The sequence below is a fragment of the Bradysia coprophila genome, chromosome X (assembly GCF_014529535.1).
Source record: "Bradysia coprophila strain Holo2 chromosome X, BU_Bcop_v1, whole genome shotgun sequence".
NCBI lineage: Eukaryota > Metazoa > Arthropoda > Insecta > Diptera > Sciaridae > Bradysia > Bradysia coprophila.
This window is the reverse complement of record NC_050737.1, coordinates 4229871-4368864: the sequence shown is the minus strand read 5'-3', so window position 1 is coordinate 4368864 and position 138994 is coordinate 4229871. Positions and strand designations below refer to the sequence as shown.

Below are 138994 nucleotides of genomic sequence, written 5' to 3'. Positions count from 1 at the left end.
TGAGTATAATTAAGTTTGTTGGTTTGATAAACAGTAAAATAGCAGTGCAGTATTCTCCTCCCATATAGGTAAATTCACTAAATGAATGGAAATTTGTAAAATGGTAAATTTCATCGTACAACAATTATTTATGAATTTGTGGAATTATTTTTAATTAATTCCCAAAACAAAAACGTAATTTGATTGGTTTAGAGCATTTCAGCATTGTGGAATAATTTAATTCTGTGGAAAATAACATTTAATGATACCACTCGAAAACATAACGTTTATTTAAAACAAAACAAAAATCCAAAAATTTAACAACCAATTACGGATTAACTTTAAGCTAAAACGATGAAATCTAATTTTTATGAGAACCACATTACCACATAACCTGGTGGTTAAACTATACTTAGATTTTTGCCATATTAATTACCTTTCGATACCGCTGGAGTAGATTGTAATTTTGCACGCTCCGTTTTACGAGACCAAAACGAGTGATTCATAGGTTGTAAAAAAAAAATCTTTTGTGGCCAAAGGAAGACAACAATTGCTTTTTCAGATTCTTTTTCCATACATTTTCCGATTTTCTAGCAACTTTCCCGATTATTAGTTTCGCCACAAACAAACACATATGCAGTTTCTCTTCTTGTTATACAAATTCACACTTATACTGTAAGTACGTGGTTTCTCTCCTTGCGATGCAAATATCTATTTACATAATGATATAAAATCAACGTGAATTTTTTAACGTATAGTGATGTCGATTCAATCTTCTTTTGCATAGAATATGATTCAAATTAAAAATAACATCAGTTATACACTTACGTAAATTTTTACTACTATTTACTTCATAACAAAATTTGTATGCTGGCTTCATAAACTTTAAATCATATAATCCCGAGACTGTGGTCATCTATGACACCAGAGTAAACATTTTCCATTTTCCGACAAAAAAGAAAACATATTTTATTTAGAGAAAATTGAGGGGCGAACCACTCAAAAGTGTTGCAAAGAGTTGTATGGGAAAAAAGATTTGCATCGGAGCTGCACGCTGAAAAAGAGAGTTGCATAAGCGTTGTACGTTAAAAAAAAGAGAATTGCGTTCGGGAATAAAAAAAGATATAATTTCATGTAGTTCATGTGGTTTTCCAATCCACATCGTTAAAATCAGTTAGTTTTACCGATAGTCGTTGTAAATGTAGAAAATGTACAAAATTTTGTTGATTTTCTTTACATTTTTCTGATGAAAACGAGCTACATATACGAAAAGAGTTGCACAGAAAAAACAGTTGCAAATGACTTAAAAATAGAGTGGTTTGCCCCTCGGAGAAAATAATCATGAATAAATAGTAATAAATTATATGCTTATGGTGAAGTCTTCTGAATGAGACGCTGTTACACCCACCATAATGTCAGTAATTTACAAAGGTTTGCCATGCTTAACAATTAGATTGATAGTTAAACTAGTTCCTAAACTACTACTACTACAATCACGTGGGTTTTGGTAGAAATTGGTAATGTCTTAAACAGATTTTAATGGGTGACGGATTTGTTCGGAAGCTTTTCAAGATGCACCTGTTCCAAGAAGGGCGATTTAAAATCAGAATTTCTCTTGTGAGCAACTTTCTTTCCGAAAATTTATAATACGGGCGCTTGTTGGAATAGGTGTAGCTTTATAAGCTTCCAAAAAATTAATTGATCACTAAGAATAGTCTCAGTCTTTCTTATGCGGTGCTTTGAGAAGAGTCAGATTGATTTCAGAACACCGTCTTTTCGAGCTTGATAGGGAATGAGCGGAAGGATCGATAAGTTTACGAGGTGGACAGATTGAATTTGATTTAAAATGAAGTTCCATTGTTCTAATTAAGAATTTCTTTTATAAAAAAACATTGTAAGGGTCGAATACACGATGGACCTATCTCTTTGCTACGTAATTCATTTGTTATTTTCCAATGTTTTCGTTTAGAAAAATTTGATTTAATAACTACATCTTTCATTATCCAACGCATTTAAACTCATTAAAGTGGAAAATAAATAAACAAATTTCCTGCCAATTCGATCATAAAATTTCAATTTATATTTAATGTATGGCATCTGGAACATAACTGCGGTTGAGAACTTCTATTTACGCCTACATATCTTGCCTGATATTTCTATGTAAATCTCGTAGTATATGTAAAATATGTTTATTAACATGATATTGTGTGTTCCGATCGAATATCATTCACTATCATCGACATCCTAAGTCGATCAATCGGTCATCATAGTGTGTGCATGAATGTGATGAAATTGTACATTGGCGGTTCAATTAAAAACTATTTACTTCAATTCTTTTTTTAACGTTTAGATCATAATCGAGTTTTCAGTTTAATTTGAAAACTATAGTTGTGAATATTGCAGATCGCTTCGACCAATTAGCTCGTATATAAACAAAGTTTGATACGTACAACCAAGGGCGAAAAGCATATACTTACTGCTTTGCATATAAAAGTTACCAGTGGACTTTGGACTCATTGAACATTTTTTCATCAAGTTTTAATTCTCAGAAATGACCACTTTATGTGAAATGGTTGTAATCATACTTTATGAAACTTGTAAGACTTCCAAATTTTCCATTTGCGGCCCTGGAGAATTCATTTTAATTTAAAATATTATTACTTTTCGCTCCCATTTTCCTTAAAAAATTAACCACAACTGCACGCCTGATCATCTCTTATGAACAGCAAAGATTAAAAAGAATGAATGTAGTGTTCTTTTTTATATCAAAATGTAATGTTAAAACTCATGAGTTAATAGATTCGGATTAAACGAAAGAAGTTGAAAGTGAACAACTTTTTCGTTGAATTTAATTGTTGTTTCTGAAAGCTGTCAGGTCAGGTTTAAGGTTTTTGATACCAATTTTCAGGTCAGATCTGAACTGAGCCTTTAAGCTTGAAAAAGCTAAGTCAAGCCACAGTCAAAACTAATAATACTAGGGTTAGGTCAAAATAGGTTCATGTATTTTCAGGCCAGGTTTAAGGCAAGTTTAATCTGCCCTGTTGTCCGTTTGAAGAATCTAAGATATAATATTTAAAAACATTTCGACGCCTGACTTTGAAAGAATTTTTTTTTTGATTCTCTCGTTTTTTTTATTTGAAATTGAGAAAATCGATAAAATTCAAGAAAAGAATTTAAATTTGCAGACTTTCAAAAAATCTTAATAAAATTTTCTATCTTGAAAAATTAAAAGTTATTGCATGTCGAAATGACGGTTTAGCCTTACCACCATGCATAGGCATGTGTTTTAAATGTATAATTTTCGAGACGTTCTTGATTTTTCTAACTCGATAAAATCAAGGAAATCGAAAAATTTTCTTGATTTTCCCGAAATTTTCTTGATTTTTTTGAGTCGGCGACTTTCAAATTGATGACACATTTTGTTTCGGCTGTTTTTTGGCTGATCCACTCAAACACATGCTCAGGGTAATTAGGTAATGTTAAAACTGATTAAAGATGGAAAACCTTATTTGCTTGTATGAGTTCATCAGCAGAAGAACAGCTGAATTGAAATACGTCACTTATTTCAAAGTCGCCGACTGTATTCTTAAATCTTTCTCGATTTTCTTTTGAATTGTGTCATATTCTCCAGTCAAATCTATGTTGATTTAAAACTAGTTCATCTACTTAGTAGATTCTACTTTGATGATAGTACAATTTCAGCAAAAGAAAAAAGATTGTCGCACCCGTTTGTTACATATATCTTTGTTCTATTAATGAAACCAATGATCTCATCAATTTCATTGGAATTTATCTCGTATATTGTAAACTAAATTTTCAAAAAACCAATCAACACGATAACCGATGCGATTTAAAATTGGTGATGGTTGTATTGGTAAACAAATAATCGAGAAAAAACATTTTTTCTGTTTTTTTTAACGAGCAAAAAAACAGTTCATTGCAAATTTCATTATTTTAGCGGTTTTATATTTGAATTACGCTTCGATACTCAAACAAATTATTTTTCCTGTTGATTTTGTGGGTACGAATAAAATTCGATTAATGATAATCTATTGTTGGATGGGGTATGTATGATGATCGCTGTTTTTTTTTTCATACCGATTTCACGTTAAATTGAAGAACGTTCAATGACTAATTAATTAATTATGATGTTCTTTCACACTTTTCAGTTTACCGACCATTTAATTTCGTATGGTAATTTATTCACACCATGGAATCGTTTCATTTTTTTTTTGTATTTGGTGTGGTTCAATTACTCTTTCACACATTCGAGTATTCATGGTTTGAGTGATTAACGCAAAAAGAAATTAATTAACTAATTGAGCAAAATGGTATGAAACATTAAATTTAACTAACTTCGACACCATAATTAATTTTGTGGGAACATTTCATGGATATTTTGGCTACGCCGGTTTTAACAGGAACAAACAGAAAAAGAGATTAAGTGGAATGAGGATATAGTCATGTAGTAATTAATTGAAGACGCCAATTACAGCAACTGAATCACGAAAATACTGCGATTACATTAGCGACGCACGATAAAATGTAAATATTTTTGGAGAAGGTCTCAGAACAATTGGTCCCACAGAACTCTAAGAAGCGATTCAAAATATGAAAACAAAGTTGAAAAAGTTTTTTTTTTTAAATGGGCTGAATATTTATTCTTTTCATTTCAAATGAGATATAACATATCCATTACTGAGGTATTTCGTATTGGCATTTTTGTTTTCTCTTTCAGTGATCAAATCCCAGATTCCTGTTTCGATAAAAAAAATCAAATTAAAAGTAATAAAATTTACAATAGCAAATTGAGTTGGAAAATTCGTTTATTTAATTTCCGAATTAATCGGTTTGATCGAATAAAGCTAACCCAGACATTTGAATTACATGTGGGACATGTCCTTCCATGGCATAATATTATTGAAATGAAGCAAACAAGCTACACTATTATTGGCGTTGATGATGATATGCAATGAAATGAAATAGAAGTAACCTTCAAATAAATTATTTAAGCGAAACCAGCTACACGTGTACTGTGCGTGACATGATTTTTTAGATGATTAATAATGAACAGCAACCCAAGATGTAGTTAAGGCAGGTACACGATGAACTTGTCTCAGAGTGTAAGTCTGATTTTCTCCATATTTTCAACCTTTTCTTAAGATGTGATTTTTCATTATCAGAAGATTCTTCGACATCGCGATGAGCGAGAGAGAGAGAGGGATACCAAGGCGAGATAGAGACAATTTATTGTACATAAATTCCTTTCACATTTTAAAAATTTATTTACCTCCGACACTGAGCTAAGGTTCCCAGATATTCTCGCCTTAATGTCTTGATATTGACCGTTTGCAGAGAGTTTCAAATGGTGTCTTCACATTATTCGACAGAGACTGTAATCGGTATGACACAGATTTGTTAAACATTCAGAAAAGCTTGCGCAGAGTCCCTGCCATTATTGATGTCTACCAGAATTTATTTATCTTGTATTTATCAGGGCCTATTTTCGCGAATCAAATATCTTGAATTTATTTCGAGAATTTTAAGAAACTTCAAGAATTTTCAAGAAACTTCAAGAATTTTCAAGAAACTTCAAGAATTTTGAATCTCGAAAATATGTCCTGCGCTTCGTACACCTTTCATCTTTCTTTTTTTTGAATTCGTCAATCTGGGAAACCTAAATAAACATCCATCTCAACAGCGAATCCAGTGTCACCACACAGAAACCGAACCGTTGTTGTCAATGATACTGTAAGGGAAAAGTCATTTCGTCACTTTCTAGATGCATAGGAGACAAAGTGCACGAGACAAGTGGAAAGGAAATTTTATTATCACTGACATATTCGCCACTGTCGTCTAATGGGATGTGGCATTCTCTTAAATCTTAACATATTAAAATCTGCATTGCACTTGTCCCCCAGAACGAGATAGTGGTGGAGTTGATTTGTTTTTCATTTTTTGTTCATTTTATTTTCTCTGTGAACAGAGCTTTCATTGCTCAATGGCAAGGGATTAGAAATGTGGAAAGAATAAAAAAATGAAAATTTCGATTGAATTTTAATGTAAATACAGATTTGTCGAAATAAAAATTGTTGTTAGATAGAACACAGATCATTTATCACCCCATGCATACAACATCAGACAATGCGTATTTTATCAAAGCAAAACAATCTGAAGTACTTCGGTAAGACAATCTAATTTCATGTAACTTTGAGTGATGCTAGTAATTAACCGAACGCTTGTTATTAATTATCATGGAATTCAGACACGTGGAGGTATGGAGAGTTACAAAGCTGTTGTGCGAATTGTTGATGGAGTGTATTCTGTCTGCATTATGAATGGAAGATATTTCAGAATTACTTTTGGCAACATTACGAAAATGATTTTTTTCTTTGCGCCGAATTGGATTAGATTAGATCTCTAGTTGGATTTTGAAAAGGGAAATTATGAATCCGAAGAAAATAATCCCAACTGAATGGTGACCGGAATGAAAAGTAATTTTGATTAAATGTTATACTGCTGTTAAAAAATGTGAGTTTGGAAAAGATTCAAAGGAAACATGCATTGAATTTACGCAGCAATAAAAAATCAGACGCGTAAAATGTTTCCTTTTAATTACATTATTTTACATTCATTCGGATATGAAGTTGCGGGAAATGGTAACAATTGCTTAGGGAAAAAATATTTTCCGGAATCAGAAAATTTTTGCATTTTTCGCTCAAAACTGACTACTGCAAATGTTAACAAATAAATCTAATTTGAAATCAGCGGACCATTTCACCAGAATTATTTTATCGAAATCTATTTAACGTGTAACGCAACTCCTAGAAATACTTCAACCAAAACAAAACAAAAAATCGAGTCCGATATAAAATGTCGAAAAATTAAAGCTTTTGTCTTTTGTTCTCTTTAAGGGACACACCATTCATTTCTATTATTTTCTGCTGACCACGTTATCTGCATCCCCTTTTTTCCATTCGTCAACCTTTATTCAACTATAGGGTATAACATAATGGTGTTCATTGTTGCTGACGTTTGACATGTTTTTCATTAATCATAAAATGTGGAAAATGTTAATTATTCAACAATAAATTACGTTACGATCTTTCTTTCGGTTTATTGTAGCAACGAAAAGAACTTAATGTTCGTTTGGCTTATCAATGCGAGTACAATGGACACATTCAATTTTAAAACGATTCTTTACTCATGTGTACAATTACTTTGTTCGTACTTCAACTCAACTGAGTGCAAAAGTTTAAACAGTGGCACATTGGATGTAAAACAGTGTAAGCTCAACTTTTAAATATTTTATTATAACAGCACAAGCTAGGGAGAATGTAGTATAAGACATCGCTTTTCACTGTGTTACCTACAGAAGATTTTATGTTCGCTAAATTTGCAAGGTTAAGAAATCTTCTGGTGGTAAATTCTTTGTATTGAATTTTGTTCACTGAAATAAGCAAATTTACAGAGAATGTGAAATATTTTGGTTTTTGCTTTCGGTATGGACACTTCAAACAATGTTGGAATAGGTTCTTTGCTCTTGTCGACCTCTCCTTCACTAGAAAAACTGTCAACATCTCCCTTTTTTGGAAAACGAAATTCTCGCTTCTGTGAAATGTCAGGATTTGACCCATTTCCAAGACAGATCTAAAATAAATTTTAATGAGAAATAGCTATTTATACAACAAGTTTCAAATGGAAACTCCGAGTCGACGCCGACAAACAATAGACGATAAAGTGAAAGTTATGTTGAGTTCTGGTCAGCCTAAGATTTGTTCTGGGTACAATGCAGGAAAAATGTTGAGTGCAAGAAGAAACCATGATTTAAACTTGAATGAATTGTGAGGACAGGCCATACTGTGAATTCGGGAGATTCCCGAAAGGTTTTTTCGATTTTTTAACAATTTTATTGAATTTACAAGCGGCTTTTACGAGCTAGTCTGGCCCTGGGTGAGTATTGTATTCGTACTAAAATTATACGTGCAAATTAAGGATTGACAATGGTTATCAATGATCAATACTTTTCCTAAATCTTAATTAATCACATGCCAGCTTGAACCACCAAAGCCCGAACGGCTGGTCAGACTTCACTCACAATACCATTCCCGTGTTACAAACAACTTTGTGAACCCACTGAACCCTATCTCTCCTCTATATATAAACAATTTTAAGTTTTAGCCGAAAATTATGTTCTGTTTTATTTTCAAATGCCAACATGAACTGCCGTTCATGAAAATCATTGAACGTGTTTTCGTTCACATTATACTCACTTATTAAACTGGAATTTATTCGTCCCAAGAATTTCTCGGAAATATATTTTTTTAGGAAAAAGTTTTTTTTTTTACGTGCAACATTTGTGGCTTTCGCAAATTTGGCGCATGATGCTTCACCGAAACCCTAATAGAGAAAACAAAAAATGTTTTGGCAACTCATTCATAAAAAATATTTTGACACATAATTTTAACGTGATCGGGAAAGAACAAAAATATTTCGTGCCTATATATTACGTTAGAGATGAAGTCATCCGACGACGCTATTTTATGCATTGGTTATAACGTTATAACGTGTAGAAATAGAAAAATAACTCCTTTTCTCAAATTAATACTGTTTGTGTTGTTGACACTTGACAGGTGGTTTCATGCTTACACAAGCCAACCTTTTGCCATCGGGTGACTTGGGGTAGCTTCACAAAAGGTATTCTTAGTTGTATTATGTGATATAATGTAATCGATGGTATTTGCATGGGTTTTGTGTGCACAGATATTAGTTTGATATTATGGATGAATTAAATATTTACTGTGTCTTGCCCAGGGAAATTTATTACTTCCACGTTTTGTAATCATTTCACATTTGAAAATATATTGATTAAGTGAGAGGTATGGTTTTGATGGACTGCGATGAATTACAATAATTCTATCTACAAACTAAAACCGAGAAACAGACGGTATCTCAATTAAACTAGTCCCGGTATTTACAGCAAAACCGCATTAAAATGATGATGATTAATTATGATTATGTTGGGAACATTAGCTCAAATTACCGTTTTTTGTTTGGTCTATCATCTCAAGATGACAGACCATTTCATTGTTGAATGTGATAAATATCGTAATGATTATCGTTGCCGTGATGATGCGGTCAATTTTTTTTTTATATGAAAAATGAAGTGGTGTGCTCCCGCGTATCTAATAAGTTGACAGTCAGCGGTAGCTCCTCGAATACCCAGCCTTGAATATATGTATATTGTAAATGTAAAAATGTCGACTAATTCCGTTTCGCACCACTCCACTCGTTTTACAAACATTCAAGATTTGATGCATACTCCCGCTCTCACATTCAAGCTCATGCAGTCATGTCTCACTCATTGGCTGTTTCAAGTACTGGCATAGAGAGCTTAAACATCAGAACGACATTAATAAATCGCGTCAGCCCTTTAAATTAGCACAAAAAGTTCCCATCTAAAATAACGTAAACAAACCCCCACAGGGGAAATAACACCTTGTCATGAATTAGCTACAGCCACAACGATGATTCTTTCTCCCATTTGAATATTATCTGTGAGAATTTGCTAATATTGTTTTTGTTTAGCGTATAGTACAACTCAGCAGACATATTTTGCAAAACGATGCGAAATAAAGAGAAATGTTTTAATGAGAAACAAGCAGAAATTGCTGAAGACAGGCTCTATTTTAGGTCAATTGCAAAATGTATTATGCAAAGGTTGTCTAAATAAGCAAGAAAAACGTTAAGTGCGTAAAGATGTGCTAGTTGGAGGAAGAAAACCCCAAAATTACTCGCATAGGTTTTGCTTCATTAGAGATTTGCAACAGAACGTCCCACTATCAGTTTTCCCTATAAAACAAACAAATAATTAACGACGTTGTAGCTTTCCTTATAACTCCTAATAAAGTTGCAATCGTGTTACAAAGGTTAATATTTGCTTTTGGGTTCAGGTTTTTAAAACATCATTAATTTCCATTTTCCATTTAATAAAGAACCATCGATTATATATCGTCCCAGAGTCTCCCACTCAATCAACAAAAATAATTTTGTATGTCATTCCAATCAACCCCACCCACGTTGTGTTCAAGTCGTGTAATATTTCTTGAACAATCAATTTTTATTTGGAACCAATCGCCCTTGAGCAGTAACACAAAACATAATAATAAAACCGTTATCGTTTTATGGTAATAAATTAATATAAATGTTGAAGTGGGTATAACCACACTGTAGGTAACTTATCATAATGTACGGATATTGGCATGTTATATATAATATAATAATGACGCCGGTATTCAAAACGTGAAAAATAATAATTTTCGGATTTGGATTAAATTATAAACGCAAAGTGGAAATTCGATCCGCCGAATCCACGTTTATTTTTCTCTTTCAAATTTTGTCGGAGAAAATTATTTCTTGTGTCTTTCATCTTTTACAATTCTTTTTCTATTTTTGTTTGTCTGATCATTATTATACTTTCTGTCGGAACATGAAACAATAAAAAGAGATTCCTGAAAAGTTACCAAGAACTAGATCAATATAAAAGCATCGCTTTTTTTTGCTCATTGTGAAGACAATAAAAGCTCGTCGTCCACAAGAGGAAAAAAGGAAATTTATCGACCATACACCGCATAAAATCGAAATAAAGTATTCGAAAGTCAACAGGTTTTTACTGTGTGCTATTTTTTCCTTCGATACATTAAGCTTGAATAAAAAGACGTGTCTTCTATTTGTTGAACTAAAAATGGAACATTCGAGTTTATGCGACGATTAGTTATGTCGACAAACTATATTTGCTAACTGTACACTTTCACGCTGGCATGGTCTCCGGAATATTTGTCTAAGTTTTTCGACAATGAATTTTCAAGAAGATTACCGACAAAGGTTTCTCATGCCAATTTACAATTTTTAACAATAAAATCTTTATGGTGGAAAAATAATATCCGACGATTCCTGTACACCCCGGAGTGGAAAAGGCAGTATGTGTTTCACGAAAGTTGTTTGTGGTGCGGTAACTATCGCTTTGTTACAAATTGTAGAATGATATCAAGTTATTTTATGCGTAAGAGCCGTTTTGTTTTCTTTCGTACAAGAAAATATTTGGGTACGATTAATGTAATAGCACATTTGATTTAATCAATACATGTGCGTAGATAAGTTTGCAAATAATCAAAACGTAAGGCAGAATTGACTATAGTACGTAGAGTTACACTCGAGGGTTGTGCTGTGATTATCTCAACATGTCTGGTTTCCAGTATATTTTTGTGGTTTGTTGTGGTCTGTTCGACAAAACCATCAGTAGGGAATAGCTTTATGATCAAACTATAGGTTTCAAATTTAGTTCAAGTGGGTACATCTAGAAATCGCATCAGCTGTTTTTCTTCATTTTCTGACCAGTCAACGCACTTCAAGTAAAAGTGCTATTAATGACAGCTGCCAAATAGAGTACTATTTTGTATGAAACTTTATCCCCACTCTTTTCACAGTTTAAAATTTTGTATGAAGCACTGTCAAGTTTCAGTACCCTATTTAGAGAACCACTTTTGCTTGAAGTGCGTTGGACCAGTTCCATTTCATCAAAAGAAGAAAGGAAAATTCACTTTTTCTATCTAGTCGATTCCAGAACTCGGCTCCGGCTCGTGCTGAAAATCTCTCATTCGTTAAGCAGCATGAGTTTGTAAACTATGGTTTTTCTAACGACCTCAGAAAGCTGACCGAAATAAGAAGCTGATCTGAATAAGTATATGTCCTTTATGTGTGTTAGAAAATGTGTTTATTAATAATTCGCTGGACACAGACCTTTTTTTAGTTTGTTTCTCTTCTAAGGTTCTAAGTCCGTCCTCTCGAGCAACAATAGAGCATGGATGTTGTTGACGTTTTCACCACTTGTCAGCAATAGTTCTGAAGCTGAATACGGCGCTGTTGTAGTAAGGATAAAACTTACGTGGCCTTTTCTTCGTAGTTTTCAAGGCAAACTAGAACTGCGAACTATATAATTTATACCTGACTGGATTGGAAGCATTTGTGTTTACAAATTTTTTTCTATAAAAAATAACACAAAATTCTAATTCTAGCATCATTCGCCTGTTATGGCTTTCATTATATTGATAGATTGAAGTTTTTTTAAGGATGTCCTTATCTATGATAAAGCTTTATTTAAAAGAACGACATTTCTTATGAAAAATGAACTAGCGTGGCGTTTTGTTTTTAGAAAACAAAATTAGGGAAATTCTCATTACATTAATAGCTTCTCTGTGCAAATTTCATTGTATTTTATGAGACAGCATTAATTTGCATGATTATTGTTTTTTAAATAACGCTGTGCATAGTTTGCATCTGCCGCTTCTTTTTACCTGTTATTTTTAGTGTAACATTAATACCTATATTTCTGTGAACAGTGAAATTCGCTGTCGCGAAGGATCGATTACTTTTAAGGGAAGTAAATATTCCGAATCAATAGAGCGATAGGCAGAAAACTAACTCACCAATATTTTTTCAAATTTGCTGTTTGCTTAGTATACCATAAAGTGTACAAATATGAATAACTGATGTCGTTTTGAACATGTGTAGAAGTTATATGCACTGAATCGCACTTTACAAAAAAATTTGATTTTTTGCCAATATACCAAGTAAATGTATCTCATGTAACAGATGTACAGCCACCATTTCAAAAATATACAACCTCTGACACATTGCCCGGAGACAAAGCTAGTCGCTGCAGTAGAGATTTTCAAATATTTCTGTCAAAGCGTTTAACGAACTCCCTGAACAACCCATTTTTTTTGTATCATATTTTGATTACACTCACTTTCGCGTTTGAAAATTTAGTTGGAATACCTAAAGCATATGATGACACATATTACACTCTAACGTGTAAATACCGTTGGGTGTACAAATTTCTCGAGGGGACAACAACCGCAATTTATTACAATTTATGCAACTCATCGAATGCAATCTCAACTAACTTCTGTTATGGAGTAACAACCCGTCAAAAAAAAAAATTACCGAATTAAAACCAGATTAACGGTTCTGTGAAAATTTCAATTTCAAATTAAAATTCGGAATTAATTTCTTCGTCATTACGCAGACAAAGTTTTGCTTGGAACACAAAGTAATTAAGAATATGGTTTCGTAAAGTCGATGAAGCTGACAAAGAAAATAAACAAAGGGCTTGCATTTAAGTTTAAGAGGACGTAATCTGTCTAATTTTAGTTCAGTAAAATATTGGGACTTGTTATTGCTCGATTACTGAGGGAGGGTATTTATTTTTCGTTTTGGCTACTTCACTTGGAAATCTGTTAAAGTTCTCAGCCATGAACTTTACAAATAAATTACATCAAACACTGAAGATAATCAACGAAACGTATTTAAGGATTTACGTCTTACCGAATTGTCTGGCTGGCTGTCTAAACAAAAGTCCACACATTGTAAGCATCGAAATCCCCCATCTCAACGTATAAACCATAATAAACGTGAAACTTATTACGGATAAAGCCCATGATTCAATTATTAATCGTTGTGTAATGTTCTCTCTACCTTCTTTAAACACTTCTTTTTACTATTTTGAATCAGCGCCAAGTATACGTTATTTGAAAATGAAACTATAAATTTGGTACGCCACGTTTTTTATAGTTGAAAATTAAATTTCCTGATATTCAAACTGATTTATTGTGCATTAATCGTCGAAGAAAATTGCATTTAAAGAAGAAGTTCACATATGGTTGGAAAATTGAAATTTTTTTTGTTTCATTTCAAAACGGAGTCAGTACCTAGAGGTGCAGGTTTTTAATCGCACACTGTATGAATAAAGCTAGAATATAAACGTTTGTCACATATACTGGATAATCACGCAAACTTTTGTCTACTGGATAATAGGGATATTATAGGTGAAAATTGCACTAAAATCATACTAAAATTTTGAAAGAGCGCACGTACTGTATTTTCCGCGGTAAAGCAACGTTAATGCAAATTTGCTATGAGCGAAGCAAACTGTACTCGTAAATGGTTGAAATGGAAATGAAAGGTCGAACTTAGCTTAGAATCGGATCACCACATTTACGTAAACTCAAACTTTTTATCGCTATAGGGATGTGAAGTGGTCAACTTATTCAAAGTAATTAAACTTAAAGTAAGCCTTAAAGAAGTTTTTGTTATCGTAAATTAAAGTTGTAAAAAAAAACAATTAGAAAATAGATAAGCTACACAATCATGTGACTTATGTGTGGATGACATTGATATTTTGCTTAACAAATATATTGGATCTTAAATTCTGATTTTTCAATCCTAATTTCATTACTTTCAATCAAAATTCAATTCATTGATCCCTAGTCTCATCATGTCATATCAACTTTTGATTATAATTCTAAGTTGACGTAAAAACAACTGGAAAATTATAAGTAACTTCTCCAAACAAAGTATCAATGGAGAGGAGAGCCCACTTGTAATTGTCAAGTTTCACGTCAACTTATAATTATAGGTGAAAATCGCAATGTTCTTATTACTTCATTCAGCAGCATTGTACGAACTTATTTATTAACAATCCTCAGGGAGTTCAAGTGGTCTCCCAGTAATAGTAACCTTCATACTATTTATATAAACCTTGCAAAGCGATACAATTCTCATGAACTTGTGGGCCACACGTATGCATCTTTTTGTCGTATTTCGATTTAATTAAACCGTTTTCTTCCTTTGTATTTTTCTTTTTCATCATAGAGCCAACCATATTATACGAAAATCTACAGTCGTGGGTAGATATATTTCTTCATTCACTTCCTTTCTCATTCTGAACAATAAAAAAAATCCCAAGCAATTGTTCATTTATATCATGCATTAGAGATTATAGTAAGTAAAATAGCATCCAACAGAAAACACACTCAATCAAGTGGAAAGCAGACAAACAAACCTTGAAAGAATTTTATTAAACGGATGTCAAAATATAAGAATATAATGCTAGAATCGCTGCAGTAAGTGTACAATATGCTGCAAAGTCAAGCCAACTGTTCTGTGAGTTTCTTTAACTATAAAGGGGTTTATTATGTGAGCTTAGTGGGACTTCTTGTAAATTCCACTAGGCTTTCTAATTTTCTTAGTGTTTTACAATTTTTGGAACAATTACCTAGTTTTTGAATGTGGTTAACACATTCTCAAGCAAAATAAACATTTACTTACATACAGTGGGTTCATTTTAGTTCGGAACATATTTGAAATTTTTGAGAGTTCTAAAAGTCATCGATGTTCCCAGTCAATAAAGCGTTTCCAGGTTATGATATTTTGGCACAAAATTTGAAAATCCCATAGCGAATTCAAATTTCGCGCCAAAATATCATAGACCGGGAAGAACTTAATTGACTGGGAACCTCGATGACTTTTAAAACTCTGATAAATCTGAAATTGTTCTTTCCAAAGATGAACACACTGTAAGTGGCATTGAGCAAGTTGCTTTGGGGAGTGGAAATAAATGGCATTAGTGTAATATCTGCTAATGTATAATGAATTTCATAAAGAGCCTTTTAATTTGCCAATGCCAATCATATCATCTGATAGACAGTGAATGTATTTATTATGTAATTCACATAAGCTTTGACGTAAGCCGATGACGCAGGCAACGTGAGGTAAATTTGATTTTACTTGACGTTAGTGAAACCTAACCTAATGGATAAAATAACTCCGTCGGCTCGTTAAACTTCACCCAAGAAGTTACATTCGGATTATTTCTCACATTGTAAAGTAAAGCACCCTTCTTGTAATTTGTAATGTGAGAATACTGCATCATTACCAGAAAGCTGCAATGAACCTTGGAGAACTGAAATTAATTTCTGTTCCGTGTAGTAAATGGGAATGCCATGAAAATTTACAATCAGACTGAGCTCTAACTATAATAAATTGTCAAAGATCCGTAATTCCATTAAAAAACAATTACATTACAATCTGTCAGCCAAAACAAGCTTTCACGTATTTGAAAAAGCTTTTTCCGTCTGAAAAGAGCAACTAAACAACATAATCTGTGTCTATGTTCGAATTTCACAAACCCAACGGAGCTCGAATATCAAAAGAATAATTTATAATTGAAAATAATATTGCATCGCATTTGGAAGGTATAATGTGTGTACATGCCCGCATACACACACATAACCTGTGTAACCGAGGTATAGAAAATACGGGCTGTGTGAAATAAGAATGGAATGTTTATTCTGTTTTATAGAAGAAATAATTTTCTTGGCAAATGAAATTCTTTGAGAAATATAATTAAATGGCTTAAGGGTAAATTATTATATAAATGTGCATTCTGGGTAATATTATCGGATCGTCAAACGGAGCATTCTAATGGTTTATGGCTTTATTGATAATTTATGTTTTTCTGAAATTCCATTGAAATTACATTTTTTTTTCATATTGGGTATTCGAGTGATATCCCATGTGAGACGATTTTAAAAATTTTTAATAAAAGGAATTTACATATTTTTTTCTGTGTTGCTGTTCTTTCTTTTCTTTCCCTTTCATTATATTCCCTACTGTAATGCAATCCTAAATACTTCACAGACTTGGAACTTTTTGATTTAAGGAATTACGAAGATGAAAGTAAAGTTTTTGTTTCCAAAGTAAACATTGGTGGTAGCAAAGTTTCCTCAAGAAGATATATACACACTTTATGTGTATTTTTTTTGTGTAGTGTGAGTTACGAAAATATTTTATCAATCACTCGTCTACGACGGGATAATACATATAGAGAAATGTTAGCGGTGTCGTTATAGGATTTATGGTGTTTTCTGGTAAACGTTTTTACTTTAAAGCCATCAATTGCCTTACTAATAAGACAATAACACACATATATATATATATATATATATATATATATATGGATGTGTGTGCTCCGGTTGTGCAAATATAAAACGTCTACCATCTCTTCAGCTTTTATACTATCGAATACGAAAGAAAAATATGCTTCGACAAGATTACAGCGGATATAAGTAAACTGAATTGAAAATTTGGAATACGTTTTTTTCTCGTCTTCTCCAGTCATTTGTTTTAGAAGATATTGTTTGCTTAGGTTCAATTTTAGAAACGCGTGAGAGATACATTTTCATAGACGAGTAAACAAAAGGTAATCTTTGTGTAATTCGAGAAAAAAGGTTTTATATTAGCATTTAATCATTGGGATTCTTTGTACATTTTTCCATACTAGTAGAAACGAAAATTCTGCTCTGTCAGTGCAAGTTTGAGGCGTTCTCACGTCCGTCTTTATTGTGGCCCTGGGCAATCGGTCTTCTAAAAACCTGGAATGACGATTAATTGATACCGTTGAGTACGACTCAGAATTTGAATTTTAATTAAATTTCAACGCATCGTTCTATGAGAATAGATGGGATCTAACGCTGCGTTGCACTTTCTATTTTGAATTTTTATTAGCGTTTCTAGGGCTTTTTTTAACGTTACACATAACAGCGTTTTTGCTACTAGGAAAGCGTGAGAGAGAGATTGTTTTCAACAAATTAGTGAAGACAATAATTCTTCTTTTGATGGTACGTAAACGGAGATCACAATGTCGTAAATGAGCGGAGGTAAAATTTAAAGAACTTTTGTGTACAAACCACTTAGAAAAGACAATTTGAATGGATGACACCAATTCCAGCACTCCAATTTACTAGCGCCCTAAGTGCTCAATTTACCCTTGGGCTAAGTGGACCCGGGTGTTGTCTGTTTGTTTTTTTTTTCACTTTCAGCGGATTGAAATTTTAACTGAAAAAGCTCGTCAAAAAACCCGTAAAGTTGTGAAATAAATTTTACCAATTCAGAGCATTGAAAACTTTGTTCCGATGCACATTTTACGAAATTATTTACAGTTTTCTATTGTTGAAAATGACAACATAACATGCCTGGCAAACATAAAATATGCAAAAACTTTATATTTTCAAATTTCAAAATGGTATAAATATACAAAACCCCCGTATGAACCAATACAATAGGTGTATACAATCAGAGTATAATATACACCGTTACTGTACCCCAGTTAAAATACCCAAAAATTATCACAAACGTTGTTACATGTAGAAGATAAACTGGAAGCATTTTCTAAAACTATATAGTTCGGAAAACAAGAAAGAGGAATCACATATGGACACAAAGTAGACAGTTTAATGTTTGCTCGAAAATGTATAACCGAGTTTTATTGCAAAAACGCGCGTAATTTCCTTTCTGCTAATTCTAATTATAATTTATCACCTCCCATTCAACATATTGTAATAGCGTCTGGTATTAAAAAAAAAACATAAGAATTACATAAAATGGGTCGAGGAAATAGTTTATATTTTCGCTTTATATTGAGCAAGCACAGGTGGAATATTTATTTTGCTGATTAAAAAGTTGAATAAGTTACTGTGAGAAGTAGGTATAGTCATTCTCTAGCGACTACGACGGAAGATATTAACGATTAGCCACTGTTGCCTTACATAAATACGAAAATGTACATACCTTTAATATCTTATATCGAAATATACTCGCCGTGAGTAAAAAAATCCACAAAATTATTTATGGGAAAATTTGGAAAAATGTGATTAAATTTAGGAAAACACGGGAAATTTTATAGTCTGGTGCGAGTTGTCCTTTCGCTCATATTGAATGTAAAAAGCGATTTTATGGTTGATTATCGTATGTGGGTCGGCCACGAACTCGAATCGCAATGTTGCCAAGCTGGAATCGACCTGGTTTGGGCCAGGGAGCCGCCGTCAGCTAAAACTTCTTTCGGCTCTATAAAATTGAATTTTGATCCGAATTGAGTGGGAAAAAAATCTTGTGTTCCTTGAACCTTTCTGCATACGAGAAAAATATAAGTGCTTGAAAAAGTATGCAGGTAGCGCTGTAATTCAAGGTTTCGCCCATCAATACAAAAAAATGTGTAAATCTGGAAAATCCGGTAAATGCTTTTTTAAAGTAATTAATATTTTTTATTTTTAACATAAAACTGACACCATTCGGAATAATTTCGCCCATGGAATCATGTCAAAAATATTTCATTTTATATTTTTAAATAAATTTTCAAAAATCAAAATTTCATAGAGCGAAAAGAAGTGTTAGACAACGTCGGCCCCCTAGACCAAACCAGGAAGATCCCAGCTTGGCAACATCGCGATTTGAGTTACTGGTCGATCCATCTACGATAATCAACCATAAAATCGCTTTTTACATTCAATATGAGCGAAACGGCTTTTTAGGACAACTCGCACTTGACTATTAGGTAAACGCGGAAAAATGTTTTCTCAAAAGTAGTTCCGTATCAACGTGTATACCCTGAAATCGGTAAATTGTTTTGTTTCAACATAGAGAAGACACTGATACAAAATCTTCTACTTCCTTAGTTCAATTAAACATCTTCCTATGCAGTATGCAAGACAACATTGGCCAGAGCTCATAATTTATCTTTGTCATCATTGTCGATAACAGACGAATGAATGAGTGAACCTTTTGTTATCCTTGATCTCAAAGCTACTTTTCCTTGCATGTCTATGGGTATGGTGCGTTCCTAGTCTATATACCAGCAGGAAATTACTTTTGGGATTATTTTTATGAGTTTTAAAACTTTTTACGATCTCAGCGATTTTTCTGGGCAATCAGAGATGACAAATGAAAATACGTTGAAATAAAAAAAAAATCCTTTGACGAGTAACGAGAATAAATGTGCATATGGTCAGAATAAGAAGAGATTTTGACACATGTTTAACGTAATCTTTTGTTCTACTATACGTTTCCGTATTTATTGTAAAATTTTATTTTACGAAAATTTTATCTTTACTTTAGTGTTACTGTTGTGAAATTCAAAATACAAAGAAGATTACTCACTAAACCATATAATGCGGACTCCCAGCAGACTTTAAGGTATATCTAGGAACAACTTATGCCCGAATCTGTTAATATTTCGAACAATCACTTTTCTCTACGGCAAAATTGCCTCATATGTCCTGAGAAATAACCACCCAACGATCATCAAATAGTCATTAGATTTTTTATCCGTATCAGGAACGAATAAAATTGACCAGGTCATCCACCACAATTTTCCATTTTCTCAACACTGACGTCACCAAACAACCACATACTTACGAATGCAGCAATATTTATCCGTTTCAAATTCATCTAACATCTTGAATCTTACGTTACACCTTCGATTTGAATTTTAAAATTTTTCACCTACGCAGTTCAAACTGCCGTGACTAAATGTTCCATGGCTGGAAAATTCGAAAATGGGGACCGTGCATTTACATAGTAAAACCAGAATTTGCATTACTTTAAACATACTACTTCTTTCCAAGCACACTTAATGCTCATGGGTTTTAAACTTTATTGATACACGTCTCACAACTGTTTCACATAAAATATTTCGTGACAATGAATATTTAAGAATTTAAATCAACGAGTTATCACAATTTAATACGTCGGTGCCTTGTTAATATATATAGGTATCGAGAATGGTTGTGCATGTATGTATAACAATTTATACAATATAAGCTGTAAATCAAATGATTTTCAATAAAATTTTCACTTTTTCTTAAGAATTTTCACAGCAATATCGAGGGGATTCCGAAATTTATTACATTTTAATACGCGCACAAAAATATCATATAATTTGATAAATGATTTTCGAAAGCAATAACACCCACAATTCGAGTAAAATGGGTGAATTGGTTAAAAATGTTATTTGCTGGTACGTTTTTATGGATCTATTGCTTCTGACGTTAAATATCATAAGCAAAGTCGAAATAAATGATTCGTGGATTAAGTTATGTAATTATTATGTGTCCCGAAGGAATACGTACAGTAAATAGAACGGGTCTTATGGGTCTGCCTGCTATTATCACTGTTATGCATGCACAAAGAAGGGAAAAAAAAGTGAAAACGAAATGTATTATGATACGTTGACTCGTTGTACAATTGTATATACGTTCATCGGCTTCAAATAAATTTTTTGAAAGGGAATTCTCCGTCAAATTCAATTGGATAAATATAAAATTCTAAAAAAAATGCGATTTTGCAATTTTCTTTACAATTTTTTGCATCGACAGGCGATAAATTTAACCGCTTAACCACGCTATGAAAATTTATCTTCTTTATATTGGAAGTTAACGCCATGAAAATTATTATATCCCTCGATTCTTTTGAGCCATTTTTTTTGTGTGCTTCCCCTAATTTAATTAACCAGCATAATAATGTTGAATGGTGTAGCCTTCAGGTATTGCTGGTAAATTATTTTTTATGCGGAAGTGATTGGATCTTTAAATGAATAATATTAGATTATCACTTTGAGTGACTGAGAAGTATTAAACGCTCAATTCAGGTACAAACAAATGAATCATTTGAAATGATCAGCCTGTTTGTATCGTTCGAAAAAGAATTTTTTCCTGACTCTAAAAAATTGTTTTGCAGAAAACTTATTTTACTCACTACAGTGTAGTGACTACACCCTCGTTTTCTTCGCGGACACTACTAGTGGAAAGGACGGGATTGCTCAGTGGTGACGTACTAGCCTTCCACCAAAATAATCTGAGCTCGAATCCCGTGTCAGACAATTCCACAAGGAATTTTTCTAGTGTATCGCATTGGTAACGTCCTAAAGTTCACTCAAGCTTCATAATTTCAGTAGTTGCAGTGTGTTTGGTGGCTTCAACGATGTACTGAAAGACTCACATGACGTAACTCAAATACGATGAATTTGTGTGCATAATGTCTAGACTACATTTAGGCGATACATCAATTAAGTACCTAACTTTTATAAAGTATTTGCATACTTCGAGGCGTGGTTCGGAAGTCACGTTAAGTCAGTGGTCCGATTGCACTTGTTATTGGCTGTAAAAGGCTGTAGCAGGCCTCTCACTCTAAATTTGGACTAAGGAATTGAGTAGGTTTTTAGCACAAAAATAAGGAGAAATCAGGAAATTGTTAGTTGAAAATAAGGGAAAATGATGAGAAATTTTTCGATAAAAATCGAAATTGTTCTAAGATACAGCAATTAACATCGGAAGTCCGTTTCAACTTTAAAATAAAACGCATTATTGTATATTTTGACGTATCGTTTTTTTAAAGTTGTATTGTAAAATTCACTTTTCGTTTCGTTTCTGTATCGTTTTTTTAGGGTGGCAGTTTTCAATCAGTTTTCGATGAGACAAAATTGAAAAAATTTGAATTGTTTGTAATAAGAACGCATGCCTAAGACAATGTTAAGGGTGATTAACATGTTGAATCAAATAGTTCTACTTTAATTTGTACTACTTTCCGCTAGGCGATGTCAAATATGTGAAAAAACACAATTTTTGAGGTTAGGATGTCCATAACCCGAGAATTTCCAAAAATCAAGCTTATCACCCAAACTATTCTTTATCAGTATATTTATCATATTTGCCATAGATGCCAGCAATAACATTTTGTCGACCTACCCGTTCCAACGCCTTGTTTCATAGCGAGTGTAGTTGTACTAATTTTGTAATTTTGATTTCCGTCTATGAAATATGCGAAAAATAAGGAAAATAAGGATTTTTTAATAAAATAAGGAGGAATAAGGAGGTTTTTATAAAAATAAGGAAAAATAAGGAAATAAGGAGGTGTGAGAGGCCTGCTGTAGTGAGATCTCTAAACAAATGAACAAAAAATACACTACGCAATAGTTTGGATATTGTTATTTCGACTTGACTTTCGTCCATGTCTCAAACAGCTCGAACTGTATACTTCACACGTTAACATAAAAATCTTCAAACTAGTGCGATATTTCCTTCAGTATAGCTTCATGCTAACACAAGTTTTGAATTCACTCTGTAAAATTGTAAAATTGCGAAATTCGGTTACAAATTAAAATTTCTATATTCATTGTAACTTACCAGTCGCATCAGTCGAAATTCAAAATTTTTCTTAATCAGAAAATGGCAGTATTTTATAGAAGAAAACCATTGTTTAATTTTAAGATTGCCATATTTAACCACTACTCCCAACACATATCTCGCATGAAGAGAACAATTCTTACCGGTTTTGCAATGTTCGGAGTCTCATTTCACTCACAACCTTCCAAATAATGTGGACTTAACGTGCAATGTCCCATATACGTACCGAAAGTTATCAGAAGCATTTTAAAGTAAGATGAGGTAATCAGAGTTAAATTATTTATTAGTTTCTTTTGTGTGCGTTAAATTCATTAAAATCATATGCAAAATGGAACAATTTTTCCATGCAATTTCTTAAAAGCGAATTTGCTATCCCTAATCGTTTTATTGTGTCTACAAAGCGTTGAATTGAAACATGAAAATATAATTTCCTTCTTTGAAAATATCTTCGGCAATTACTTTCGTTTACTGCTGATGCTCAGGCAGAGTTTCTCGATTTTTTTTTGACGAAATTTTGTAGTAAGAATGTTTTTTTAGTTAGTTTCAAATTTTTTTTCTCTCCAAATTGTGGCAATTCATAGTCAGATAAGATTAGCACGCAAGTCAATAAATTAATTGTATAAATGTCTTTTCTATCAGCACGCGATATTGAAATCGAACGCTACGTTATCTAATCAAATCTTCAATGCTGTTGCTGATTTAAAAATTACCGAATAATTTTTATAGATTTAGATTATCCACGACGTACGAGATATAAATTTATTGCGTTTATTTTCAAACATCATTACTCAGAGAAAGATCCAACATCCAGGAACATCCAGTTTTTCTTTTCACTGAAGTGCAGCAATTTTGCGTGTATGTCAGAAGGGCAGATATCATCTGTTTTCGACAGCGTCGACAGGGTAAGTGATGTAATCTCATCAATCGGGGATTATACAGTAAGACGAATGTCACAACTAATGAGGTAAAAGACCTTGTTTCGATCCGGTAAAAGTTCCTAAGTCAAAAGAAGTAATAGGCTCTGTTAAGGAATAATACAGTTGATGTATTTGATATGCTTGCCGTCTGTCAGGTGGCGGCGGTCTACAAATTTAATCATTTTTACTCTTCAGCGTCGGCGGCTCAGAATGACATCATCCTTCTCGAAATTTCAAATTTGACTTAAGTTTCTTCTTCAAAAATTCTTTTGTTTAATGTGATAGTTACTTCATGTGTTCTATTATGGCTGTATAACATGTTTTGGTATCTGGGATGGTAACTCACTATTTATTAATATCTCTGTTGTTTTAACCTGTCTTACTATTTTCCTTGTTCCTTGTTTATTATTTATACGCTTTCAATTTCTGAAATTAAATGGAACCGAAATAGTGAACTTTATGATACGTAAGTTGATGCAAACGCTGCAAGAATAAATAATGCACGTATGTTAGTGGATTCAAACCGCATTCAATGTCTAAACATTAATTTAAGATTAATTGATGATTTCCTAGCAAAATCGATGGTATTTGTACATTACATCTTGAGAAGCATTCAAAACGATAAGCTTTGAACAGATGCATAATAAATAAATTGTAGAAGAGGAGGTGTCTCCACCGATAGATGATGTAAAAAAAACGTTGAAAATTTGCACGATTTTTCTTAGAGATGTGTGGAATCTGTGATTTTATCAATATAATGAATTGTCAACATAAATTATTACTTCTGTAAAATTGTAAGGCTTCGTAGACGAATCGTACTAAACCAAGTGTACTAAACGAATTGTACTAAACGAATTGTACTAAACGAAGTGTACTAAACGAAGTGTACTAAACGAATTGTATTAAACGAAGTGTACTAAACGAAGTGTACTAAACGAAGTGTACTAAACGAAGTGTACTAAACGAAGTGTACTAAACGAAGTGTACTAAACTAAGTGTACTAAACGAAGTGTACTAAACAAAGTGTACTAAACGAAATGTTATCGAAAAAGATAATGTTAAAACTAATAAAATAAAATATTTCGTGTCCATTTATTTAACAAAAAGGTTAAATAAAAGGAATGTCGATTTTTGAGAAACGTTTTTTTTTGATTTCCTCGAATTTTCCTTAATTTTTCAATTTTTTTTTTACGTTTTCCTAATTTTTTCGAATTTTAAGAATTTGTCTAGGTTTTCCTGATTTGGTTTAAGTTAAATTCAGTACAGCTACAACAAAACTGTGTTAGAAGCTTTTCTTCGCATTCGCTTATTTCTTCGACCAGATTCACCTATCCAGTACATCGCAGTTCATATTAAGTAGTGGATAATATCTTTGAAGAAAAAACAAACCGCATCGAACTAGAACAAATTTCTAAGACAATTTTGTTACCATGCAAATATAGATACATAAAAGGAAATCCTTCCTTCCTACTGGAATACAGTCGGAAAAAAATTCCGTTGAAAAGGATAAATTCAATTTCATTGAAAAAATAATAATAATGAAAATTCAAAGAGAAGAATTGCCCGCAGCGCTTGCAATTGTTTAATATTACAAATAGAACACTAAGAATGTTTTCCTCCTACGTGTTGCGAAAATTCATTTTTCGTAGAAAAGAAAAATTCACTTGCATTGCACTTAAGAGGTAAAATTAACTACATAATTGTGAGGAAAACGTTGTTTTGACTCGTGTGGTTGTATACTTCGCCTTCGGCTCAGCACTCTTCAAAAAACGATTTTCCGCACAAGTATTGTAATCTACTATTATAATACGACAAGTATTTACTTACTTCCATAAAAGCCGGCAATTCCTTCCGTTATTTTACATACGTAATCTAGCCTAGCGATTATTTCATTTTAATTGAAACAAATTTTTAATTTGAAGATTTTCCAAAGATAAATACAAATTTTGAGACGAAATTCGATTCAATCTAATGTTAGCTCTTTACGTACCCAACAATTGTACGCGAAGCTAAAATTAAAAGAATAAGAAAAACCATGAAGAGTTCGTTTTAGATAGTAAATTTTGCCTACGACGACGACGACAAACTTTCAGGCGTCTGTTGAATACATTTTTTTTGAAAGGACAACAAAGACAATGCAAGTCGGTAGCACAAGAGACCCGTATTTCGCGTGAGTTTGAGTGAAACGCTACCATTCATAAAGTATTGCATTATACGATTTCTAAAGAAATTTCACACTGTGCTGAAATACATTTCTAATATTTGAGCTTTCATTTTCCCCACATTAGTTCTATTGAAAATGTATTCAACACTTCATTCGAATTTGGCCAAACGTAGGTCCCGTATTTTATGTGATCCGTTGGAAGAATTGCATTACCTTCATTGTTGATTTTATGGGCATAAAATTGAGACATTGACAATACCATCTCGCATTTAATTAGCCCTACTAAAGTCCAATTCAAGCATGAAGAATTGGAAAATTGTTTGTTATAAATACGCTAGAATGAGTATTCATTGTCATATTTGAATTCTGATAATGAAATTTGAACAACAGATGGATTGGATCTTTATCCACCCCGCCGACGAAGTTTTCATTGCTGATTAAATCAATTTTTGGTATTGTTCACATTTAGCAAACTTTTACAAGTGTGTAATTGGTCGATGAGTGGAATTATCGCCCATGTCTAATTAAAAATATTGACCAATTACAACTGCTGCAATGCGCCGTTCTCATATTTGTAGTTTCCTAATTTGCATTCACTTGCAATGGAAGTGATTTCCTTTGAAAGTGGGTATAATTCTCGGTAAAAAAAATGAATTTTGGTACGAAGAGTGTGTGTTGTGTATGTGTTCATTTTTTTTGTATACATTGCAAGAAATAGAAGAGAAAAAAAATTAAAAACCAGAAATAATCGAATTATTTATCATAATCGATTTTATGATCATATTCAATAACTACTAATGAATATATGCTTATGGCTTAATAGCAAAACGGAAAATTAAACATCTGAAAAAGAAATCGAATTGTTTACGTAAACTAGAAATATTTAACAATTTCCGAAGTGAAAGAAAATTTTTAAATTTTCATTATGTAGATTTATGGCGAAATAGAACACATGTGAAAACTTGAACACAGCAATACCAGGAGTGGGGCGGGGGTATTATTATACATACAATCAATGCACTTGAAAAAATATTATATTTTTTTTATAAACTTACGTGTTCTTTCCGCCGTTTCGTTAATATATTACGACCATAACGACTCGTAGACCGTCTCAATTTGTTGGAATGAATGTCGCACACCCGGTTACAATAATAATATGTCTCTAATAAACAAACAAACACCGAACTGTAGTTGCTAATTCATACGAAACAAATGATTATTTCAAAACGAATCATTATCGCAAATTTTTGACCAGATACACAAACAGAACAATAATAATTTCAAGAAGTAAACCATACACCAGTCTCTGTGTTTCAACACATTTTATAATTAGATAATTTATTTAATTGTGTAATAAACAATCGCACATCGGAACGCAATTAAATATTCATCATCACTAACATAAAATCAAATAAATAAATAAATAATATAACACGAAACGAAAAAGAAAACCGTTAAAATCCACCCGGTCCGGTCTATATATTATTATAATAAGCCTTGTGGAAAACCTATAAACAATGTTCTTATGTTTTAATTGAAGAACTCCTAATGCAAATCAATTGTTTTTTCTACAAAAAAAAATTAATTGAATGTTTTCTCTTTGAGTTGACCGATTATGTAGTAGTAATCTGCTTTACAACTGTTAACAGGTACTTTGTTATCAAAAAAAATATTTATTCAAACTCCGATTTTTTTCAAATGAAAATATTAACCGAAAATATCAAAAAAGATAATTTTCTAGTTTGTTATGTATTACAACGCACACGACGTTTACTTGACCACGCGCCAAAGATAACTGAATTTCGCAAATTTGTGGAAGAATTCACAAGAGGAACAAATTGTTAATGACATTGGATGAAGCGTTCTATCAACTTTCGGTTAGACTGCTTTTTTGAATTATTTGGTGTAATGCGCATGAATGGAATTTTTGGGAAATGATTCTATGAAAATTCAGGATGGAATTGTTTTATCGGTTATGTTTACACAATTAACAAGAACCAAAATACAATAGCCAAATGTGCAAACTCGAAGACAATAAAAAATAAATATTTTCTTTAAAAAAAAATTGTTGCGCGAAGACATGGTGACAATGGATAAGTGTGAAGTGCAATGATCGCATATTGGTGCTTATTTCTTTGCCGTATTCTTCTTGATATATTCAATTGTTTGTGACTCTGGCAAGAGTTGAATGTATTTCTGAAATAGATTGTTGATTGTGAATGAACTTTATGCCGAGTTAAATCAAAAGACAAAAGGAATGAATGGCAGAAAAAGGAAAAGGTTTTTTTTTGTTGGCAATGCTTTTGTGAGTGCAGTAAGTGTTAAACAGTCATGCATCATTAGGCGATTTTCAGTGAAATTGAGAAATTCAACAATCAGATAAGTAACAAAATTTCATTTTCTTCGTACTCAGAGGACAAAGATTTTTTTTATTCTATTCTATCCACATTGTTCAACGTCCTTACAAGACGTTTATGATTGAGTCTATAGTGCCGGAGAAGTTCTTTTATTCTCTCCTAAAATTAAGAAGACTGTCGTGGAATGTTTACATCCTACAACTGGAAGAATCATCCAGGAATGTAAAAAATTTGTTGAAGTCTGACCATTTACCACCATCAAAAACAGCCGATGAATATCCTTTATTGTCTTTGTGCAAAAAAGACATTAATTTCGATATCGAGATAGACCTGTTTGAAACTAATGCCTTATTATTACCCTGTCCTCGGAGGCAGGAAGGACTGTCTGAAAAAAGTAGTCATTTATCTGTCTAGAACGATAATCTCGAGCTTATCCCTCTAGGGAGTTTTTGTTTATCACGATATATCTGTTCTCGACAGATAATAAATATTATGCACGTATGACAAAGCGGTCAAGGCTTGCCGAGACGGCTTGTCATACGTGCATATTCTTTTTATCGCATAAGCGAAAACGAGACAACAAGATATGCGAATGACACTTTGACAATTTACAGACGTATAATGTTTGTTTATATATCCTAGGTGAATAATTTTTTCGGGGAATCACACCGCGTATGCGATAAAATATGATATGCACCTATTGCAAGACTGTTATTTTGACGTGCAGGCATTATGGCCCACGCCTTCGGCTAGGGTAATAATGTCCTAAGTGTCAAAATACCAATCTTGGCAACAGGTGCATAATATATATTATACATAACAAGGGAGAAAAACATGAAAATTAGAGTTTTCGTGTGATCCGACGCGAGGCCGAGGTAAAAAAAACACACGAAAACGAGAATTTTAATTTTTATCTTGTCTTGCATGCTGAGGGGCGTCGAAAGAAGTGCTTGAAACATGAAAATTTTTATATTTTATTCGTTATTTGCTACCGTGTGAGTTGATTTTTCGTTGAGTTTGGCCTCATAATGACTCTAGGTACCTATGTTTGCTACTAATAACTCTATTTTGAAAACGGATTTGAGTGAAAAAATATAAACTAGCGCTACCCTCGTTAGGACTAGGGCTCAGCCCTTCATTTAAATAAAGTGGTCTTTTTGCAATACGCTCGAGCAGTAGAGAACCGAGAAAAAATGTGAGTTCTTTAGCAGTGATTTAATTTAAGATGTAAGTATGCTGGTACGCCTAAATTTTTCTTGAATAGCCCAAAGCAGAACAAAATTCGTCGATACACTTTATTGTGACATTCTGTTACTGTCTGTGGCATTCATTCAAAATATTATTGGTAGCCTCTCCAAGGATATATAAGTCCGGCATTGTTTATCTTCGTAATCGATACTCAGGTAATTAAAATGAAAATAGTTTTAAAACTCGGCCATTGTTGGGATGAAGGGATGAAGTTGGAAACTGCATTCAGATCATAGGTGGGGAAATTACCATTTTCTCGCCTGCGTTGTAAAAAAGCTTTTAAAAGTTTTTGAAGGACAGTCTCGTTTTCACTTCTTTTATTTGCTTGAGATAAAAATAACTGAAAAATTGCCTACGGAGAAAACAAATATCTGGTTACTTGTCCGTGCTATAGGACATATTTTAAGGATTATAAAAATTGATTTTTACCGAAATTCGGCTTTATTTGAACAAACCTTGTGAGTGTGTTAAGAATCGATTTGAATCCTGCCGCCCGCCCTTATTGAGCAGCTGGCCTATTATGTTTCATATTAATTGTATAGTTTATTCTGGAATTCAACTAACCGTGTAAAATCACATAAAATACAATTTTTGAATAAACCACGACATAGCAAGGACACAGGCAGGAGTGGCTGTTTTGAAAAGCGCCTTTAATTTTATAGACTACGGCAATGTTTTAGGGAGTGAGCGATATTGTAAGATCTGTAATAAGATAGACCCCACAAAGTTTGAATATAAACAGGTTAGCTGCTCACACTACTATGATTTTTTGAAAAATGACCCTCTCCTGCCTGTTTACAAAACTATATATCATGAATAAACCAATTGTCAGTGCTTGTTGCACATTTATGAAATTATGTAGCCCTATAAAATAATTTATCAGGTGCTGTTTCACAATGAATATAAACTACCATGTATGGTCTAATGTCACCGCTGAAGACATAACGATTTTAAAAACGGATTCAAACGCACTCATTTTCATATTATTTTGACATGAATAATAAATGTGTTCAAGATAGACCGACAGATTTCGAAGAATAGGCCATACCTGGTCTGTACATTCATTGCTCTTTCACGCATAGATCCGTGATTAATGTACATTCATGAGTGCAAAGAATTATAATATCAGATCTGACCTTTATTAATATTTATACCGCGGTAGTTGTACCCAACCAAATGCCTCCAAATTAATTTGCTAATGCCATAATTTGCTAATTAAAACTTTTTAAGCAAACAGAGTTATTACTGTTTCATATCAATTGTTTTACATATCCACATAAAAGCAAGGATGGATTAATTAAAAATCATATTTTATGCCATAGTAACTGTCGTCAACTGATTTAATTAATAATGATACAGTTCTTTGGAGATTTTTAATTTGACGAGTGTGAAGTTTGTTATCCTCGCCGAAGGTAATGCACTAATAATTTCGCAAAACAAAACAACAGTTACAACACATTTTCATGCGACGCAGGGCTTATTATTCGGAATTTTTATTTTTCTTCTTTTACGAAAAATCCTTAAAATCGTGAAAAAGATTTTTAAGATTTTTAGGAATACATTCTGAATTGTTCTCATATTTTCGTCCCTTTGCATGATGCATGAAACGTTGTATAAGTACCTCTTACGGGCGGTTGATTTGTAATTTGGATTGTAGCTAAAATCGATCGTCCACAACAGGTACGTAAATAACTATTATTAATTGCCAACAGAACGACTTCGATATATACGACGCACTAGCATTTTTGAATAAAACCCTTCGGAAATTGCAGAAACAAATTCACCAAAATTGAAGTAAATTGAAGTTGATGGCGTGGTGAATTTTTTTATGTGAAACGTGGTGTGCCCTCACCAAAGTTCAGAGCCCTACTCCGATTGAGGACGAACGTGAATATGATACTTATTTGTGTGTGAAAACTGTTTTGAACGAATAGTTTCTACAAGAATTACATTTTTGATACATGTTGTTACAGGTAAAGGCGACCGAATTAATATTGAAATTTGTGTCAGCTGTTTCACCAGCTGCTCAACTCATACAATCGCATTGTTTCTCCGTGTTGATTCAGTTTTTTCAATACCGCACCGCACGCATGACGTACTCTTATTCAATTCATTATTTTAGCGTTTATAATAAACACGTAAGGTATTTGATCGAGAGTTGGTGGAATTGAAATATTTTCAATTTCAAAACATTATTGCTTTAAACCTATTCATAGAACGGAGCAAATATCACTTTTATAGTAAAGATTGATCCTTTGGAACCGTAATTAATCAATAACTAATTAATTTTAAATGAATTTTTCGCTTTTAAATGGAATATTTTCAGATGGTTGAGACTTGCGTTATGGTGACCGTGAGTTCTTGTATTACATATAAAATCGACATACCGATAGGGGGTGGCATAATTTTTTTAACATGTAAATTTCCATAAACCACTCACGGTCAGGTTTTCGCTACGGCAACTCTCGTTAAAAATCTTATATAAGCGGTGTTTCTTTATGAGTGGATGACTTTAACTGTATTTACATAACCAGGAAAAAAGATTAAAAACGAAAAGTATCAATCTTTCCATTGCCAAGTTTTGTTTGAAACTTCTTTATATATATATATATATATATATATATATATATATATATATATATATATATGCGAATCGAAACTGATTGAAGACTACAGACGCATTTGTCTATCAGACTTATCAGCTGAGCTGATGATAGCTGAAGGAACTAACCGCGCTCCACCGATTACTTATTACAGAAAATTTCAATCGCTATTCAAAGAGGAAATGCGGCATGCATTCTAGGAACATTAGGGAGAAGTAGAGTAGATGATTTTTATTTATTGTAATATTTATTTGTTGATGAAAAGATCGTTTTTTTACTGACTGCGCCTTTGTGAGCAGTCTTTTTTTTCGCTTGTTTAAATAAATAATCTACCAAGTCATATTCATTCCACCGGATCCAGAATCCGGATATATATGTTGAAATAATAACAGATTTTCTTTACTTCGAATTCATTATATTGCCGATATGTGATTGCTAGTGACTTTTAGGGGTTGTTTAAAAGAAAATCATGTTTCATGGCCTAAAACGGGGCTTTATAGTAATTTTCTCGGGTTTTCGCTTCCTTACATGAACATTTGTGCTTAAACTGTAAACATAACTTTAAACAGCGAAGATATCGGAATTGTCGTTAACAAATTGAAAACTATAAATTTCATGGTACAACCACCAATTTTAGTGTCCTATATACAAAAACTGAGAATAAAAATTTAAAACAACTTCATTCGGGCGTCGCACCAATAAAATTCAGATGAAATAATGTTGAACAACACTTCTTAAACTTAACATACCGTTTCACAAAACTTTTTTGAGAAAATACACTCCGCGTAAGAATCGTATTTAGTTTACAGAAATATTGTGATTGAAACTCTTACGAAACAACAGAAGTTTCATTGTGTAATCATAGCATCTATTACTTCTGTTGTTGTTGTGACATTAGTTTTGACAGATAGCGTACATTATTTCACATTACCAACATGTACCACTTTTACATAGCCTAAAATTATCTACCACAGTAAAACGAGTTAAACTCGAAAACATCTATTGTGATGCATTCTTGCAAGGTTCTGAAAGAACAAGTTAGGACATCTCTGAAATGATCGCCAAAACAGGGCACCAATTTTTCATGTGGCGCCTCCACTAACTAAGCTGATAATTTTCTGTGTACTAAAAATTTTCATGGAAAATATCCACTGAATCGTGCAAATTTGGGTGTCAGCTGGCATCGTAGATGACCTAACTTATTCTTCCAGAATCTTGCTATACGAATAACGATTGGCCCAAAATTTGGCTAATAGCACAATGTACCAATTGTAAATACGAATACAAGTATCGTAATCTCGCATCGTAAGTTGCTCGATTGAAAAAAAATCAAATATTCCGCCAAAAAATTGATTGTCTAAAAAAAGCTAGCGAACGTAGTACCACAATAGGTATCTGTGTGTTTCATGTAGTTGGCGACATCATATTGTATATTACACCGGGCGTGTATATTAGGGTGTGTCGATTTCAATTTTTGTTTTTAGTGATTCCGGATTCCGCCCTACCGCGATGCACCCTCGCACTAGCAATAATAATCAGCGAAAAGTTTTTTTTTATAAGTCAATATAAGCTTGCACCGTCACTTTTTCAAAAATTTTCGAGCTACATGAGATAGCTGGATTATGGGTCGAAACCAAAAAAAAACTACAGATGCTTTTGCAGAGTTTTCACTCTGTACGGCATCTAGAGGGTCTACTAGAACATACAAAAATTAAAAAAAGTTAAAAAAATGTTTTACCGTCATTTTGGTATAGCACCAAGTTTCACCGAGGTGGAATTTTCAGGAATTTTGTAAGTGGAAAAGTCATCTCTTCTGGGTGAATTTTTTTCAAGCTATTGTTGTGATAGCTCATTTTGTAGGTATTTCAATAGCGCGTCCAGCAAACGTACAGTTTCGATAGATAAATTTAAATATTTTTTGGTTTCACTGTTGGAAGGCCCAAAAATGGGGCATTTCTTTGGGTATTTTCGAAAACATAACAAATTGGCTTCTCTTAAAAAACGAAATCTTAATATTTTCAGCTTTTTAATGTGTTATTCATGAATAATATTTGAATTTCTGTCAAAATGTTTCATTTACTTGCTGTATTTAAAATGTTAATTGTCTCCATACTCGAAGAAATGCCCAATTTTTGGGCCTTCCAACAGCGAAACCAAAAAATATTTAAATTTATCTATCTAAACTGTATGTTTGCTGGATGCGCTATTGAAATACCTACAAAATGAGCTATCACAACAATAGCTTGAAAAAAATTCACCCAGAAGAGATGACTTTTCCACTTACAAAATTCTTGACAATTCCACCTCGGTGAAACTTGATGCTATACCAAAATGACGGTAAAACATTTTTTTAACTTTTTTTAATTTTTGTATGTTCTAGTAGACCCTCTAGATGCCGTACAGAGTGAAAACTTTGCAAAAGCATCTGTAGTTTTTTTTTGGTTTCGACCCATAATCCAGCTATCTCATGTAGCTCGAAAATTTTTGAAAAAGTGACGGTGCAAGCTTATATTGACTTATAAAAAAAAACTTTTCGCTGATTATTATTGCTAGTGCGAGGGTGCATCGCGGTAGGGCGGAATCCGGAATCACTAAAAACAAAAATTGAAATCGACACACCCTAGTGTATATATACTGATTCAGTGCTATGATTAATAATCATTGATTATATTAATTGCATCTGGTGCAGATGAAAATTAAATGAACCTTTCTCACATTTCTTAATAAACTAGAACTGGGTGATCGAAAGAAATATTCAATTTTTTTTTAATCGTCGCAACACTTTCATTCAGTGACCCAACAAATGGCTATAGTTATGCTTATGATAAACTGCAGTTTTTGTATGAAATTTATACCGACCGTGCTGATTATCTACAAATATATTGTTTAAGTCATCTAAATACTTTAAACGTCTAGTTTCACTACAGCATAAATTAGTTAGAATCTCTCTATGCATTTAGTTGAAGAATGTTCAGTAAATTATTAGTACTGTCGATAAATTCTCCATATAAAATTACAGTTTATTATAAGCATAACACAGTAATCGATAGTCGATAAAGACGTGTTATAATTACGCCCACTATCTGTTATTGTGAGAATGAAATACATAACCTATATCTCGAGTACGTGTTTGCATGTAGGAAACGAATGAAAATCATTAATTGCATTCAAATGATTCAATGGCGTGTTAGATTTCTATTCGTTTTGAATTTACCGTCAAAGTTTCAGTGCTGAAGTTGGCGGATGTGCAAAAAAATCTTCGATGCGATTACAGTGACGTCGTGGTGAAACACGGAGATCTGTATTCTTAACGAAACGTCAATGGTTTAATGACATTTAGCCGTAGTTCTCGTTTTTCAAATATGAAATTGTACGCTTTTTTAATGTAAATGTTCGTTTAAAACAATAATTCCTATTTGGTTTCTGTTCGTAATCTATAAAATCTATTTACAAATAGCACAAAGAATCTCTAAAGGAATGAAATGAATGCTACTTGTGCGATTGTGTCTGTGGTTACGATCATAGGTTCGGTGATTTATTCAGCGAAATAAATTGAGAACAAATTGAATATTTGTATTCGTCGCAAAAAAAGGAATTTATCGCCATTTTATTGGTGATTTAGAGGTAAATTTTGATATTCATTCGGATCCTTGAGCATGGAAATGGAATTCAATCATTTCGCGGGTATAATTACATTTTCGGTGTTGACAAATGTTTTCTCACTTGATTTGTCGTGGAATTTACTATCAGATAAAGTTTGTGTCCAAAGCAATTTTTTGTCAGAGTCAACCGTACACAGATTTTAATTCGGAAGTTTTTTTTTTTAAATTAAAATGTTAGTTGTCCGTCTCCGATTTACTCTGTGGCGATGTGGGGCGATGTTTTGGTCTCAATGCATTTTAATTTCGGTTTTCGTGTTCTGCGATTTCTTCTATAGAATTCTTATAGCTGCTGAAAGTTCATATTTTTTGTTTACAAATTCATAATACAAAAATGACATTTTGCATGTGAGGCCATGTTTACATTTTTACGCTCAGTTTGTTTGTAGAAAATTCGAAGTGGAGCGTGTATTATATGCACAATACGAAAGAAAAAAGAAAATTTTAGTAAGAGATCTAGACAGTGAGCATTCAGCTAATACTCATTACAGATGAGTCCTGCGAAGGCTTCCACATCCACCGAGACTATGGTCACTTCCACCGAATTAGTGAAACCAGCCTCCCAAACCGAAAGCAATAAAAAAGATGAGCCTGCCAAGAAGTCAGTTGACTTTAGTCCGATAAATGACGACCAGCCTAACAAAGGGAAATTGTGCGATGACAAGTTAAAACTTGAGGTAAGAATCAACGCAAAATACGCCTGGACGGTTCAAAAAGTAAACAAGAATTCTTTGCAAACATTGTAGCTGGCACCAGTTCAAGAAGAAGTACTCCTCGGGTCCGTGACAACTCTCAGCAGTCCGGCTCTACGCAGCAGTGCTCGTGTCATACAGAAAATGAAAATGGACTCAATTCGGCCCGTTTCACCGTCTCAAAATGATAAGAAAGGTAAGTTTTACGACATCTCGTTTAACATTGCACCGACATGTTCAACTGATTTGTTTGAGTCAGATTCTAGCAAAGACGAACGACCCACACAAAAGACACCAGTGCAAACGCGCCCATTGCGTGTGATATGGACGAATATCGAACGAAATTTATTTTTCGAAGCACTGAACGAGTATGGAAAAGACTTTGACGCCATTTCCCACTATGTTAATGCTAAGCAACGTCGGAAAAGCACTACAGATCCAACCTACAAGACGAAGGATCATGTTCGATTTATCTATTATCAGACCTTTCACAAAGTCATCAAGTATCTCCGCTTCTCTGATGGTAGGTTGTCGTGAAAATTGAATGCGTTGATAAGGGAACGGTGATTTATGGGATTCCATATTTCTGGGTGGAATTTCGTCCTAATCAAATATTTATAGACTTTCAAAAAACGAATGAATTTGTAGCTATGCCACCTATACCAACATCTATGCTTTAGTGCTATTACTAAGGACAATGTCTAAGTGAAATCGAATCGATGAAGTGTACAGACAAAGTCATGAGAATTGTTTGACGATCACATCTGCCAACAATTCTCATTTTGTCACTCTGACCTACAATGTCATTGCCAAAAATGTATGAGTGTCTTGCGGTGAGTGACCGAAGTTCTGTTGAGTTGTTTTTTTTAGTTCACTTCTAATGGCACTCAAAGATACGCTAAAATAGAAGAAATTCGATTATGTCTAACGCAAATATTGGGATGCACCCAAAAGTTTTCAGATTGTAGTTGTTGGAGGAATAGTTTACCTCGGAAGTTAGTTCTCATCGGGATAATTGAAATATGGGCAGATTCGTTTGAACGGTTTATTTGAAGTGAAAATTAATTTGTACAAAGATCGTTTGGACTACTTGAATCGGCTACTATGAATTTCAATTACCTAAACAAAACATCACTCGTTGGAATCATAGCAACAATAGTTATACCCATTATCATTAAGAGACTCCTCGAAATCTAAGGCTATGAAGTGCAACGATCTTCAAGATTCAATACTTTGATACTTTGATACCTTTTTAGTAAGCAGAAAGCTTCTTAGAAACTTTATTCTTGTGACCAGCTTCCCGTCAGATTACCAAGACTTCCCACCTTTTCTCAAGACCATCAATTTTTAGACTGTTCTTACGACAAGGTTCTTCGAAATTTACTGGCATGGTGTTATAGGCAATGTATTTGAATAATTGAAGTAAGTGGATCTCATAAATTGCGGAACTCTACTTTCGGGTGTACTCGGCAGCAGTGCAATATTCTCCTCAGTTTAGCACTGTATGCACTCAAATTACCCCGAAAGTAGGATTGCTTGTTTCTACGATTTACACTACATTCAGCTGTTTATAAACATTGTTGATGGCAGACTGCGGTCACGGGATGAACAGAGGGTGTCAGACAAATAAATGAAATCGAAACGAAAAATGAATAAATTTTGTGTCTTCTTCGTTGCAGACATTAAGAAGCACGCACAGGAACTGTATGCATTGATCAACTATGGTGAAATGCGCAAGAAATTGGTGTTTGTTAATGCAAAGGCTTGTATGAAACTAAAGGAACTGGTGTACCACGGTTCGGTCAGCATTCGCGTGAAGGGAAAAAATATTCGCATCAAGACACCGTCGTGCAAAGCACTTCGTCAATTGAATCAAATGGAAGGTGAACGGAATTCAAATGAAAAATGAAAATGATTTTAACGAGTTTTTCTGCATCCGTATAGAATGGCAGGAGGAGATCAAACTTCCATCGAAAGTCGACGTTTACCTGAAACCAGCCAACGTTGATTCATGGGGGCGTGTTCAAACGTTAGCGCAAAATCCCCGAGTTAAGACAATATTGCCATTACAAAAACGTGTGCTAAGTCTGCTGAAAACGTTCGAGGTGCGGTGGAGAAGCAGAGATATCCGTTTGGTATGTTCTTGTGCAATTCTGTCGCTAACATCAATTTACTCATTTTGTTCCATTTCACAATTTTCAGTGCGAACAAACGATGAGCCTTGCTGCAAATCAGACGCCAACAAACAGCAAAAATTCTTCAAATGAGATCAAACATCACATCGATCCCGATACATTTCAAACATTCAAAAATTCCGAATCAATTTTCTGTCTAGCACCGCCAGTTGACACAACCATTCATCGACCAATGGTTAATTTGGCAGAGTTCATGAGCAGTAACAGCATTTGCCTGAATTCATACGAAGATCGTATCGGTGTTACGGTGAAAGGAGAATCTCTCTGTACGGAACGGTTGAACGTGCTCAAGGAAATTATCAAAACGTCGAAACGCCAACGTCACGATAGCGGCGCTGAGAAGAAAACGGTTGAAGGAAAGAAGATCAAAACTGAGTCGGACTCGAAAATCTCAGATTCATGTAGCGCAGAGAAAAAAGACGATGCTGATGGTCAGTGCTCGAGTCAACAGGATGTCAGTGGTGGAATAACTCCAACCGCCTCCACTTCGCATGCATTCGACATCGATGGAATTAAGCACATGGAGTCGGTATTTGACGACACCGACAAAAAGGAGGCGTTCTCGATGGACATATCATTCACCATAACAAACGAAACCATGGACAATAAAGATGAAATCAAATTGATTGACATCAAAGAATTCATAACAGGCTCGGCCGATGGCGACAACGTCGACGACACAAAAATTGTGATAACTGAAGCACCGCGAACAAGTGAACCGAAGTCTAGCAAAAAGAAATGCACGAAAAAGAAAAACGACACACGCAAAGACCACTTTCGGCCACTGCTCAACGACGATGTAATCCGAGAAATAAAGCGCGGCTGGACCATATCGAATGTGGGTGATCTGACTGTTGGCGATTTATACATTATGTTCGGCAAGGACTTTAAAGTGAGCCTGGAATACAAGTGGATCGAACCAATTAAGACTGACTCGACTATGGGTAATGAATCAATAGCTTCCACAGACATTGTTCTGGAACCAATGAATGTGCAGAAAAAGAATGATTTGGGAAATAAACTGAAACAATTGCTGGCGTTGGCTAATATGACTGATAAAGTTAAGAAGAAAAGCAACTGCTCATGCGGCCATTTCTGTGATAATAGACTTAATAAGTCTCGGGTAAGTTTCGATGCTTTTTACTTTTTATGTTTCAATCAAGTCAAAAAATTCTCAAAATTCACCAAAACAAAAAAAAATCCAAAAAATATGGAAAATTTTTCTCAATTTTCTCAATTTTCTTCGACTTCTCAATTTTATCGATTTTATTCCCTTGACTGTAAGTCATGGGTCTTACAAAAGAAACACCGCACTTAACACATTCACTGATTAAACCGTTACAGACGGCTGTCATCTGCTATCGACAACGACAGCAATAATGAACGACAAGCTTCAATTAATGAAGTAATAGATCAGATAGTAAAACTGTTAATATGCTTGCCGTCTGTGACAGGTTAAAAAAACGTTAAATGTTGTGCTCTTTGTTAACACGTTAACTTGAGTAAATCTCAACGGATTTTCAAAAACTTTTTTTTATTCGATGAAGTATTGAAATACTCAGGTCAAGTTCAAAAATGGGTGGTATCGGTTCAACTATCTGGGAGTAGTTCTCAAAAGAAACCAATGTTCTAGCTGCTGCTGCTAAACAAAATTTGTATCTATTTCAATAGTAAAAGCGAATAAATAGTACAAAAATTAATGAGTGAAGCGAGTGCCGCAATTCACGATTTTTTAAGTTTTATAAATTATGAGAGATTTAGACCATTCTTGTAGTTCTTCTTCTAATTATGCTTTTGTGACCATCAAAATAAAAATACTATTGAGAAGTTCAGACAGTCAAGGAATCTGATTCACCCAACAGCTGGTAAGATAAGAAAAAATCAAGAGAATCGATAAAAATATCTCAAATCGAGAAAATTTTGAAAAATCGAGAAAATCTTGGAAAATCGAGAAAATTATGGAAAATTGAGGAGATTTTGGAAAATCGATAAATAGTTTTCGTTATTTCGAAAAGATACACGAAAAATGAAAAAATAAATGAAAATTCGAGATAATCAAGAAAACTTTTCTCAGTGGCGGGAATAGTACCAGTCTTTGATGAGATTGATGGGGAAAGGAATGTATTCAGAATTCCCACGCTTTGAAAATCTTCCTATTTCAGGAATTTTAGGAACTTTTTTAGCTTTTATTTGAGGAGAATTTTGGAAGCTTCCGCTCGTTACGATTTTCTTTTTTACATTTTTTCTAGTTGAGTTTCAGTTCAATTTTATTGACTTTAGGGATCATTTTAAGAGTTCTAGGAGATTTTAGGAGGTGTGGGAGATCTGTGTAGTGTTATTCCATGGGAGCTATAATCAAGCCAAGCCAAAAATGGTACAAAGTAAAATTGAAGCAATCGATCTTCACAAGGATCAAGGCGCATGTTTTCAAAAAACTCGTTGTTATAACGTCCCAACTTACCCATTTTCCAGACAATTTTTCTCGATATTCTTCCTCATTCAACGTTAAGATAAAATAATTTAACAAAATGGAAAGGGCACAACCAACACAATTAGTCATTCATTGCAATTCACGAGATCATCGTTTTCATTTCCTTTATTTTTGATATTTTTTAGAATTCAACTGAAGTGTTTCCACGAAGTTTCGTATCCAACAAAATCTATCCATCATCACATAACGATAACGGACTCTTTCGACAACCAGTTTTACCATTGCGTGGAGGATTGTCTCACATTGAGGCATACAAACTCAGTTTAAACGTAAGTACATCGACATTATCGCCAAACAAGTACAAGCCCTGATTACTAACATTTCTACTTGTCAACAGTCTCGGAATAAGCAATCACGCTGGCTCAAATCTCGTAACAATCGGCCGTCAAAGCAAGTGATTGTACAGCGCATTCTTCCACTGCAACCGGGAATGGCACAAAGTGTTGTTACAGCTGGTATGGACTTTATGACGAATGGAATCATTCGACCAAATGGTCTGACATCAACCATTTCGCGAGAAGCGAATCATTTGAAAAAATCATTTTCGAACAATAACGTTGATTCGCATAAAAGCAATAAAAGTACGGACGATGTCGATGCACCTACAACGTCGTCTGCAACGGTAACCACGTCCGACAAGTCCATCGAAACTGCCAGTTCATCGAATTCGGTTATCGAAATAATCGACGAATCCCGATCACCGGAACAACCGCAAAAACCAGCCGAAGTTGACGACGATCCGTGCATTCAATCGATTATGGATCTGTCATTGCCGTCTCCTATGTCCAACGGAAATATGGATGAATGTAAACAGGGTTCTTATTTTGTAGCTGCAGTCGATAAATCGCTTGTTTTGACAGATTTCTCGTACAACCAACCGCCAATGAGTCCTATGACAATATTGCGTCAATCGCCAACCGATCCGAAATGGTTCGAAGATAATGTCAATGATTTTTCATTGAGTAGCTTTTTGGGGCAATTGGACTCTTCATGCGATGCAGATAAGCGCAGAAAATCGCCCAATCGAGACGTAAGTAAAATTCCAGCATAAATCTAGAATGCAGTTGCTTAAGGCTCTTACAATAAATTTAGTTGACTTCTTTCGGATTACTGCTGTAGTTATTAACGTTGTCGAACTCGAAAAGCAAGATTGAATGCGTCGACTCGAAACACATTTCTCTTTTACATCGTTCTTTCCGCTTCTTGTTAGACCAAAATCCCTAGCTTTCTGTTTGTTTCGAACCAACCTTTCTTTCCTCTATAAACTTATGGTAAGTTAGCCAAAAATAAATGTACGTGCATCCACCCCAATCTTCTAACCAATTTATTCATTCAACTTGGATCAAAAGGTCAAAATCGCCCTAATCCCACGATATGATTCAGTGTGGATCGGGTCTGATCGTTGAATTCCGATAAATATAACCACTTCAATCAACTGGTCGTACAAATAGACGTGAATGCTGTTAATCCAGCTCAATCTATGTCGAAGCATGATGATGGTGCAACAACTTTGTGTTAATGAATGAAAAATCTTTCCCATTGCTCAAATACAGTTTTGTCAATCCTAAACCCGTTGCGTTTGATAGAAGCAAAACATGTCGGTGAGGGAAATGTGTGATTCTGCGGAAATTAAATTTTGTGTCGCCGTTTTGTGTGTGCTAGATAATTCAACATTAACTCTGTAAAGCTCAGAACAATATTGCAGAGATTATCTCGAGCCTTTTACCAAGACCATCAATTTAACTTCCAGGCTGATAGCAGCAATTTGTCGGCTATAACCGAAGGTAGTGTGGATTATATGATGAAGTTTGAACAACTGGCAAAAGAGATGATACACCAGGAACAGACGCTTGAGAAGTGAGTTGATTGAATTGGGAAATTCATGGTGGGGAAACAAATAACAACAAACGCAAACAAAACAGAAAAGCCAGTGTCGGTTTCATATTGTAAAAATACCTAACTTTATATATCAAATTGATGTACGCATTCAAAATAAAAGCAGAAATATTTTTTAAAGAAAAACCTTTTTTGTTCCTTGAAACTCGTGAAACATCTGTGGAGATTCGATTAAAATTCAACGTATTTTTTCAATGGCAAGTTATCAATGAAATAGTTTTTTTTTCATCAAAAACAATGTAAGACGGACATCCGTTAACATCCGTCGAAGTAAATTAGATGATATGAAGGTTAGGCTTTTAGGTTTAAACTTATTCTCTTCATCAACTTATTGATACCTTGAATAGCCGGAAGGAATAGATTCCAGGTACAACTTACTTTCTTCAAGATTATTAATCACCTTTACCAGTGTGATCGATTACGCATAAGTTAGGCATTATAAAGTCTATTAATTTCCTTCGGTACATTCCTGTGCATTTAACTTCCTCGCCCATGCTACAGGATGAAAATACACGCTGCCATACTAACATTTCATTGATCAGTAAAGCTAAAATAAATCAAAGTTAATTGAACTGATCCTTGTCCTATCTAGTTGAGTGAACTATATCTTTTTGAGTTAGCTAATTTTAAGCGTAGGTGGATCAGTTGTGGTATGTGGTGTGGTGACCAATTAAAAAAATCAGTTTTAACATTTTCCATTCTGTCGCGTACAAGTAGTTAACAAATATCCAAAAAAGGAAGATCTAGTTCTTCATTTGTTAAGCAAATATCGGTAACTCACACATTAAGCATATCATGTCGGTTTCGATTGGAAAAATTGGTGAGATTCTAGACGATAATTTCAAATTGTGAAGACGTAAGGATTCCTTACTAAGGAAGGAAGACCTGACGACCGTTTATAGTATGTTATGTCACTGTTTGTAAATATTTGTTTAGGCAAGTGCGAGGTTTGCGAAATGAGCCGAAGGCGAGTGGAGTAATCACACGTGCCTCATTTAGAAGCAGTGACGTAACACATTTTACATGTTTGTACATTTTCCCTGTCACAGCAGTGCACTTTACCGTGCATAAGCATGTAATGAACTTTTATCATCCTCTATTATGTGGTAAAATTAACTAAGTAAAAGATTTCGCATCTTAAGACTTAAGATAGATTTTGATTAAACAGCAGAAGTAACGACTACGTTAGCCACAAACAAAAGTTTAGAATTGGAGTTACGATTAAAACAACTTATAGTAGAGCTTGATAAAATATGTTATTCAAAAAAATTAATTTCCTCTCTCAATTTCAAACTATCAACCGAATGTACATTGAAGGCAAACTAGCAAACTATTTGCACAATGCTCCAATTCATTACGCGCTTATCACTTTCTTCAATCAATTCTTCTGAAAACTTTGCGACATTTAAATAATTTAGCTCGAAAATACCATTATATATATGCCAGAGTTTCTATACATATTTTGTGTCTAGATTGAAAGCGATAGTAACTAAGTCAAACCCACCTACATTGTACTTATCACAACATTGGTATAGACGATATCTTCTTACAATCAAAATGATAAGAAAATACGATTTCGACAGAAAACACTTCATGCCCTTGCCGAGTACAACAAGTCGATACAAATGCAAATTATTGAAATAGTAATGTCGTTCGCGAACGAAAAGTGTGAATAAATTTTGGAGTTTTAATTTTACGATCAATGCCTTCAAAAAATAGGTTTCCAGTGCCTATTTTCGGCAATTTATTTTGAGAATTTTTAGGAGCTTCAGGAATTTAAGAGTCTTAAATTGTAGGATTTTTTTATTAAAGAATTTTAGGAATTTTTACAGAATTATAATTCTCAAAATAGGCCATGTTTCAGGGTGATTCCTTTAATCCTTCAAGGTACAAAATTAAGGTAGAGGGAGGTTTCTCTAGTGCGTGTTCAGTACAGTGAGCGAGCATGCAACTTATTAACATTTTATCGACAACGACAGCAAGAATGAACGACAAGCTCTGACAAATTAGGCCTTATATAGCAAAAATCAAGTTCAAAACAAATGACGTACAAGATTTCTGAAATCAATCTCCAAAAATTTTTGATCGAATTAATAGATTGAATAGTAAAACTGTTAATATGCTTGCCGTCTGTGACAGGTTAAAAAAACACACATTTTGAGTAAGTTCATCAATTCATTGTTTTACAGGCATACACTTAACGAACTTCGATCCTTGGACAGTTCAACAGTGATAGCTTTGGTAGCGATTTATTTCAGTTAGAAAATTTTCGTTGTATTAGGAAGATTTTCGCAATACTTGGGAGAAGTAGGTGCGACGGTTTTTCAGCAATTTCTCATTGTACGTATGCAGCGCCATGTCCTGCACCTAAACACAGTGATATATCTTATTTTGAAGAAATTATTTCCATTTTTACTCAATGCCAGTAATTAACTGCCGACATTTGCAACTACAATTTATTTGATTGTGTTCCAGTCTTCACTAAAACTACATGAACTTTCCAATCAATTTTGTTTCTAGGTTGTGGGTTAATTATACGTTTTTATATCTTTAATCTACGAAAGATCTTCCGGGCAGAACAGTTTTCTATCGGGAAGATATACTCGAGCGATGTATGGGATGACCGTTGGAATTCTTACTTTTAAATTTTAAAACACTCGGCCATTAATTTCACGAAATTAGTATCAATTCGATGAAAATATTGGTAAATTGAATTATTTTTAACGCTCAAACAGAAAACGAATAACGTTCGTTAATAACCCTCCGTTTTAGAAAGTAGTTTTGGTGAGTCTTCTTTTCTAAGTCTCCCGGTAATACATTTTAGAGTTTAGTAAAAATAAATATCTTTGGATGGACTTCAGTGAGCTAGTTGCTTCAGAGAAATTCGTATGAACGGGTCCAAACGTTAATCTAGTATAATATCGACTTCAGATGAAAAGCGCGTACGGTCGATTGTTAGTACCTCCTAATTCCTGCATAACTTTAACCGCAAAACACATCGGATGACGACAATTTCCTTTTGAATGAATTAAAATATCGTTAATTCCAAAACGACTGTTCACCAGAGAACGATATATTATTACGATCACTTAACGCAAGCGAAACTTAAAACCACCTCCTACATTCATAATGTTTATTTTACACAAACCGGTGATGGATTCAGTTCTCTTTTTTCACACCAAAAAAAAACCGAATATTATTCATCAATTAGTTGAGCAAAATATAATAAGTTTCTGTACATCAAAGTGAATTCGTACAACTCTTTTGCGATTTCTTGTGCGATTTGTTGGTACATTGTGTTAAAGTGTGTTTATATATTTTGTTGCACACATCAACATTAATTGATAGTAATTGATGTTGTCTCACATCCATATAATGTGGAATTAAAATGACGAACAAGTGCATTAAAATACAGTTCATATTTTCAAATTTATTTTTTCGACCATGTTGCTAACACCGGATAGAACATTATTATAAAATATTGTATCAAACGTTTTTTTTTTCTCTCCTCTTCTCGTCGTCGTCAACGTTTTTGTTGTTATATATACGGTCTCGTATAAACTTTGCAAATTTATGAATTAGTGAAAACGAAAAATAAAGAAGCTCGAAGTGATAAGTCGTGCGATTTTACATTCCAAATAAGATAAAACGACAATTTGTCGTCACTACAACCAAGACCAAAAATAAGAAAGATTGTACTGCCAGAAAAATCAACCACCAAAAAATGGTTCGAGATCGATTGGCTGAACTACAAAAAGTAAAGAAAAAAAAAATTTCGTTCACAATTTCTATTTTGTATCTAACACCTCTTCAATTGCACTCAATTAAGGCTTAAGTAATTTGTGGTATTCGTTTTTATTGTTTCAAATAGAATTGCGATGCTGTTTCATATTTGCCACTTAATCAACAGCGACAAAATACTGGTCCAACACAGCCGGAACCTTCATCAGCTGATCAGCAAATAGCACAGGTGTTGGATGTGGTAAGTAATATATTGGAAATTCGTTTTCATAAGAATACCTAGGTCTCGGTACCTATAGTTTATGACGCACAGGTACGCATTTATGTGTGATGTACATGTGTATTCGGAGCAGGTGCGATAACACACTGAGTTAATTTGGTTGTTGTTTCTTTTTCGACAGTATTCGGATATACGAGATGGAATTAATGAAATTAAGTCAAATGTACACTCCATGCGAAACCTATTACTTGAACTGTCTACATCGATTAATAACAACAATTGTAAGTACTGGAATGCATTCGAAAATGAGCTGGTATAACTGGGGCCGATGCGGTTAGATACCAAAAAAAAACTCTGAGAAGCGATTTAGTTTATTTTAGATATATGTCCTTTCTACCCTGCCACCGGAGGGTCAAAAAAAAGATTCAATTGAATTAGTTGTTTCCGAAAACTCTTGACTATCAACCTGGGATTTCTAGTCGCTGTAGAAAAATTCCTTTATATTCCGTAGATTCTATTGATTGTTGTTCGCAGGATAAGTTCTATATTTCAATGTACACTTATAATTATAAGTCGACGTAGAAGATGGACAAAATGAATGAAGTGTCGACTTATAACTCATAGAGTAAAACAGTTAGTTACGACTCCCTTTTATTTTGGGGCCAGGTTAAAGCGCCTTCCTTTACATGTAAACAGCGCGATAGTAAGCTGCTTAAACCTGGCCTTAATGCGAGGACAGAGTTTTTGAAAAATGACTGAAAAATAATTGAAAAATTACGGCCCGAAGTTGTGAACGTGCCAAATATAGTTTCTGTTTCATGTAATTAATTGATAATTTATTAGTTGAAGTTGAATATTCCGAATCCCAGGTCAAAAAATCCCATAAAACAGAAACTTTCATTCGCATATTTAAAACTTTGCGTCTTTTATTAATCATGATTTTTCACGAACTGTACACTCATCTTTAGTTAGCATTTTGGCTTTATCTTTTGCAACACTTACAGTCGACGGCAGTGAAATTGTAACTTGAATTTTCGTCACCTGTTTTTTCAGCTGATACAAAGAAAAGTGCGGTATCACGACAGAGTAAACATTATTTTACTCTACCGTGGCGGTATTATACAGGTGAAATAGTTACACGCGGGTAGTAGTAGTAAAGTATAGTTTCCACTTAAAAAGAGCACTCCGTTTAGCCTCCGTCTACATGACAGTTGTAAAATAGAACAAAAGAACTGTCACGCAAATGAAGTGGAAATTGAATTTATTTCAATTTTTTACTCCGTTTAGGTGACAGTTCCTTTGTTCTATTTTACAACTGTCATGTAAACGGAGGCTAAACGGAGTGGTCTTTTTAAGTGGAAACTATACTTAAGACCATATCAAGACGTATGAACAGTTTTGTTTGTATGAGTGGAAAACAACTGAAGCAAATTAATGTCTTTTAAAAGACTGACATTTCGCAATGTTTCTAATATCGAATATTGGCTTTTCGTATAGGCACATCTGTAAATGAAATACTTTCAAAATCTTCAATAAATTTAAATTGTTGAAAAAGAATTATTTTCTTCAAATACTTCCGCTCATAAGATCGTGAGCACTGGACCGATAAATCTATTAAAGGGTAGCCTCATCCCATTTATTCGTCCATAGGTAATAAATTGAACAAATGTGGAATATACTTCCGTAATTGATAGGATCAGAGTGCAGTTTGAAATCAACAAAACTCCCAAATAAATTCAAATACAAAGGCAATTTTCAGCCTAATTAATGATGTAACTTAATTCCTGCAACAATACAAACCTACTAATCGCGATACAGAAAGTAATTTTTATTACAATTTATCGGAGAAGTTTCAAAGTACTTCAACCCCCACAAAGATTGAACGGCTAATTAATGAACGTCATACGCTTGATGAATTTCATTTACTCAAAAACATAGCGTAATGTGTATTCGACAGCAATTCATGTTCGCTTGAACGAATTCATTATAGTTCATTGTACGTTGATAGTCAAACGTTATAAATGTAGATGAAGCTGTAGTCAATCATTTGCTTATTACGCGTATATTGTGCACTCGTTGATATATGAACGAAAATACTAAAATTTTGTTTGTTGATAATCAAGACGGTAGGGACTAGATTCTGAAAATTCTTTCATGACACAAAAGTTGTTTGAATTTACACTTACAATATCGTCACAGTCACCGCAAAGCATCAGAACGTAGATCTTAACTCCTTCCCGAATAACCCACTAAGATAACATCAGATTGTCCGGAAATACATTTTCTTCGTATTAGTAGAGTACGTCCCGTTACAGCCGCAGGAAACAAGAATGAAAGCTACTAATTTTATCTTGAAGTGACACTGCATTATGCCCTACATTGATAAAAAATAATCTGACTGTATTTACCCTCGAAATCAGCCCACCATTTATCGCATATCAGAATTTTTATAATTAAACTGCATTTTTATAAAACGACCATCAACGATGACATGACTTAAATTTGTTTATTAACAATTTCTCATTTACAGCATTGCCGGAGAAAATGGAAAAACTTCGTCAAACTAACATGACACTCTGCCAAAAGGTAAGTCAGGAAAAAGACGTCTACTCCTATTTATAACATTCTCCTCCGACATTTTTCGTATACCCTTTTTCCTTAACAGTAGCTAGTTCAAATTAGCTTTCTTAGGGCTTACAAGAATTTTCATTGTAAATGTAAGATTTCCTTAGTGAACCACAACTATTTATCTGTTATCGACAGCGGCGACATAAATAATAGATCAGCTCTGGGCTATAGGGTTTCTTTTAAAATAAAATGTATGTTAAAGTCAAATGAAGTAAAAGATTTGGTTTCAGTTTCCGACATTTCCGACATACTTCGATCTGAAGAAGTAACAGATTCGATAATAATATTGGTGATATGTTTGCCGTCTGTGATAAGCTAAATCCATTGTGTACTGTGCAGTCTTACCAAAGTATCCCGCTGTATCTACTACACCTATATCCAATTTTTTGCGTGGCATTGATCACTTTCAAGTCAAAATAAAACATTCTCTCCGACACTGTTGCAGTTATTTAACAAAATGCGTGACTTAGAGAAAGACTTACCGTTCAAAGATGACCATGAAATTCTTTCACGAATCAAACGAACAAATTTTTATTGCGTACGGGATGATTTTCTGGCAGCTTGGCGTGACCACGAACATTTCCTAGTTGTCTATGAGGAAAAGGTGAAGAAAACATTGACCCGGCAGGCGAAAATAAGTGAGATTTAAATTTTAATTTGATACACCGGTGTCATTGCACAACATTTGATTCAGATATTTTACCGACTTTCAGTTGATCAAAATTTCAGCGAAGAGGAAACGGAAAATCTAATAAACAACAAAACGACCTCGTTATTCGTTGGGAATGTAAGTGGTCCTCCTTTCGAATAGCAATAAACTCAAGTAAAGGTTGTTTCCATTTTCCCAATCAGATCATCGAAGAGACGGAAAATGCACGAAGTCATTTACGAGATTTGTTGGTACGGCATTCGGAACTGGCGAAAATTGAGAAATCGTTAACCGAAGTTCGGGACATGTTCTTACGAATATCTACGTTGGTTATGGAACAGGTTCAGTTATTTAGCGACGCCAGTGATTAGCAATGTAGTGTAAATAATGCCAAATCTTCGTATTTCAGAGCACACTGATTCAAGTGGTCGAGTATCATGCTCAGACAGCCTCGATTAATGTTGACAAAGGAACAGATGAACTGGAACAGGCAAAGAATTTGAAAATTAAAGCAACGAAGGTACGTCAAGCTGCTTGACTCAAGCAATTAATTACGAGTAAAATTGAGTTTTTGTGACAAAGTTCCGCGAAATCCGCACAATTAGATAAGGTCTGGAATTTGGACATGAATGTGACTTTCTCCAGACATTCTATTTTATAGCCAACACATTTAGAGCGAAGATCCACTATCGAAACCCGAAACTCGATAGTTAAAATTGAAGCACGTATTCCAAAGTCATACGATCTATGATCTGAGTGTTTGTCCATCAGTTTTGTATTTTCAACATACGGAAAAACTGTGAAAATCAGAAGCAATCAGTGAATGAATGAAAAGTATTTTTCTCTCAAAAAGCATATCATGACTGCGGTAGGTCGCACGTCGTGAATCAACAGCAGTGCTGGTCATGTGAAATAACTCAATCGACTTGTAAAGACCTAGGTAATACACTGAAATTAGTAGATACGTAGTCAACGTCATTTTAGTTTTTCGTTACACCTGTTTTACAATAGCGATCGTATTCAATGTTAAATTTTCAACCAGGTCAGACTGATTAGAGATTTACGTTTTAATACATTCTCTACTATAGCAACCATCAGAGACTGGCTACCAAAAGGTGCTCCTGTAAAATGTAGGAAAAAGCGCTCGAAGTGAAGAAAGCTCTATCAAAAGGCAATAATATAGCAAATTTAATCAAATTAACAAAACATGTAATTTTCCAAAGCACCCCATATGGCCAGTTGGGCCAAATCTAGAGACAACTAGTGGACAGACATTTGAAAAATTCGTTGACAATGGATTTTCAAAAAGAAAACCATTTGACGATTTTCTATGATTTTAGGGCCAGTAAGGCGTTTTACATTCCAATGTACACATTTTGCGATAGTAAACACTTTGTGAAGTGAACTTGACTTGTTCCGAACTGTAGTCTGTCTTCCGATTTTCTAATTTTGAGTAGGTACATCAATGACATTGAAGTTATGTGATTGAGGAAATTTGATTCATTTTCAAAACTCAATTGGAAATACTTGCATTTTGTTTATTCTATAAATTAAAAAAAAATTGTAACCAGTGACTGACCATCAAAATATTCTCTTTATATAAAGTAAAAACAAATTTTTTAGAAAAAATTCTGGATAATATTTTGGGTCGTCTTAGTGGTGGTGATATTAATATTCATCATGGTGCTGACGTAACAATTTACAACAAATCGAGGTAATCAAACCATCGTTTCCATACTTTTTTTTTAAATTAGAATTTTTCAATTTACATCTAATTGAAAGTAAGTACTTAGAAGAATAAGAAGAAGCGAAATGTAAAATATAAAAAAGCGAAAGACGAAATGTTTCATTTGTAAAAATTAGCCGTTGTGACATCGATTTGTAGAATAAATTTCTGTTTGTTTTCGTTCGAACACTCTATGTAATGATAATGCCGTTTTATTTCTTGCGCATTGTTGAAAGTGGTGATGTTGCATAAAATGGTTGCTTTCGCAGTGGATAGCGTGGAGCAATTTCTGTAAGAAGAGGAAAGGAAACCGTTAGTTCATTTACCGTCATTGCCGGCTGTCAGCGTATAAATTACCGAATTCTTCACGATTTTCATTTTTTTCGCTCTGATTTTCGTCCGATTTTATATTAACAAACTGCTCCCAAAAGTCGGCTGGGACTTTCAACAACATTTCCATTACCTGTAAAGAAGATGATAAATTTTTTTGAATGTGTCGGACGATGGATTATGATTTGTCGACTGTATAGTATCTCGGTTGCCGGTATATTTTAGCAGACATGGTGTGTAAGTACTTGCGTGGTGCTTTTCCAGGATTTCATCAATTCCATCGGAAAATACCAACGGTAGAAGAAAAGGAGGAAAGCAAGAGGTGTTGATAGACAAAAACCAGAGGACAGACAAGGTCTAAGTAACAACGAATACTAACAAATACTTCTAAAGACAAAAATTGGTGTGAGAAGAGAGCCATTCTCTTAGGTCGGTTTTGTGTGTTTTGTGTGGCTGTAGCTGTTCGTATTGTTAGAATTAGTCCGTTTTATTATTTCTCCATAGTCGTCGTGTGTTCACCTCATCGTATTTGTGGCTTTTGTGCCACAAATTCGTTAATTTCCTCAACGAGTTTTTCGTGTCAATTTTGGGAAGTTCTAGAAAATGTTTTGAATAAAATGGACACTGATGTGGGTCACTCTGGTCATTTAAACATAAAATTTAAGAGGCTGACAAAAAACATGACTGTAAAAACGTCTCTCCTAAAGCCGAGTCATGCATTGGAATGCTAAGTTACTTTTACAATTGAACACAAATGTGGCTGGAGAAGAAGAATCCCCTCCTCTATTTGTTGACATTCGCGCTCTTCTAGGATAATGCATTGGCACCTGTCCTTGATATGTCAAGGTCAAGAATTAATGCATTTGAAACATAAATTTTTAAACTTGTAATCATTACATCAGCATGTTAAGACTGGTGGAATCTGATGGCATTGAGCAATAAAAATGTTAAACATTTTTGTCATACTTACACCCGCTTGGATAATCGTTTCGGTGAAAATGGCATGCTGATCCGGATCACTGCTAGAATATCCGACTAGAGTTGGTCCGAATATTTTCGCAATGTTTGACGGCGGCATCTTAACTTGTTTACATTCGGCAACACTAAACAAAAGATTGGAGAAATTAGATACCATCCGTGCGATGTCGAACAACGTCAAAATGTCTACTTACCGCAAGAAATGCAATAGGATGAAAGCTAACGTATCCCGATTCGGTTGTGGCAACTTGTCAATGGCTGCATACATGTCACGAACTGCATCGTGGAACGATGTATTTTGGGTGGCGTTGCAGAAGTCCTTCCACAGAAGGGTCGGAATCAGTGGTTCGCGAAGACCACGCAGGAAATCTTTGATGCATCCGCATAATACATGGATGTCCGTTTCGGACAAATTCGGAAGACTTTTGCCCCGAATGAAACGCTCCTGAAAATTAAAAGTATTTATTACTCCCCAACCTTCCGGAATGGAATGCCGCACTTACTTTTAATGATTTGATTTCTCTCTCCGATCCAGAGACTCGATAGATTCCGACTTCATTTAGGCCACGCTTCTCAATCTGTAAGGTAAGGAAAAAGCGATCGTCAGTTTGTACATCATGTAGATATGAACGGATCATGCTCATTACCTCATTGATACAATGTACAATAATCGCCGGGACCATCGGTGGATCGCTCGGTGCGTAATCTCCGATAGTACCAGCTATTCCTTTTGCATTCGGTGTCCCAGCGCTGTGCGGTACACAAGCAACATTAAAATCAGTTTCACAATTTATGTGCAGTTGAACCCGACAATTGCGACATCTCAATCCGGACGTTCCGAATTTTATCCTGAAATTCAAGAGAATTTTGGTTTTAAAATTTTACTGTGCAATTTAACAACTCGCCAAGCGATCATACTTTTTCTGGCAATGGTTGCATGTGTCCGGTCGAATGAAAGTCTTGCTGGTGTAATTGTGACTTCTAGCCGTGCTTCTGTACGAAGCCTTTGTGACGGTTTTTGGAGTCACTTCTTCAACCAAAGCCGGAGCTGATGGCGAATAACAATTATTGTTTTCGTTGAGCGGAACCGCTTGAATGGACGACTCGGCATGAATGGGTCCATCATCCTGGGGAATTGTTACTTTGGTATGTGCAACAATCTTTTCATTTGGACCCAATTCTAATTGATCTGTTGGAAGACAACGATTCATTAGCGACTACAGAATGATTTCAATTAACAACCCACAACGTACATGTACTACTCTTACGTTTGCCATCGGTACTATGGCGTGAACGTTTGGCTCCAACGAAGGAACCGTTAACGTTCGATTTGCGATGTGCCTTGAACGGTTTGTCAATCTCCAAGAAATCATTTTCCGATCGAGTTATGGACAGATTGTGTAGGAACGATCCCGTCGAATTGATATCGTTGCCATACTTGTCGGCACTCAATTTTGATTTGCGCTTCTTTTGGCAAGTGTTCAAGAATGCCAATTGGTTTCGAGTTTCCTCCTTCAAATTCTCGTCATTCTGCAGGAATTCACGAATGGTGCACATCTTCTTCTCCTAAAGAAAGGTATTTGAACGGTTAGCAATTTATTGGCGGAAATTCCCACAAATTGATCGGTCAAACGTCAGTACTTACAATTGAATCTCGTTCTTCCTCCGCTTCTCGACGTGCTTTGCATTCCTGATCCAAAATTCGACGAGCATGGTACAATTTCGTTTCCAATTCGCTAATAGTTTTCATTGATGCATCCAATTCTTTCTGTAAGCGGCGCGATTCCTTATATGAATTCAACCATTGGAGACGGCAATGCTCTTGTTGACGTGCAAATTCCAAAAATTCTGTTTTTTCGCAAAAGAATATTTGTCAGCGTGGTCCATGAACGCATTGGCTTATCAATAGACTTACCCGTTTCGGCTGTCCCGTCCGTCAAAACGTAGGTACACCTACGTAAATCATCGTGAGCAGCTACGATCGAAAGGTTGATGTCAGTAGACATTTTCGCTAATTTCCTGTCCACTTCACTAAACAATAAATGAATGGTCATTAGCCAAAATAAATGGAAGTTTTTCAAATGAGAATGAAAAAACAACTCTGTTGTAGGTGTAACCGGAACCAACGGTTTTCAGATGGAAAACCAACTATTAAACTCAACAATTGGACACTACTTACGTTTACAGGAATGAAATGCCCGGCTTCCGAGAATTAATTCAATTGTTTCTATTAAATTCGACTATTTTTTGTTCTAAATTATCTCCTAACAAACAATCTAGCGTCCGAAAATGTCGTTATATTATAAATTTGACAGCAGCTGAGGTTTGTGTGGTGAATTTGAAAGGTTTTTGAATTTGCAAGATTTTTAATGTTGACAGATTCACCTCAATCAGTGTTGACAGTGTTGCTACTCTTTTTTTGAATTCTTTGCGCAGTGATGACGTAAATTTTAAATAGACTGTTATGATCAGAGCGAGAGATCCGAAGACTAGTTAATTTAACTTGCCTTGGGGTACTTGTCAAAATATTGCTTTCTCTTTCAACGTGTTACGTTGAGAGCGAGAGGACCGAAGACCAGTTTATTATAAGTTGCCTTGGGGTACTTGTCAAAATATTTCTATCTCTTTCATCATAACACTCTATAGATGCAGAATCTGGCTTTCATATAAACAAACTGACCTCTCATGAGATGCCAGTTTGTTTATATGAAATCGCTATCTCCTCCGCTCCATACAAAGCTTGACAATCGACCATACCTTGTGTTGACGTTCATTGATGCAAAGGCAATGAATATAATTCACAGGTATGGACTAATGTCACAGCGGAGAACATAGCGATTTTAAAACGAATTCTAACTCACTTATTTACATATTATTTGGACCAAAATAATGAGTGCGTTCAAGCTAAATCGAAGAATTTTGAAGAATCCAAGGTTCTGAAAGAACAGGTTAAGACAACTCTGAGTTGATCACGAAGACGGTAATACACAATTTGCGTCACTATCTCTAGTGAGTGCGTTTATAAAATTTGGTGTCACCCCTCTCCGTAGTTGTCTTAACCTGTTCTTTCAGAACCTTGGAAGAATCGGCCAGACCTGGACATTCATTAAGCAAGGTAACGGAAAACGAAACTACTTGTTTTTTTTTCTTCTGCTTCTGCAATATCGTTGGATAGATCAAAGCGAATTTGCTGTAAAATAAGATTACATAAAAATTAAAATCACAACGAATGTCCGCGTGTGTTTCAATACCACATAGATCGTTATATTTCATCCGTAGAGAAGTGGAACGAACCAAGGTTAGGGAAAGAACAGGTAAAGACACTTTCGAGTTAATCACGACTGCGGTGGCGTCAAAATTTTCCTGTGGATATGTTTGTGAATCTTCGTATGACGATTTCATTTTAACAAAAAAAAAAAATTGTTTTCAAGTTGAATTTTTTCACAATATGTAATGAGTAAAGCAATGAATGTACATCCCAGGTATGACCGATTCTCTAAAGTCGGTCGATTTATCTTGAACGATTTGGTTTTGTTTTGTCGAAACAATATGAAAATGAATGAGTTAGAATCCGTCTTTCAAATCGTTATGTCCTCCGCGGTCACCCGACTTCGTGAGTGTCTTAACCTGTTCTTTCAGAACTTTGAAACGAACGTGATATGTATGCATTTATGAAAAATGTACTCATTTTGTGAAATTTTGAGTATCAGGCTAACGGGTATACAGTCAACTATCCGAAATGTCTACATTTTGGTTTACGAGTATGTATTCACCAAGGCTGTAATTTTTGGGGAGTTCATGCAGGTACAAATACGCGGGTGACACTCTACAGTTGACGATGGCGGATTTCATACAAAAATCCACCTCCTGTGACGATTCTTGTCGCCGTGACGATGAATTTTTTTATGTAAAATCTTCAGAAGTGTTCACAGGGGAAATCATACAAAATAAGCAATCTCAAAAATCCCCGTACATGCGATTTAATTTTTATCGGAAAATGATCATGGTCTAGTCTTCTCACAAAAACAGTCTTAACAATTTGGATGCGCTTACTTCGAACTAAAATTTTATTCAAACTCACCGTGATAGCTTTATCAATATTTGTATTAAAAGTCGCGTAGTTTATGTTGCTGTGGATAAAATCGTTGCCGTTCGTGTTGTTTAAGTTCGGCCCTGCAGTTATTTGGAACAGGTCTAGTCTATATACTTACTTTGTATCAGCTGATGATAAACTGAAGTTACCGATCGCTTCAACATTATTTTCACAGAGAAATTATCGAGCAGCGACTCTCGAGATAATACTATAGCTCGAGTACATTTCAGATTTTTTCGGAACACTTCTTCACATAGTTCTTCTGTTACATGAGGTCCTTTGTCATGAGGTGAATGAATTCATAATGATAGTTCACAGCCTTCCAACAAAACAATGTAATAAACTTCAATGAAATTAAGAAACAAGTATTTGCGGTCTCCTTGGCCCGTTTTGATATAAATTCTGAAGATAGATCGACCATACCTCAGCCTCAAGGTTTACAGCCTTACTTCCAAAAATTTGAACTTCAACCGCGGAAAGCTGTAATATTCAACACATTTCTCCACTGTCTGTCAGCATTGCTGCTAATGTCACCACAATGCATGGTATACATGCTGTAATCTAACCTAACTTTTCTTTATTTTTGTTTTCATTTCGACAGTACGTGTAAATAACAAGAATGTCCAGATTACCACAAAAAAGATTCTACCGGCAAAGGGCCCATTCCAATCCGATAGCCGATCACTGTTTCACATAGTAATTGTTGCACTCAATGACGGTTCCATGCAAATTTAAAAATTAAATTCTAAATTCCAGCCCATCACATCCCAGTCAATTCGATTGGAAAGCGCTGTATCCGAATATTGGCGAGAGTAAAGTGGAATTTGCTGATATTGGTTGTGGCTATGGGGGCTTTTTGGGTAAGTAATTGCGGTCAGACATTTCTAAAAATTTGAGAAAAATTCATTTCGTTGCAGTCACATTGGGTGAACTGTTTCCGGATAAATATGCCATCGGAATGGAAATACGAGTTAAAGTGTCCGACTATGTGATCGACAGAATTGTTGCATTGCGGCAACTACACCCAGACAAATATGGGAACATAGCCTGTTTACGGACGAATGCCATGAAATATTTACCGAATTTCTTCGAGAAGAACCAATTGTCCAAGATGTTCTTCATGTATCCGGATCCACATTTCAAAAGGTCGAAACACAAATGGAGAATCATCAATCAGGCCCTGTTAACGGAATACAGCTATGTGTTGCGCCCGGGCGGTCTAATTTATACGATAACAGATGTCAAAGACTTACACGAATGGATAGTGAAGCATATGGAAGAGCATCCGCTTTATGTTCGCCTTGGCGACGAAGAACTGGTAAGCGATTTTTTGTGATCTGTCTCGTCATTACCTTTATCCTTCATTAATTTACTTCGGTCCTTAATTTTATCATTTCCGTAAGGACATACAAATTCCTACCCACCAGCAATTTCCTAAACAATAACAGAATGAAGTGACTACGTGAAATCATAAACACCGGTAGATGCCTAAGTTCTTGATAGATCTCTTCATTGCAATCTTATTGCTTATATTGTGGAACACTATTTTGAAACCTTTAACAAAGTTTAACTGAAAAAAGTTTCGTCTACAAATGAATTTGGTCTGCGGGATTAGAACCTAAAATGACTAAGTTGGTAGAACTAATTCCCTGTCTTTCTTGACTCCATTTCTCCATTTCCAAGGTGCATCATTTAATTGCACGAACGAAAATCTTGATTCTACTTTTATCCAAATCCTTCGATCTACCGAATTTCTTCCAGTTTTTCTAAAAGCCTTTGTGGCCTTTACTGCTAAGATATTTATTCGCATATAAAGCCTGGAGAAGCCCTTTACAAATGATTTAGAGAGCAGTTGATCGATTCGTTTCATCTTCGAAATTGATTCTCGAATATCGATAAGCTTTCAGGAAGACACCACAAAGTCTAGACAAACTTATTCTAGGAACGAATGCTATGCTAGTTTGCACCGGACTGAAAAGTACAATTTTAAGTGAAATTTTTATTACATCAAATTTAGTCCTCACTTTGTCACCCTTTTGCCACCGTGGATTTTTTTAACCAATCAGAATCAGCCTCTTAAACTGTTCAAAATTTAGGTTTTCATTTTCTCAGCAACGCGCTAAATCAGAATTCACTCTTCAAATGGCGTATTACAGCCAAAAAGGAATAAAAGAACCGATTCGAAATCATTCTGTTTGCGATATCGATAGCCCTAAAGTATCGCCAAAGTCAGATCACAATTTTTTTTTGGGATTGATTCATCACATTTTGCCGTTTCTTCACACTCTAGCTAATTTTCTTAGCGTTTCTTCACACTTTGATGTTTTTTCTTGACAATTCATCATTTTTGGTTGATATGAATCACCAAGAAAAACCGCCAGAATGTGAAGAAACGCTGAGAAACATCGTCAAAGTGCAAAGAAACGTCAAAGTAACAAAAAGATTTTGATTGCTTGAAAAAGACTGAAGTACGCATTAAATCTCTTTCGATTTTGATGTAATAAAAAATCGGATCAAACATCCTGCATATGACTATTTTGCCTTTGACATCACGTAACAGGATAGTTTCAATACCCTCTCTAGCAAACAAATTTCGTTTTCATGCTGTCAAAATACCACCTTATTCCTTTGTTTGTAGAATCATACACTGCTGACTAATTTCTAATTTTACATGTAAAATGCAAAGGCTACGTTGCATTTTTACAATCTTAATAAATGTAGTTAGGTTGCTAGATAGTTTCCTTAGGATCGAACAAAACCGCCTGACGTTACTTTTCGTAAAAGTACCGCTAGGATCGACCATGACGCCTTTCCGTCACTTTAATTAGGGTTGGTTCCCTAACCGACATAGCGCCTTTGCGTTACCTTCCGTATAAAAAGGATAGATTCTGTGGGATCGGATCAAACAAAATTATCATCATTTTTGTTGATTTGTTAAAAATCTACCGAATGTGACAAAACGCCAAGAAAAATCTCCAAATAGGGAAGAGACTCAAAACAGACCAATTTTCCATTCTTCGCGTCTCTCTGCGTCTCTTCACACTCTGTCGATTGTTCTTGGCGTTTCTTCTTGACGGGAATATTTTTGGAGAGAATTTGTCAGCTTCTACGTTGTTAAATTTTCAGCTATTTCTTCTTATTTCGAAAGCATGCCAGCCGCACATTTGTTGAATCAGCCACTTACCGAATGGTTAATGAAATAAATAAATAAATGAAAATTATCTAAAATTTGAGTGTACCTTAACATGAAAATAGTTTCTATTTATATCAGTCGCGAATTATAATAAATATTGCAAAGGCCACACATTGTATAAAAATAAAGTGAAAATGGCAACATTTCTGCCACTCATTATCTACAGTCCTCAGACTAACTAAACCGAATTCTGATGTGGATTTGTTTAGGGATAATATGGTAAATGTCTGTCTAATAATTTAATTCGAAAAAATTATTTATTTTTTTGTTCACGATACGGTGAATATCTTTATCTCAACGAATTAAAGAATATTAAAATAAAAAGTGAAAGCTAGCTCACAATTAAATTGACGACATCAGCATTCGGTTTTGGCTATAGGATTCGTAAATGATTCCTTTGTCTCGCCAAAAATGACGTTGCATTTTGTACGTACGTACGTACCTGTATAGAGATGTACGCTTTCATAAAGTAACTCAAATATTTGCGAAATTCATCTCTGCTGTCTCGGATTTAATCTGTTAAATTAACATCTTCGTTCATGACAATGGTTTACGCTTTATTCTTATTCATGCCAACTAATGAAGGTCTCTAACCTCTGCGGTGGTGGCTTTCGTTCTTCGATAGACTTTTCGAATTTACATTACACCTTATCTCCAAGTGAAAACAGGAGAAAAATTTATGAAAATACTCTTCGCCCACTGTGTCACTCGATAGTAGTTGAATCTACTAAATAATTGGGATAATGTAGTTAAGCCCTTAAAATTCCTAAGATTTCTTGTTGATCTTGAAAGTGCTTCTCGGTTTTCTTATCCACGTAACGTTTCTCAAAATCAAACCTGGATAAAATTTGCGAAATTATTGAAAATCTGTGCGAATTAGAGATGAGCGGGCCGACGTTTTTTCAATACCCGACCCGACCCGGCCCGATCCAATTTTTTGAACCCGAGCCCGACCCAACCCGAGACTTTTCTCTTCGCGGCCCGACCCAACCCGACCCGAAAAAATCATCGGCCCGACGTGACCCGACTTTTTTTTACTATAAGAAATTTAATGAAAAATCATTTTCTACGCATAAAAGCTTTGCAATAATCTTATACGCGAAGTAAAATAATAAAATAAGTTAGTGTTTCATGCTTTATAGGCTTTTATTGGCTTACTTTAAATTTGTATTTCTAAGTCGGGCCGGCCCGAATTTTTGTTTTCAAAGCCCGACCCGACCCGGCCCGAATGAATTTTTAAAACCCGGACCCGAACCCGATCGGGCCGGGTTGGGTCGGGTCGGGCCGATGTATTTCGGGCGGCCCGCTCATCTCTAGTGCGAATTAAAATTCCAAATTTCATGGATTATATTTTCCCGAAAAGGATAATCTAAGTTAAACCTGTCGGTTCTTTGATGGTCGCTGTTTGACCTATTTTTCTATAAAAGAAACTCAGTAATATTGTTGAGTGTGGCACTTGAAAGAGAAGACAACCGAAAACAATTTCCATTTGGAAAGAAGTGTGATGGTATACATCGTACTGTACTAGGATTCCCTGAAGGTCAAGGTCATTTTGTTGTTTCAAGTAAAAATTCCTTCCCGATTTTTATTAATTCACCTCCGATCAAAACCAATCTTCTTCCAACAGAAACATCTTTTTCCCGTAAATCTCTTCTGATAATTCAGTTTTCTTATTTACTTTCCAGGAAATTGACCCTGTCGTTGAAAAACTGTACGAGACTAGCGAAGAAGGAATTAAAGTGACGAGAAACAAAGGTGATAAATTCGTGGCAGTGTACCGGCGTCTGTGACTCCCTGCCACTAATTTTGCATTAAATGTATTCTACTCTTGAGTCCAGCGTTGTAGTTTTGGTAAAATACATTTTAATTTCAACAGAAAACACAAAATTATTTTTAAATTTATCTTACACCATGCAACAATGCGACCATCGAACACTGAATGCGGTAGCAGAAACGGGTACGAACAAAACCCGTGACTGTTACCTCTGTACCAGCAATAACTTTATGACATGTCCATTCCATCGTTATTTTGATTTTTGTTCGCCTCGTCCTTCAAACTTTGACCATTCTCCTCAATAATCGATTGTCGTATCTCACGACTCGATGTTAACAGTTCCAAGAGCTGAGCTCTAATGTTATCCGTTCGTTGCTCGATGAAATCAAGAACCGAATTTATGGAATCCAGATTAGAGTCGACGCTATCAATTTCTGTAATCCAAGACGGAACAATATTTCTTCAAATAAATTACTTCCGGACGGAGAAAACCAATTACCGTTCAGATCTTCTTCGACGGCATCCGTTGCGATTGGACCGGGTCCCGTGCTCGTTGTCTTACCATCTTTTCCACTCTTTGGCGACATGCTATTATATTCCTGGCTCGAATCGTTTTGGTCAGACATTTAAAGATTTTTTGTTTTTATTTTGGATTTGTCAAATCACATGACATTATTGTTATAATTTTATTTCGATGGTAGTGACAGCGGTTGGGTTTACATAGAAATCAAATTCATTGGCAGTTTTACAATGACGATTTTTTCATTTCTACGTCGATGCAAAGATGTAAGCAGACTGGTTGGGCTGGTTAATTCGTATCCTCGACCACAGTCGATACGATGTCAACTAATTTCGAAAAACTCAAAAGTATGTATGCAAGGTAGAAAGTTTGATATTAATCTCAGTGGAAAATTCTGGCCTGGTCCATGAAAATGCTGGCGACTTTACATCACACTTTCCATTTTTCAAGGTTCTAAAACAGGTAAGACACCCACGAAGGCGGGTAACCATATTTGTTAAACGAACTCAATACATTCTTGTGTGTAAAGTCCAAGGTTCTGAAAGAACAGGTCAAGACACTTCTGAGTTGATCACGAAGGCAGTGGCATCAAAAGTTCTCTTTGGTGCCAACTAGGTTTAAGAAAGTCTACATGACGACTGCTTCCATCTTGAACCGCTTCTGCCTCTGTTGACTTTACTATGTCGTGTAGTCCATGACTTGTGTACTTAGATGAATTATATATAGACTGGAAATTACGTAAAAATTGTGTCACCGACATGAAAAACGAAATTTTTGACAGTTTGAGAATTTATGGGAAAATTAGCGCGAAGAATTCGAATATTTTTACTAAATCCTTTGAATTGAACGAAAATAAAGAAAAATATTTGAACGATTACCTTGGGATGAAGTTGAACACTTTCAGAGACCGGAAGTGTACTCCAAGAAGAGTGATTTATTCTAATGGATTAATAAATGCGCAAAAAGGTTTCGTGAAAAAATATTTTAGATTTCACATAATTCATAAAAACATTTGAAAGATTAGATCTTTTATCTTCTCCTAAGCTACACTCAAAAAACGTGTATGCACAATATTTTCACAGTAAATTTATTGTTTGTTAAGGTTATTTCAGCTGTCAAATCTGTGTTTCTGTGTTTTACTTGAGTATCTGATTTCTTCATGTAAAAATACAAGCGAAATGCACAAAAAAAAACCAGCAGAACACAAAACCGCAAATGTGTAGGTTTTCAAAATTCCGCGAGTGTAGCCAAAAAATGATTGTTGACAAATTGTTCTAAAAGTGTTGAGGTTATGGTTCTGTGGATGCTCTCGTTCGTTTTCGGTTTGTCAAAAATCGTTTTTATTGTCCCGAATATTAAATAAAAACAAAACTTTACATTCGCGGTTCTGGATTTTCTTAGTATTACTGCCAACTTCCAAAAATGTGTTAGTGTAAAACTCTACGTAAAATTGTACGTAATATGCATCATGTTGGGGACACATTTTACCGTACGAAATACCTTTCTAGGACGTTTAGGAAGAATTCGTCTAAGTTTGTGTATACCTGTTCCAAATCAAAACTGAAAACCTTGGATTGTAACACCAGACCTGGCCATCAATTTTGAAAACAAAAACTGTTCTCCCTCCCCGCGCAATAAGCGATTTGACGGAAGAAAATAATAAAAAGAAAATAACTTATTCACCGGTCGAATAGGTTTTGACAGCACAGGAAAATATTGAAAAATCAAAACACACAACCACTTTGCATGGAAAGAATAAAACAATTACGAAACTATGAAGTGTGTTTGACAAAACCGGAATTAAAAACTTTGTAAAAATGATTTCGGATACGGGAAGTAATAAACCTTTGCTGATTGCATCCCAAGCATTGATTGGTTGGTGTTGGATTTGATTTCGTATACTTTTTGCTGGAGTTCTTCGACTAATCACACCCTTTGCTTACAGGTATGGGACTGTTCTTCGTTCATGTGTTTCACGTTAGTTCTGTGTTCGAAAGTGAAACAAATTTTAGCAACTTAGACAATGTCGGCCGAGAACTGATCTTCAAGTCCGATCATGCCCTATATTATTCATACTACAAGACAATTGCCGATGCGCCGGATTTTATGAGCGGATTCAATAAACTGTTACGAGACAACCGCACGGAATATCCCAGTTCGCTGAACACAATTTATCGATTCCACATTTTTCCAGAAATTGTTTTAGGGTAAACGTTGGCATCGATCGGCCACAAAATTAACGAGCAAAAAATTCACCGCAACATTTTCCACAGATACCTCTACAAGTATTTTATGGCTGTAACCACCTACTTCGAAATCTCCACGAAAACGTGTCTGTTTATTGATGGATATGCTAGCTGTGAGGGATTGGGAGTACCAATTTATTTCTACTTGGAAGCAGTTTGGTATATGGGTGGTTTCGCCGTTTTTGTGTTATTTATGTACGCTACGCATCTCAGGTTAGTGAAACATCCTGTGGACAGTATAATTTGCGACTAGACTTAGCAGTAAGCAAAGGCATCTGTGTAATACTAGATCGTCAAGAGTGTCGAAAGTTACATACGAAAGTCGTATATTTAGGGTTAACCAGTCGTCGAAAGTTAGCCATTCGACGCTCGTCCACAGTTAACCTCTTGTCCACTCGTCAAGGTGTATCCATTGTACTTTTAATCTTACGTTTCATTTCAGCGGTAACATGGTTGGTGGGCTGGCAGCTGTCACATACTACTTTACTATTCACAACGATGCCACAAGGATCCATAGATATCCGGCCGCTAGAGAGAATTTCGCTTATCCATTCATATTGTCACAGATGCTTTACTTGTCTATTTGTATCAAATCGGATCACTACATATACTCTCAGAACAAGTCCACCAAACGGACCACCTGCATAATGGTACAGCCTTTGTGTGAATACTGATAGGCAAGTTCAAATGGTAATCGATCCTCTCTTCACCACAGATCACCAAATTGGCAATCAATTCAACGTTAGCCGTATTGTCGTGGCATTTTTCGCAATACATATTCGGAGCCCAGAGTATCATCATGTATACGTTGCTGCAATTCGACATGATTTCGTTCAATCTGTTCTCGGACTATGTCATCTCTCAGTTCGTGTCGAATATGATAGCTTACTATGTGATGCTGGAAAATGAGAAATTCTTTCCATCGATTCACATGACCATTTTGTTCACATTGCTTCTGTTCGCGTCCATGTTCAAATTACGTAAAAAACCGTATGACGCCAGAGAATCGTTATTCCGTCGCATTTACATGGACTACGTATTCAACTTCCTGTTTGTGTTGATCATTTTTTGTGATATTTTGCGGGCAATTTATGGGGAGAATTTCAGGGACAGTGTGGACATGCTGTACAAGGACATCATACTGTCCAAACTTCGCATAAAACCGTCGTCGTTTAACACATTGGTTTATCTGTGCAATGCCGAAATGGGATTCATTGACATGGATACATTGAAAACGTACAACAAATTGTTTGTGGGAAAGTTTTTCGGCGTCTTCATCGTCATTTTCCTATCCAAATGGTTGCAGAAGCGTCGTGAAATCAACGAAAACAACGAAGACAAGAAGGAGAGAGCGAAAAATTATTTGATTGAAGATTACTTGGAAGAGAATCGAGTTTCGATGAAAGATTTAGTCAACACTGACATGGACAAAGAGATTAAGGCTTGTTTGGAAGCATTGAAGAAATGCAATTACGATTATGAGAAATACAAACGCGAGAAACTGAAAAACGTTCGCACAAAGGTTGACGAACGGGCGGCATTTTTGAAAGATGTGCAGAAATTCAAAGAAGAAATTTCGGAAAAGGAGAAGACATCTGGCCAAAGTGTGAACGCTAAGTTCGCGGTTGAAAAAGACTCTAGCGACACGAACAAAGAAGACGAACCAGAAGCTTCGAATGAAGATAACAAAGAAGATGCAAGCAAAAAAGACAGCGAAGAAACAAAATCGGATAGTCAGACTGATAATGAAGCGAAGGCGCCACGAAAGGAGGATGAAAACGTGGGCGTTATTTATCGAGATCATTTCATTCAGCCACATTATTTCTACAATGTGCTGCAAACATTTGGTAAGTAATGCGGACACGACCGCTGAAGTCTCTCAATGTTTGAATGCATTTCAAATGTTTTACTTTACAGTATTCCTTATGATGGCTGGTTTGGTTGTGAAATTAAAATATTTACTGACACCATTCATGTGTTTGATGGCATCGTCGTTACCACCTAAAAGTTGGTTTCCCAATGCAACTTATCGTTATTGGTTCGTCTACCTCTTCTTGGTATTTTGCAGCATTGCCGAGACGGGAATAGAGGTTCGTACAATTTTGTTATTGAGACGGCTAACGGCAATTGTTTCCCTTGGGGTCGTACCGTACGACTCGGAACAGGTCAGGCCAACCTGAATTTTACCTGAAACCTGATTTGATAAATTTTGTCTTGACATGAAATGACCTGAAATCTGTAATTACATTGACCTGTCAGGCTAGGTATCAGGACAACTCGATTTTTCTTTACAATTTTGTTTTGAAAATTTGTAAAAATTTCAGGTCAACCTGAAACCTGGCCCAACAGGTTTGAAATAATCAGGTTTTGAGTCAGGCTACCTGAAGTATCTGGTCACCTAATCTTCCGAGCCTTAGTGGCACGGTACATTTTAGTGACCATCTTTCACTTCGACTCATAAATAGCAGACAACTCGAAATATTAATTGAATGTGGAGTCTTGTCTCGCTTATTCCCCTATTTTATTGTGGCACTTTTTCCTTACTCATTGCGTCCAGCCATTCACCGAGCCAAAAAAGTTAACTTTAAAATATCGTGCGTCTAGTGCGATCGGTTATAAGTACTTATCCACCTATACATTCCTTTGTAGAACGTTCAAAATCAGTACGAGAGAAGAGGATACAGCGATCATCAATTGAAACAAGCAGTAGATTGGATCAATGTAAATACAGATGCGGATGCAGTATTTGCAGGGCCAGCTGATTTAGTGGCTACAATAATGTTAACTACTGGTCGCCCCGTAGTCAATCATTCAAGACTAGAATTTTTTAATATGAGGTGACGTATCCATCCTTTCAGTGTCGATCCGAGTAAAATGATCAGTGTAATCGATCAATTCGTCTCCGTTTCAGAGAGCGAACGAAATTAGTGTATTCAATGTTCAGCAAGCAGCCGTATACACAAATTTACAATCAACTGTCTCGACTAGAAATACAATACATAATTGTACCGTTTAACGAATGCATATCTTCTAAAAGGTAAGTTAAATATTGATGCTAGACTATGCTTTGCCTACCATCGATGCCAATGGAGTAGGACAACAAATAGTCGCGAAAATTGAGAATTCAGGGGAAGCACAGTTTTGTTGCAGTTGGTCCTTTCCGTCTCCAAATTCATTCGCAAACTTCTTTCAGCTGAGTGAAAGTTTTAAACACTGCGTCAAAGCTCCAACCATCAAACTGTTATGTCCACTGCCATTTTGTTGTTACGATTCCCGAACAATTCATCCAATTTTTGTTTTCTTCCCTCCAGAAGCTGCAAAATTCTTGACATTTGGGACAACATTGAACCGGAGAATCGAGACAATATTCCATTGTGTGCTGAATTGTTCAAAAAGAGCAATCCAAACTTTCTGCGAGTGTTTATGAACGAGGAATATTTCATTTTGAAATTGTTTTCGCAATACGTTCAAGTCGAGTTCGGAAAGAACAGTCTCACCGAATTGAGTATGTAAATGGGGCTTGGTGTAAACGCGGTATAGATGACAACAATCGCTGTATTAAATGAACTATTAAAAATGCAAACAAAATCAAAATCGTTCGACAAATTTTATTTGCTAAAGGAACCGGTCTGGTGGGAGTTAATAAGGCACTATGGGCATTGAGTCTTTCGTAAGTACTTTTTGCCGGAAGGAACTTCAATCACCTCAACTCCGTTTGGATACAACGAAGGAATATCCTCATCTTTTACTGTTGGGAGAACCATGCAAGAGTCGCCTTTCTGAAAATGTGTAAAAGAGAACAGTTGGTAAGGCTGCCATAAACGAAAAAAATATCAGAAAATCACCTTCCAATTCTCCGGCGTAGCAACTTTATTTGTATCAGTCAACTGCATTGAATCGATCACACGCAGAATTTCACTAAATTTGTGAAGGTTTCGTCATTAGTTTTGTGTTTAAATACAAACCGAAGGGAAACACAAAATTACTCAAAGTTTCTGCCAGTGGTAGCCGGATACAAGATCTTTGCACGCAACTTCTTTTTCGCATCAACAATAAATACAGCTCGACACGTCAACGGCAAACCAGATTTACCAATTTCATCTTTGTCCAACATTTGAAATTGATGGGCCAGTTCTCGTTTCTCATCATCAATTATCGGGTATGGAAACGGATTGTCGGTGGGAAGATCTGTAAAATTTTAGTCCTTGAACCTGCTTCATCCGAACATTTTTATCGTTCAAAGCTTACTGCCATAAGAGATAATATCAGAGATCCATCCTTGATGTGAAGCAACACTATCACAAGAAAGGGCAATTGGTTTCACATTTCTGCTTTGAAATTCCGGGACGAGTTTAGCTACTCGCGACAATTCGGTCGTACAAACTGGAGTGTAGTCAGCCGGATGTGAAAAAAGGATACCCCAACTGAGGAAACAGGTTAGTAATAATCGAGGATTGTTTTGTTTTTAAAGCTTACGAATCACCAAGCCACTCGTAAAAATCGATCGGTCCGACAGTTGTGTTTGCTCCAAAATTAGGGAATGTATCGCCAATATTCATTTTGAATTAAGTACGTCTCTGTCCTAAACTTTGATCGTTGGTGTCTACGATTAGGTGATAAGTGGAATGTTGTGTGGTTCAGACGTGAGCAGTGCTGAAAGTGTAAATAGTAGAACAGTGTTGCCAGAAAAAATGTGATTATAATTTGACGGTACAGAATGTAATATAATGAAACTATATGGTTTATGCGTCCATTGATAAAATGAGAGGTGAGTCTGAGACATCTAAGAATTTGATTTTTTTTAAAGAGGAGTACGGTATCCCTTTATCTCTTTTACACGAAAAAAGGAAAACTTAGAATCTTGTCCTACTTTTCTGTCAATTTTGGATAAATTCACTGGTGGCTCACTAAAAATAGACCGATTTTCTGGTGCCAAGAACAAGTGTACGATGAGTGGCACAAATATTTAAAATGGGAAACGGAATGCTGTTTAAAAACTCGAATGATTACCAGTACTGTTTTGGATTTTAATTCACTATCACTTCACTTCAAAAAACTTCAACGGAAAGGAAAATTTTGGTCATTGTTTGTCTGTTCTGCCTGTTTATTTTTAATGGAAGGTATTGAAATTCGAGATTTTATTTTCGTGGTCGTTTTACGGTCGAAGAAAAGTCAACATCAAGATGTTTCTGATTTTTTGTAGATCGTATTCGCAATCCACACATTGCGTTTAATTTTTAACAAATGAAGAACTAGATTCGGTTCAAAATGAGGAAACATATAAATTCGGAATTTAGTCACTCTTTTGTTAAACAAAATTATATTGATAATGCAGCCCACACAACCCACAATAACTCCTAAATCAGAAAACTTGTCGATATTCAATTTTCTTCGACTGTTGTTTAATGCGTTGCCACTGTTTCGAATGTTTAACCTGTAACAGGTTAAGATGAAAACATTTAAAAATAACCAAAAACTATTATTGCTCAGCTTGCAAATGCAGTTGCACAATTACAGAGTCTATATGACCTTTTTAACGTTAATAATGTGTGACAAAGTAAATTTAACAGTAATCATTAAACCCGCACGTCGAACACGTCGAATTGGAGTCTCTGAGAAAGAGGAAACCTTTTCTGATACCACGACCGTGCTGGTCAAACAAGCGCTCCTGCCTGTTTACTCTGTCGTGCTGATACCTGTTTATTAAAATCAGATCAGTAGATCGCGAGTTAGAGTCTATTTTAGGGCTTTAAATCGAGCAAACGTTAACCAATGATAACAATTTCTTTACAATCAAAATAATTGCGGCTTGCCAACTTTCAGCACCCTGGACTTTACTTAAATAGTCGTGGAATGCCTCCAAATAAATTTCTAAAAATCTAGAACTCGGTTTTGGATTTTTAGAAATTTATTTGGAGGCATTCCTCTACTATTTAAGTAAAGTCCAGGGTGCCGAAAGTTTGCAAGCCGCAATTAACTTCAATTTGTAAATGCAAACAGTATTACCAATACCAATCCAGGAAAAAAGAAAGTCAAAATCGGTCAACGGTTCCAGTGGCTGGAGCCCTCGGAGTGAGCGTAGATCGGTCAATGAAATGTATGGTTTTTTGCCTATATCTCAAGTAAACTTCATCCGATTTTTGTGAACGTTTTTTTGATTGAAGTGTAGTTAAAAACGTAAAGCGGTTGTACTGTTTATGCCTTAACAAAATGTCCACCAGCCGCCATCTTAAATTTTTGTAAAAGTAGCTATTGCGTACATATTCGAACGGGTCCCTTCTTACGTTTTTTTACGCTGGCTGACAGACTCATATTATTGCAACACTCTGTTTTTAGCATCAGATCTCCACAAACTTTTCATGAATTTTCATTGTTATCGAGAAAAAAATTGCCACGAGGGATTATAGTCCTTGCTGTCGAATTGGTCTACAAACCTCCCTCTCGGCAAAATAAAAAATCTCCAAACAAGGACGTAATGTACTATTCTTGCAATGTTGTTCTAGCAATTTTTATTTTCCGCAGCTCCCCCAGCTATAAAAGTGATAATTTTAATAACTTGAATTTTTTTAAACTTGACATTTAACGAATAATCAGAACTCGTTTCAAAGATTAAAAACCAAAAATTAATTCAGCTTGGTGTTGTTTGTTCAGTAAAGAAGTGATCATCATCATGAAGACAATTTCCTGGCCAGTAATTTTTCTATTCGTGGCAATTATTTTGAATTTTAGCGATGGTAAGTAGTTCTGTGCAATGCCTTAATTTTGTAAATTTGAAATTCTATTTCAACAGCTGAAAGAGATTCAAGATGCGCCACTGAACCCATTAGAGGTGGATACTGTAGATCGAGCAAGACGAATTTTAGCTTTAGCGCAACACAGAATAGATGTTTAGGAAGTAGATTTATTGAATGCTCTGCAGGTATAGATGGCGATAACAGTAGATTCGATACGATGGAAGAATGTACGAATGCTTGTGTTGTAAAATAGAGCTTGTTTTCATGTAACACTCATTCAAAGAATAAATCCAATTTTTATTGATCGAAGAAGAAAAAGTTTTGTTTTTGTTACCTGGATCAAGGAAAAATTAGTCTATAGAAAAATGAATATTAGTATCATAAATTCCGTTCGCATTACTTAGGTGTTTTTAGGGGGAGATCTGCAATTTTCTATACAAAGCGTCTGTTTTCATCACTCCAAATGCTGACGTCTCTTATAAACGCTCTCTAAAGATTTTGCCCTGCAGTTAAAGGTGCCGATGAAATTCAAAAATCTTTGGTGTAACCTTGTTCAGAGATCCAGCTGATTGATAAAATCCAAAATTATCAAAAGTGCATTCGCATTTTTAATAATATGATATCGTTCCTGGTAAGCTAGCTCCAATAAAACAGATTCGCTTTTTTTTATTTGATTTTTTAATTATTTACTACACGTCAAAAGTAAATCACAGGGTCTTTATGAAATGCTAACATCTGCACAGCCACGGAATGTTTCTTGCGGTCCACAGCCCAAAGCTGCACCATTAATGTTAAAGGAGAAAATTTATTACAAATTCTATACAAAGATATCATAGAAGATATAAATTCGTACCTCCAGTACCATTAGGACACAGACCCCAATCGTTACCTATATGCCTCAGTAAATAAAATGTTAATTTGATGAAAGAGCTTACATTTCGATCATTACCGGCTCTATAATTCCATTGTATCACACAGTGGTCACATCTTACACCAATTGGAAGACGGAACCGAGTGTTATACCAGCCAGCTCCACGATCGACAGGTACTCGTGATCCTTGTCCATCAGCGCGTTGTAAAAGATGTTGATTGAAACACGCCTGTGTTTCACCAGATTGAGGATTAGTGCACAATCTGAACTCCATGAACCCGGAATGGGCAGCAGTAATTTGCACTTCGATTTCGATTACCTGCTTGCGTTAAAACATTTTTTGGAAATTATATCCCTTGCTTTGTGAATTGAATTTTCTTACACTTCCGGCGGTGTATCTTTCGGTTATAATTCCTCGATACCATCTACCTCCTATTTCGTTATCTCTCGGTTGAACTTGAGACAAAGGATCGCCACAGACACCACATATCATACCAGGATTGTCTGGCTGATGAACTGATCCGCACCACAATTGCATATCGTCATAGTTTTGGGGTAGGTTGAAAGATGCGAATGCTGGATCTCTCCAAACAGATCTGTGCAATTTGTACAAATTTCCTTACTTTTTCAGTTCACAAACTAAAATGAGAAGTGATTCGTTCGAAGTTCAACAATTCAATCTTACGATCGATTTAATGGTCTCCAGAGGCGTCCATGTGAATTGACGTGAGAAGAGGCCGAGACCAAAAGAAGAATTATTGCAATTTTGCACATTTCGTTTGAAGAATCTTTGAACTCTGCCAATGCAAAACTATTCAAGGGATTTCATTGCTTATATATTCCGAATTGTATTCACTTATCAGGTGCTTATCTTGGTCTTGTAGTTACTTTATTCACATTGAGAAACTTAAATTAAGTGCATTCCCGTCAGAGTCAAAACTCATCGAGGCAACAATATTTATCGAGACAAGTCTATCGATGAGAGATGAATTTATCAACCCTGATAAACTCTGACGGGAATACACCTTTGAAAACAATCAATTAAGGACACTTGAAAAGTAATCAGAAATCGAACTATAGATGTGATGGCATCATCTATTAGTAAGAAATTTTCGAGATAAAGCCACACCTAATACGATTTCTTCATGTAATCATAAACAATCTACCGTTGGCTGTGAAATCCGGTGTTACATTTTTTGATGATAAGACATTTCGCCGACTTATTTGTACGTAACTGTGAGTCAGATTCAGAGAATTTGTAAATTTTGAGGATTCATGACTGGATCATCTGTAACTTTATCTCAGTAACCGAGTATTCAGTATTCTCAGTATTCTTCCCAGTTTATCGTAAATCGTGATGACTCATTGAGGAACTGGAAACCATAGTTGACGCAACTGTTGCTGTGGTACACAGAACAATTATTCCCGTAGTTTCCATCCATCGTAAGTATTGAATGGAAAAATGTAACGTTTTTAACAAATATCAAAGCTTTTTAATGTTCAGTGAGCTATAAACAACATGAACATTTCATATAAGTTCAGCGACATGTTACCACAAGAGAAAGAGATATCAAGCAGTGATAAAAAATAGAGCCTCCATCGACCGCCTTATCATTCTACGTGCCGTTTGATTGTGTCACCGCAATCGTAAAATACCAACTCGATAAGAAAAAGTTATTAAAAGAGATCCATAAGAAGCTATCGATGTGTAGCCAATGCTCTCTCATTGAGCACTAAGGGAGCACTGGTAATAAACGTAAGGTGGTAGCGTAAATGATTATGAAAATCTTGAGCTTTGGACGTGAGTATCGAAATAACAATCTCGTCCCTCGAACAGAGAGACGAAATCGATGTAAATTTTCAAAGATTTATTCAACCAAGAAATATTTCCATTTTTCATAAATTTCTCTTGCAACTGATATCGTATCACCATTTGCATTCAGTCTATACAATTTATTGTCATTTACGAACGGTTCTTCGATGGCCTTGAAGATATTTCTCTGGCACTCCGTTTCGTTGAAAAACTCGTGCGAATGAATTGTTTCTCGCAGCTCGTCAAAAAAGTACTTCCATCGCGGCCAGCAATAATCTGAAATCATTCCGGCCCACTGCTTCATAGCATAGTCGTATACCTGCCCGGTAGGACCCCATATTGTTATCTGATTCCGTGCATTATATTCGTACATTTTCATTTCGTTTTCGTTAGTAGCCAAATCTTTTGCATTCTCCAACCAAGTACCCAACAAAAATTTATCGTTTGTCCCTAGAATACGCTCCAAATCATTTAAAAGTAATTCGAATTGTTGAACATAAATTTCGAATTCGGGGCATGTTCTTTGCTCGAGACAGATAACCATTCTTTCATACAGTAGTTCAACTTTGTTCTGAATCATTTGACGAGTGATATCAACCAAGTCGTACTTGTAGAGTTCGATGCCTTTCGCTGTGTTAACTGGAGATGCTAGGAAATCTACCAAAATGTCATCGATGTCATCGAAATGGTACCATGACTGAAAATAGTGATTTTGTTGTAGTCTGTAGGTTCAGTGTTTGTTTTTTTACTCGTATCATCGTACCCACACAATATGTTTTAGTGAGGGCCGTCTGCAAACAATGTACTTTCCACTGATCTCACGGGTTCCTCGAAAAGAATAGACACTCTTCTGTTGAGTGGATATAAAAAGCAAATTCAATTGAATAGCGGACATAAAAACACATTTTCAGCTTACCACTAGTTTTTGCCATGCCGAAGAAATAAAGGAATTTCGCACTCCATATCTGCCAGATGTGTAAATATCAAACCATTCGGTTATGTTCACAGAACTATAGTCCCATCCACGTTCCAGAGCAAATTCGTATATTACATAATTTTGATTGATGCCTTCTGGTGCAATTCCAACCCCAACCATCGAGGACTTACTGAATGTGCTCGCACTAGCAATATCCTTGAGAAAAATATAAAATATTGAAAAATCCAATTCCGGGCTTCCATGCTAGCCCAGGTCAAGTATATCAGTAGTCAGCAAAAACTGATCAAAAAGTGATTGTTGCTGACAAAATAAATTGGGCCAGCGGTCACATTACAAATTCTAAATTGAATTTCATACCTCATTCAATACATTTATCGATCCGTGCATGCCCAATGTCGCTCCGAAGTTATGTAACATACACCAGATAAACGGCTGACCATGAAAAGAAGACGTTCGATTGAAAAACGGTTTCTGTTCGGCCTGTAAATCCAAAACGAGCATCTTCCCCACTGGAACTGCTGTGAAGAACGATCGAATCATGTCGGTCGTCAGAAGAGGATTTTTCTCCAATACCCAGGACTGTAGCATCCAGATAGCATTAGCATCGGCTGATTTCATTGTATCGTAAATTCTGTGTGCAACGTTCGATAGATATTCCGTAGACGCATATTGTTCCGCGATTTTATAGAATGGATCCGCATAGTAAATATGATCCGATCCGTACTCCTTACGAATTTCCATCAAGAAACGACCGCCAATATCTTTGAACAATTCATCGCTGGGGTCGAGAAATAATGGCGCACTGAATTGGTCCGGAAATCCTCTTTTCCATATTGGAATCGTTTGATAGGTGGCATTCGGGAAGATTCTCTTGAATGATACTGGCACATGACCCGAAAATGCTGGCAACGCCACAACAATTCCTAATTCTCGTAACGTTTTTATGATCTGTTTTTGCAACAAAAAGGAATTTACCTTAAAGCTTTCCGTTAGCGGCCCTCCCCAGCCTCGAATATTACCCATTCGCTGCCATGCTAGAAAAGCAGGACCGGCGAAATGTTCAGCGATTTCATGTCTGGTCAAGCCGAAATCAATGTACAAACGTTCCCATAATACTTCCTGAACGGCAGCTATTGTTAATGTTACTCCTTGCACGGCCATCCAGTCTATGTGGCGCAGCCAATCAAACCATTTCCAAAAAGCGTAACTGTACGAGTATGCACAAACATTTTGGTAGAAAATGAACTGGCTGCGTGATTCTATCGTAACATTGACTTTGGGCAAAGTGTCTGGCAGATTAACATTTGATCCTTCCCATGAAATGTGAGCATTGCAATGGTATTTTATGTAGTAATAGAAGCCTTTGCATGCTATGACGCCGGATGACGCCTCTATTAGAACGGTCTTCGAATCATTGTATGTTGTAATTCGAAATGTGTGAGATTTCAATTTAAAATCGACTATGACTTTAAAGTAGCTTATATGGTCTGGTACTGTTCGATTTATTACTTCCATTGCTGCAAAAGCTTGTCGAGCTGCTGAAATTTTAGGCTTGGTTGCGTCGTACATAGATTGGCGAGCTGTAAAGCAATAAAGTTGAATTACAACACAGAACAGTTCTTCCTTACAACAGAGAGTCAATTAAAACTAAAAAGATTGAGGCAAGCATGCATCACTAGGCCTGTTCATTTTAGAGAAATAGTCTCAAATTCATCTGGAATGGTGTTTATCTGGTCCGGAAGGCTAAAATATTGGACCCGTATTTTTTTGGAATTTTAAATAATAGTTTAGATCTGGGGAGCGAAGCATTTGTTCAAATGTACGAAAGCGTTGGTTAGAAGAGAGGAGAATGATGGTGTATATCTTTTTTTACTCTTCTAACCAACGCACTCGTACATTTGAACAAATGCTTAGCTCCCCAGATCTAAACTATTTTTTAAAATTGTAAAAAAACATAGCTAACGCCGACCCGTACGAAACACCTATTCGTATCAAAAGCCTTTAATGTGAAACTCTTCATTTCTCTTACTTCATTTTCTTCTCTGCTGAAAAACTATTCTTCCTTTTAAATCACTTACATTATCCACTCTTTGCCTTGTTATCATATACAATTAAATTGCCGGAGCCAATATAGACAGCCCGTACGAAGTCAAATTTCATAAATTCCTATTTAAACAGCTATATACCGCTATATTTGCCTATATTTCACTGTAAATAAACATTTCACAGAGGAACATGCTATTATATAGCTCTATATGCCTGTATATACCTCAATATAGCTGTATATAGGTATATATAGATGTCCGTATATGGAATCCCTGAAACCCCTCACACTTAACACATTATTTCCATGTTAACAGAAACTCTCTAAGCATCATTTTTCCCACTTTATATCGTTTTACTAAAATCCAATATGGCCGCCGGCAGCCATTTTGTTAGGAGACCGGAAATAGTACAGACGCTTTACATTCGTTAATACCTTTCAAACAAAAAAAAATTCATGAAATTCGGCCAAAATTTACTCGAGATATTGTCAAAATACACCACGTTCACTGTACTTCCGAGTAGCCAGATAAGAGCTCACTCCAAGAGACCTAGCTCACGCTCCGGAGAACATAATTTCATAAAAAAAAATTTCCCTGATTGGTACGGTCAATACCTATCTAATAAAGCTAAAACAGACGAAATATGTTCAAATGTGGCCGACCTACAAGCAAAAACTGCTTGCCGCCCTGTGCCTGTTCCACACCAAGGGGTCTAACTCACGAGTCGGTCATCCGATTTCCATAAACTTTTTTTTGTCGATCGGTATTGTAAATACCTTTTATTTGACGTATCACTTACAAGTTTAACGTTTAAATGTCCGGAGATATCTTCGAAAAACCGTAAAGCACTTATTGGGCCACAGCTCGGGAGGGGTCGATCCAAAATCACTCATCTTCGAACTTAGCCTGTCTTTTGACATTACCAAACGGGAAAAAAAAGAATTTTCAAAATCGGATGCGTTTTACTCAAGTTATCGTGCAGACAGACGGACTTTTTTTTTCGCGGATTTGGCATCTCTAGACAACCACAATAGGTTTCCCCTTACTCAGGGAGTCCAATTCGACGTGTTACAAACGTATGCGTAAACCTATAAGACCCCAGTACTTCGTACGGGTCTAAAAATACGGGTCCAATATTTTAGTCTTCCGGACCAGATAAACACCATGCCAGATGAATTTGAGACTATTTCTCTAAAATGAACAGGCCTAATGCACCACTTAGAATTCATGTCTAAGGACATGTTCAAGAACAACGAAAGAAATTTTAGAAATTTATTGCAGAACAACTCAGGAAAATATCTCATATCGGTTAAGAATATGGAGACCATATTACACACACGTGCTATGATATGATAAGTAGCAGACAAATATGTCTATACCTACTTATCATACCTGCACGTGTATGTAGATATACACTACCTAAACTCTTTTCATGCTGCTAACATTAGCAATAGAAATACTAAATTAAAAGGTACTTCTTGAACGACTCGACAAAACTTAATTATCTATTGGACTTGCGTATAGCGTATGTACTTCTATCTCCAAGTGTAGATCGTGATGAGACATCTATCTAAGATTATAGACAAGTCTCATATGTTCTCTTAGGAACATCATTAACAGCTGCTGGAAAAAATTCAAAATAAAATCAATTTGCTTTTACAACAGGCATATCGCTTATGTTTTATGAATTTTTTTTCCAGATTTGAATAAATTTTAAATTTCTTCACAGATCCAAGACATTGAATTCATAAATTTGAGTTTTTTTAGTTTGTGTTAAATTAAAATTATAGACGAACCATCATCTCAACTGATTTAAATGTCAGAGTATTATGATTGTAGACAGAGAGTTGGAACAAGATCAAGTCAAGTAATAAAGTTTGTTTTACAATTAAGAAAAGTTTAAATTGCAGCTCCAATATTTTTGACCTGTGTGTTTGCAGCTAAGCACGTTAAGAAATGTATTTATCCCTAGCTTTCTAAATGACTTATCCTCACTGCACCCCGGAAAATGAATCATTACTTAATGCGTTGTTCATTGACATGAAATTAAATTGTTTGGAGTTCCATACTTTGGCTTGTATGACTGCAGCTCTTGCCTTCGGCTCGGCAACATCACTCACATTTGGTAACAAGGACGTAATCTTTTAATATCTGCCAGCGGAAGATATAGTGCCCACTCACCAATAAATGTCCCTTTTTTAATCTGGGAATGTGAGATATTGCGTTTTTCATCAGTCAATTTGAATTTGTTATTATTTACGCCATACATAAGCTCAATGTAACAAAAAATAAAATTAAAATCAAGTTGCGGGTATGTAATACACTATTGTTACGCTACGCAACAATCCAAAACGTACGAACCTGGAGTTCAGTTTATGAATGAATTTTGCGTTACCTTTGGTCCATGCTTTACTCGTTGTTGTGATATTCTGGGATACATTTTTGATAGCAGAAAAAACAAGCACATTCACTATCAAATAGATACACATCGAAAGTAAAAATATTTGGATGAAATGAAATTTGGTAAACTTCATCATTTTAACAATCAACAAAAACGACCTTCCATTCAAATAAATAAAAACTTCTGAAAACACTCCATCTTAATGCCGTCACGAAACAAAACTAAATTCGCAACTAAGTTACAACTACAAAGCGTGATGATTAGAATGAGTTGTTCACTTGGTTGTTCGACGACAAGATATGAACTGTTTACAACTTAAAAATTCATGTTTAGTTTTAGCTTTGTATTGTTTGAGATGGTCGTACTCAATAACTATAGAACTAATTTTGAGTCGTTTTGGTAGATAGAAAAACATTCTACGATGTCCACCTGTTAGGTACCACACCGAATAGAGCAAAGGTGCCAAAATTAACTACGGGCGGTTTACTAAAACCACATACCAAATACCTGCAAAAGTTATTATCACACCGAAATGAACGACTTTTTGGCACTACTGCGTTTTGATAGATAAAACACCTCCAAAGGATTCTTGTTAATATAATCACTATTATGCAATTCAGTGATGATATTTGTAACTTACGCCGTCTATGTGCAATGTCGTATGAACGTATTAGTGCGACAAAGGATGTGCGAGGACAAGGACGATTTCTTGCTAAAGGAACGGTGAGTTTCAGTTACACAGTTTCAGATGCGTTGCCAAACTTGCCCCGGCTTGTATTAGCAACAACAATAAAAAACTGTATTACCCGTTACATTCTTAACAATTGCGTAAATGGTAAGCTTTCGGCAAAAGTGTGATAATTGTCACACGAGGCGAACCCTCAACAACGGCTCATCATATGCGTGAATACGAGGGACCTTAATTATCTAGTAGCCCTATATTTTTTGCGAATAAAATTTTTCAATTTATGACGCAGTCCATTTTAGTTAATTTTCATACAGTGTATTAGGCAAGGTTGTGAAAGAACAGGTTAAGACAACCCTGAGTTGATCACGATTTCTGCGAAGTTTTGATGTAAAATTGAACTTAACAAAAACTAAATTTTGAATTTTCGAGAAATTTCTTTTCTTCAAGTTGATTTCTCACACTATCTGTTTATAAAATTTGGTGTCATCCGCCTTCGTGGCTGTCGTAACCTGTTCTTTCAGAACTTTGGTATTAGGTCCCTTATTTGACGTTTCAAAAATAAACCGCTACTGCCAGGTTTATTTTAACTATGCCGTGCTGTTTCACCAAATGTATCTATACAATGAAATGGACATTTTAGTTTTTTTTTTCTAAGAAAACAGCCAAAGAATGAACTTTTTTAACGAACTTTCGTCAGAACAGTCATAAACCTTTTACAGATGGCAAGCATACGACCAGTATTATTATCGGGTCTATTACTTCTATCAATCAAAGTATTTGTAATCGGTTGATTTCAACTCTTGTACTTCAATTTTTTTAACATGTATTTTCAGATGAATTTTTTTATGACCCACAGAAAATGTACTAGATTCTGACAGTTCATTGCTTGATACCCGATTCCAGCGATGAACTGTAGAGAATTTATTTTCGGACGATTTTTTATGGGATCATCAGAAAATGTACTAGATTTCTGGCAGTTTATTGCTGGAATCCCGTATATAAAGGACCATATTACTCAGAGCTTATCATTATTTTTGCTTATTCAGAACAAAATATATATGTATATATACATGTAAACACTGAAGGTAATACAAATTTATGAAAACAAGCGGGACCCTACTTTGAGGTGAATTTGTGGTGAATTTAATGTATTGTATCCGTATCGTACAGCGTGTTGTAAATATATATATGAGCAGTGAGCACTTGCATTACCTTCAATGTACTTTGGTTCAGAATACTTTTTAACTTTTAACTGAACACCATCTAGTGTAGTGTAAAATCATTGGTTCAGAACTTTTTTTTGCCACATTTCAGTGAAAGAGGTATTTACTGTGCGGACGAGAGTTCTCTTTGTGCTATCTGTTACAAATTTCTGTTAAGTTTTTCTCGATAAAAAATCAAAAACGAGATTTTTGCGTTTGCAGTCTCTTTGTTCTTAATCAACAATCATAACTTCTTTAACGGCGTTTCGCAAAATAAGTGTAAAATCAGTGGTTCAGAACTTTTTGCCAAATTTCAGTGAAAGAAGTATTTACTGTGCGGACGAGTGTTCTCTTTGCGCTATCTTTGTGTCTCTGGTCACAAATTTTTTGTTAAATTTTTTCGATCGAAAATCAAAAACGAGATTTTTGCAGTCTCTTTGTTGTTATTCAACGATCATAATTTCTTTAACGGTGTTTCGGAAAAATAAGTCTCTGTGTCAGTGTTTTAAACTGAATTGTTCAGGGATTGAGTTCGCATTTGTCCAAACGATGGACTTTAACCAACTTTAAATGAAAGTTCCGCATAACATTTTGTTTTTAATATAAAACGACACCAAAAATATTTAAAATAAATCGAGCAAATTTAGGATTACAGCAATGATTTGGAGTTGATGTCACGCTCGAATATTCTGCGAAATCGAATTATTTGGGCTCTTCCAACACGAATTACTCTTAAAAAGCAATGAAAATTCATTTTTAAATAGAATTTATTTCAGATGATCAAATTAACTTAAACAATTATTCAAAATCCAGTGAAACAAAAGGACCAAAGTTTACAAACACAGACACATAAAAAGCTTGGAAGAGCCCAAATAATTCGGTTTCGCAGAATATTCGAGTAGCGTGACATCAACTCCAAATCATTGCTGTAATCCTGTAAATATACCGTAAATATTTTTGGTGTCGTTTTACAGCTTATGTATAATCAGTGGACCTCCTTCTTTTTAATTTATATTAAAAACAAAATGTTATGCGGAACTTTCACTTAAATTTGGTTAAGGCGCACCGTGCGTCCTGTTTTAATTCGGTTTATCTCTATTTCAGTTTAGTCGGTTCATCGACCTACACTTGTTTTATATATGTTAGAATAATGAGTGATGAAAAGATCACGTTAGTCGCACTACTCATTCAAACTTGCAAAAAAGCAGACAAAAATGAACTAGACCAAGTCTTGTACATCATTAGGAAGCATGGAATATCGAAGGATGAATTGAATTTTGCGGATAAAAACGGCAGGGTAACACGAAGTTTTTGTTATTTCAGTTTTCGATATTTAATACAAAACAATTCCATTCAGACGGCTTTATCACACATTTGCACAAAATCTGAAACGGGCTTTGCCGATTTTTTACTCCGCTTTAAAGGCATCGATGTCAATAAGCCCGACAATGATGGGAATACTCCCTTACATTTCGCTGCTGAGACTGGTAAGTTAAACAACGGATTTTCCAGATGCAAATTTACAATTTTCGCCTTAAATTCATCCTTTTTCAGGAATATCAGACAAAATTGCAATGTTGATCAGTCGTAATCGTCATTTAGATATCGATGCTAAGAACTCACTCGGATTAACACCTTTGATGAAAGCTTCCATTCAAGGACGAACCGACTGTGCCAAACGGTTGATACTAGCAAGTAATTGATTCATCATTCTTTGTATAAAAAATAGCAGTAATAATGTGAGTTGATCCGTGTAGTGCACAGAATCACGATTGCTCTTTACTTTTATCGGAATATACTTCGAATGTCATGCAACATAAGGTTGCTCTATGTATGAAATACCTAGGAACTACGAAATACAGTGAAAGAGGTCATGGGTGGGACTGGGACATGCGATTATAACTGATAAATCCGGAAGCTTTTGGTCATGGTCAAATATTAAATCACGTAACTCGTAACGCAAACGCTTTTCTCATCGAATCGTAATGAATACACAAATTTTGGTCGCGTGGATCAGATCGTAAAAATTCATTGAATAATTTCGCGATTGTTTCGTTAAGTCATCAAAATTTACGCTCGACTTGATCTTGAAAGTAAAAGAGGCTGTTGTCCTTGGTGTCCTCAACTTAATAATCTCTAGCAAAACACCTATCGATTAGGAAGTAGAACTTTTACAGTTTACGGAATCGATTGCGATCATTACGTTAATTTAACGGTAATTTGCTTTTTCCCTTCAACAGACGCATCAGCATCATTAAGAGACCCTGGTCGTGGTTTCACAGCAAGAGATTGGGCTTATTTTTGTGGGCGAAAATTCTGCGGCGACGCATTGGGTGAATTGGTGAAAAAACAAAAAGCAACCCAACTGAGTGAAAAGCAGCGAAAAGACTTGAAAATGTCTTTACAGAGCCTAATGCCAACTAAAATTGCTGCAACACAACAACAATTATATCAACCAACAGAAGGTACATTTATTGACAACGTAACTCGTCCAATTCAAACCAGACTATTCTACTTTCACCCCATAGTGAAGAAACCAGTGCCCACAATTACATTAACGTCGCCTGATCAATCGACGATAGTCCTAAAATGAGTGAAAAATAGTTTCCTGATCTACACGAATATGCCGAACCCTCAGCCGAACCAAAATTTTCATTTAATATTTTAAATTGTGAATCCCTTGATGGTTGTGCTGCTTTAATTAATTCGTTTGTTTATAGTTTAGTGTGCAGTTATTGTAACCCTCTCTAGTTATATCTTAAGGACTTTGAAAGTGTTTATTTTTTATTTTATAAGTTTTTTCTACGAAATAAAGTGAAGCCGAAGCATCCACCAAACTATTCTAAATTTTCAGTCAATCAGTTGTAGAATGATTAATGGATTGAAAGGTGACCATGTTTGTACGCTTGAGAGAGAAAGAGAACAGCTCGAGAAAATCGTTATGTCATATATGGTTATGCTATTTGTGACGATAAAAAGTTCGGTTATTGTCATCGCTGTGATGGTTAGTAGGTGGATAAGTATTTCTGGTCTGCGTTTCCCTAATTAATTTTCTACAGTAGTGTCCAGTTCAATCAGTTATTTTTCCTTGAATTTTTTGAGCGGTTCATACGTTGGTCTTGAATGATCATCCAGGTATTTTGGAACATTGTTGAACGATGTTAGTATATAACTAAGAGGTCGAGTCCAGTAATCTCACGAAAACTAAACTTTTCAAGTTGTTATCCATATAGTTATGTAATAGTATATTATGCACCTCTGTGTGTAAAATGTTTATTGTGACGATTTGGAAGGTTTGTACCGAGCCGAAGGCATAGGCTGATAAAAGAACTTACATACTGACTTGTTTCTGATGGCTATACAATGTATATTAACATCTATGATCGTTAACGAACTGCAAAAATAAATAATATTTTTTGACTAATACGGTCTTATATAGAATAAAGCACACTGATACAACACGCGACGAAATGTTTTTATCAATGCATGTTCAAACAATTGAAGTAGAAGAGTCGAATTCAATCTTTCGAAAATACTTTGGTCGAAGAAAGTAGTATACCCGATAATAATACTGTTAGGATGGTTGCCGTCAGTGAGAGGTAACAACACAATAATCTCCCATTCACAGTACAGTCCTTCAGTTATGCATAACTATGACTAACAACAGCTGCTGTCCTCTTTCAATGTGTGTATGCGACTAATAAATCAACAGATAAGTGTAGATTGTAACTAAACTACTACATAAGAATGCAATAGATTGCTCAAACCAAAATAATTTAAAGACTGTAACTGAAAATTGAATTTACTCGAATGTAGAAATGGAAGGTACATTAAATGCGAGTATCAACCCAATATTTACCTTAACTAACAACGGTTACCCATGCAACCAACATATTATTCAAAAACGCGCGTTACTTTCATGCAGAAAGAGTCTGACACCGAACTCTCTGGCAGCACTGTTAGTCAACTCTCGCGTGTGAATATTTGTTTTGATGTTACTATTTCGACCGGTCTTCAGCTGTGTTCGACTATCATTTCAGTTTGAGTTTTATGACAAATGTGTACAAACCAATTGTGACTTGATGAAATTGAATATCGTTCGTATTGAAAGGTAATTAAACAATCCCTTTTCTGTAAGTAATTCGGCACTGTACCACATAGTGATTCTCTTTAACATTGTGGTTAAAGACGTTTCGCTTACTACACGCACATGCCGACAAAAACAAAATCTGATTTTGTTATTCCTTTTACACTGAACGATCAATCGATTCAGTTGAATAAACATAATTCCGACGAAAAGTGCATCAAACTAACGTGCAATTCAAATTCAATTACAGACAACAATTATGATCTGTCCGGATACATGGAAGTTTGAGGCTCCGAACACATCAATATCTTACAAAATCAACGATTTGACGGACGACGTTCATTCAAATTTAAATAAGAAAATATCATCCCATTACTTCAACAAACTGGTGAGTATCGGAAGAATACTATTTCCAATCAGGTACCAACAATCACTTGACTGTACTTAGGGTGATGGATTTGGGACGATCTTAATTAAAAACGAGCCAACCGCAACTTGTTGCATTTTATGATTGGAAGTGGCATCAGTAGATTCGATGGTACAAATTAGATTTCCGAGATATTTGGACTTACTCACGGATTGTCTTACTTGGGTTGAATGTCTTTCTTTTAATATCTTTGTCGTGACTCCAAGCGGGCGTAAAACTTTTTATCGTGTGGCCGTAAAGGAAGTGATTGAGTTGTGACAGACCCATTTACTTGATAAAACGAATTCTATCATTCTTTTGGTAGACAATTTTGAATGGCACTCAAAAACTGTGTGACACGTAACACTCTGCAATGTCACATGAATTTGGTATCTACTCCTTTGATTTTGTTTTTCTGTCATTTCACTTTCTTTAGGACTGAGTCTCGCCCGAATCCTTAGAAAATATTAAATCATTTGTTATATGAATGTTAAAAGTCAATAGGTGATTGTTTTCTACGAAAGTGGTAGGTCGTTTGTGTGAGTGATGCAAATCTGAACCGAATTTATTGTTTATCTTCCTTGTTGTTCTTGGCAGCAATTCTCGGCAATAATTTTCTACCTTTGTGTCTAATGTTGCTAGAAGCAGTGCCGCATTTAGCTCACTGAGCGCCCTGGACCACTTGAATTTAGCGCGATATTTCTTTACGCCTGATATAATTGGGGGATATTCATTGACGATGTTCAGCTAAGGGAATTAAGGAAGCTAAGTGAAAAATTTCGAGAATTGCGACACAGGCAAATTTTATCTGCAGAGCTGGTTTTTTGGTATCCTATATTATCTAGAAATGATAACAAAGGTAGAACGGCTCTCCAAAAATCACCGAAGTTTATGAACAATCAGATATTTCAGCTTTCAGTCAACACCAGTACTGCGCGACGTTTCGTCCTAATTATCTTCATGGAATAAAATCTTTGTCAACCATACAATAAATTTTTCCTCTAGCACTTGATATATACTTGAAAAAATAGTTTCTTGGAATCATTTTGAACAAAATGAACGAAGCTGTCGTAATATCAGGCCTCACTTTCAGTCGGATATATCAAGTCTTGCAAAATCTTAAGCTACATTTTGAATACTTCTTCATCGACCGACCCCATATACAGACACAATTTTTAATCAGGGAACTATGTAGATTGGGTTCTTCGACCAGTGCCCCAATATCGACACTTTGAAGTAGACGTCTTCCTTGCCGTAAAAATTCGGTTTTTCTATTTTTTATTTAATTTTTTTTCCGATGTTTTTTAGAAGACTGACGGTATGATATCAGACAAAAAAACTCATATCACACAGATCTAGATTATATGGCCGAAAAAATTTATTTGAATTTGAAAGGATTTTTCCAATTGGTCCCTGTGAAAATGCGGCACTGGCCTAGAAGAGTTGCTACTAAGTTTCGGTTGAGATCGCTTATCGCCTGCAATAATTTCTGAAAACCTCATCAGGAGGTGCTACAGAAAATTTCATCAAAGGAAATAAATCGTCCCGTTTATCGTCTTCTGCCCTTACACCATACATAACATGTACAGCCACAATTTTTCTCTATAGATGATTTCCTAAATGTCTTCCCTCTTCCTTAAACTGCAACCGCAGGACACTAAACTGAGCCATTGTAATAGAAGTTGTGACCTTGGCTTATTAATGAAGTCTACTTCAAAATGGGAAATTCTAGTACTCCATTCACAGAACTCAAAGTAAATATCTCACTTCACATGTCCTACTAACATAACTTATTTTTCATAGCACTTCTTCTTCGTCCAATATAAAAAATACTATTCGTACCACGGACTAAAAGTCTTTATTAGCGTATTCGATTCCAGACCTCGCCTTCGGCTCTGTCTAAAAACTTCTCACGCGCTAAAAAAGACTTTTAGTCCTAGGTACGAAATGTACTATTTGATTCATTCTTCAAGACCGATTTCTCTTTCATTTTGCTGCGCAAATAAATAAAATTTATTCGTCACGACGCTTGCTTGTCGTTGTTGTTGTTGTTCTTATCTCGCGTTCCAAAAAAAAAACTCCTTCAACACAAGCATTCATTGATCAGTCACAACGAAATTTTTTTGGTGTAGCACAGTCGCTTTATTTAGGTGCAACAGTAAATTGACACTTCCAATCCTTACAAACCAATTCGATGTATAAAGGAAATTCAGGGATATTTTTTTGTGGGAAGATTGACCCCCTGGAGAAGTTATAACCAAGCTTTTCTTCGATAGAAATTTTTTCATTTATTCAGTGTACATTGAAAGTGCCAGTCTCAGGCGAATTGTGAATTTAATTTTTTTCTTAAATCATCCTCATTGAATGACATGTGTGTTGAGATCCATGCAACAGGTTGTTTTCTATAAAGATGAGTTAAGCCGGTTCGAAAAAGTATTCCAAACAACAAGAACTCTGTACGTCTTCTCTTGCATGATGTGTTTTATATGTTCCTTTGCCAACAAAATTGCCTATTTAACCAACCGAAAAAATTTATAAACTTTTAAAAATAGAATCACCGCGCTACATACAATATTATACACGTTCTTCATGAAATGAAACAGTTTTCATTGTTTGTTCTGTACGCGAAAAAATATATTTCCTGTGTTGAGTTTCCTTATAGCAAGAGATTTCATTCGTTTTTTTTTCATTCGTTTAATTTTGGAAAGTGAATTTTATTTGATCTGTAAATTAATTGCAGATCTCAGTCGTTATACCAGACACAAATACTGTCCCAGATAATATCAAGAATATTTTCACCGACACCGATCACTACATTTTACATAACGTTCGATTGAATGAGCTGATCCAACGCGCATTTGTCGAGGGTTTCGTTAACAGAGGTAACCCTTGTTTCAACTTTATTCCATACAACAAAAAATTCACTCAAACAAATCGTCAGGCAGTTTGTATGGAATCACCGTCAATGCTCGGATCGACGTCGACGATTGTGTTGCACTAACGCCTTGCGGTCATTTGTATCTCAGCCTAAACAAAGAAATATTTCAATCGCTCGGACTCGACGGCAACGTATCATTTCACAGTCGAAAAAGCCAGGACCGTTACAGTAAGTACCCGAATTGAATCACTTAGCTGTTCTCATTCATACAAACCATTGGTAATGTCTGTTTCGGTTGTTTGTTGATGATTTTCTTCACATTTTGTAGACAATGCCAAAACTGAACCAGCCGAAATCGCTCGAACACAATGCCATCTGTGCGCTAGTGAATTTTTTATGTGATCTGGGCAAACAATTGATGCCAATTATTATTGCCTTAGCCAAATCTGAGGCGCAACGGTCCTCTGACATATTGGAACATCGTATCCGTTTTGTACAGAAGTACTTCGAATACAATATTCCATGTTTCCTATACGATCCGCTGTGTGATAGAATTGTCATTGAAATTCCGAAAATGATCGATCGAATTAAGAGGGAACTGCGACCCGGTTCGTCGATGGGTGAATATCTGAGTCAGGTCAACGTTGCCGTTTCGCTGACCGAAGTGATACTGTCGTCCAATTTAAAGAAACTCGATTGCGACAGTATGCCAAAGGTGATACGCCATTTGTTCTACAACAAATTGAATGCGTTGACAGGACTAGAATACTTAAATTTGGGCTCGCTGTCGGGCGGTTGGAAGACATGCGACATGGAGCCGACGGTCTTAAATGGCATTGTTTCCATGAAATATTTGCAGTATTTTTGTTTAAATTATGATTGCACGAACAACATTCTACTGGCATTGCTGGACAGTTGTCCAAAGCTGACATCAATCGACATTACTTCGTCCAAATCGATCAATAATGACAGCGTGAACATATTGCTTCGGTTCAAGCAGTTGAAGTGCGTCCAACTGTACCGAACATCAATTTCCATTGAGGGCTACGTGAAATTGCTTCTCAATTTGCCACGTTTGGAGGATGTGGGTAGATACGATGAAATAGGGCGCTGTCTGGAGTACATAGTCGACAACTATCCGGATAAGCAGATATTTGCTTTGAAGAAATTCTCCAGTCGCTTCGTTACGACTCGATTCCTGCAAATTTTAGCCGAAAATTGCCCGGACATTTACTATGTTTCATTATTCCATAACGTGCTGATGTGCGATCTGATGATGCTGGTCGGCATTAACAATTTGAGCGATTTGCGGCTATTGTCCTGTGATTTCTTTGCCGATCAAGTACGCAATGTCATAGCGGTTAAAGGCTGCAATCTAACACATTTGCATTTGGAGCATGTGGACGAAATCGACATGAACGCGCTGATGTACATCAGTCAATTTTGTCCGGATCTGAAAGCTCTGACATTTTACAATTGCGAAATGCTTCCCAGTACGTCGATGTTCATTAAGAAGCCGGCAATTCCGCCGTTCATGAACATGGAACGATTGACGTTGATCGCTCAGTGCGACGCTAGACATTTAGAATTTTTACTGTCGTCATGCTTTAAAATTAAGTACATTAAAATTGGGACCATGGTGCCGACAGACGACCTGTCGTTCGAAAGAATTTTGACTCGCAATCCGATGGTCCATTTAGACGAATTAAGTATTAGCTGTTCGGCTGGTCTGTCGATTGCTACGGTTTACAAATTAGTCGAAAGTTGTCAGAATTTAAGCGTGTTAAATGAACTGGAGGGCTGGGAGTTGATCGATGAAATGGAATTGGAAACATTTCGTTTATTTATCGAAACGAATAATTTTGATTTAAACATTGCGTCGAAGCGTTTTCAAGTCGAATAAATATTTTTAATTGTCGCCAAAAAAAATTTCTTGTTTTAATTGCTGTGCCAGGCGATCGATCCGTTGTTGTCGTGGTTGTCGTTAGGATCCTTAAAAATTGAACTAGATTTTTGGTTTTCAGCAGAATATTAAGTGAGCTTTTGATAAAGAAACGTTCAGTAATTGCGAAGGGCGTTGATGGGTCGAGACATTCTTCAACTTAAAAGTTTCACTATAACTTCACGAGAAAATCACACATGGTTACAAACTAAATTCTATTTTTACAAAGACAGTAGCAATAAAAAAATAAAATTCTCATGCTACGGCCGTGTGTTTTCATTATACGGTAGCAACAAAATCCGAATTGACTTTCAATGACACCTCAAAGGACTTTAAAAACATCAGAGAGTGTCCTTTCATCAAGTTTAAAGTAATTTACAACTCCAAAGTCATCATTGTAAAATCTATTGATTTACTCTTCGTTTAATGTTACTTCCGTAAGGTGTAGATGAGACAATATTTTTGTGATGTTAAACGATGACTGGTATTAAATTCTCTGATTCCAACCACTTGTTGTAAACCCCGTGCAAGGTTGCTTTCTGAGTTAAGTTCTTCCAAAAATATTCACTGGTGCGTGGTTCAGTTTATTTGGTCTCTAACTCTAATCATCCAATTAATCTAATTGAGTTCCCTGATGTTTCTCTACCGTGAAAAGTCGCATTATTCAGATTGAGACGGTACTCTTAATCCATTTCCGATTAGTCAGCAAATCTCGTCTCTATATTCTGCACTCTTCGCCTACCAACGGTTTCGCAGTGCTTGTTTTTTTCAACCATCAATTCTCATCAAAATGTCCCTAATATTTTCCTTAATTCTCAACGCTCTTTTTCCAGCCATCAAATTGAACCTGAACCACCCTGATTTGCGAAGTGGAACCAAATATTACGACCGAGTCAAAAATGCACTGTCACATGAACTGTTGTCCGACAAATCGCTTCGGATATGTTGGACACCGCCGGATTCGTCGATATGTAAGTCATCGGTTGCAAAATATTTTGCCGATCGTCAATATGACGTCCAATTGGTCGAAACGAAAATGAAAGTGCACCAGGAATACAGTCTCAATATGCCGTTGCTTGGCGACAATACACTTACGACAAATGAGGAGAAATTGTTCGCTACGCCTCACGAACTGGTAGAGTACGTTGGAATGCTTTCACTGTCTTGCAATTTAGATCAAGAAGAATATCTAAATTCATTCAACTGCGACGGCAGGTCGATGAGTGTAGGTGGCGCAAAAGTGGTCCGGTGGAATGGAATGTTCGACTGTGATTCGATTGTTCAACTGTTGGATGAACTTAAGTAGGTTCTTAATTTTTTTTTGCTTTTTAAAAATTTATCGGTGTGTTGTTCATTTGCAGGAAATATGTGTCCCAACAAGCTAACATTCCATGGGTTGCCTTGTATTGCCATGGATTTCCACACGCTGCCTTAAGTATTGGTATGAGAGAACACAGCTTTGGAAGTAATGGAGATAATTCGTATGTTATCTTGGTAACGCCAGGCATGAAATGTTTGTGGTATGAATTTCTGAGTTCCAATAAAGCAGTTAAGTGAAATGTATTCGATCTTTTTACTAACTTTAGCGCGATCTGTGTGTCATTTCGGCATAGAAAGTCTTCCTCAAGAAAATAATTACAAACATCCCAATTCACATCATTATAGTTTAGGGTTTGTTTTATCACTCTTCCCCTTTGATAAAACGAAATAAAAGAAATCTCCCTGCGCGTCGCCTACACTTTTCCTAGTCTCTCAGAGTCCGTTCCTCATGAATGTCCTCGTAACATTAGAGACTTGCTTTTCTTGTACCCCTTCGTCCAGAACCTATTATTGGGAATGTTTACCGAAATTTCTGAAAATTACAGAAATATACCAAAAAATTATTGAATTCAGCAAAATTTACTTCGGCAATGTTTCGGCAAATTTTGGTAAATTCTATAAACTTCGGTAATTTTTAGCCATTTCAGTAATCATAGGCAATAATAGTCCATTGTGCACCCTATGTAGCATGTAGTATATCCTGATTCAGATAACGCTTGGGTGATTTTCTGATATTCTGTAATTTTTCATTTTGAGTATTAATCCCGTAAATTAGGTGTCACAACTGTTAAATAACACCAAGTGTATTTCTATTATGTCAGGGATATTTGCTCTTAGTGATGTCGACTTTTTAAGAGTTTGAACTTGTCTAACACAACTATGTGTTACTAAATGTTACTATCTTAGTTCCTGCCATTTAATAGAGATAAGAGCTCAGGCTTCCACACTATACCTCAACAACTACAACGACGTATCTTTCCTAGTATCCATTCACTTGTGGATGCCTACGTCTGTTAAAGTTTGATTAACCTGTCACAGCCGGCAAGCATATTTTAACCGTTTTAATGAACAAACTACTACTTCATTTGATCGAAGATTTTCAGAGATTAATTTCAGAAATCTTTTACTTCATTTGTTTTGAACATACTTCTTGCTATATATAACACCTCATGAGTCAGATCTTGTCGTTTATTTTTGCTGCCGATGTCGATAACAGATGACAACCGTCTGTAACAGGTTAATTATAACGATAAGAGGTCCTTCGACATTAACGTGACGTCCATAGTAAGAATCGACAATGTAAATATTTACAATTCCAAAATGCAGGTCGACAATGATCAGATGATGCACATTTAGTGGCGACAAAGTTTCACACAATTTATTCGACCCAGCTCCGAATAATAAAGAGAGAGAGCTCGGATTGTTACCATAAACCGGTAGCATTTAAAACGAAAAATTTGTGATGGAAAATTACAGTAAAACTAACTATACCATTAAACCGTGGAAATTTTATTGTTGCTTCTTAGTACTTTTTTGATTTTTGTGCCAGTCCTATTCGAATGTCGTTCAAACTGAATGTGTCGATGCAAAACCAATTTCTCCTCCAATTTTCCAATAAAGCTAATCAAGGCGAGTGCTGGAATCGAATTCGATAAAAAGCCTTTTAGCATGAGGTAGGAACAACGTTTTTCCTAAACGGCGCAGTAAATAAGCGACGAAGTCGCAATATTTAAAAACTATTTAGGAAAATAAACTGATTTGAAAGAAAGATATGAAAAACTGAAACAATCATTTTTAGCGAAATCAAATTCGAATAAAATTCCTTTTTCTAAACCGAGCTTCTTCGTCTAACGCATTTCATAATTCATAATTCATAATTCAAATGAAAAAAAAATCACTTTCCATGATAGAATATCGTCAGTGAAATTCCTTTCTCGGATACAAAAACATAAAGCAGGAAAAATAATTGGATACAATTTTCGACAATTTATCGGTTATTTCACAGTGGAATTTTTCACAGTTCGAATTATTTTGTGAGAAAATTACAGTTCTTCATTGGCATTGGAAATTTAAAAAAATTAGATCGACCAGTCTAATAACGCTTTGCTTGAAACCATTTTCTTCTTCTGTTTTGTGACACAATGTCTCTGAGACCTAGTATAATAACAACAGACGCGCAGATATGCGGCGATTGAAATATCTTACAATAAATTGTTGATTTTCATTGCGAAAATTTCAATGGTATTTCAATACACATTAACAGAAGAGAACTGGCCCTGTGTGTATGTAAGAACTTGTACAATTTCTTTTAAAATAGAATTTTTGAAAAATTTCACTCAGCAAATTCAAAACCTCTGTACGATTTTGTGTTTGTGTATTTTCAGTTTATTTTAAGAATGGAAATAGTTTTATGATACGATAGCTGTAACAGTATTCAGAGCTAAAATTAGTTTATTTTTAAAACTATATGGCCACATATGACCAATTGGCGTATTCCTAAACAATTGTAATAAAACCGGACTTTCAGTTCGAACTTGTATGCAAAAAGGCGGACCTGTTGAACCCTTTCCGTATAATCCGATAACAAAATCCCATATTGGGCTCGTCTCCTATGAAAACGTCGCCAATTCCATGCAATTCCATGAGTTTCACAAAATTTCATATTTCTCTGATTAATGGCACTTTCGGCATTAGGAAACGTAAAGGAAAAATACCGTAACAGTTATCGAACGATCGTAAAGTTTGTACGGTCATCTGTTCTCGTGGAGTAATAATTCAGTTTTAAGCCTCACAAATAAGTAAAGGTACTTGATATCCTGTGGTAATTGGGTCAACACGACTGGTAAAAGTAGCCCTTTATCGAAAAAAAAAATTAAAAATCCAATTTAGTGTCGTCATACTAATTTTCTTGGAATACATTTTGTTATTCAGCGAATGAAAAGTGAAAAGCAAGAAAGTCTGCCAAATCGTTATGTTTAAAAAATGTGACAATATTTTCGTAAGGCATTGACATTTCTGCACCGAGTACAAGCCATATGTGAATCGCTTGTGACCACGATTTGTTTGGCAAAAATATCTTAAGGTCAAAGTTCAGAAACCTGCATAATAATCGTTATGGCTAATTGGGTGAAGGTAAACGTGAAGACGTTTAAAGTTACACGAATTTTCTGCTGAGTATTATCATGGTCACTTGTGATCAGTACAGATGTAAGCCTTGCGTCTCTAATTTCGTGCATCACTATCACAAATGTGTGTATGAAGTTAAGAACTGTTCAAAACAACAACAAAAATACATTTTAATAAAAAAAACACAAAAATTCAGCAATCTTTCAATATTTTTCACATCTTGGTGGTATTTCTATTGACACTCTATCGGCAGCCTTGACCTTCTTAAGAATATGAAGTCGAAGTGTTCTTATGATGAAGTCTGAGTTTTCAACTGATAACACTCTTCTGAGCCTCAACAAAATCTTCTCCATTAAAAATTGGAGGTGTCGAATTGAAAATATTCACTTGGGCCTGTTAAGTCGGCAATAATTTCATTCTTTTACTTACGTTTAAGTACTACAATTGGGTTAAACTCTGTTAGAAGTATGGGCAAAATCGGGCTTTGCTAAAGAAAATCTAGTTTTGGGTCAGGCCCTTCAAATTTAGATGGGTCCGAGGAAATTGATGAAAGCTTACTCGATTTATTCTAAAAAAACACCGACTTAGGACATCACTTATTCAGATCGATATGGTGGCAGAAACTATTGATTAATTAATATTGCAATTTGTCTTGATAACTACATGTACGTTTTGTCTTTGGAGACTTAGCGATAACGCCTCCGTTAACCATCGTTGACTCTAGTTGATTAATTTAAAATAAAAGCTTAAATTTAACGGTACAATTGAGTATATTACGGACGGCAAGCATGACAAAGTATCTTTGATCGGTGGATTTCAAATCTTGTACTTCAATTTTTTTAACGTGAATTTTAATTTTTATTTCGTCGATAGCAGATGAATAGCCGTATTAAAATTTATCCTGAGCAAAGCGCAGTAACGTTTTCGATTCGAATGATTAAAAAAAAACATCTTACGCAAGATTCGGTTTGATTTGTTAAAAAAAATCCATCAAGACATTTACTAAGGAAACCGGAATCTTAACACTAAAGCTACTTTCAGTCATTGAAACAATTTGAATATATAGTTAGATGAAAGAACAGTTTTACTATCATAACGGTTAGAGAATGATGTAAAAGTGCTACATTTGAGTATTGGTCTTCAACAAAAAGCTTTTATTGTCTAAACTCAGGTAGTCTATATTTAAATAAAAGATGTAATTGATGACCAAAGTATACGAAAAAAAAGAACCTCGAAAAGTGCTGTCGTGGTAGATGACAAATATAATTATTTAAAAAGACACCGATAAAATCATCAACAACGCATAATTGTCAACCACCATTCACACTTGTTTTTCCATATGCATGTGCAGCGAAAATTTCGACATTTCCTTCGTCAGTCGGCCGTTATAATGTTGAAAGAAAAAGTGAATTCGATAATTATTTCAAAAAAATGAAAATGAGAGAACATTTATTTTGCACAAAAGTTGACGGTGACATCAATAGATAGTTAACTCTACGGGATTCTTATATTACCGTTTCCATTCATTTTCCATACAAACGCACAATCGTCCAATCCAAAAAGAAAAATTAATTCTTCCTACACAAGTAAATATTTATGCTAGCCAAGCGGTGAAATCAACGAAATTATTTTATTTTTTTAATTTTAGCCGTCGAAATATCGCTTGAATATTCGAATGAAAAAACATTAATGGCATGTTGCAAATGTATGTTAGTTAATATATGATTTGTGTAGGTATGAGGAAGATCATATATTTATATATTTATATATATATACCGCGATCCACGACTAGCCACGATACTAATACATATATGACGGAAATAACATACTTAGTTGAGTTAGTTAGGAAAAGTTGCATAGACATGGTGAAAATATTAAAATAGAATTTGAATTAAAAAAAAACTGGGATAAAGAATATAGACATCATTTTCGAAATGGTATTGACACATCACAATAAGGGATTGTTTGCACCCAAAAAAACGAATCTTAGAACAATGAGCAAACAATACGAGAGATGTCAAATCTAGCGCTCCACAGTCTTAGAAATGTATTAGGTTGGAAATCGTTAACGTCCCAACGATACCGGTCTACTGAACAAAGAAAAACTCTTACGGTAATGAACTATAAACACAGGAAAAACGGTATAACTTTACACAAAAAATTACAAGTTGTAATGTTATCGTTTACATTTTTTGTCTTTTCGCTACAATTCGCAACATTACTACGGGCCGTAACTTTGTGTAAAGTTATGTCAATGTAACAAGAAAAAACGATAAGAATAACGGATGCCTGCCCAAAAACTGACTATAGGTTTGAGTAGATGGACTCCATCAGGGGAACGTTAAGCAGTAGTCAGTAAAGTTGCACGAGATACTACCCCATGTAAAAAAAACCTAAAATTTGATCACCCTTCTGAAACATTTTCGCCGTAATTGTTTAACCTGCTACAGACGGTAAGCATATGACCAGTATTACTATCGGGTCTATTACTTCCATCGATCAAAATATTTTTAATCGGTTCATTTCAAATCTTGTACTTCAATTTTTTTTAACATTCATTTTAATATATAAAGGGCCATCTTACCCAGCGCTTGTCATTATTTTTGTCGTCGGTCTCGAAATAATGTGCTGTATCTCAAAGTACACTAGCTCATCTTTCTAATCTAAAGATACCCTGAATTATATAGGTTTTGAGAAAAATATGTTTTTCACCTGTCTGTTTTCGAATTGAAGTAAAACAAAATTATAATTGACATATAGAGTTTAGATGATCAAAAACATAAACGTTGCGATATGTTGTGTGGAATTGATGTGTTTCGGCAAAATCCGATTAGATGGACCTTACTACAATGAAAACGTTATAACACAGATTTTCCTTAAGCCCTATACAATACATATATTGCGTTTGGTATCATTGGAGAGCTGCGATGGTGTACTTTAAGATTTAGTTGATTTTCGAGCATATAGTTCCAATCGGTTACATTTTTACAGTTACAATGAAATGTGGTAGCATCTGGTGTGATTTTAATGACTACTGATTAAAGTTCCCCCACAGGTATTTACAACACTTCAACAAAGAAATTGTCATAAAATATACCATTTGGATACCATGTAATATCCTTAGAAAATAGTGTATATAGTAATAGACTGGCCCTTCATACAAAAATTTGGTACGAGTGCTGAAGCAAACGAAAATACGAAATGTAGTGTAAGTGAGTACCATAAAGAATCATAAAATTCAGTGACATATTTCTGGCCAAGACATTCTTTAAATCGATTTTTGGTTGTGTTCTACATTTTTCTCCATTTGACCAAAAATGAGCCATTATGGCGCTTCATGGTAAAAAATCGATTTAAAGAATGTCTTCGCCAGAAATATGTCACTAAGTTTTATGATTCTAGTTATTATTTGTTTAAATTGGCTTGAGTTATACGTCTACGCATTGCCAGTCTATATCTATTTAGTCTAAAGTACTACAGAATATCCGCAATTGCCTAATTTCAATTAAATTATTTTATAACAGAAATCGATGTTGCCTAAATTTCGATTTCTTGAAATTATAAAACGGGTCGTTCAGTTTGAACGACATTGAAAATCAAGATGAGCAGCAACAATAAGATTTATTCTAAGTTTCACCCCTGTGAGTTCCCTGGACAAGCTCCACTCAAACACATAAACAATTTTTGGTACGTAGGTTATTAAAAGCCGCAAAGAAAATAAACGAATAGTTCTTGCTAATCTGATATTATGTAGTAAAATATATGGTTAGGTTAATGAAGTAAAAGATTTTCTTACAATCTGTTTAACATGCTTAGATCAATAGAAAAGTACTAGACTCGAAAATTAGCGATAGATTTGCTGTTTCTGAAAGGTTAAAGAGGAAAATATTTATTTATTTATCGTATGCTTTTATCGTATTTCAATTTTCTTTTAGGTGTTATTTTGCACAAAAAACAAAATCGAAGAAAATGTAAAAAAAAACCAAAAGAAATTTCTAACAGTTTAACGATTAAATTTCTAGATCCAGATCGTTTAGCCCATCGTCGAACCGATTAAAGCTTAATTAATCACCACTTAATGTTCTGATATGGCAATTGTTCACAAATGTAGGATATGGTTGTAATTTCCATGACCAGTTTGAATTCGACTTTTTTTTTAAATAGTTGCCTTGTATCTGAGTACAAAGCGCACACGGAAGAAGTCTAAAACTAATTAAGAATTCAGGAGATGACCCTTTTCCAAGTCAGCGTCTTATAGTGTCAGGGTTTGAAAAACCTATGTCGTATTGTTACACTGCTCGATACAACAATACATAGGTATTGATCCCAAGAGAAGGATGAAGGATGCCAGACAAGCTGAAAACTCAAAAATCAATGATAGTAGACTAATAGATGCGGGTATATTTCATATTAGCGAAGCACCATTTCAACGCACTTTAAGCATGAGTTGTACAATAAATAAGGTACTGAAACTGGACAGTGTATCATCATACAAATGTGAGACACTGTAAAAAGCATTTTCATTCTATTTGTCAGCTGTCGACTATGATCACTTTTGCTTGAAGTGCGTTGGCCATTTACGTTATAAATGTGATAAATATTTACTGGTTCAATATAATATCGGCTTGCCGGATGTAAACACGCCTTCAACAGCAAATAAAACTACTGAAACAAGCCCCGAAAAAAAAAACAGGAATTAGCAACATACACTCGCGGAATTTTTAAAACTGACACATTTCCTGTTTTATGGTTTATTGGTTTTTTGTGAATTTTGCATGTATTTTTATATGGAGAAATCAGAAACTCAAGTAAAACACATGAACAGAAAATGTGTCGGTTTTCAAAATTCCGTGCTTGTAGACACCCTTAACCATAGAGATCCAAAATTCATTGAAAAATTATATCACACACACCACTAAAACAAAAACGTCAATTTTGCAATGCAATGACGTTTTGAGTCCCTTTTTACTGTCCGCACACGGGACTGTCACACTATTTAGAGTACTATGTGTATGAAAAATGTTTCAAGATTTTTTTACAGTGCCAAAATTTGTTTGATACACTGTCCCTTTTCAGTATTCTATTTAGAGTACCACTCATGCTTAAAGTGCGTTGTTCTTATCTTATCTTTGACTTCTATGTATTGAAGCAAATGAATCTGTTGTATTCCTTGATCTTGTATTGCTTGTGTGGAATTGATTGCTTCGAACCAGCTAAACAAACATCCAGCAAATCTGTTGTAAATTAATAATTTTCATTTGTTATTGATAACGCTGACAAAAATCTCAGGTTTTAGTTATCTTTTATAACAAAGAATGTAGTAATACTAAGGAAGTACCAGATATTTAAAACAAAAGAAGTAACAGACTTAGTTGTTATCTCTTTATATCTTTTCGAGAGTTGCTTAATAATTTATATGATCGAGCAGGACAAATGTGGTGTTACGACTTCAACTGTGTGTGTGTAATGACATTTTTTTTTTAAATTTTATATAACGAGATCATTGCATCATTAAGTAAACACCTTGATAGCTTCGATATTGACTGCAGCTTGGGCTGGGATTTGAAAAAAAAATATCAAAAAGTGATAAGGAATGGTTGGATTTTAGGTTATAGATATCTGGATATCAAAGATTAAAACTTAGGGCATTTTCGAGAGTTATAAGAACGAGAGATAGATAAACAATAGGCAGGTCTGTTTTTTCAGGCCAGGCCGAACAAGAAATAAGTTGGTGTGAACATAGAAAAAAGCTAGAAAATCGTTAAAAAGTCCTCGGGGCTAAGGAAGTCTGCCGTTTGTAAGCACACAAAAGATTTCGTAAAAAGATCATGCGAAAAATAGTGAGGTGCGAACTGGCGATCTTGCCATCTTGTGATTTGAATTTCTGTATGATTGCATATTAATCTCATTTTTATTCTCACGAGGAATAAATTTTTTAATAACAACAATTCAAAATAAGCTAAGCTGGGATTAAAGGCGAATCGTAGCAGCGGCAAGTACAAGAAATATCATAGCTGGAGGTTCCCGGTTCAAATCCCGTCAGGTAAATATTAAATATTTTTCCTGTCTAATGAAAAAGCACTTCCCCGGAGAAAGTGATTCCGGAGAGAAGTCAATAATAATTCCAAAAAAGAATAAAACCCTAAAATATTAAGATCTAGGTCAATATTTCTTGTGTAGTGAGTTCGGTTTTGTAAGACTTTGGCTAGTAAATTTCCTGGTACTATAATCAATGTGAATAACCAATCAAACTTAAAATGTTCTAGTCAGTATTTGTGTTTCATACTCTACACGAAAGAGCCAAGAGATGCAATAATTGCTAGGAACGAACAGCATCAAACAGAACGCCCCAAAGGATCTGCCAAGGATTTGACTGAAACTAATGGACCTTAGATCCATACTAGTTGAAAGTTTTGGTTTTTAAGAGTCAATTCGCCAAAACTTCAACCAAGTTGTATGAAACATGAAAACAAGCCATCAGCGATTTTCGGCGGGTACACAGTAATCGATTCAGGTAATCCTCCTGAGTCATTTGCAACAAAAAAAAATCCTCGAAATAATTATGTTTTCACGCCAGAAATCATGAAAAAATGTACTGCGCGAGGGTGACCAAAATAGTTTTTGTTGCATATCACCAAGAATACGTAACGCATTTATCTGAAATTATGGTCATTGGTAGAGGTGTTGACGCCGCATAAGCTGGCCTTTAAAACATTTCGAAATTTTTCGTGTATGTGGTGCAGTAGCTATTTTAGGGGAAAAAAATTCCAACTTTTGCAGAGTGTTTTCAAAAAGTTACAACGATAGACTTCGAAGATATGGGTGACGTTGGGTAGGTAGGGACCTCTACTATCCATGACACCATAAACCTACCGCGGCACGACTTTCGTTGAGCATCAATTTGGATTGAAGTGTACTAACACAAAAATTCTCTATAATTTCGTTTTTATTCGCCTATATTTCAATTTTTCTGACGTATGAGACAATTTTAAATCAGGGCTGTAGTTACTGCCACCTTACGCTTCGAGAAATTTCGTTTGGGGCCTATAAAATTTGAAACAATACCAACTGATTCAATTGTGTCATATGTTCCTCGGGTATCTCCAGACTTCCTAGTATGGCCAGTGCGGCACTGTATCAAGTGTTTACTAGCATATTATAAACATATTTTGTACTTTAGCCACTTACCGGAAGGATTTGGAAAATTTTCACAAATGTACGAATACGAAAAATTCGACATATTTCCAAATCCTTCCGGTAAGTGGCTAAAGTACAAAATATGATTCTAATATGCTAGTAAACACTTGATACAGTGCCGCACTGGCCATACTAGGAAGTCTGGAGATACCCGAGGAACATATGACACAATTGAATCAGTTGGTTTTGTTTCAAACTTTATAGGCCCTAAACGAAATTTCCCGAAGCGGAAGGTGCCAGTAACTGCAGCCCTGATTTAAAATTGTCACATACGTCAGAAAAATTGAAATAGACGCGAAGAAAAGTGGAATTATAGAGAATTTTTGTGTTAGTATACTTCAATCAAAATTGAAGCTCAACGAAAGTCGTGCCGCGGTAGGTTCATGGTGTCATGGATAGTAGAGGCCACTACCTACCCAACGACACCCATATCTTCCAAGTCTATCGTTGTAACTTTTTGAAAACACTCTGGAATTTTTTCCCCCTAAAATAGCTACTGCACCACAAACACGAAAAATTTCGAAATGTTTTAAAGGCCAGCTTATGCGGCGTCAACACCTCTACCAATGACCATAATTTCAGATAAATGCGTTACGTATTCTTGGTGGTATGCAACCAAAACTGTTTTGGTCACCCTAGCGCAGTACATTTTTTCATGATTTCTGGCGTGAAAACATAATTATTTCGAGGATTTTTTTTTGTTGCAAATGACTCAGGAGGATCACCTGAATCGATTACTGTGTACCCGCCGAAAATCGCTGATGGCTTGTTTTTAAGTTGTTCGAAGTTTTGGCGAATTGACTCTTAATTGCTCTAATTTTGATTTATGATTGTTTATTCCTGACTTAGATTATTTTTATACTAATTTTTGATTGACATGGTCTTCGGCCTGTTTGTTCGTTAAAAATAAATGAACTAGATTGAATTAGATACATGAGATTGTCCATCACTGGCTCGAACTCTGCTTTCAGAGCAATTTCCCAGTTTTCAATAAAAAGACGTGAAGGATCTTTGTATCAAGTGATCTTGGAGTTCAAAATACTCGACTTTGATGAACCCTAGGTAACCTAAGGAATAAAGTTGTGAAAATAGGATATATGCATCAGTCGGTTCAATTGACCGATCTATTCTGTGAAGGTTGTTAAGCCGAACGAACCTCAATCACTTTCAGATTATTTGGAAAAAGATTTTTTATTTTCTTTAAATTTTCCTGAATACAAGTTTTTAGATCCCTGTATCTTGCGTTAAGTTTGAAACTCGAATATGACCTGATTTAATATCAGACCACAGGGAACAAAGTTCTTATTTTTTCCTAATATACCGAAAGCAAATAGACTTGAGCAAAGTTTTCCCTAACTTTTGACTTGAAGTTAAGCAGCAATCAGTTAAGGAAAACTCGCTTCTATCCAAACACGTACTTTCCTTCAGCCACTATCAAGCTTCTCTATCTGTACGGATGATTTATGTTGAATAGAATTCGAATCGGTGAATTTTCTCGAAAACTGCTTGAGTGTGTAAAAGGTTCTGAAAACATCAAAGTATTGCAGACTGTGCACGCTAACACTATTACAGTGTAACACACACTTCATACCATAATTATTCATGGCATCCACAGTTATAAAATTTGTTAGGCGATACTTTAACACCTACACCGATTTTCCAAAAAAAAATCTGGGGTGAAAGAAAATAGACGGAACAGTGGCGTATCAAATGTTTTCCTTAATGATGTTCCATTTGCACTCTTATCGTTTCGACTTTTTTTTTGTTTATAATATACCCAACTAAATTCACGGCCAATTTCAATGTTCAACACATATCTGAATAATGGCTCAATGTACCTCTTCGTCGGATAATTGTGTCTTACTTACAAAAGTGAACTCGTATTTCGTTTCACAAAATAAATATTTCAATTCACCGAATTCCCAACCCACTGGGCGCGAAAGTCATCAACAACATTTTAATATTATAAAAAAAAAATTATTTCGGTCCAACACAAACATATGCAGATGTTTTTCATGTGTAAATGTAGTCGCGTTTCCTAAAAAGCGAACGGCGAAAATGCGAAGTTTATCTGTTATTACTAAGTTTAACACCGTTGTTAGTTCTAGTCTACCCGCAGCATTGCTTCGACGACGTCAGCTGCCGGACTTTAATAGAATTTTCTTTTCGTTTTAGAGTAAGTTTGAAATTAATTTTTCTTTTTTGAAGAAGAAAAAAAAATAAGAAAAGGAAGAATTTTTTTTGATAAAAAGTTATTGTGGATACAAGGAACAACCGATAATAATTTGAATAAAAAAAATAAATTTCGTGGAAATTTGTAAAGGAAACAAAATTTGTGGCTAAAATATTTTGAAATGTGGTGATAATTTCCTTTAAAAAATGTGTGTTAAATTTTCATTGATTAAATCGAACCTAGGACTCGTGATCAGTTCAACAGATTTTTAATCGAAAAATTTGCATCCAATCAGTGAACATTACATAAGCCAAAATAAAAAAGTGCCAAAATAAAAATAAAATCCTCAACCATACACCAGAAAGAACGTAACACGAAAAAATAATACATTTTCTATCCATTCCACATTCGTTTGAGGCACTACTCATGAACTATTTTTAAAACCGTTTTAAATCAAACCGCAGCTCGGTGTGTTAAAACAAAAAAAAATATTTTGTTATATATAACATACTCTCGGGAACCAAGAGGATGAATGCTATGTTAAAAATTTTGCACACGTTTCTTCTTACCGTTAAACAGTCACAATTTACTTGAAAGGCTAAATTTGCTAGCGAATTCGAGTAGACAGAATTATTTTTTGTTTCATTATCCTTTACTGCAAGGTGTCTCCTTCATTTTATTCATACATATTGTTGTGATAAGACATGACGCAAGTATCAAACGAAAATGTGTTAATGATTTTCATATACATAAAATGTCCTTAAAATTTTCAATGAAAATTCTTTCGTTTAATTAGAGGGACACAGGAAGATCCTACTTGAATTAAAACAAATCATCCCGTCATTGTAACTTCTCGTCTGTACGTAACATACATAATTTAAACTCTACACTGACACCGACGTTCGAAAGCAAAAACACTAAAAATTTATGAGTCAGAAAAGTGATTGTGATGAACATGCGCAAAATCAGCGAAAAGAAGAAATTTTTGTGAACGTGTTGGCGCTACATCTCAACGGCATCACGCCAAAATGGGATACAAGCAGAAACTATTTTCAAAAATAGATTTTAGACGAAATTCTGTTATGAGTATCCGATTACCAATTTTTTTTTGCCTTCGGTTTTTGCAGTTAAAAGATTTTGAATGTTGATTCGTTTTGTGTGTTATGAAAATGAGCATAAATAGAACATACGGATGGATGTGGAGGTGTAGGAGATTTACAGAATGAAACATTATCATTTATTTTTAACAAAAATTTTTTTTTTTCCTTTTTTCATTGATGTTTACATTTGTGCAATATCGGTGCAGGCATAGATTCCATTTATTTACACGATGAATCTGTATACATAATTGAAGAATTGCAGATCCATTTCCAATTTTTCAAAAAAAAAATTGAAACGCACATTTCTGTGATTTGTTTTTGTTTTACTGGACACACGAACAAACATTACCTCAATGCATGACCCAGTTAATATATGTCTCAGTATTTTTTCTTCAACGAACACGGATTGTTATGATTATAGTGGAAGTACCTAATTTGTGATTACACAAATGATTTTCGAATTGAATATATTTCTGGATGATTTACCTTTTAGTAGCAACGAAGGACCTAGTTACAATATTTGATGGATTCCTTTAAAATTACCACTAGTCTAGGAATTAGTAAATCAAAGATTATTAAGCAGAATTTGTCTTTAAACCATTTAAATCAGAGACAAACTGTAAACTAGCTACGACAGGCCAAAAAGTGTCAGTGTTGCAAAATTAAATTACAGCGAATGACACACCAACTATCTTTTTAACTCGCCATATATGGCCAGTGCATGCCCAGACATTTTTCCGTCTTCTTTCCTTATCAAATGGACGCTCATGCCAAATACCGCAGTTAAAAGTCAATCAATTTTTCATTTGAGATTTTCGGCTTTGATTGTCCGACATATGTTCAGATGTTTGATTTCGCAAGGCACATATTGTATGCGGTGTTTTTGTGGACCATTCCACTAAATTGTTCCATGGTATACGAAACTGACGATACATATTACATAGTGTGATGCGTACGCATCTAAATAGTTTGGTAGAACCTTCCATAGCTAATTAGTTTTTGTGAGACAAACAATCATTCTTACTCAACCAACGAAAGGTAACTAAAGAAAGTCAGTTAGAAATAGAATTTTCCATATTATTTCCTTGACACAAGAGGAAGTGCAAAGACGTGTCCTCTTAAAGTTTCATTTATTTGTTTCGACATTTAAGCATATAGTAGTAGTTCTCGCACTACTGGAATTTAAATCATTTTGTAGGTAAATGTTGATTTTGCGAAAATACAGTATTTATAGGCATGTCAGTCTTTTACATCTAACGAGACGTGCACTCAAAACGATTGTTAATCTATTCGGAAAATCGAACGAAAGAATTAAGATGTTCGGTAGATTTTTAATGTTCTTATAAATAAGTGTGTGACAGAATTTTTAGTGTGCGATTATCACTCGTCTAAAACGTTATATTCTAAAAATAATTTAAAAATAAAACGGACACACAACTCGTTCTGCTTCTTTTTCGGTTATAACAAATCAAAATCAACAATTTCTTTTTTCTACTTCCAGATTTAAATCCTATCCGCCAACATGTCCGATGATGAGGAATATTCGTAAGTAGAAAAATGTTACATACCGAAAAATGACTATAAACAACTAAACATAAATATATGAGAAATGAGATCAAAGAAAAAAACACAAATTTTCAACACTTTTTTTATCACAACAAATTGATTGTGTTTTTGGCATCTTGCTTTTTTAAATACAAAAATATTTTTTGTGTTTTTTATTCCATATTTTTTTTTATTATTATTATTGAAAGAATGTTTCGTTAAAGTTTACAGTATTTTACAGTCCCAATTTTATCCGCTTAGTTAAATATTTTCCATTTGAATAAAATAAGTTTTCAGTTGTTTAAATGTTACAATTTTTTTCTCCTATTTTTCATTTTTGTTATTCACTTTTTAAATAGTAGTCCCTTGTCCATTGTAATTATTTGTTCCTCGATTTCCACGGATTAAGGAGACTAAAGTAATTAACAAACAAAATTGTGTAAAATTCCAATCAATAAAGTGTGCTAAAAACACACTTTTATTATGTACTAACCCATTACAACAATTTATTTAATTAACTCAAATTTTGTATTCACCCTTGCGTTTTTTCTATGTTCCTTTCTTCTCGTGAAAATAAAGGTCCGAAGAGGAGGAGGAAGTCGTCGAGACTCATAATGAGTAAGTCCTCGTTCAGTACAAAATACAAATCATTCGAATAAAAAAATTCGATTAATATTGAAATTACGAACAGCTTTTTTTAATTACTTATATAGTTACGTAGCAGTAGTATACACGACATTTTACTACTATTTTTTGACGATTTTTCTTTTTTTTTCTAATTTTTTCTTTACTGTTGGGCAATGTAAATTTACTAATTATTTCTAACAGTTAGTTGACTGGATCTATACTTTAACTCAACAAAAAATAATATTTTTTTACAAAATGCTTATTAGTTTATCAATATATTCATGTTCAACACTACAAAAACACGATGTAAATTCACACAAATTTAAATATAATGTTATCGATTCACCAAATTTTAACGAACACAGAATTACGATTGTATGGAGGCGACACAAAATCTAGGATATCCTGTTCAAATAGCGTTCACTGTAAATGTGTGTGTTAATCACTGTACTGAACGATCGTGTATTTTTTACTTCCGAAAAAGAGTTCCAACCGTAAGTGCGCCTTAAGCTCAAATCGATTACGGTATAGTGTACAGTGAGCGCAGCGATATATCACTTTGATCATTCATCGAATTATTGAATTATTGAATTAGAAGGTGCACTGAGGGTGTGATTTTTTTTTTGATTAGGTTACAAATACTGGTTTGATGCAGTTTGAAAACTGGCAATTTTTTTAAAATTTTTGAACTGCTTCAGATGTTGCTGCATTTGAGTTGAGATAAATTTTTCTGTTTCTTGAAACAATACACTCATCATGTCGAATCGTTTGATAAGGTTGAAGTCTAAGGAAGTTTTGATCAAAACAATTTCATAATAAAACAAACTTAAGAAAACAAATAAGATCCAAAAAGGCACAATTCAATTTTAGTCCACCCTGATAGACATGTAAGATTGGCTAAGACTAAATGAAAAAAAAAGATAACAAGCAAAACTTATAGACCTACTGTTAAGCAAAACAGTAGGATCTTTCCAACCTACAATGATGATCGAAAACAATTAAGGGTCTTCATACACCCTTATGGCTCTATTCCCAAATACAGCCCCATTCTACAGAAAGTAGAGTAATTAGTCAATACCAAAAAAAAAAATTGACGTCAAGGATATAATCAACGAATATTAACATTGATTTTTTCTTGTAATTTTTTGATGAAAGTTTTTTTTGTGTTTTTGTAGAGCTGAAATGTGGCCTTAACCGATACGATAATATAGGCCACACAATTTATACATATGAATAAAAACAAAATAATAAACTTAAAAAAAATGATGACAAAAGTAATAGAATTTACTACATAATGCGAATTGCAACAACAACAGCAACAAACGACAATTGTTAATTTTTATTAACAAAATTAACAGCTTTAAAAAATGTTCGAAACTAATCGAAAATAAAATTTTGGTTCATCAAGAATATAGAAATATAACCAATTGGATATTGGATCACATTGGCAAATTGAAATGAAGTGATTTTTTTTTTATTTTTACCCAAAACGATGGTTCAATGTACAAATAAAAAAAAACGATTCTTGGCATGTAAATATACCAAAAAATTAAAAAGATTTTTTATTTATTAAACACAACAAAATTGTTCGAAAAAACGAAACAAAAACCAAATGCACGGATAATAACTCAACAAAAACAAATAATAAAAAACGATTGGGCATTGTTTTTTATCGTAATTCTGTTTCACACAATAACGACAAAATCAAAATATAAAAATTATTAAAAACAAAACATCGATTAACATCGCAAGACATAATTTTGATTTTAAAAAAATCAACATAAAAATTGAACACATTTAGTAAATAATTTTTTATTCTTTTTTATTTACAGGAAGTAAGTGCCAAATGTTTATTTAATAAAAAATTAAAAACAAATTAAAAATAGAAAAAACAGAAATTGCACTTAAAATAATTTACGTAAAATGAAAAAAAAAAGAATTAATAAAAACAAAATAAACAAAAAATACAATCATTGTCCACAAAGTAGAGCGTTTTTTGGTTTGAAGTAGAGAGTTGGTAATTTTGTATTAGAATTTAGAAGCTTTGAATCATTAACTTAAAAATTATATTCTTCGTTCGTTTTTGTAAAGGGGATTGATTTTTGACTCTTTTTTTTTGAAAAACCAAACAAATCAAATTTTGGCTTAAAAAATAAATTTCGAGAAAAAAAAGCAATCTCTTTTTTCATTGCAACATGTAGTAGAGCTTTTCTGATTGGTTTTTAGAACTCGATTCGGCTTAATTTTTTTTTATTGAATTTACTAACAAAATAAAGTAGAATCCAAAAAAGATACAAAATTAATTAAAGCTTTTCTTTAAATCTAGCCCAATCTTAGCTGTTCCCAGCTCATCCGAATTTTTGTCTCTTGAAGTTTTTCTTAGAACCTTTATTCATCGAAATTTTGTTTAAAAAAAACCACAAAAATGTAGTGACACCCCCCGGTGAAAATGAAAGACTCACAGATTCGAAAAACAATAGATTTCAATTCATGGGACTACGTTTTTCGAACCGATGTTACGTTCATTTTTAACAGTGAATGAAAAAAAAATCATTAAACTTTGAAAAACTTTAGGAACGAAAATTTCTGAAAAAAATGCCAGTGGCTCATTTACCATTATCATCATCCGCAACTTTTCCATTTGAAAAGAAAATTATTTTTAATTCCCCCTTTTCAGTTTAAACGAATTTTGTACATAAGTTTATTATTATCATCCAAAAGTATAGACATTTTTTGTTAATGCATTTTGGTATTTTTTTTTATTTTTGACTATTATCCTCTACCTAAATTGAAACAAATCATACTTGTCTGGCCTGACAATTACTTTGTTGTATCGGATTTCACTTGCATCCACCTGTTTATTACACAAAAACACACACCATGTGAATATTTGCGATGGTTAGGCCCGCTGCAAAGAGCGAGTAAGTTTTCAGAAAAAATATTTAATTTTTACAAAAAAAACGCTTCTAATCAAATTATCACAACAATTTATTTTTCCGCTTAAAATTGTTTTTATTTTAATTTTAACTTTTAGGATTTGTCTAAGTTTGATAATTTCTTATTCTCGGCCTAGTGTTGTTACACCGCTTTTTTTTAATAAAAAAGCGAAAAATTTGCTAAATAAAAACATAATCGAAAAATGAATATACTTCATAATCGAAATGGAGTAGAGTGACATTACTCCATAACAGCAATAAAAAAAATAATTAAAAAATTGTCTTAAAACTGAACGTTATATATACATTTTTGTTGCTAAATTGCAGAAAAAAAATGCAAAATCGTGTGAACCCATTCACTGTTCCTATGCTTTGCTATTTTACTTATTCTTAAGTTCTGAATATTTCTGAAACTTTGATTGGTAAATCTTTTTTTGCTCAGGAAAAGTTTATTTTTCATTAATATTTTTTTGTTTAAAAGCAACCTCCGCATTTAATTTAAATTTTAAATAACAAATTCAAGAATAAAACCCCAAAATATTTTTCCATCCGGTGCAGATATTCTCCAAAAATACTCAGTTTTCAATTTAACGGTTCTTAGTCAGTGAATCAGTCCATTAGGTTAGACAATTTTTGGAAAATATACTTTCTGATAAAGCTCAACGAATTTTCGGAACACCTATGCTATAATTTAGAAAGAACATTTTCCCATCTTTCCCAAAAAGACGTTGAAATAAGCTACATAGCTACATTTAATGTCTTAAAAACACAATAAAATAAATTTTAAGGAATTTTTAGTGACTTAAAAATATTTTATGGGAATATGTAACATTTGCCAGAGTCACGCTGAAATTGCTGATCAGAAGAGTTAATTCAAATTCACACTACAAATTTCTGTTAAAAACTAAATACAAAGTCTGATCGTTTCGTCTTATTGTATTAAAATCAATAGAAACAAATAATTCATTTCTAGAAAATAGGCACTGCTCTAGTTCAGACATTCTAATGTATTTTACACAAACACACAGATCAAATTAGAATTTCCTTGTTTCTTCATTCTCGATTCCTAGAATTTCAGATGCATTTTTTTTTTCTTGTTTCTTTATTCATTTTTCCGTACAATATTATTTTCTCTAGCCGGTCATGGTCATCAATACATCTCTCCGCTAATGTGCATTTCTCTGGTTTCCCAAATTATCGTCGCATACAAAAACGTAAAACTATTATCTAAGGATTGTTTTATGGTTGGTGTTGCATGTTCGAAAAAAAGCATCCCGCACAATTTTGTAAAATCAAATTACCCTATGCATCCCCGTACCAAACAGTGATTGTTGTAGTGCATTTAGTTTCACCCAGACCTAATATTTCTTTTGTTGTAAAGGCCTCGGTACTTATCAATCAATTTTTTTCCGATAATTTCTTTGTAGGGGAGATGCCGGAGATCCAGAATTCATTAAGCGTCAAGATCAAAAGCGATCGGACTTGGACGATCAGCTTAAAGAATACATTAATGAATGGCGTAAACAGCGAGCAAAGGAGGAAGATGAACTCAAAAAGTTGAAGGAGAAACAAGCCAAGCGTAAGGTTACTCGGGCCGAAGAAGAACAGCGTATGGCTCAACGCAAGAAGGAGGAGGAAGAACGTCGTGTCCGTGAAGTTGAGGAGAAGAAACAACGTGAAATCGAAGAGAAGCGACAACGTCTTGAAGAGGCTGAAAAGAAACGTCAAGCCATGCTCCAAGCAATGAAGGACAAGGACAAAAAGGGACCAAACTTCACCATTCAAAAGAAAGAAGGTGCCCTTGGTCTTACCTCCACCCAAATCGAACGTAACAAAACAAAGGAACAATTGGAAGAAGAGAAGAAAATTTCATTGTCGTTCCGCATCAAACCTTTGGAAATCGATAATTTAGGCGAAAGCAAATTGAGGGACAAGGCACAAGAACTCTGGGAATTGATCGTCAAGTTGGAAACTGAAAAGTATGATTTGGAAGAAAGACAAAAGCGCCAGGACTACGATTTGAAAGAATTGAAAGAAAGACAGAAACAACAACTTAGGCACAAAGCTTTGAAGAAAGGCTTGGACCCAGAAGCCCTTACAGGCAAATATCCAGTAAGCGACACTCTGCAAATCAGTTTCTTCTTCGATAATTAATTGTGATATTTAAAAACTTACAGCCAAAAATCCAAGTCGCCTCCAAATATGAACGACGTGTGGACACCCGCTCATACGACGATAAAAAGAAACTCTTTGAAGGCGTAAGTATTTTGCACATATTCTCGTTTAACACGTCGTCAAATATACTTTATATTAACTGGACTGCCTTAAAACACAAAGGGATACTCGGCTATTTGTGCGGAACAGTTTAACAAAATATGGCAAGAGAAAATGGACCGATTTATGAAGAGAACTAAAAGTAAATTCAATCCCCTTACGTGTAAAATGTTCCGTCTTTCTCGTCTCTTTTATTGTGTCTAACTGTAATGCGGTTCAGTTTGATTGTATAATTGTGATAATTCACAATTAATTCAACGTAAAAGCGGATGCTTAAGGAAAATCGCTTCTGGAACGATTGGCTACATCTCTTTGGTAGATGATATTTGTCATTCTCTTCACTTTCATTGACTAAATCCAGTCGTCTCAGAACCACATAGTGTTTGGTAATTGAGTCGCGAAAATTGAGTTTTTCCTACCATAAATAACGCATGAAGTTATCTGAATAGAGATTCTGTATTTAACACAACTTTATCATTGTTTTATCCACCCTATTCTCAGGCATAAACCATGGTCTATAACAATATATTTGTTTTGTGTATTTTTATCCAAATCCATTTTGTTTTGTCGGAAACAGGGTCTAGAATTATTCAACAAAGAAATCGCTGAAAAAACTTGGAATGAGAAGAAAGATCAATTTGGTGGACGCCAAAAAGGTAGGATCGATTAATCCTTTTATGTGTGAAAACCTCATTGCAATTTTCCGTTTAGTTTACTGTTTTTGTTTTGTTCGTACGCGACTTGATTCTACTTGATTATTGACTTTGTCTTTTTTTACATTTAAACCATGCAGCCAGACTTCCAAAATGGTTCGGTGAACGGCCCGGTAAAAAGGCTGGTGACCCAGAAACACCTGAAGGCGAAGACGAAGTTAAGGCTGACGACGATGCATTGGAGGATGAGGAAGAAGCTGAAGTCGAAGAAGTTGTCGAGGAAGAGGAAGAAGAAGAGGAGGAAGAAGAAGAGGAAGAGGAGGAAGAAGAAGAGGAAGAGGAAGAAGAAGAAGAAGAGGAAGAAGAATAAATGTAATTTTCAATTTAACATTTAACATTAAAACGAACAACCAAATATAAATTATTAATATTGAAAATTTTTCGTTTTTTCCTTTTCTTCTACGGCTTTTTCATTTTAGATAACAATTCTAAGGCTTTTAAAAATTTTTGAAATTTGCCTTTGTTATTGTATTTTTAAGCTTTGCCATCGAAATGATCAATTTGTAATAAGTAAAAAGTTTTTCTTTTATCAAACCATCATTAAAACAGCAATAGAAAAATGTTAAATTAAAATAAAACAAAAAATTTGTTAAAATTGTCTAAGTGAAAAAAGCAAATAACAACGTAACTATTCAGAAGGAATAAAGAAAATTCATCTACAGTAAAAAATAGAAGTTTATATGAAGACATCGATTTCGTCGTGGCGTACTGACGTCAGAGGATCAGTCCAAAGTTCTCTCTTCTTGCACATACGTTTTCGGTATTTTTCCATTTAGTAAAGTTATATTATTGAGTTAATTTCGACTCAATTTCGACTCGCTTCTAGCATGAACATACAAAATATTCGGAGGCTGATGAAATCACAGTAGGTACTCCGTTTCTGTTGTACAGATAGATGACTTGCTTTTGTTGTAATACAATATCTTCTGTCTCGTTTTTCCGCACAGCTGTCACATCTGAAAATGAGACAAAACGTGTATGTGGCTTGCACCATTATAACAGAACATCGTTTGTTAAAACGTACAATACAAACAATATTTAGTGGTAGCTCGTATCACTAAAGCCTCCAAATTTGACACTTGTCAATTCAGTGTTCATGCTAGTAGCAGTGCTGTGCATCAAGTCATAATTACATTAGAATTAGATGGGACCATATTATGCACCTACGCCTTCGTTGGACCTATTGATAACCCCAACGAATAGCCAAAATGTAAGCTAATAATACAGTCATTTTATCAATTAACTGTTACACACAATTGAATCTGTTAATGATAAATCAAGACAAGGAGACTTTCACACGGTAATATTTAAGCAGTTTCCATCCAGCCACATTTGGAGAATACAGTCACAGAGGTGTCACTTACAGTGTCATGTAAGGATATTTCTTAACCGTTTTATACTTGAAGTTATCAAGTCCTGCGAAGGATTCCAAAGTCATTGAAGACTTAATGAAGGCATGCACAGGCTATTGATTCTATTTCTTTGTTTTTTTAACCCCGAAAAGTGAATTTGTCATGTCTGCTATTGAAGGATACGACAATATTGTAAATAGCCTAGCTGAAGTAACAGTATTTTATTTAAAAAAAACCGTAGCACTCCCTAGCAGCGACACAAAATATTGTAAGAAGATTTTCAATTAACTCTTTAGTGGTTTTGTTGGAAACAATGCACTTCAAGCAAAAGTGATCATTAGTCGACAGCTGCAAAATAAAGTACTATTTTGTCTGAAATGATTTCTTACAGTGCTTTAAACACTGTTAAGTTTCAGTATCCTATTTAGAATATCACTTATGCTTGAAGTGCGTTGATGAAAATAAAGTCATGAAAATGTGACAGGAATACTCTTTATGTGTTACGGCAATGTAAATGGCTCATATGAAATATGCATTTACATGCTACATGCGTCGAAAACCGTACTTTTCATGTAAAATCCATTACATAACTCGGGATAAAAATGAAAAGTCTCGTTTTCGTGTGTTTATTAACCTCGGCTTCGCCTCGGATCAACAAAGTTCACACGAAAACTCTACTTTTCATCTTTTTATCTCTAGTTATGTAAAATACTATTACATAAGTAGGGACAAAAAGATGGAAAGTGGAGTTTTAGAAAACGAGACTTTTCATTTCGAGTTATGTAATTGATTTTCCATGCTGAATGTGTCGAAAGTATAGTGCTTAAAACATGAAAAGTTACATTGCTTCATCCCCTATGTTTCGGACTGTAACGTCGACAAAAAAAATGGAAATTATCCCGAGCGAAAAAGAAAACGCACAATACGTATGCGCATATACTCGCAATTTCCCCATTATAGAAATACATTGCATTGAAGAAAATCGAAAATAGAGTAAATATACTATGATTCTTTGATATACTGTTTCTGTGATTTTTTTTTCACTCGGGCGGCTCTTGTTTGTTTGTCTTATTTTTCCTACAGATCTTAGTCAAATTTTGTAGAATTTTGAGGGTTTTTGCTTGAGTGATTACATGTTCTACACTGAAACTTTATTAAAACAGAAAATGAAGTAATCTCGGAAGTAATACTTCAATGCTACCGATCAAATTTCTTTTAATTTGAAAGAAAATGAAAATTACGAGGAAGGTTAGTGAAAACGAGAGTGGAATTTCGTACAATGTTCATAAGCGTTCTGACATTGAAAAATCTTTATCATGAAAAATCAAAAACTCACCATTCGATTTTCGGCGCATTGAATTCCCACACTGTCCATATGGGTCATATGAAATCAAAGCCCAAATTTTGGCAATAAGAAAAAGATGAAACGTGTGCTGGTCGTGCATGTGTCATCCTCCAATAATTTTTTTTTGTTGCGCTTTTTTTTAAACGTCATTAGAATTGAATAAAAAATCAGCCAACATGTCTGATGTAGTCAGTCCGGTCACTGAAAAACTATCAAAAAAGTAAGCTTTTCTAAGTGATTTTGCTATCAAATTTGTAGTTTTCAAGCGTCTTATTAACATTGTTCTTTCTATGCAAACAAACCACGGTTTTCAATGTTTTTAAAATCATTCTTTCCATTTTGATTGTCCACGCGTTCAATAATAGCTTTAGCTGATGAAATTACCGTCAGTATTTTAGTTTGTAAAGAATAATGTTCGTAATACGTAGACAGTTGAGCTCAATAAAAAGCATTGCGAGCAATCGATTATCACTTTATCAACTGACCGTGAACCGATATGTACAGGACAACTCAAAATCGTACGTTGAGGTTATGTTTATATAGAGTGCATAGTGAATCGAATTTTAGTTTAATTAACGCTTTTCGAGCTTAGCATTTACCGCAATAGTTAAAGCAAGGAATATCTGTGTTTTACATGGTCTAGAAGTGACATTCAACCATACATTCCCTTTCATTACAGTGAATTGAAACGTCGCCAAAAAGCCGAGCAGAAAGAGAAGGAAAAACAGGAAAAATCTCAGAATGCGGTTACCAAGGAGAAACCGGCTGAAAAACCAGCCAAGGTGAACGAAGAGGAAATGTCGGCGAGAGATTTCTTTAAGCTACGTACGGCTGCTGTAGCTGAACTGAAACAAAATCCGGAAACGGATCCATATCCACATAAATTTCACGTCAGCACGGCGCTGGAGGAATTCATTGAAAAGTATTCCAATTTGACCGATGGTCAGACGCTGGATGATGTTAAACTCAGGTACGAATCTTTTGGCTTTGTCTTTATTTTGAGAAGTCAACAACCATGATGTAAGTAAATAGTGTGTGTGTGTGTGTTGTCTGCATCGGAAAACCTATATAACATCCCCCATTGCCGGATGATGCAATCAACTTGATGTTTTGCATTTCATTTTCAGCATTGCCGGTCGCATTCATGCTATCCGTGAATCGAGTGCTAAATTAATATTTTACGATCTTCGTGGCGAAGGCGTTAAATTGCAGGTGATGGCCAACGCCAAAATGTACGAAAGCGAAGAGAAATTCCTAGCGGACACTAGTAAAATCAGACGTGGTGATATCATCGGAATAAACGGATGTCCGGGCAAAACGAAAAAGGGTGAACTGTCCATTATTCCGACCAGCGTAAGAAAATACGAATTTGTTGCACTGTCAAAACATGATCAACATTCATTCCATTTGTGCAGATTAAATTGCTGGCCCCGTGCTTGCATATGTTGCCGCATCTGCATTTCGGCCTGAAAGATAAAGAGACTCGCTTCCGTCAGCGATACCTGGATTTGATATTGAACAATCGAGTGCGACAGACGTTTCAAATTCGCGCCAGAATTATCTCGTATATTCGTCAATTCTTCGACCAGCAAGGTTTCCTGGAAATTGAAACGCCTATGATGAATATGGTCGCTGGAGGTGCAACAGCTAAACCATTCGTGACACATCACAATGACTTGAATATGGATTTGTACATGCGAATCGCGCCGGAATTGTACCACAAAATGTTGATTGTCGGTGGTCTAGACAGGTGAATTAGTTTACGGAATTTATGATTTGTCGGAACACCATGCTCAATTAAAACGTCTCTTGTTCTGTTAACGCAGGGTCTACGAAATTGGCCGACAGTTCCGGAATGAAGGCATCGATATGACTCACAACCCGGAATTTACAACCTGTGAATTCTATATGGCGTATGCCGATTACAATGATATTATTGAGATGACCGAAAAGTTGGTGTCGGGCATGGTAAAAAGTATTCACGGCTCTTACAAAGTCAAGTATCATCCGGAAGGTCCCGAAGGTCCCGAATGTGAGATAGATTTTACACCGCCATTCAAGCGTGTATCGATGATGAAGACTATAGAGGAAATTCTCAAAGTTAAACTGCCCAAACCGGAAGAGCTGAAAACGAAAGCGGCTAACGAATTCCTATCGAATTTGTGCCAAAAACATAATGTCGAATGTCCGGCACCGCGAACCACAGCCAGGTTATTAGACAAATTGGTTGGCGAGTTCCTCGAAGAGGATTGTATCAATCCAACGTTCATTTGTGATCATCCGCAAATCATGAGTCCGTTGGCCAAATATCACCGTGACATTCCCGGATTGACGGAACGTTTCGAATTGTTTGTGATGAAAAAGGAGGTATGCAATGCGTACACCGAATTGAACGATCCGGTGGCACAACGTGAACGATTCGAACAGCAGGCATCGGACAAGGCAGCTGGTGACGACGAAGCTCAAATGGTTGATGAGAATTTCTGTACTGCTTTGGAGTATGGCTTACCACCGACAGGTGGTTGGGGCATGGGTATCGATCGATTGACAATGTTTTTGACGGACAACAATAACATTAAGGTAAAAAGCACTCAATGCCTGACCAATCTGAATAGCTCAATTGATTGTGTGTTACTGTTTAGGAGGTGCTATTGTTCCCAGCTATGAAACCAGACGATCCGAATAAAAATCAAGCGACCGCAGAGGAACAACCGTCCACACCCCCTTCCAAATAGCTGCTCTTCAAACGTTTTTCATAGTCACATGGGTTAAATAATTTATTTCGATGTCACCTCTTATTATTACCGCTTTTTCATTCGTTTCATTTAAAAAAGAATAAAAAAAATTCCCGTTGATTCATTGATCTGAATCAGCTGGAAAATCATTTCTGATTTGCAAAAAGATTTTGTTTTAATCGAAATTCACGTCCGGTTTAGATTTCCGTCCGGGTTGCCTCAAAGACTAAATTTTTAGATGCTATGCTACATCGAGAGTCATACCTAGAACTGAAGTTAACCGGAAATATGTTATAGAATGAGTCTATATCTATCTCTCTTCATTGAAATCGAAATAGCAACGAATGAAAAGTAAATGAATGAAATTTTTTGTTTTCCTAATGTGGTATGGTTGATGCCAGTGCTTTGAGGTTTGTTAAATCACTAACCATTTGGCGGCCTGAGATACTTTAAACTTATATTGGAATTTGTTTGTGGACCATTGGAAGGTGTTCAACAAAAATTTGAAGCCATTCTGAACTGTCGTGGAAAATGCGTTATCAGTGTATCAGTGTATCGGTCACTCGGTAAACTTACCACTTTGACCTTTGTAATTAGCGGAAATTTTCATGATTCCTTTGACAAGGGTGATTCCATCCCGCAAAAAATCCTTTTCGTAATACTTTATTCAAGGCAACATTAACATCCAGCAGTTTCCAGTGTGTTAACACATTTTCCATTCATTTAAAAAAAACCGTTGAATGTTGTTAATTCATTTATTTCAAGCATACATTTCGTGGCTGTTAGATATTTATGTTTCCCAAGTTATTTAAACGTGTGTTGCATTAACATTGATTGAAATCATCACAGCAACAATTATGAGGCCTTTTATCTTCGCAATAATTACTATCCCCGAAAGTAGCCCCAATCTTACATGTATTATAAACAGAACATTGCCAAGTACATCTCCATGAAAATGAATAACAGTGAACAACTGTAACAGCTGTTAGTGCTGAAAGAAAAAAACCGGTAACATAGAGTTGTCAAAGTTGTATAGACACCTTCATCCTTCATCAATAATTCGAATTAGCTTACCAAAGATAAGTAGTATTGTCAGAGCAACACTTGATGTCATCTTGACTTTCACTAAATCGCGACTAATTTTACTTTAAACTGCAACTGCTTCTCGTTGATGAACCAAGCAGTAACCTCCTCCCCATGCTTTATCATTTTGTTACAATGCTTATCTGTGGAAAGGTTGTTGTGCCAATAAATAAACCGCGTTGTGTATCAATCGTAACCTTTTCACCTTTTATTGCCAGTGACTACAAAATGAGTGATGTACTTATGAGGTTGTGGTTGATAAGCAAAACTTATCGGAAAACTCTAAAAGATTTTTTTTGTCGAATGAGTTCACAAAAGGAAAAGAACAAACAAACTTGGTAATTATACTGGTACTTGCTGGATGTAAAAGGTAAACGTGATTTCTTAAGTGTTGATGTGATTGGGCGTACTTCTTGGACTAATTCGAAAAGTGTGTCAACTCGTATATTCCAGGTCCGTTTTACATTTTTTGTATCAGCAAAATGAACTTTATAATTAGTATGTGTATGAGTTCGATAGGAACTTACATAGCAGGCACTTGTGTCAAAAATACAAATTGACCATCCGATCCTCATCGAACTTTCATATCAACTATTCATATCGATCACTCGTAAATCCATTTTGCAGTCAATATATTTTCGTAGTGCGTCTCAGTGGTTGAGACGCCTGTTGCACTCATTTCCTGTGGCATAATAATTATCTACAGTCACCATGATAGGAACGTTAAACAACAAATAGACGAAGATGAAAACGGCTTATGTACTTGCAGGATTTCTACATTCCCAATATGTCTTAAATACGCCGGGTATCTTGACTACCAAACTGTTCTATTGGTGTCGTCGGTCATAATATGAAAGAAGGCACGATCTAAGAAATAGAATTGATTTTGTAAATATTTTGAATGAATGCAGCAGAGGCTTTATTGAACTAAAATCTTTATTCTCACAAATAAACTTTCACATCTAAATAGTGTCGCGCCTGAATTTCGTCGTTTCATCAATTTATAATTTATTTATTTTTAGGCGTAACGCTTATTCACAAATATCGCTTCGTCCGTTTAAAATGTTTGTATAACTCATGATTAACACTAAAAAAAATCGAGGAAATTCTGTACCTCGAACCTTATACATAAAATACATCTATCTCAATCGAAAAAGAATTGTAAAAAAATACTGCAGAGATATGAGTTAGACGAAAATTGGCAATTTTGCATGCAATTCCGTTCCATTTAAAAAGTAAGAACATTTGAAATGTGACCGCCAGACTAATTGTTTCTTCGCAAAACTGGGCTGAAATAATGTCTTCATTTTCTCCCATTTTTTTTTGTGTCGCACAACCATTTATTGTGGGGGCTGATAACCACCACCATATCCATATTGTCCTGGTCCGGCAGGAGGCATTTGACCTGTTGGACGATATTGGTATCCTTGTGGTGCGTATTGTCCTTGTGGCATTGGTGGATAACCTTGATGATGGTATCCGTGTTGTGGATAGTTTCCAGGGCCTGGAGTTCCTTGCGGTGGATATGGACCGCCAGGACCGCCTGAAAAGTTTATTAATGAATTTAATTTAGAAGTGGAAAATTGGTGGAAAATGGTTTACCTGGTGGCGGTGGATACGATTGTGAAACTGGTGGCTGATATCCAGTTGGATGTTGAGGACTGGACGCTGTGCTTGGTTGCTGTTGTTGTTGTTGCTGCTGCTGTTGCTGTTGTTGCTGCTGCTGTTGTTGTTGTTGCTGTTGAGGTTGTGCGGAAATAGCGGATGGCTGCTGTTGAGCATTGTAGTTTGTTTGATTGACGGATGCTGGTGGTGATGCATATGGTGGCTGGGAAGTTCCAGTAACTGGAGGTGCATATGGTTGACTGTTCGGTGTTGGCAAATTTGAGTGAGAATTCGGCGGAGGGTTTCCGTTGGAATTGGGCGATGGCGCTGGACTGGGTTGACTATTGTTGTAACTTGCATTTGTTGGAGCGTTCGGTTGTGGTGGTCCGGGACTTGGATTTGATGTTTGTGCTGGCGGATAACCTCCAGGCGGTTGATATTGTTGAGGAGGATAGTTTTGTTGTACTGGCTGAGAATATGATCCTTGTGCTGGCTGTTGGTTCGCTGTTTGGCCATAGTTATTCGGTCCAGGGCTTGGACTGCCGTATCCGTAAGCCATAGGCGGAGGTGGAACGTTTGATCCTTGAGGTGGATATTGACCAGGAGCTTGGTTTCCAGAAGGCGGACCATACATTTGACTGAAAAATTAGAAAAATGTTAAGTGTAAGCAGACATACATACACAATCGGCATTCAAAAGAGCAAAGTTACCAAAACCTTTTACTTTAAAATAATGTTTTATGAAAATGAGCCCACAAAATGACTTCAGATCCCAGTTTTGGGACCTAAAAGGAATTCAAAACCACTTTACTTTGTCTTCAACCAGATCCTTCCCAAAGTTAACTGCAAAGAGCACGATTTTTTCCATACATTTTTCAGATAAGTCTGAAAGTGACGAAAAAAATTCTGAGCAAGAAATTGTTCTACTGCATGTCTATAAAAAAGTTCGATTTTTTATAAAGTTAGCTGAGGGTCCAGTACAATTGGGCACATCATAATAAAACGAACAACAATTTTTTCCTCAGAATAATCGCCTTTATCGATAAAAAAAATATGAAAACGTCATTAAGCGTCGGACTAATCTTGAGAATGTACGGAAAAGATCGGTTTCTCGGTTTCTTCGCAGTCGACTGTGGCGAAGGATCTAGTTAAAGACTAGGTAAAGTGGTTTTGAATAGGTCTTTGTAGGTCTGAGAACTCGGATCTGAAGTCATTTTGAGTGTACATTTTCATAAAACTTTGTTTTAGTTGAGCACCGATCAATACATACATTTGAGATTGTGACGTCTGTTGACCGTGTGGCGGTGGGTAACCAGGCGCAGGTCCTTGATGTTGAGAATTGGGATTGGGATAAGCAGCAGGTGGAGGTGCTGAATTCGGAGGATATCCTTGTGGCGGTGGACCATATGGCGGCATTCCTGGATATTGTTGATACGGTTGTCCTTGCGGAGGATACGGATATGCACCAGGATGTCCATGCTGTGGATATCTATATGGTTGAGGACCAGCAGGCTGTTGCTGTTGTTGTTGTGGGCCTGACGGATTGCCTGGACGCTGCTGAGGCGGCAATTGTTGCTGCTGAACCGCTTGAGGCTGCTGAGGCGGTGGAGCACGATTATAGCCGGATTGTTGAGAAGGTGGTGCTTGCTGCACGGGTGATGGATTTGGTTGTGGTTGAGCATTTGTCGGAGTCATATTATGTTGTTGTTGCTGTTGTGGACCAGACGGAGCTGTTTGAGCTTGCTGGGTCGGATTGTAGCCGGTTTGTTGAGAGGGCGGAGCTTGCTGCACCGATGATGGATTTGGTTGTGGTTGAGCACTTGTCGGAGGCATGTTATGTTGTTGTTGTTGCTGCTGTTGATTTGGTGGTGGACCATCCGTACTATGACCTGGGCCGTGATGTTGTTGAACTCCTGGAGGCTGAGCCGGCATACCGCCAGATCCGATCATTGCTGGACCTTGTCCAGATTGTAAAATGTGTGGTGGTGGAAGTATTTGAGAAATGTTTTGCGTCGAATCGGCTAATTGTGCTAAGTATACAAGGTTTCGATGCAAGGCTTGGTGGTACGACATGCACTCATTTATTTTGCCCAAATTCTGAAATTCTTGTATCGTCTGAATTAAACCGCAATTCTCATCCAGGATTTTTTGAATGTGTGCTGGACTTGGCGGTGGTCCTCGATTCGGTGGGCCAGCCGGTGATGGTCTTGGAGATTGTTGCGGTTGATTGTAAGCGACCGACATTTTTTGTTACTCGCGCAATGACTATAAAAACTAGAATTTTACGTATCGCTTAGGCTTTTTAACTTAATGAATAATCCGCCGATGGATCGTTTTGAAAAAGCGCTTCTTTGTGAAATTTCAAGCAAAAACATTAACACTATTTGGAACCATTAACACTATTTAGACATAATATTACACCATAAAATACAAAGACGAAAAAAAGACAGCCAAAATCGAAATGAAGTTGGTGGAAAGCGCAATCAAAAATTGCGAGAAATGTTTTATAACAACGATTGGGACATACTAGCGCCATCTGTACAGAAAATCATAAAACCACTCAGTGTTTGGTGTGACGAAATACGATACGAAATATTCAAATTTCGAAGTGTCTGAAAGTATTGTCTCTAAGATATGTTCTATTTATACACTAAATATAGGCATCGGTGTAAAGCTTAGGTCCTTCACATTCATAATAAGTAATAATTTAACCAAATAATTGCATTAGTGAGGTCACAGCACTCATCACGGAGTTCACGGAGGTTACACCGATTTTGAGAAATTTTCCAGAAGTCATATTTTCGGCCGTTTATCATCAAATTTTATGAAGTTATTATTTGCCCCAGGAGTACTCGACATCAGCTTTCCAACGAACCCATACACGCCCGTGTCCTCGCCACCTTAAGGAAATGAAATCCGGACTACGAAAACTACGACTTTTGGCCACTTACAACCAGCCAAATATGGAAGATCAAAAATATCTGACACTGGTTTTGGGGCCTAGGCCCCAAAGTCGAAATTCAAAAGAATCTCTCTATAGCAGAAATGGTGATAGAAACTTCGTCTGTTGAGCACTCACTTACAGCTGTTAAGACTCCATGTGGGTAACACAACTCAAGATTTTCCGACATGTTCAGCATTTCAAAAAAATTCTTCGGATTACAGGATTATCTCAACATTTGACTGAAATTCTTGCATCGCAACGAATCGCAAGATCACCTCAACATTTGCGTATGATTCGTCTATTTTGGGGATTATAGCTTGGCTAAAAAATCACGTCTATTTTGGGCTTTTGGGCTGAAGAATCACTATAAAAAGACGAATTTCGTAAATTGGTTTTAGAAGCTTTGCTAAAGAATAACTAGAAATAGACCGATATCGTAATGGTTCAATCGATTTCGTAGAATTTTATATTTTGCATCAAGTTTGTAAAAATGTAACAAAGCGTCAAGTGGTTTTAAGAATTAGCGAAATATCTGGAGCGTTGGACTTACCCATATTGTGTTTTCATTCGTTGAGGGTCGTTGCCCTTTCAAATTTTCCAGTTTTATCTCCACTGACCCTTTAAACTAGCGCTCAGTTATAAAATGCAATTGATGTGATAGATGAATACGTTCAATAACCAACATTTTTTGACAGTCATACACAGAATATACGAAAGGTAAACAGACCCAAAGAAAATGTTCGCCAGAAGTGTTTTCTTTGCCGCAACAATTTTCGCGATCGTCAACAAATCAACTCAGTTCCAAGATGAATTTCACGAAGAACTATTCCTCAAGCCACTCCCAACCGGTCACATTAACAGTTACTTTCAATTTTCAACGGAATGGTCATTAAACCGTGGAGAGAGCCGTAAGTTGCCCAGCCTTTATACAATCCTTTTCGCATATTTTCTGTAACAAGCAGCGCTTCTTTCGTAGTTCAACACACGAATTTGGTGTCACGGTCTATTGCTGAAATATTCCACCACTACCACATCAAAGAATTGCATATCAGTTTGACCAATGGACTTTGGCGATACGAAAATTGGGGTTATCCAGTTGTTCCCGGTGCACCGGGTGCTGAGGTTTGGGCGTGGTTTGATGGCAGCTTAAATAAAACCGACGTTGACGAAGAGTGGAAGGTAAATTATTTGTATTATTAACGAACAGTACAGCCTTTACATGTAAAATTGGGAGGTAATCGCCGTGTTTTTCTATCAAAAAACACTTTACCTACACTGTAACCCATAGAACATCCCCAGAAATTTCTATCATCGACACGAGCCTAACAGAATATCTAAACCGTTCGTCCTTCAATCTGCCACAAAAATCAAAATTTTCACATCGATTTTTCAGAATCTTTGTGGCACGCTGTCTGGACTGCTATGTGCATCGCTAAGCTTCATCGACAATTCCAACACGTTGAATCCGAAATTTTCATTTCGTCCTCAATTTGCCGATGGACTGAAAGAGCCGGACAGTAAATCCATTCGGTATGCAACGCTGCCTAGAGAAATCGTTTGTACGGAGAATTTGACGCCATGGAAAAAGTTATTGCCCTGCAGCAATCGAGACGGCTTAGCCAGCCTGTTGAATTCTGGTTTCATTCACAGCACAAACTACCATTCGTTGGGCTTGCATATCAGGACGCTGTCCCAGTCGGGCAGTTTCTATAAAATGCAAGTGAAACAAACGGTCAATTTGGTGTTTGACAAGAAAATTGTCAGTCATAATGCGGATTGGTCGATGCGACGAATGTTTGGTCAAGGACTGATCAGTGGATGTTTCCTGTCGAAAACGAGCAAAGTTTATTTGGATGTAACGAATCAGGACTTTGACATCACTCCAAATCCAACGCGACTGCTAACCTCTCAACGCGGTGGATCAATCACGAAAATTGCCGAATTCGACTTGAAACTGAGACATCGAAACGATGCATCGTTTAACATTGCAGCCATTGCGCGAGAGAAAAACTCCAAGGTTGTGAACATTATCTCACCACCACCGCTGTTCGCCAAACGATTTCTGTTGGGAGTGGGTCAGGAGCACGGCAAAATTGTGACCAAAGTAACGAACACGCATTGGGCCGGCTTGCAGGTGGTTTTCCAAGAGAACATTCCATGGTTTGTGCCAATTTATTTGCATTCATTGAAAATCAGTCACGGCGCCACCACAATCGAACCGTCTGTAATACATTATGTGCCCGGCATACGACGTGAACGAGCCTATGAACTGGAAATTGCATTTACCATTCCCGCTAAGTCGACGGTCGAAATTTCAATTGATTTCGACTACATTTTCTTGAAATGGTTGGAATATCCACCGGACGCTAACCACGGTCATTATTTGGGATCGGCCGTTTTGTCCGTGCAATTGCCGGTGGCACGGAATTACACCGGTGTACCAGTGGATCGATTCCTGTTCGCCGACAGTTTCAATGCGTCGCGACCAGCATATTTTGTTCAAATTCGAACGGAAGCTTTGCTGATATCGTTACCAACACCCGATTTCAGTATGCCGTACAATGTGATTTGTTTGACCTGTACCGTTGTTGCCTTGGCCTTTGGACCAATTCACAACATTTCAACCAAAAAAATTGTGATTCGAGATAAGCAAGGCAAAAAGACGCTCGTGGAGAAGATCAAACAATTTTTTGTAAAAACCAAAAAGACACCAAATACTACGACTGAGCCTACCGATCAATGTGGCGAACCCACTGCCGAGCCTGTCGATCAATGTAACGAAAAGACCGAATAAATTTTCAGAATTTGTTTTTATTCATTTTCAATCTTATTTATTCGAATGGTTAGAGCAAATCAAACGGTTTTCCCATCTTCGTCCGATGAGCCGTCATCGTCTAGACATTTCGTTGAATTGTAGTGCTCACCCAAACTGTACATAACTCGATGAAAGGTAAGCACAAGTGGAGGACCCGGAAAATGGTCATCGTTTTGTATAGTTGGTGGACCCGACGACTGTAAAACTTCGATCGGTACCTTCAGAGCATTCGACATGGCCTTAATTTCGATTTGGCCGCCCCATGTTGCTGTCCTCTTGATCGACTCACAATAATCCGTAAATTCAGCATCCGTTAAACAATCACCGGTGGCTGGATTCGACATGTAAAATATGAGAGTTTGTTTGTTGTCCTGAATGTAGTCGGCTGTAATTTGCCTCAATTTCGGTGTATCCAACACTGGAGTACGTCCCGTGACCATTAACTGATGTTTAATTGCATTGTACAGACAGTCACCGTCCGAAGGAATTGGATACAGCATCAGATTGCGCGATTTTAAAATCGTTTTGATTAGTTTCAGTTCGGTTGCGCGGGGTCCCGTTTTGTTGATCTCTTCCTGTTCGAGAATTTCCGCCTGTTTTGCTTTCTCCTCTTTAGCCTTTTTATCACGGCGTTTCTGCGCTTTTGACACTCTTGTACTTTGGTCGTCGTCATTATCCGGTTTCGGTTCTGTTTCACCGAGAACCACCTCGATTGTTTTTGTTGCTTGATCCAATTGTGTCAGTTCGTCGGCATGCCGTTGATCCAGTTCCAACTCTAATTTGGCTATTTCTTCCAACACTTCCTTTTTCCTCTTCTTATCTCCTTTTCCGGCGGATTTTTTTAGTGCCTGGATTTTGGCTTGCAGTTCCTTACGCTCTTTTTTGTGTCGCGTAGCCGTGTCCTCTATGCTAAGGTTTTTGATGTCGATTGAATCACACATTTTGCAAGGGAAATAGAGGTTTCACACAAAATAATTTCGGATATTTTGTTGATTACTTTTTACACAACATTTGTTTTGAATGGCCAAAGGTTCTCCGCCGGTCACCAAAATGTCCATATATGTGTGATGTGTGACTTATGCAGTCATTTTTATAAAAGAAACTGACGTTTGAGCCACTTAAAAAAGAAAGAATAAATTTGATTCGTGAGCGCATTTAATGTTACATTATCAATGATGTTGGAAAACCGCGGAAAATGAAAAAAATCGGTAGTCTGGTCCACATTCTAAAAATCCTATTATGCTCGTACCAAAAAAACTTTAAACCGTTCACAATCGATGAGCCTGTAGCATATTTAGTGAAATTTTTCGGTTTTGTCCTCGACCTCCTTTTCGAATTTCATACACTCGAAAAAGTAGTTTTCCCCCAAAGAACTTGTTAGTATGTACCAACGTTGATTTCATGCACAAAATTGAACTCGCCTAACCTTGTTCCTTAGACCCTAAGATCGGAAAACAAAATTTGGGAGCTTTGAGGAACCAATTTGGGTGATTTGGGGAAATCTAGGGAATGTCGGCAATTCGGTGAATTTGTTTCATTAAAGTTGGAAAATCTGCTACTTCATTTACCATGCATACTGGTAAAATATACGTACCCAAACCGGAGGTCATCGCTTTATTTTTGTAGTTGCTGTGGATATCAGATGAGAAAGCAGTTTCTGAAAGATTAATATCAAAAGGATTAAGTGCATGAAGCGATCCACACATATTTTGAACAAACCCATATACCCAGTGCTAAACGTTTACTTGTAGCGCGAAACCTAGTCAAGCCATGGGAATTTTCGACATCGCAACTTCGTACGGTGCTGAAGAGTGACACGAATAAATTCGAAAAATTGTTACCCGTTTTGTGTTATCGTTATAACTCATACTAGGGGATGACATGACTCTTCGTCTAAAGATAATACAATTCGACTGGTAGGTTAGGGGAAAAGAGTTTTTCGCCGTATTCCTTCTACAAATTGGATCACTCATGAAATAAGAAAATGATTTTATAGCGAGTGTTCTGTACACCAGTACAAATAGATTACGACAAAAATGGAAAAGATACTTCGAATTTTAGATGGCTATGCGTTCTGTTATCGAAATCGAAAATAAATTTAATAATGCAAGGATTTTGACCCATGTCGTCGTATACTGTAAGAAGCAAAATGGGTGTGAAAACTAATAAAGTAAAAGATTTTGAATTGTTAGAGTTAGAGGTATGTAGCAGACGAGAGCTATATGTCAACTATATCTCTGCCCTACAACCAATAAAAAACTTATTGCAAAAGAGATGATCGATTTTGTGAGAGAATTTCATACGTCTGCTCTCTCAAAATCTTTCATCGCTTTTGCAATAAGTTTTTTATGCGTTATGGGGCAGATTTGCTGAGTGATTTCTTCATTTTGTTCTTAAGCTCCGACCTTCCAACTTCTGATCGACTTAGTTTGGAATTTTTTTAGCTCTCATTCTTTCACTGAGAGATAGATAGATTCATTTTAACCGGTCTAGCATGCCGCTTATGTCCAGATCCGACACACACTAGAATTTACTTCTGATTTAAATGAAATAAAATTTAGATAATTGAAAAATCACAAAAATTTTATTGAAAGAGGGAAAAAAAACAGAAATTTTATCTTATAATTAAAAACGGACCGATTTTTACCCTAAAATTTAAAAATTAAATTTCATAAAATCATCTCACATAAATGTAAAATCTTCGACGAAACAAAAAGGAAGCATTACACTTTTTAAGCTGTCGTTACACAACCTCAAAGGTCTAATTCGTTTTATTTTATTTTTTTAATTTGCTAAATTTTTCTCTTTTTACATAACGACTTTAAGAATCACAGATGTGTGAATAAAGAACAAAAACTGATGGCACTAATCTTAACCAGCCACGATAGAAATAAAAAATTCTAAACTAAAAATTCCATTGATACATTTTCATTCCCGATAAAAATATCAATTGAAATGTAAATCCGGACAACGAGTCACTTTTCGCAATTGAAGGTGTAGAAGGAGTTACAAATTTTAAAAGAAAATCATAAACTTTTTAACAAATAGTTGAGACGAATTAATATGCTTTTTAAACCTCGATTGACAACCTTAACTTACACATGACAGCTTTAAAAGGGATATTAAATATAACACCTTGAATCTTACGTAAATATTCCAGTTTCTAATATTGTACGCTCCGGAACTGACTAAGCGGAAAGTGTGATAATTGGGACGTTAGACTTTGGTAGGGTCTTATGAAAAACAAAATTGTTAATAATCAAAATGATGCCCAGTGTTGTGTTGATTTGTCTTTACACGCTTGAAAAATATTTATTTGTGTGAAAAAAGAGTATTCGAACAAGAATTTTATAAAATATTCGTAATTTGTCGTTTAGAAGTGGCTCGGCAATTAGTCGGTAAACCAATGTTTTGTTAGAACAGCTGATTTCTAATTTTGCTTCTTTTGGATATCGAAAATGTTCAAATTAAAATGGTTGCATCTCAAACTCAAACTTTGAAATTGAGTTAGATTCGAAAATTGTAATTAACAACTTTTTGGAGCAGTTTTCTAGTAAAAGTTGCCAAAATGCCTCGGCGTGAAATGAAGTGACGAGTCATATAGAAGATAATTAGAATTTTGAACGTCCCTAAAAAAGTTCTCAAATCAAATTTAGTGCGCCAATATCAATTCCAGTTACTCAGTTTAGATCTAGATTCAACTGTTTTACCAGATGGTACACTTATACCTTCCCAATGTACGATTTTATACGAATTTGAAAGTCACACGCACGTGCGTATAGTAGTGGTAAAACCGAATAAACAGTGTGATTGAATGAGTGGACCAGGTGACCAGGTATAAATTTCATTTGAAAAACTTGACGACCTGAGCATTTATTCCTTGTCAGAAGCTCATACATATTTAACTAATCAAAAAAAAGTGTCACCCAAACCCCGAAGTGCCCCGAAAAACCGTGAAATTCCATAAATTTTAGGTGAATTTATTTATGGAACGAAAAGTTTAACTTCACAACAGCAGAAGTAAAGTTAATTTCATTAAAAAAAATAATTCCTGTTCGACGAACGACAAATCAAAAGAAAATGCGAAAAATGCGTTGTGTGTACATACAGTGTGTGTACCCTTTACCGGACATATTTACATCATTATTCAGTTCAGTCATCTTCATCCTCAATAACTATGAGCTCCGAGCTCGGATCTACACTGACAACATTCGTGCCATCGTCGATCAATTCGTTTTGATATATAACGATGGGACCATATTGCACCGACTCATCACACAATAAATGCTCCACATCGACGAATTCCGGAGGCGCCGACATGTCGCTGCCATCATGATGGTACATTTCTAATGTGTCCGCATTCACAATCTGAATTTGACTGTTCGACGCACAAACAATGTCATCGTTACGCGTTGTCTTACGTTTTCTGCGCACCGTTTGCGGTTCGGCTGGTATTAGTTGATGCATTACCGTGCAATGTTCCTTGAAGTCTTCCTTATTTTCGAATTGATCACCACAGATGCCGCAAACGTACAGACGAGACGGTCGATCTACCTGATCGGCATCGGTCAAGTCAATGGTGTCGATTTGATTGGTCGACGACACACTCGAATCCAGCATCCCTTCATTCACCTTCACCTTATTCACACTGTACAGCAGCAGTTCAATATGCTCACACGTCTCATCCACCTGGCACGAGGTACAGTGGGCGCACAACACATAACCGCACGGAAAGCAGACGAACCATGGCTTCAGATATTCACCACTTTCCAAAATAATCTGCAAAATCATTTCAATGAGCGCAATGTGAAATGGCTGCGTCGTTTGTGGTTCGATTGGACTAGATGAAGCCTTCAAATGTATGGAAGGAGCCATGAGCGATCAAAGGGACCCAAGTCTTGGTTGCTCATGGCTTCTTCTATAAGTCCATCTGTCATCATTTTGTCCAAATCGACCTAGGGAGTCGTTCAACAATGACATCCACGTGTTAATTCATTATTTTAAACCCACTTTGTTTGCGCGCATAAATTCTCATTTACTATTTCGAATCAATCACAACTGCCCTACAACGAATAAAAAGCTCAGTACAAAACAGGTGTACGATTTAGTGAGAGAATTTCATACGTTTACTCTCTCAAAATCTTGCATCTCTTTTGCTCTAAGTGTTTTATGCATTGTAGGGCAGTCATCCTTAAGGTGCATGTCAGTTTTGAACGACCCACTAATGTAAAATAAGGAAATTCACCTCTCCCAACACGATTGAAATCGCTTCGAATTTCTGCACACAAATTTGCAATAGAGTTCCATTCTCCATCTGAATGGGCTTTGGTGCCTTCTTCTCTCCGGTATATGGGCACTTGGTGAGCATTAAATAACTTAAAATATGGTGCGTTGTGATGTCGGGCAAATCCTCTGGAGCTGTTTGTTTTTCATTTTTTCTTTAAATGTCAAATCAAAAAATCATTTTAGAATGTAAATTACAACGTACCTCGTGAACAATTTGATGTGTCCAAATTGAGTCTACAGGACAAAAACGCCAAATTTATTCGAGAAAATGAAAGTGGAGAAGTGGAAAACTTACGGATCAATGTTGTCACAGTACAATTCTAGCTTCTCTTTATACCGTTTAGTAACTGCTGGCAGTATAGTTTTCAAATATTGTCGCATTTCGCTCATTTTACTTTCGAATTAAAGCGATTTAGTGATGTAATCTGTTTTATCCAGCTGTAGATCCTTTTTCCACCGTACCTCTCATGACCTCACAGCAATGTTTAGAAACGGGAAGCCGTCAATAGAATTAGTAGGACAGCTATTTGCAAAAAGGAAATCGTGAGCTACTTCGAGTAGAATACTATCATACGCTCATTTGATGAGATTGTAAGAAGTAATTGTATACGATGGTTTATACTTGTGCAATAACAAAATATTTCGTACATCAAAAATTGGTCGCGTCGTGGATAAAAAATAAACAAAAATTCATTTGACGTTTCTTCTTTCAGGTTTTTATTTTCATTTTTAACCTCACTTGCGGTGGCTCATCTTATACAGCATTGTTGCCGCTCAAATGGTTTAAATTTTGATAATGGAACTGAAGTGGATTATACCGCCTTGAAGAACGTTGTTGAACGCCTAAGCCAAAGAAAATCAATAAAATCCTGCTTTTAATTTGAACGTCCTGTAAATTAGTTTCACTGTTTCCTCCGTGTGTTTACCGTGTGAGAAGTACGGATACGCTAAAAAAGACTTTTAGTCCTAGGTACGAATTAGTTATTTATCTACCAAGGTAGGTATGAAGGTATTTTTTCGCACTAGATGTCGTGTGCGAAAAAATACCGGCATACCTACCGTGGTAGATACAACGTTTTTCGCAATTTCGGGCCATAATCACCTTTCCAATGCAAAACATGTCCTACATTTTGTTCCAAAATTCTTGTGTATACAGAAACAGAGCCGGGTTAACCCATGGGCAAAGTGGGCCCGGCCCAGTTCACTGGGAAAATAGGGGCGCTTAGAAATTAAATTTTCTCGACAATGTAATCATTTCACGTTCAACATAAGTCATGCACAAATCAACGTCGATTTAAAAAAAATCGCGCTCGCTTCGCTTGCGTCTGTACATTACATTCTTGGGGTAAATGTGAGCTACAAGAAATGCATATATACATCTAACTTGATATTTTTGAATAATACACGCACATCGACTAACCCAAGGCTGTTCGTATTTGGTTATTTACAGCGTTTTTATGATGGTTCTGCTTTAGAAAAGTTGAACTTTGAGGCTTCTGGCTGAAGACACTATAAATAATTTTCAATAACCATTCCATTGTTTCATTTTCGTCAGCCGCCGGTGATAGTCGGATGATGGAAAGCTTTTAGCTCATGAGGAATTTTCGAAAATTTTGAAAATTCCTCATGAGCTGAAACCTGCTCATGATCGCCGGACAACGGGAGTTTGGAACAAATAAAGCAGCTGGAAAAGCTGCAGAACAAATCCGTTTCCGCCCATTGAAAATTGTTCATGGCATATATTCGCGATTTTTTTTTGTCGAAATCCAAGGCCAATTACCTAAATTTCAAGATCTAACACTTTCAGAGTGAAGACAAAGGATCATTCTAGAGTGCCCTAAACTTCAATACTTTTGGGATCCCGAGTCCTAGATCCTTGAAATTGCTTCAACGCAAGTCGTTTTTTCCGAATCATGACCCTACCCAACGCACTGCTCCTAGCATGAACATAAGAAATATTTGGAGGCTGATGAAGTCACAGTAGGCACTGCGTTTCTTTGGTGAAGATAGGTGACTTGTTTTAGTTGTGTGAGTTCAAACACACAATACAATCAATCTTAAGCGGTAGCTCTCATCACAAAAGCCTCCAAATTCGACGTTTGTCAAAGTAGTGTTCATGCTAGGAGCAGTGCGTTGCTTTACCAAGTAGAGTAAATCTCGCAATATAATGAAACTGTAACAGTATCACAAATATTGTGTCAAAAATTCACGTTTTTTTCTTGGTTTTTCCTCACAACGCGTTCATGTTCTAACGATCTTCCAAGGGAAGTGAAAAGTGAGAATAATGAGAGGACATTCGAGTGTAAATTGAAAGAACACCTGAATGAAACTATAGAATTGTGATGTAAATTTGAATTGTAGTGTTCATTTTTCAATGTCTGTGATTATGGAACTTTTTATTTGAAAATAGCTATTTGCTAAATAAATTTGTTTGATTTGATTTGTTCTTCAAGAAGAATTTCAAGAAAAAATTGTTTCGATTCATTCTACAAACTTCAAACTTAAAATTCCGAAAAATACGAGCGAAAGATATCACCGACTCCAGTGAGATCCCTTCTAATCCGTCCGTTCAAAAAAGTTGGGATACTCCGATAACCACTAAAACGTTTACTAGTTTACCGAGAAACAATTTGGTTGAAAAGGCACGTTTACTGGCTGTTTCTGAAAAAGAATCCGGGGATTGGCTGAATGCTGTACCTTCCTCAAATCTTGGCACTCTCCTCGACCCGGAATCTCTGAGAATTGCAGTCTCTCTTCGCCTTGGCACGAAAATCTACCGTAGTCACACCTGTCGGTGTGGTCAATTGTCTGACGAATTTGGTCATCATGGTTTGAAGTGTATAAAGAGTGCGGGCCGGTTTTGTCGGCACGTTGCGCTGAACGATCTTATAAAGCGAGCGCTTGCATCGGCGGAAGTTCCTTCCTTACTCGAACCGATTGATATTGCCAGAGACGATAACTCTTCTCGGGTGGATGGTGTAACTATCATTCCCTGGAGTCGCGGACGCCAACTCGCACAGCACGGTTACCAACCAATATCATTTCGTCGCTTTTGCAGTGGAGTGTTTGGGGGGCTGGTCAGATGAAGCCAAGGTTTTCGCCAAGGATTTGGGTAGACGTATGTTCGACGCCACAGGTGAGCCAAGATCACTTTGGTTTTTCAGACAAAGGGTTAGTTTGGCAATACAGAGAGGCAATGCGGCCAGTGTCCTAGGGACAATTCCGCCACAGCTGGATTTGAACGAAGTGTACTATCTTCGTTAGTCATCCTTATTTTATTTTTGTAACCTCTTGTGAAACATTCTGTTGGAATAATAAATCGTTTAATATTTTATAACTTTACTTGATTTTTGTTTGTGGGAAATTTTTGCGAATTAATCACGAAAACTCTGGTTATATCATATATCTCTCATTCATATATGGTTATATGTTATCATAAGCTTGCCACCTCGCCTCGCTCGCCGTTTCTAACTACACATTACTTAGAAAATAATATTCTTGAGGAAATGTTGAAAACATTTTATTTGATTTGGTTGACAATGTAGGAAACAATTTCTTTAATAAATTTTTCATGCGGCGCTGCAAGGCTCGTTGCCCAGGGCGCTGTAAATGCTAATCCGGCCCTGTAACAGAAATTTATTTGAACGATCAAGAAGGCTGCATTATAATCAAGGGGGTGACAGCCCATTGTTCTAATATTCTCGTCTTCGATATCTCACGCACACATATGTATCAAACGCGAAGCTAACTTCATTGGAAATGAATGACTTTTCAAATTTGTTTATCTTTAACGTTTGATCCGTTTCATACATTGAATACAGTAACTTCAGAAGAGCCATCAATTCACTGAAATTTATTTGATTAACACTAATAATTTGCTAAATGGTTCTTCAATGTTGCGTGCGAGGCTGCGAGACTGTTGGAAAGAGTGGGTTTCACAGTTTTCCGACAAACAAAGTGTCGGCAGAACGGTGGATTGTGGCAACAAAATCGCACCATTTGATTGATCGACTTGCAGCAAATAAACTATCGAATTCATTCTACAAAGTTTGTAGAAAGCATTTTGCTGATACCGACTTTACAAAAAATGGAAAAGGGCAGATCATCATCAAGCAAGAATCGACGCCAAGCCTTTTCCTGCCCGATGGAGTAAGTTAACCTCAAATGCATTACATTTCACATGACCCTGCTGATATCAAATGCATTTTAAATTCAGTTTCCAGTTCATTTACCTACACGAATGTCAGAAAAGCCCGTGAATACTGAAGAACGTTCGCATTTGCCAATAAACGTGAGTTTTCAAAATTATCTTAAAGTCCGATGAGCTAACACAGAACTAAAACTAAAAACATCTCAGGATACCTCAATGAATCAATCGAGAACCGACAGTGACATTGTAGATGACGACAACTACATTGACGTGGAAGGCCTAAGCTCAGAAGAGGAAGTACGCGAAAAGACTGGTCAAAAGCGAACGAAGCGCTCCAAAGAAACGGTTTGTGGATTAATTGGATTCCGTGGGCAGTCTACCTTTTATGTGTTTTGTTTTGTATTGTGTTCGTCTTGTATGTTGTAAATGTTCAATAAAATTAGAGGCAATGATAACAAGAAACAAATGAACTAAATTTACAGCTCACACCAAGGATTTTTGAAAATCCTGAAAAATTTACATTTTACCAGCTGTTGACGCGGTTGCGTATACCAATATTTGTGTTCTTCGTACTTGATATAAAAAGCGACTTTGTGTTTCACTAATTAAATGAGTAAAGAGTGGGCATATTAGTACTTGAAATCGTATTCGAGCGCCCATTAACGAGTTCAAATAATTACTTGCACTTTTCGGGTCCTACTATTCGTGCCTCGGACTAAAAGTCTTTTTTAGCGTATTCGATTCCAGAAGGCGAGATCTAAAACGCTAAAAAAGACTTTTAGTCCTAGGTACGAAATGTACTATTTCATACCCAGGACCCGAAAAGTGCGACCTCGTCGCACTTTTTCTCCGTCCAATATGAAAAATACTATTCGTACCACGGACTAAAAGTCTTTTTTAGCGTATTCGATTCCAGACCTCGCCTTCGGCTCTGTCTGGAAACTTCTCACACACTAAAAAAGACTTTTAGTCCTAGGTACGAAATGTACTATTTTGCGCTAGCAGATAAAATATTGTATCTAACTGCTTCAAAATTGTTATTTGTCCTTGGCTCGAGCATACTAGCCTTTGGCCAAAATAAAAATTTGGAAGCAAGAAGGTAGTATTACTATTTCCTCTTAACCTGAGTAAGAATTCACAGCCGTTTCAAAAGAACATTTTTTACTCCACATGTGGTTGAGTATGACTGGACAACAGCCGACGAATTTTCTCAGCGTACTCGACAAAACAAATTGTGTCAGAAGTTTGCTAAAAATTCGTTTCACATTTTCTTTCTGGCAACTAACGATAAATGATGATAGTTAATCGATTTTTCTAAATTTCAAAGAATTTTTTTACGGGATTTCATGAAGTCTGCGACATTTAGTATAATTTTATACTTGTTTCTTGCCTGTCGCCACACATGCATCTAATATATTACTTGAAGGTGGGATTAATTGAATATCTAAACTGACGCCTTGATAACGTTCGAAAATAACGATGGTAAGTTTGATTTTTTGAATATTAAAGG

General features: G+C 35.5%; 18 protein-coding genes and 1 long non-coding RNA gene across 39 annotated transcripts; 10 read left to right on the top strand and 9 right to left on the bottom strand.

Moving 5' to 3' along the window:
* Positions 1-35444: 35444 nt before the first annotated feature.
* Positions 35445-43173, top strand: LOC119084445 (protein cramped). Of its 3 annotated transcripts, XM_037194443.1 has the most exons (11): positions 35445-35737; positions 36275-36460; positions 36530-36671; positions 36735-36998; positions 38155-38358; positions 38420-38610; positions 38678-39793; positions 41287-41430; positions 41499-41967; positions 42022-42191; positions 42912-43173. In XM_037194443.1, exons 2-11 carry the CDS (start codon positions 36275-36277, stop codon positions 43020-43022), a joined length of 2997 nt encoding a protein of 998 aa, XP_037050338.1. In that variant the 5' UTR covers positions 35445-35737; the 3' UTR covers positions 43023-43173. The 3 variants fall into 3 exon arrangements, with proteins under 3 accessions (XP_037050338.1, XP_037050324.1, XP_037050331.1); XM_037194429.1 differs by having other exon boundaries at positions 35456-35737; positions 41499-42191; XM_037194436.1 differs by having other exon boundaries at positions 35456-35748; positions 41499-42191.
* A 3026-nt stretch (positions 43174-46199) lies between these two features.
* LOC119084399 (syntaxin-4) lies at positions 46200-52206 on the top strand. The gene is made up of 9 exons (XM_037194366.1): positions 46200-46814; positions 46929-47039; positions 47200-47299; positions 49549-49604; positions 50092-50284; positions 50360-50433; positions 50499-50636; positions 50705-50815; positions 51919-52206. Exons 1-9 carry the CDS (start codon positions 46782-46784, stop codon positions 51988-51990), a joined length of 888 nt encoding a protein of 295 aa, XP_037050261.1. The 5' UTR covers positions 46200-46781; the 3' UTR covers positions 51991-52206.
* On the bottom strand, positions 51820-55667 carry LOC119084388 (rac GTPase-activating protein 1). Its single transcript, XM_037194356.1, has 11 exons — positions 55509-55667; positions 55245-55360; positions 54975-55177; positions 54583-54895; positions 54248-54518; positions 53977-54178; positions 53833-53907; positions 53524-53774; positions 53322-53454; positions 52379-52484; positions 51820-52310 (listed from the first exon to the last, which is right to left on the bottom strand). Exons 2-11 carry the CDS (start codon positions 55333-55335, stop codon positions 52234-52236), a joined length of 1722 nt encoding a protein of 573 aa, XP_037050251.1. The 5' UTR covers positions 55336-55360; positions 55509-55667; the 3' UTR covers positions 51820-52233.
* Positions 55668-57962: 2295 nt separating this feature from the next.
* LOC119084407 (tRNA (guanine-N(7)-)-methyltransferase) lies at positions 57963-62502 on the top strand. Its single transcript, XM_037194377.1, has 4 exons — positions 57963-58118; positions 58179-58282; positions 58340-58740; positions 62301-62502. The coding sequence occupies exons 1-4, from the start codon at positions 58042-58044 to the stop codon at positions 62403-62405; spliced, it is 687 nt and encodes a 228-aa protein (XP_037050272.1). The 5' UTR covers positions 57963-58041; the 3' UTR covers positions 62406-62502.
* LOC119084439 (UPF0184 protein CG14818) lies at positions 62459-63099 on the bottom strand. The gene is made up of 2 exons (XM_037194420.1): positions 62889-63099; positions 62459-62823 (listed from the first exon to the last, which is right to left on the bottom strand). The coding sequence occupies exons 1-2, from the start codon at positions 63013-63015 to the stop codon at positions 62618-62620; spliced, it is 333 nt and encodes a 110-aa protein (XP_037050315.1). The 5' UTR covers positions 63016-63099; the 3' UTR covers positions 62459-62617.
* A 1464-nt stretch (positions 63100-64563) lies between these two features.
* Positions 64564-68749, top strand: LOC119084379 (C-mannosyltransferase dpy-19 homolog). The gene is made up of 9 exons (XM_037194344.1): positions 64564-64784; positions 64855-65116; positions 65183-65368; positions 65598-65805; positions 65871-67002; positions 67073-67245; positions 67805-67992; positions 68067-68192; positions 68467-68749. The coding sequence occupies exons 1-9, from the start codon at positions 64727-64729 to the stop codon at positions 68666-68668; spliced, it is 2535 nt and encodes an 844-aa protein (XP_037050239.1). The 5' UTR covers positions 64564-64726; the 3' UTR covers positions 68669-68749.
* Positions 68748-69875, bottom strand: LOC119084417 (peroxiredoxin-6). Its single transcript, XM_037194390.1, has 5 exons — positions 69632-69875; positions 69404-69579; positions 69142-69343; positions 69001-69073; positions 68748-68934 (listed from the first exon to the last, which is right to left on the bottom strand). The coding sequence occupies exons 1-5, from the start codon at positions 69712-69714 to the stop codon at positions 68806-68808; spliced, it is 663 nt and encodes a 220-aa protein (XP_037050285.1). The 5' UTR covers positions 69715-69875; the 3' UTR covers positions 68748-68805.
* Positions 69876-72554: 2679 nt separating this feature from the next.
* Positions 72555-73604, bottom strand: LOC119084423. 2 transcript variants are annotated; one of them, XM_037194402.1, is made up of 5 exons: positions 73446-73604; positions 73143-73356; positions 72839-73079; positions 72743-72778; positions 72555-72666 (listed from the first exon to the last, which is right to left on the bottom strand). In XM_037194402.1, the coding sequence occupies exons 1-5, from the start codon at positions 73532-73534 to the stop codon at positions 72608-72610; spliced, it is 639 nt and encodes a 212-aa protein (XP_037050297.1). In that variant the 5' UTR covers positions 73535-73604; the 3' UTR covers positions 72555-72607. The 2 variants fall into 2 exon arrangements, with proteins under 2 accessions (XP_037050297.1, XP_037050304.1); XM_037194409.1 differs by having other exon boundaries at positions 72558-72666; positions 73143-73378; positions 73446-73594.
* A 1012-nt stretch (positions 73605-74616) lies between these two features.
* Positions 74617-80274, bottom strand: LOC119084369 (alpha-N-acetylglucosaminidase-like). Of its 2 annotated transcripts, XM_037194329.1 has the most exons (6): positions 79951-80274; positions 76627-77090; positions 75868-76458; positions 75490-75705; positions 75337-75423; positions 74617-75270 (listed from the first exon to the last, which is right to left on the bottom strand). In XM_037194329.1, exons 1-6 carry the CDS (start codon positions 80090-80092, stop codon positions 74629-74631), a joined length of 2142 nt encoding a protein of 713 aa, XP_037050224.1. In that variant the 5' UTR covers positions 80093-80274; the 3' UTR covers positions 74617-74628. The 2 variants fall into 2 exon arrangements, with proteins under 2 accessions (XP_037050224.1, XP_037050216.1); XM_037194321.1 differs by having other exon boundaries at positions 75868-77090.
* A 1546-nt stretch (positions 80275-81820) lies between these two features.
* LOC119084329 (ankyrin repeat domain-containing protein 33B-like) lies at positions 81821-84676 on the top strand. 7 transcript variants are annotated; one of them, XM_037194263.1, is made up of 6 exons: positions 81821-81966; positions 82951-83143; positions 83204-83333; positions 83401-83541; positions 84087-84311; positions 84375-84676. In XM_037194263.1, exons 2-6 carry the CDS (start codon positions 82997-82999, stop codon positions 84437-84439), a joined length of 708 nt encoding a protein of 235 aa, XP_037050158.1. In that variant the 5' UTR covers positions 81821-81966; positions 82951-82996; the 3' UTR covers positions 84440-84676. The 7 variants fall into 7 exon arrangements, with proteins under 7 accessions (XP_037050158.1, XP_037050198.1, XP_037050182.1 ...); XM_037194303.1 differs by having other exon boundaries at positions 81821-81975; XM_037194287.1 differs by lacking the exon at positions 81821-81966 and adding an exon at positions 81982-82125.
* A 1117-nt stretch (positions 84677-85793) lies between these two features.
* LOC119084311 (ribonuclease P protein subunit p40-like) lies at positions 85794-92722 on the top strand. Of its 3 annotated transcripts, XM_037194251.1 has the most exons (6): positions 85798-85957; positions 86184-86321; positions 89080-89221; positions 89281-89445; positions 91993-92461; positions 92521-92722. In XM_037194251.1, the coding sequence occupies exons 2-6, from the start codon at positions 86193-86195 to the stop codon at positions 92714-92716; spliced, it is 1101 nt and encodes a 366-aa protein (XP_037050146.1). In that variant the 5' UTR covers positions 85798-85957; positions 86184-86192; the 3' UTR covers positions 92717-92722. The 3 variants fall into 3 exon arrangements, with proteins under 3 accessions (XP_037050138.1, XP_037050129.1, XP_037050146.1); XM_037194243.1 differs by lacking the exons at positions 91993-92461; positions 92521-92722 and adding an exon at positions 89546-91146 and having other exon boundaries at positions 85794-85957; positions 89285-89445; XM_037194234.1 differs by lacking the exons at positions 91993-92461; positions 92521-92722 and adding an exon at positions 89546-91146 and having other exon boundaries at positions 85797-85957.
* Positions 92723-104680: 11958 nt separating this feature from the next.
* Positions 104681-114839, top strand: LOC119084261 (troponin T, skeletal muscle). Of its 8 annotated transcripts, none has more exons than XM_037194193.1 (8): positions 104681-104978; positions 107577-107620; positions 108200-108242; positions 111151-111168; positions 112611-113295; positions 113361-113441; positions 114035-114113; positions 114251-114834. In XM_037194193.1, the coding sequence occupies exons 2-8, from the start codon at positions 107605-107607 to the stop codon at positions 114478-114480; spliced, it is 1152 nt and encodes a 383-aa protein (XP_037050088.1). In that variant the 5' UTR covers positions 104681-104978; positions 107577-107604; the 3' UTR covers positions 114481-114834. The 8 variants fall into 8 exon arrangements, with proteins under 8 accessions (XP_037050088.1, XP_037050110.1, XP_037050079.1 ...); XM_037194184.1 differs by lacking the exon at positions 114035-114113 and adding an exon at positions 113521-113599 and having other exon boundaries at positions 104854-104978; positions 108200-108238; positions 114251-114832; XM_037194174.1 differs by having other exon boundaries at positions 104855-104978; positions 108200-108238; positions 114251-114839.
* A 2090-nt stretch (positions 114840-116929) lies between these two features.
* Positions 116930-119768, top strand: LOC119084249 (lysine--tRNA ligase). Of its 2 annotated transcripts, none has more exons than XM_037194161.1 (6): positions 116930-117087; positions 117547-117837; positions 117995-118220; positions 118283-118617; positions 118694-119447; positions 119510-119758. In XM_037194161.1, the coding sequence occupies exons 1-6, from the start codon at positions 117044-117046 to the stop codon at positions 119600-119602; spliced, it is 1743 nt and encodes a 580-aa protein (XP_037050056.1). In that variant the 5' UTR covers positions 116930-117043; the 3' UTR covers positions 119603-119758. The 2 variants fall into 2 exon arrangements, with proteins under 2 accessions (XP_037050056.1, XP_037050049.1); XM_037194154.1 differs by having other exon boundaries at positions 117009-117385; positions 119510-119768.
* A 704-nt stretch (positions 119769-120472) lies between these two features.
* LOC119084243 lies at positions 120473-120882 on the bottom strand. Its single transcript, XR_005089029.1, has 2 exons — positions 120677-120882; positions 120473-120593 (listed from the first exon to the last, which is right to left on the bottom strand). It is a non-coding gene; the product is annotated as an uncharacterized LOC119084243 (long non-coding RNA).
* Positions 120883-121578: 696 nt separating this feature from the next.
* On the bottom strand, positions 121579-124775 carry LOC119084215 (basic salivary proline-rich protein 1). The gene is made up of 3 exons (XM_037194113.1): positions 123560-124775; positions 122288-122928; positions 121579-122228 (listed from the first exon to the last, which is right to left on the bottom strand). The coding sequence occupies exons 1-3, from the start codon at positions 124531-124533 to the stop codon at positions 122026-122028; spliced, it is 1818 nt and encodes a 605-aa protein (XP_037050008.1). The 5' UTR covers positions 124534-124775; the 3' UTR covers positions 121579-122025.
* Positions 124776-125939: 1164 nt separating this feature from the next.
* On the top strand, positions 125940-128051 carry LOC119084223 (GPI transamidase component PIG-T). Its single transcript, XM_037194125.1, has 3 exons — positions 125940-126141; positions 126210-126412; positions 126627-128051. Exons 1-3 carry the CDS (start codon positions 125970-125972, stop codon positions 128025-128027), a joined length of 1776 nt encoding a protein of 591 aa, XP_037050020.1. The 5' UTR covers positions 125940-125969; the 3' UTR covers positions 128028-128051.
* Positions 128025-129156, bottom strand: LOC119084235 (deubiquitinase OTUD6B). The gene has a single exon (XM_037194134.1). It carries the CDS (start codon positions 128987-128989, stop codon positions 128087-128089), a length of 903 nt encoding a protein of 300 aa, XP_037050029.1. The 5' UTR covers positions 128990-129156; the 3' UTR covers positions 128025-128086.
* A 1477-nt stretch (positions 129157-130633) lies between these two features.
* On the bottom strand, positions 130634-134059 carry LOC119084207. Its single transcript, XM_037194101.1, has 5 exons — positions 133983-134059; positions 133630-133857; positions 133537-133568; positions 133294-133466; positions 130634-132827 (listed from the first exon to the last, which is right to left on the bottom strand). The coding sequence occupies exons 2-5, from the start codon at positions 133722-133724 to the stop codon at positions 132201-132203; spliced, it is 927 nt and encodes a 308-aa protein (XP_037049996.1). The 5' UTR covers positions 133725-133857; positions 133983-134059; the 3' UTR covers positions 130634-132200.
* A 2949-nt stretch (positions 134060-137008) lies between these two features.
* Positions 137009-137940, top strand: LOC119084204. Its single transcript, XM_037194087.1, has 3 exons — positions 137009-137483; positions 137551-137625; positions 137692-137940. Exons 1-3 carry the CDS (start codon positions 137217-137219, stop codon positions 137908-137910), a joined length of 561 nt encoding a protein of 186 aa, XP_037049982.1. The 5' UTR covers positions 137009-137216; the 3' UTR covers positions 137911-137940.
* The last annotated feature ends 1054 nt before the right edge of the window (positions 137941-138994 follow it).

Excerpts from the sequence above, each read along its gene's own strand:
- LOC119084445 (XM_037194429.1), top strand. The coding sequence starts at position 36,275 with ATGAGTCCTGCGAAGGCTTCCACATCCACCGAGACTATGGTCACTTCC. Across the intron at positions 36,999-38,154 it reads GTATCTCCGCTTCTCTGATG|ACATTAAGAAGCACGCACAG; the intron begins GTAGGTTGTCGT and ends TCTTCGTTGCAG. Across the intron at positions 42,192-42,911 it reads GAAAATCGCCCAATCGAGAC|GCTGATAGCAGCAATTTGTC; the intron begins GTAAGTAAAATT and ends TTTAACTTCCAG.
- LOC119084399 (XM_037194366.1), top strand. The coding sequence starts at position 46,782 with ATGGTTCGAGATCGATTGGCTGAACTACAAAAA. Across the intron at positions 46,815-46,928 it reads GATTGGCTGAACTACAAAAA|AATTGCGATGCTGTTTCATA; the intron begins GTAAAGAAAAAA and ends TGTTTCAAATAG. Across the intron at positions 47,300-49,548 it reads ATCGATTAATAACAACAATT|CATTGCCGGAGAAAATGGAA; the intron begins GTAAGTACTGGA and ends TCTCATTTACAG.
- LOC119084388 (XM_037194356.1), bottom strand. The coding sequence starts at position 55,335 with ATGTCTACTGACATCAACCTTTCGATCGTAGCTGCTCACGATGATTTA. Across the intron at positions 53,908-53,976 it reads TTGTACATTGTATCAATGAG|ATTGAGAAGCGTGGCCTAAA; the intron begins GTAATGAGCATG and ends CTTACCTTACAG. Across the intron at positions 53,455-53,523 it reads ATCCTATTGCATTTCTTGCG|TGTTGCCGAATGTAAACAAG; the intron begins GTAAGTAGACAT and ends TCTTTTGTTTAG.
- LOC119084407 (XM_037194377.1), top strand. The coding sequence starts at position 58,042 with ATGTCCAGATTACCACAAAAAAGATTCTACCGGCAAAGGGCCCATTCC. Across the intron at positions 58,119-58,178 it reads GCCGATCACTGTTTCACATA|CCCATCACATCCCAGTCAAT; the intron begins GTAATTGTTGCA and ends TCTAAATTCCAG. Across the intron at positions 58,283-58,339 it reads TGGCTATGGGGGCTTTTTGG|TCACATTGGGTGAACTGTTT; the intron begins GTAAGTAATTGC and ends ATTTCGTTGCAG.
- LOC119084439 (XM_037194420.1), bottom strand. The coding sequence starts at position 63,015 with ATGTCTGACCAAAACGATTCGAGCCAGGAATATAATAGCATGTCGCCA. Across the intron at positions 62,824-62,888 it reads CGTCGAAGAAGATCTGAACG|AAATTGATAGCGTCGACTCT; the intron begins GTAATTGGTTTT and ends CTTGGATTACAG.
- LOC119084379 (XM_037194344.1), top strand. The coding sequence starts at position 64,727 with ATGATTTCGGATACGGGAAGTAATAAACCTTTGCTGATTGCATCCCAA. Across the intron at positions 65,369-65,597 it reads ATGTACGCTACGCATCTCAG|CGGTAACATGGTTGGTGGGC; the intron begins GTTAGTGAAACA and ends GTTTCATTTCAG. Across the intron at positions 65,806-65,870 it reads AACGGACCACCTGCATAATG|ATCACCAAATTGGCAATCAA; the intron begins GTACAGCCTTTG and ends TCTTCACCACAG.
- LOC119084417 (XM_037194390.1), bottom strand. The coding sequence starts at position 69,714 with ATGAATATTGGCGATACATTCCCTAATTTTGGAGCAAACACAACTGTC. Across the intron at positions 69,344-69,403 it reads TGATATTATCTCTTATGGCA|ATCTTCCCACCGACAATCCG; the intron begins GTAAGCTTTGAA and ends AAAATTTTACAG. Across the intron at positions 69,074-69,141 it reads ACCACTGGCAGAAACTTTGA|TGAAATTCTGCGTGTGATCG; the intron begins GTAATTTTGTGT and ends TCACAAATTTAG.
- LOC119084423 (XM_037194402.1), bottom strand. The coding sequence starts at position 73,534 with ATGTGCAAAATTGCAATAATTCTTCTTTTGGTCTCGGCCTCTTCTCAC. Across the intron at positions 73,357-73,445 it reads TGGAGACCATTAAATCGATC|ATCTGTTTGGAGAGATCCAG; the intron begins GTAAGATTGAAT and ends CAAATTGCACAG. Across the intron at positions 72,667-72,742 it reads GTGTCCTAATGGTACTGGAG|CTTTGGGCTGTGGACCGCAA; the intron begins GTACGAATTTAT and ends TTAATGGTGCAG.
- LOC119084369 (XM_037194321.1), bottom strand. The coding sequence starts at position 80,092 with ATGATGAAGTTTACCAAATTTCATTTCATCCAAATATTTTTACTTTCG. Across the intron at positions 75,706-75,867 it reads CGATAAATGTATTGAATGAG|GATATTGCTAGTGCGAGCAC; the intron begins GTATGAAATTCA and ends ATTTTTCTCAAG. Across the intron at positions 75,271-75,336 it reads CACTAAAACATATTGTGTGG|TCATGGTACCATTTCGATGA; the intron begins GTACGATGATAC and ends CACTATTTTCAG.
- LOC119084329 (XM_037194263.1), top strand. The coding sequence starts at position 82,997 with ATGAGTGATGAAAAGATCACGTTAGTCGCACTACTCATTCAAACTTGC. Across the intron at positions 83,144-83,203 it reads TTGCGGATAAAAACGGCAGG|ACGGCTTTATCACACATTTG; the intron begins GTAACACGAAGT and ends AATTCCATTCAG. Across the intron at positions 84,312-84,374 it reads ATTATATCAACCAACAGAAG|TGAAGAAACCAGTGCCCACA; the intron begins GTACATTTATTG and ends TTCACCCCATAG.
- LOC119084311 (XM_037194243.1), top strand. The coding sequence starts at position 89,549 with ATGCCAAAACTGAACCAGCCGAAATCGCTCGAACACAATGCCATCTGT.
- LOC119084261 (XM_037194174.1), top strand. The coding sequence starts at position 107,598 with ATGTCCGATGATGAGGAATATTC. Across the intron at positions 107,621-108,199 it reads TCCGATGATGAGGAATATTC|GTCCGAAGAGGAGGAGGAAG; the intron begins GTAAGTAGAAAA and ends GTGAAAATAAAG. Across the intron at positions 114,114-114,250 it reads ATTTGGTGGACGCCAAAAAG|CCAGACTTCCAAAATGGTTC; the intron begins GTAGGATCGATT and ends TAAACCATGCAG.
- LOC119084249 (XM_037194154.1), top strand. The coding sequence starts at position 117,279 with ATGTTCGTAATACGTAGACAGTTGAGCTCAATAAAAAGCATTGCGAGC. Across the intron at positions 118,618-118,693 it reads ATTGTCGGTGGTCTAGACAG|GGTCTACGAAATTGGCCGAC; the intron begins GTGAATTAGTTT and ends CTGTTAACGCAG. Across the intron at positions 119,448-119,509 it reads CGGACAACAATAACATTAAG|GAGGTGCTATTGTTCCCAGC; the intron begins GTAAAAAGCACT and ends GTTACTGTTTAG.
- LOC119084215 (XM_037194113.1), bottom strand. The coding sequence starts at position 124,533 with ATGTCGGTCGCTTACAATCAACCGCAACAATCTCCAAGACCATCACCG. Across the intron at positions 122,929-123,559 it reads CAGACGTCACAATCTCAAAT|TCAAATGTATGGTCCGCCTT; the intron begins GTATGTATTGAT and ends CTAATTTTTCAG. Across the intron at positions 122,229-122,287 it reads ATCGTATCCACCGCCACCAG|GCGGTCCTGGCGGTCCATAT; the intron begins GTAAACCATTTT and ends TAAACTTTTCAG.
- LOC119084223 (XM_037194125.1), top strand. The coding sequence starts at position 125,970 with ATGTTCGCCAGAAGTGTTTTCTTTGCCGCAACAATTTTCGCGATCGTC. Across the intron at positions 126,142-126,209 it reads ATTAAACCGTGGAGAGAGCC|TTCAACACACGAATTTGGTG; the intron begins GTAAGTTGCCCA and ends CTTCTTTCGTAG. Across the intron at positions 126,413-126,626 it reads ACGTTGACGAAGAGTGGAAG|AATCTTTGTGGCACGCTGTC; the intron begins GTAAATTATTTG and ends TCGATTTTTCAG.
- LOC119084235 (XM_037194134.1), bottom strand. The coding sequence starts at position 128,989 with ATGTGTGATTCAATCGACATCAAAAACCTTAGCATAGAGGACACGGCT.
- LOC119084207 (XM_037194101.1), bottom strand. The coding sequence starts at position 133,724 with ATGAGCGAAATGCGACAATATTTGAAAACTATACTGCCAGCAGTTACT. Across the intron at positions 133,569-133,629 it reads TACTGTGACAACATTGATCC|ACTCAATTTGGACACATCAA; the intron begins GTAAGTTTTCCA and ends TTTGTCCTGTAG. Across the intron at positions 133,467-133,536 it reads CACATCAAATTGTTCACGAG|CTCCAGAGGATTTGCCCGAC; the intron begins GTACGTTGTAAT and ends AAAAACAAACAG.
- LOC119084204 (XM_037194087.1), top strand. The coding sequence starts at position 137,217 with ATGGTTCTTCAATGTTGCGTGCGAGGCTGCGAGACTGTTGGAAAGAGT. Across the intron at positions 137,484-137,550 it reads GCCTTTTCCTGCCCGATGGA|TTTCCAGTTCATTTACCTAC; the intron begins GTAAGTTAACCT and ends TTTTAAATTCAG. Across the intron at positions 137,626-137,691 it reads GTTCGCATTTGCCAATAAAC|GATACCTCAATGAATCAATC; the intron begins GTGAGTTTTCAA and ends AAAACATCTCAG.